This window comes from Ptychodera flava, chromosome 20, assembly GCF_041260155.1.
Source record: "Ptychodera flava strain L36383 chromosome 20, AS_Pfla_20210202, whole genome shotgun sequence".
Lineage (NCBI taxonomy): Eukaryota > Metazoa > Hemichordata > Enteropneusta > Ptychoderidae > Ptychodera > Ptychodera flava.
Window position 1 is genome coordinate 1,577,922 of NC_091947.1, and position 121,896 is coordinate 1,699,817.

At 38.5% G+C, this 121,896-nt stretch overlaps 2 protein-coding genes across 2 annotated transcripts in view; one reads left to right on the plus strand and one right to left on the minus strand.

Moving 5' to 3' along the window:
- Positions 1-528, minus strand: part of LOC139119733 (pre-mRNA-splicing factor SLU7-like) — a 15,180-nt gene extending 14,652 nt beyond the window's left edge. The window contains exon 1 of the mRNA XM_070683605.1: positions 206-528. Within this exon, the coding sequence (XP_070539706.1) occupies positions 206-402 (197 nt within the window). The 5' untranslated portion in view covers positions 403-528. The remainder of the gene's footprint in view (positions 1-205) is intronic.
- Positions 529-41,240: 40,712 nt separating this feature from the next.
- LOC139120512 (fibrocystin-L-like) lies at positions 41,241-121,417 on the plus strand. The gene is made up of 59 exons (XM_070684974.1): positions 41,241-41,532; positions 48,980-49,075; positions 50,875-51,013; positions 51,760-51,853; positions 53,081-53,138; positions 53,335-53,440; positions 54,138-54,188; positions 56,054-56,121; positions 59,262-59,372; positions 59,883-59,984; positions 60,607-60,742; positions 61,253-61,478; positions 62,233-62,475; positions 62,701-62,808; positions 63,531-63,773; positions 65,105-65,229; positions 66,254-66,414; positions 69,463-69,765; positions 70,574-70,722; positions 71,521-71,752; positions 71,905-72,051; positions 72,270-72,539; positions 73,120-73,253; positions 74,029-74,158; positions 74,552-74,747; positions 76,718-76,959; positions 77,665-77,850; positions 78,718-78,894; positions 79,778-81,232; positions 81,990-82,139; positions 82,492-82,669; positions 83,894-84,044; positions 87,346-87,502; positions 88,632-88,841; positions 89,607-89,774; positions 90,076-90,276; positions 90,741-92,390; positions 92,720-92,959; positions 93,611-93,862; positions 94,022-94,267; positions 94,584-94,757; positions 95,862-96,095; positions 96,573-97,110; positions 99,448-99,454; positions 99,769-99,952; positions 105,922-106,087; positions 107,078-107,310; positions 107,744-108,607; positions 109,757-109,970; positions 110,475-110,625; positions 111,042-111,416; positions 111,640-112,027; positions 112,597-112,772; positions 113,107-113,221; positions 114,475-114,534; positions 116,675-116,858; positions 117,244-117,401; positions 118,486-118,755; positions 120,360-121,417. Exons 1-59 carry the CDS (start codon positions 41,475-41,477, stop codon positions 120,515-120,517), a joined length of 13,998 nt encoding a protein of 4,665 aa, XP_070541075.1. The 5' UTR covers positions 41,241-41,474; the 3' UTR covers positions 120,518-121,417.
- The last annotated feature ends 479 nt before the right edge of the window (positions 121,418-121,896 follow it).

The following is a 121,896-nucleotide window of genomic DNA, read 5'->3' on the forward strand; positions in this document are numbered from 1 at the left end:
TAACTCACCGTCCCTCCACGGGAGGACCGTGATACCTAACTTACCCTGTGTTCACATGGCCAGGGAATCGTCATGCTGTTAATTTTGTACCCCATGATTTCAGTATAACTCATTTGTTCGAGTCATCATTAGTGGATTTAGTAAGGTACAGATTTATCAGCCAGTTCACGGTATCTAGGTTCTCATTTCCTTTTTGTGTGCTCACCTTCCTTCTTCGTCGACCAAGGCAGGAATTTTACCAAGCTTTCTAGCTTCCTCCAGTTCCTTCGCTTTCCTCCAGTCCTCTCTCGTTCTCTGTTTTGGTTCATCGCCACCAACCTCACCTACATCAGATTGTTCTTGTTTGGCTGCCTTAACCACAGCTGACGGTACCCTGTCGGCTGAACCGGCGATATACGCCATGATGTTTACCTAGTATTTCACAAAGTGTCCAAAACACTGCTGTTTACCTAAATTTTCGGCTCTTGATTGAACAACGCAACGACACTCGAACACTCAAAGCCAGGACGCAGCGTCGACGCAAGAGATAAAGCGCCCTCAGGGTCCAAATATTCTTTACTCGAACAGCCGGTGGTGGCGCTGTTGAAATCAAGGATGGGAGCAAAAATCTGAGTCAAAGTTCTGAGAGGTGTTATAGTTACCAACATACTTGTTGTATTAATTTCAGATACCATGTAACCGTTTAAATATGATTTATTACTGGCACATGTAAGCCTCAAAAGTGTTGGCATGCACTCGTGTTTTGAAGCTTGATAAAAACGGTTATTCTCGGAAGGCAACTCTGGAAAATACATCTTTTGGAAACATAAGCTTTATACAACTGTGTTTCAGAATAATCACAATTCATTTCTATTGAGGTAGTATATGGATTCGTTTACCACACATCTTTCGTTTGTTTGAATGAAGATGAAGAAGGAGCATGGTTTCGACGCAAAGTAGCTTCACTTTCGCGCCACAGTGTGGTTACATCCTCAGCTGTCATTTGTACACTCAAACTTACAGATACTTCTCGCCAAGCCAGAACAAATTATAAGCAAGTACATATCTCTCGAGGAGCGTCTGCTGCATAGAAAACGCTTATTTACTAAGTCATGAACTTCAAAAGATTTTAGACGTTAATGAAGTCAAAGATGATTCAATTTTATGGGTAGAAAAATCAGTCGGGGTATATGGATTTTCTTGACAGGATAACACAGGCTACGAGCGAATTTCATAACCCACGTATAACGAAACAATTAATTCCCAAAACAATATGACATAGAATGCATCGACCCTGCAAGTATGTATCACTGGCGAGAAACCAATACAGTAAATATTGTATCAAACAAATGTGTTCACTGCAGAGATGAGATAACAAGAACACATTCACTGATCACTAGCTAAGGAGACTTGTAAGTTGTATAACGGCAGAAAGCAGCTGATTTTCCGCCATTTTTTTTTTTGGGGGGGGGGGGGGATGGAAAGTTGATATAGCTATTCAAAGAAACAATCAGTAATTTTCCTGATTTTCTGCCTTGCCTGAGAAAAGGTTAATTGCATGATATTCAACAGATGACTTTGTTATGACCTTTCGGCGTTATTTCGGTAGGAAATATTTTACTTTTCGGTGAGAGATTGTAAGGCATTTTGATCCAGAGATCTCAAAGTAAACGTCTGATGAAGGAGTGTAATGTCTTGATGACAAGCCATCCTACGCAAAACATTTTCGGTAACAAATGGCTAAACAAGCGGTCATAGTCACGGTAAAAGCAGAGAAATGCTTATCAGTCAGCGGTGGATTTTCGCTAGGTACGATGGCCAGAGGTAACCCTTTCTAAAATGCATGTTTCGTTTAGTTTATAACTATTTGAAGGCACTGAGAAGTTCCTTTTCAAATGTAATTGATCGTGTTCAGGAACACATTCAGGATTAGGGTACTGTGTAATGGCAACCCTGAAATGGATAGACTTTGTAAATAACACAGCGTTACCGATTATTTCCTTCTGGTTCTGCTTTTCTTACAAGATGACAGAACACATTGATAAAGCGTTAAATCTGAACTCCTTATAAGCTGTGATAATTTTGAATAAAACGCACATTATGTATTGATAATAAAGATTCGTGTCCCGCATTTACAAATACAGAACGGGATACACGCATGGAACGATTGTCAAGATTGATTACTGTATATCATCCAAAACAAGACACATAGAGGCCTGTGTAAGTATGAAGTTCAACAATAGGGAACTCAGTCTCGCGACGACGTTTTCCTGTTCTGTGTTTTTTGTTGTTGACGAATACATAGATAGAGTAAATAACAAAGTTGCTGAGGCATGACGATGCACGTTTATTTTAAATAAAGCACATAAAGAGAACATAAAATGTCAAATGAAGGCCAGAACAGCACACACACTCTGCCCGAACAATCACTCAGCCAGGACAAATGCAAAATTATGCTGGAATAAAATGGCAGTGAGATAATTCGGGCATACTGTTCCGACTTTCATTCCAAACAGTATGTATGATTTATTGCTTTACCTAAAACAAACACGTCGTTATGTGTGTCTATATATTCGTAGACACACAAACAACGATAAAACATTGAAGACTGAGTCCCCTGTGCTACGTTTTCTTCATTGTTTCGTTTCTAATAGAATAAATCGTTAGCACTTTCGGAATTAGACTGAAAGATCCATCACTCGAGGACGCTCTCCAAGCCCCTCTTTCTTTCTTTTTCTTTTTTTTTAAATGAGATAAATTTATTCTAACAAAGTGGCAAATAAAACAAATCTACATAACTGTGAATGTGTCAGGCGTTTGAACAAAATTATAATGCAACTTGTCTGAAAAAAATCAGTCGTTTAAGTTACAAGATCATCTGTGTATAAATGTATTCATGACGCATTCTAACAAGGCTTGAAAACTTTGTGATAAAATCCTTAGCTTTGTTCATCATCTTATAAATACAATGTATTCATCCATGAGGAACGATAACATTTTAATTGCATAACATAGGATTGAAGGGAAACTTTAATCCCATCAAGAGTAACCGAATTTCGAATATTCCAAACTGTGTATTTTACAAAGAAAGTGAGAGTATATAATGTCTGATGTCGCATTATTATCATTTTCAATTCCTGCAATTACTAATCTTTTTATATTGATATTGCTATCAAAGTTGTGTTTTCTGACAAACAAAGAAATACATTTCTGCCAAACTTCTTTTACACATTTACACCAAAATAAGATGTGTTCCAGTACGTTCTTCTTGGCCACAAATATGGCCTTTCCCATCACTTAAATTGAAAGTTTGGCCAAGCTTTCAGTGACTAGGCCTCAGTGAAATATCTTCCAATTTAAATCATTTCCTGAATTGCTAACAATTCCTGTTGAATTAAGACGACTGAATAAAGTAGCTTTGTAATTATCAGTGACGGTAAGATTCTCAGCCCATTTTTGACCAATTTGACTTTGACTGCATGCCATTTATTATCCACTAATTTCCAATAAAATGATTTGGTTTTGACATCGTTTTTTGTTAGACCATAATTCTCTAAGTCTAAATGTCATAGTTTTCTTCATTTTGGATGTCTGTAGTGATGATTTGTTTCACGGAATCTGGAATTTAATTGAGGAGTGTTTCATACTCTGTCTTAATTTCCTCTAGCACATGTGTACCTCATCTAATTTTTGCAATTATTTCCTATTTTCAAGCCAGTTATTTCTGTTATCATTCCAGATGACTTTAAGCCTTAAAATTCTACTCTTTGACCATTTTTCATAAAAGAGGACACTTCCTTCATTCTTTATATTTTCATTGTGCCACAGAATTTCACTTAGAAGATTGTGCTTTGATGTTGGTAAATTCACTCTTGTAAGTTCAAGTGACTTCCAGGTATTCAATATATTTGCATACACCATTTGAATTCGGTAGTTGTTGACTTTGAAATTGAGATGGTGATAGTGATAATCACTATTCAGTATATTGTCAAAATTCGCCATGAAAAACTTGATCCATTTAGGTGTCTTCTTACCTAGGGTTTTCTCAAATAATTTCGTAAGCCACTTCAATTGGAGTGCATTAATTTTTTCTTCAAAGTCGACAACTTTTTTTCTACAATCATCATATCTTTGGATGAAAATGCTTCTTTTTACAACTTCTCGTTTGCCTCTCCAAAGTAAAATTATATAATTTAGTATTTGCTTCATTAATTACTTCTTTAGGTACGTGATCAAATGATGCCACGTACCATAATTTCGATGCAGCCATCATATTAGCTACTATTGCCCTGCCTTTAAAGGACGGATTTCTAGCATTCCAGATCTGTAAGGCAGTTCGTAAATTTCTCCATTACTATTTTCCAGTTTACTGTTTCCAAAACCAACCCCAAGATCTGTAAAACCTTGTTTAAAAAATCTATCCCTTCAACTGAATCAATATGGCTTTAAAACTCCCTGCCCATAAACCTTTAGATTTCTTCTTGTTCAGCTTCGCACCTGTTGCTTTTTCATATTTGTTGAACATTTTCAAAAACTGTGTGATGCTTTCTACGCTTATCAAGTATAAAGTTGTATCATCTGCATTACTCTTAATCTTTTCTTTTTGTTTGTCTAGCAGTATGAAACCTGCTATGCTGTCATCTTTACGAATATTTTCGGCTAGCACTTCTGCTGCCATAATATACAGAAATGGCGATAAGGGGCACCCTTGTCTCACACCCTTATCAAGTTTAATACTGCGAGAAAGAAAGCCATTGCACTTTATTTTGCATGTATATAATTGTAAAGAACTTTTATCTCCTCTTAAAGGGAGCAGCGTAGAGAGCGCCCTCGAGCGACGGATCTTTCAGACTACTTCATAATATGTTAAAACGGAAAAGCGACATAGTAAGGGAATAGCATTCAATTCCGAGCAAGGAAAAGACTTCTGCGACCTCAAAATATATTATCAACTTAATCGACGTGTATAAAGGCACTTTATATCTACAACATGTGAGTCATCAAATAGACGGTCACAAAGCCTCCTGTAAATCAACCTCAAACAACACCGTCAAATTATCATGGCAGTTTTAATCTTTCGGAGCTATCTTTCAGAGTCTATCTTTTAGAATAATCTTTAAAATGTTATCTGTCAAATTTGCGATTTACTTATAATTTACGGTGTCTGATCCGACTATCAGATCAGTTTCAGCTATTTTTAGTATTTTTCATATCGTCTACGGTTACTTGGACTGTTGATATCAGATATCGTTGATTTCAAATCGCGTGCAATCTTTTGTTCGAAATTGTCACTCGGTCACTCCAGATTTCAGCACTTCAAGAGTTTTCCATACATTCCTTGCCTTGTCACAGGGGTAGATTTCTATTTTCCCAGTCAAACAATGTTGATAAAATGCATGTTTACGAGTTTTCGTTAGATTTAAGCAGACGATGCAGGGTCGATCTCGTCAGGGTACAATATTGCCATAGGACAAATTAAATTTCTTACCACTAAACAATCTAGAAGCAAGGAGGTCTAAGGCATTGTGGTTCCCCTTTTTTATATTGATCTGGTAAACTTCTGTGACAAATGAGGTTTTACATGTAAGTTATGACAGGACAAGAGGGGTCTACCAGACACTGAAGGAGACAAATAATTTTAACACGAGATTAATATCAGTGAAAAAATGCTGAGTCATATAATTGTTTTCTAAAACAAGGTATACACTTGTACATACATTACATCTTTTTAACCAGTACGGTATACGTAACGTCATTTTCAGCTATCAGTTGTCAATAATGGTTCTCCTGTTTGTAATGTTATGAAAGTTTAACCCTTTCACCACCATGGTTTGTCCCAAATCCATTGTTTTCTATGGTAAAGTTGGACCTGTATACAGGGACTGGGGGTGAAAGGTTTAAAATGAATATGCATCATAAGGAGTCATCATCCTTGAATTTCTACATGCAAGTTCGATCGAAGTCTCTAAACCTTGATGACAATATGTGCTCTACTATAGTATGCCTTGACAGGGGTGGAAAACACGTCAAATCCACACCTACACCAAGTCCAGTGAAGACTATTCGATCTCGAATATAATTTCAAGCTTATCCCCGAAAGGTACAGAGAAAGTTGCTAACCCGCCCCTGAATATGTCAGCGAAAACGTAAAGTACAATCTGTTGCAAATTTTTGTATCGTAGTAACGGATATTTCATGCGTTTCGAAAAGCGTTTCTTTTTCCCATCCAACTTTCTCAGATGATTCAACTTCCTCACTGACCCCTTGTTGATCCTGTTTCTATTTTATGCAACTTGAGCGATTCAATCTAAGACATAACCCTTTCCTTCTGTATCGTTGGATTAAGTCTCAAGTAGCTGGTAATATCATCTTGATAATCAGTCACATGATTCTTGTAACAACACAAGCTTGCAAGCAAAGACATGTCTTGGATAAATCCCCAGATGCCTACTGCAATTTTCTGCCGGTTTCAAATGCTAGATTCATTTCCAACGTAATTTGAGACTGCAACTCATTGTTTACGTGCAGAGAAACGAACAAAAGGGTGAACTCAGCAGTTAACGTTTAAACAAAATTATTACGAAAATAAAACTAATTGCTAAGTCAGGGATAGAGTACAAGCTTTAAAAGTGTACAGACTACTTATCTCAGCTGGGACGGCAAAGCTCCAGTCTCAGAGTTGTAACAGTCAGTCGGATGAATGAACAGTCCTTTGGCTTGCAGGCTTGAAGCTGCACAAAGTCCACAGTATAAATCCAGCGTTGACAGTGAAGGTCTTGAAAAGTCTTGAGAATGACTACTGCTGGAGTTTAGTAACACACAAGAGACACGATCCCAAAAGTCTGACTGGAAGCTGTGCACGTCCCTTTTATAAAGGCATATAAGAACAATCTAGAACTTTTATTGACATGCTAATTACTGTTCTAAAATTATCTCCCTTACACAACTAATCAACTTTCCAGAACATTCCAAACATGACTAATTGAATTCAAGGTTGTGAGGTCATCAAGGGCAGTGACCTTGAGAATGTTCTAGACTAATTGAACTCAGGTCATGATGAGTGTGGGGGAAATGACCTACATAACACACCCCCTCTTCAAAAAAAGAAAATTTTTCAAAGAAAAATCTTTCTTTTACAAATGTAATCTTAAAGAGGATTTAAGTACTCAAATTTGTTTTACTCTAAAGTAAAATTCCTTGAAAGTGAACAACAATAAAATTTCTTGAAAGTGAACAACAATAAACTCTAAATACGAGAGAGACAGTCTGCAATTAAATTGTCTCTGCCTTTGATATGTCTAATGTCAAGATTAAACTCCTGTAACATTAAACTCCATCTTAGCAATCTCTGATTTTTGCCTTTACAATTTCTGCAGAAAAACAAGAGGGTTGTGATCAATATAAACCACTATTGGCTGATTTGAAGAAGTAACATAAACTTCAAAATGCTGTAAAGCTAATATCAAAGATAAACACTCTTTTTCAATTGTAGAGTAGTTTCTCTGGGATTTGTTAAATTTGCGTGAAAAATAGCAAACAGGATGATCTACACCATGACTATCCTCTTGCAATAAAACAGCACCAGCAGCCGTATCACTAGCATCCACAGCTAATTTGAATGGCAAAGTGAAATCTGGTGCAGACAACACTGGGCACTTTGCAGTATGGCTTTAAGTGTATCAAATGCCTGTTGGCATTGCTCTGACCAAACAAACTTTACTTTCTTTTTAAGTAAGTTAGTCAAAGGCTCAGTAATTGTGGAGAAATTTGGACAGAATTTTCTGTAGTAACCAGCCATACCGAGAAAGCGCATCAGTTGTCGTTTGCAGTTTGGTATGGGAAAACTTGAAATGGCACTGATTTTGGCATCAACAGGTTTTACCTCACCCTGTCCTACAGTATGTCCGAGGTAAGTCACCCTCGCCCAACCAAACTCAGATTTGGCAAGGTTGACAGTCAACATTGCTTTACTCAGTCTCTCAAAGAACTTCCGCATGAGCTTGATGTGTTCCTCCCAGGTGTCACTATACAGGACGACGTCGTCAACGTAAGCTGCCACACCGTCTAGCCCGGATATGACGTCGTTGATCATCCGTTGGAACGTTGCCGGAGAGTTCTTCATTCCGAATGGCATCACCTTGTACTGGAACAATCCGTCTGGTGTAACAAAGGCGGATATTTCACGAGCACGATCCGTCAGAGGGACTTGCCAAAATCCCTTCAGTAGGTCAAATTTTGTCACATACTTGGCTTTTCCACTCGGTCGATGCAGTCATCAATCCTCGGGATTGGGAAAGTGTCTGTCTTTGTTAAAGTGTTGACCTTCCTAAAGTCCGTGCACATACGATAACTGTGATCTGATTTGGGAACAAGTATGCACGGCGAACTCCAGTTACTTTTACTGGGTTCAATAAAGTCATTGTCCAGCAGGTATTTGACTTCTTCCTGGAGATATTTCGCTTTTGTTGGATTCAGTCTGTATGGATGTTGTTTTACAGGCTTACTGTCCCCAACATCAACGTCGTGATAGATGACGTTTGTCCTCGTTGGAACATCTTGAAACAGGTGTTTATATCATGGAGCAGTTCTTTCACCTGTTGTTGTTGTTCTGGCTGGAGGTGTGCCAACTTTGTAGACTCCAGCTTCTCCAGGATTTCTGAGTTCTGAAGCTTGACCGAGCCCAGCTTTGAGTTTAGAGTATTTTCACTCAAGTCAGTTTCAGTATCACTATCTTCATAATGGCTAGAACTGACTGTACTGACAGGCTTTGTTTTAGTAGGATTATCCCTATCCAAATATGGCTTAAGCATATTTATGTGACATAGCTGTTTTTGTTTTCGCCTGTCAGGTGTTATTATGATGTAATTTAAATCACTCAATTCTTATCAATTAGGTATGGCCCAAAGTAACGAGCATGGAGTGGTTTGCCAGGAATTGGAAGTAGAACAAGAACTTTTTGACCTGGTTCAAACTTCCGTTTTGAGGTGCTTTTATCATATTTGGTTTTCATTGACTGCTGAGATGACTCAAGATTTCTCTGGCTAATTCACATGCTTTAGAGAGTTTTGTACGAAAATCTGACACATATTGCAAAATATTCAGACAATCATCATCGTCTGATAGGAATTTCTCTTTAACGAGCTTAAGTGGGCCACGGACTGTATGTCCAAATACAAGCTCAAATGGGCTAAAACCAAGAGACTCCTGAATTGACTCTCTAACAGCAAAGAGCAAAAAATGAATTCCTTCATCCCACTGCTTCTCTGTGTCAAAAACAGTAGGTCCTAATCATGTTTTTCAAAGTTTGATGAAATCGCTCAAGAGCACCCTGACTTTCTGGATGATAGGCGGATGACCTATACTGTTTAATGCCTAGCTGATCCATTACTTGTTGAAAAATACCAGACATAAAGTTGGAGCCTTGATCGGACTGGACACATTTAGGGAGGCCAAATAAAGTGAAAAATTTGACTAAAGCTCTCACTATAGTCTTTGTCTTTATATTTCTCAGTGGTATGGCTTCGGGGAACCGAGTTGATGTACACATTATTGTCACATGTACTCTGCAATTTCCTGATCTTGTTTTTGGTAGGGGCCCAACACAGTCTATTAGAATCCTACTAAATGGTTCTTGAAATGCAGGAATTGGCTGTAAAGGGGCCTTTGGAATGGTTGATTTGGCTTTCCTACCATTTGACATGTGTGACAAGTTTTACAGAAATGTGCTACATCCTGCCTGAGATTAGGCCAATAAAAGTGACTGAGAATTTTTGATAAGTTTTCCTTACTCCCAAATGACCAGCCCAGGGCGTTTCATGGGCCAGGCGCAATATTTCAGCACGATAGGGCTTTGGAACCACAATTTGATGTTTTATAGCCCAATCGTCATCAACCAAAACATCTGGAGGTCTCCATTTACGCATGAGAATACCAGATTTTGTATAATAGGAAACAGAGCTATCTGAAGTTTTACCTTCATCATCTACCCTGTCAAACAAAGACAAAATATCTGGGTCTTTGTGTTGTTCTGCAATGAGATTTGATCTAGAAAATGTCTGACTTTGGTCAGCAGAAGTTTTACTGGAAGTTTCAAATCCACGAGGGATAACGGAATGATCCGTGTCAAACACCTGACTGAGAAAGGTGTCATTTAAGTCAACATCTGTGACATTATTTTTGAGAGTATTTTGATTCTCGGAAGTTTTCTTTGACATGGCTCGAGTAATGGCACATGAAGGAAATAAATCGGGTATCTCTTGTTCAATTGGCTCTGGATCCTGATCTAAACTAGGATTATCAGTCACAAGTGGATTAGTAATGACCTTGTCCCCAGCAAGGTCGTTTCCAAGAAGAAGGTGAATCCCTTCAAAAGGCAAAAAAGGCCTAATACCTAAAGCACAGGTCCAGAAACAAAGTCCGAAGACAAATAGACATTATGGAGAGGAACAGGAATGTAGTCATTACAATCTACCCCCTTAATAAGAACTTTAGAACCTGAAAATGACTTTTCAGAAAACGGCAGGGTATCTGCCAACAAAAGAGACTGGGAAGCCCCGGTATCTCTTAGAATTTTGACAGGGGTAGCAGAAGAAAAATCACTAGAAAGTGATATAAAACCATCATGAATAAATGGTTCGAAAATACCCATAATGCTATCTTGAGAAGAATTGACCTTGACCTCATTAATTGGGGATGAGAGGGGTTTAACCTCAGAAAATGTGTTGCACACATTATTAGACTCTAATTGAGTTGATGAAGAAATAAAGCGGTTGGCTTAGATCCACTTTGACCACTTTGACCTTCACGTTTTCTTTTCAATTTGAAACAATCTGACATTAAATGGCCGTCTTTCTTACATATATTACAAGAAAGTGTACCGAACTGTTGTCAGAAGGAGATTGAGACTTGGGATCTGATGATGTGGGAGTGTTACTTGAACTCTGTGAACTGTTGTCATTTGATTTTCTACTCTCCTTTGAAAAATTCTTGGATGAAAAGGAGGAGTTAAATTTACCTGCATTGTTTCTGTATGAAAGGACTGGGATGGTTTGCTGAGAAATGAAGATTTGTGGGTCAATGAATAATCATCGGCCAAACGTGCAGCAACCTCCAATGTATCTGCCTTTTGTTCATTGATAAACGTCTTGATGTCACTCCGAATGCACCTCTTAAATTCTTCAATCAAAAAAGCTGTCGTAATTTGTCATAATTCTGACTGACCTTTTCAGAAGAGCACCAACGATCAAACAGTTGTTCTTTTGTTCGAGCAAATTCAACATAAGTTTGATCCTTCACCTTCTCACAATCCCTAAATTTCTGACGGTAAGCTTCAGGCACCAACTCATAGCCCTTGAGAATTAATTCCTTCACAGAATCATAATCTGAAGCCTGCTCTACTGACAACTGAATGTAAATTTCTCTGGCTTTACCCACCAAAGCACTCTGCAAAAGCATAGACCAGGACTCCTTAGGCCAATTCAGACTCTGAGCAATTTTCTCAAAATGAAGGAAATATTTATCAACATCCTTTTCTTGGAAAGGGGGAACTAACCTGAAATGCTTAGTGATGTCAAACTTGTCTGAAGGGAAGAATTTTCCTGACTGTCCAAGCTCTAAACGTTTTATTTCTACCTGTAATCGCTGTTCTTCTAATCGCAATTCTTTTTCTCTCTGTCTTTCTTCCATTTCTAATCTTTCCTGCCTTTCTTTTTCTTTCTGTCTTTCTTCCATTTCTAACTGCATTCGTATTTTTTCTTTTTCTAATGCCTGTCTCTCTTTTTCCATTTGTATTCTTTTTCTTTCTGTCTTTCTTCCATTTGTAATTCTAGTTTCTTAATCTCCAAATTTGTCCGCAATTCTAATTCTAATTTTCTGAGTTCAGAGGAAGACTCAGGCTCATAATCTTTTAAGGCAGACTCCTCAAAATGGCCAGAATTAACTAAATGTTTTGCAATCTTGAACTGTATTTCTCGCTTGCGCATAGATCTTTTGACATCTACTTTAAGGAAATTTGCCAGTGCTATGAGGTTGTCTTTTCTGAGGGAATTAAATGTGTCCTGATCAAGGTCATCCATAAATTCGTCTGGCTTGAATTCCGCCATGATTGAATTTCGCTGAGTTCACAGTATACAGTAGTTTTGAAAAGGCTGTCAAAATGTTGTCAAACGGCTCAAAATATTCGTCCCCGGACGAGCCCCCAATTTGTTACGTGCAGAGAAAACGAACAAAAGGGTGAACTCAGCAGTTAACGTTTAAACAAAATTTATTACGAAAATAAACTAATTGCTAAGTCAGGGATAGAGTACAAGCTTTAAAAGTGTACAGACTACTTATCTCAGCTGGGACGGCAAAGCTCCAGTCTCAGAGTTGTAACAGTCAGTCGGATGAATGAACAGTCCTTTGGCTTGCAGGCTTGAAGCTGCACAAAGTCCACAGTATAAATCCAGCGTTGACAGTGAAGGTCTTGAAAAGTCTTGAGAATGACTACTGCTGGAGTTTAGTAACACACAAGAGACACGATCCCAAAAGTCTGACTGGAAGCTGTGCACGTCCCTTTTATAAAGGCATATAAGAACAATCTAGAACTTTTATTGACATGCTAATTACTGTTCTAAAATTATCTCCCTTACACAACTAATCAACTTTCCAGAACATTCCAAACATGACTAATTGAATTCAAGGTTGTGAGGTCATCAGGGCAGTGACCTTGAGAATGTTCTAGACTAATTGAACTCAGGTCATGATGAGTGTGGGGGAAATGACCTACATAACAATTGGCTAAGGATTAGTTCCAAGGAAAAACGGCAAAACAAATATAAATAATTATGCCAAAAAAGTAAATGGGTAAAAGAAAGATATCATGTACGCAGAGAGATGGCCAGGGAGTCAGCCTGAGCGGACAATGCAAGTAACCGTCGGTGTGCTACTGCTAATGCGCCCTCAAGTTTGATAAATTAAAGAATTTCTACTTCGTCATCACCTTTCCCCAGATTCTGAATTCACAGACAAGGATAAATAATCTAAAATTTAATTAAGTGCTGATATCACTGTTACCCAATCAGATATCTGTTAGTGTATCAAAATGATTTAAATCGTTTTTAGTCAATTAACATGGTTCTTATCAGATTACACCGATAATAATGGATCATTGATGCCCTCTGAGAAGAGCTCCGATTGATTCTCAAAGTCGATAAAAAGGAGTCATACGTGAGAAACGTCGTTACAAGAATTCGCTGGAGCAAACTTGGTTATTTTAGACTATGACCGTAAGCTAGACATTGTAAAATATTTGACTTGCTTTTTATTTTCCGTGTTTGAACAAGCACGTCTGAAACATTCACGCTTGCTTTGCGAACCTGAATGAATAGATGATTTCGGTCATTGAATCACAAGCGTAAAGGTATTTGGACTTCTTGTGTACTTCTTGTAAAGGACATCTTGAAGTGAATGTACAAATCAACAATGTGATAAATAAATCAAACTCTATGCACAGCATATGATTGCGCAGCGCGGGGGCAGACCACCTATACTGGAGAATCACCCAACCAAGCCTCCCAGCACCATCTTCATTTGTCACTGAAAGTGGGTCAAGACGGCGTGGCCCGTCCATAACGCTTCCGGAAAATGGCCCATGCAAGCAGATGGAAAGCCCGGCGGTGGCAGTCCCCGGGTTGGTGGGTACCCATGTTTGTTACCTAAGTTTGGAAAGTACCCCCTTTCCCAGAATATTTCTGAAAAAAACACCCCCTATTTGTGGCAAATCTGGGAGAAATTAGCTGTAAAAACATACCCTTCTTTTCGAAATCTGGGAGGTTAGTATGTTGACTTCCAGGGTTGACCCTGGAGGTTGACTTTTGTATACATGTTTTCCATTTTCTTTGTGAGTGAGACTAGACCAGATTTAGTGTCCTAGGGAGATTATGAAAGGACTACCCCTAATCTCGGAGGTTACTCTGAAAAAGTACCCCTTTTTCTCGATTTCACGGACCTAGAATCTCCGAGATGACTGAAGAAATTAAAACACCCCCTTTTCCGTGAATTTGGTAACGCGCATGGGTACCCACCAACCCGGGGACTGCCACCACCGGGATGGAGAGCCCCTGGAAAGGCCCACCACCCTCGCCGGCCGGGGCTCTCCTTTTAGACATACATCCTGCGAGGACATACCTGGCAAGATCAAGGGCAAAGACGAGTGCAAGTGGCTACTATTGGGCTTTGTGCGTACATGTGGCAAGAGCTTTATGAACGAGTATTGCAACATTCACAGGGCCTGCTGCAGGCTGCGGAAGAGCAGTGGCACTACGGCATGCGTGAGTTGCGAAGTTGGAGTGCGAAATTAGCTTTCTCTATGTAGAGGATGCGGGTATGAAAAGGAAAAAGCTAAAGTCTTGTATGGCATGGGAGAGAAAGAAGGATATAAATGCCTTGAACAACAAGATGCCCTTTTGGCCTGCTCCCCCCTAAAGAAGGCCTTCTCCACTGGATCAAACCGGTATGCAGGCTGCGGAAGAGATTATATATATATATATATATATATATATATATATATATATATATATCTACACACACACACACACACACACACACACACACACACACACACACACACACACACATATATATATATATATATATATATATATATATATATATATATATATATATATATATATATATATATATATATATATATATATATATATATATATATATATATATATACGGTTTTTCCCCAGGTCGCCCGGAGCTCTAAACATAAGGAACGGCGAGTGAGCCTTTATTGTCGTGCCCTGGGGGACACGGATGTCCCAGTATCTTATGCCAGTGCCAGGCCTTAGGGCCATCATACCCCCAGACTCATCTTGATAAACAAAGTTGAAGACCTTTCTATCTATCATTCTTTTTTCTCTTTGCACTCTCCGCATCCCTAATGTCTTTGATGTCTGAGAGAAATAAATTCTGTGGATCCCTAGAAGGTGTCTCCATGCCAGCGCCTATTTATATGGAAACAGAATGTCTCTGACTCCATCACTCTTCAGTAGTTGTGTATTGACGTCCAGCAGGATGATTCGTTTGTGGGTAATCATGCTGATATCAACTCTCGTTGTGTCCTGTTTTAGGAGTCCTACCTGAATGTGATCAGTTTCACTGCCATAGAGGTCAACATGAAAATTCTTATTAATATTTGTGATGGCTACTCCAACCTGGATTTTTTCTGCTGTTTTGAGCAAAACATAGGCCAGTAATTGACTAAACTCAATTTCAGTGCCACCAGTGATGATCACCAATCTCTCAAGAGCAAGACACTGAAGCCGCAAAAGTCCTGGAAGATGTGGCTCTCGGGTGGCTACTTTGGCAAACCATGGCAGATCTATTTGCCAGCTCCATAGCACATTCCATGGCCATAATTCGACATTAGTGAGCCAAAAAAGGTCCACGAAGCTGACCTCTGTTTCTGGCACACAATAAGGTGGGAAAGCGCACCTACAAGCACACTCTTCCCATTGTCGATGTCGCTTCCCGCTTCAAGGCTGCTCAGCTCCTGACCACCAAAGAGGTCATAGAAGTGGCCAAAACTTCTTCAGGTTGACCCTGGGCATAAGTTTATTGGTGCAGTGACGCAGATGCTCACAAAGCATAAGGTCGAGGTCAGGTGTGGGTACGTAGACGTCCACCAGGATCAAGGAATCATAGAGAGATTCAATCAGACCTTGGCTGAGCAGCTCTTTGGGCACCAGTACGCTTAAGAGATGTGGCTCCCTTCTTGAGTATGGTCACCTGAGTGAGTAGCTTGGCTGCTTGCCATCAGAAAGCCACCCGGCTGACCTACCAAAAGCATTCTCAGGTCGTAAACGCTAGGACTGTGGTACAAAACCCCTCTCTTCAACTCTGCTTCCACAAGAGCAAAAGCTCCCTTCAAAGGTTGGCATACATTACCTGTACCAGCCTGGTGAGCTGGAGGGCAGTGGTCGCAAGGCAACGGATCTCATCTGGTCCTTGACTGTTCACCAGCTTTGGTGCTCGTTGACCAAGCCTGACCAGCCTGTGTTGTACTATTTACAGGATGGGTAACCACCGTGGTTTGTCCGCAAGGAACTTCTAGAGGTGCACACTGCTACCGAGTTACCCCCAGATAGCGCCCCAGGCGTTGAAAGCTTCTGCAACTCTCTTTCTGTTAGACTCGAGACAGGTCAGCCTTATATTGTCTCGTCTGGTCCCTGATGCTGTTTAATTGGTCGACACTGAACTGCTGGCTATCCTTGGGCTGTTAAGCCCAGAGGAGCTCAATGCGTAGCACGGTGCCAGGGACACAGCAAGGTAAGTAAGGTTTGACGACTGCAGATAGCCATCGATGATCCAGTCGCCAGTCTGGATGGTCTCTTCCACTGCCTCTAATGTGGTATCCACAATATCATTCAGAGCCAGCTCTTCTCTGCGATTGGTACCTGGGATGGTGATTTGTATGTTTTGCTGCTGCTCGCTCTGGGGCTGTACAGGTGAGGCACAGGGATGTCCTGAAAGTGGTCCTTGTGGCACTGCAGGGAATCACAGCCTCTGCTCTCTGTCAGGAACTTTCTGCCTCGAGGTCAAGATAAGGCCACAAGGCATCCATGCCTAAACAAACCGATCCCACCATCGGCAGCGTGCCACTGGACTTTGTCAGGCTGGAGGCAGATACTCCTTTTGACGGCCTTGAGGGCCAAGTCCCTTGCTCGATGGTCTTCATCGACCTCCTCATGGTAGTCAGCCTTCGTATGCAGCCAGTCATATGGCATCTCACTAGCAATTAGCAGCAGTTGACCGTGGTCGCTGCAGCAGATGAGTAGGACACCCCTGTATTTGAGCCAGTTGAGAAAGGTCTCCAGAATTTGCCCGGGCACGATGCAGACCGTACGTGTCCCAGATGATCAGAAGGGTGATGTACTTCTGGCCATCTGGTCCACTCAACTGACCACTCAAGTGGAAGAAGCTGTGATAGGTCTGGGCCTTGATTCCTCTGGCTCACACCTCTTTGGCCAGACAGTGGGTCGATGTGAATACAAGGGGATCTCTCTGGCAGAACAGCTCGATCACTCTCATGGTTTTGCCACTGTCCCTCCACTGGTCAGGTAGCTCAAATGCTATCGGGTCATCAGGTCATCATGGATGGTGCGGTGCTTCAAGAGAGGCCCTTTTGTTTGTTGTTTTTTGTGTTTGTGCTTGGGGAGGTAGGCTGCATGTTCCATAGGCATGTACAGCTGATCGCCCTTGCCAACCACTGCACTGGGACATAGTCACAGAGTCTGGGATTCACAAACGCCTTAAAGGGACAAAGTCGGCCAGTTTTCATAAATTTTGTTTGATACAAGATACTACTTATATTGTTTGACATGTCGAAAGATACTTAATGAATGGGTGACCATATATTTGACCCCGGTTTTAGACACGATCAATGAAACCATCGCGAAAATGAATTATTGGTCATGTGGTGGGCGCCGTGTAACGCCGGAACACATAGCACCGTACACATGGCTAGACCTTGGTCTATCTCTCGAAGGCGATGATGGCTTCACGGACTTTGAGAGTTAGGAGTCTAGCCTTTGTTAGGAAGGCAAGAAGCTGTGTTGGGACCCAACCATTCTTTGCGAAATGCTTTCAAAACTACGCAGGGATGACAGAGTGGGCTCTCAATCCTGGACCTCTGCAAAGCCACTGCCAGTGTCTTTGGGAAGAGAACCGTTCATGGCTACATGGGTCATATGGCGGGTTGGATGTCTGAAGTGCTCGAAATAAGGTTTGGCTTTGCTTTCTCACCGGAAGGCAGCTGGGTAGCAGGCCTTCATCTTGCTGCTGACAATGTGCCTCCTGTCATAGTTCATCGAGTTCCAGAACCCACCATGGCCATGCTCCATACAAGCCTTCTGGATGTCTGGAAGAAAGCTAGCTGGGTTTGGCTTCCAGCTGTTCTTTTCCTTGGCCATGATGCATGGCCATGTGGTTCTAGCCAAAACTTTTCTCGGCAATTGCTGGTTCACCTAGGTCTTCACAAACCATCAGGAGCCTCTCATATGCTTCCTGTGTTCTGTAAGTGCGGTCGTCTTGGAGTGTGAACGGGTCGACTTTCAGTCGTCTATGGTCATGATGGTCACCACCTCCCAATAGCCAGACCGCTAATGGCCAACCCACCCTGGGTATAGTTTCTCGGATGACCTGCCAGACATCGCCCGCATAGATGTGGACCTCTCTGCTTTGAGGAAAGTGCAATTATTTGGACCAGGTTCAGTCATTGTGGTAGATGAGTTCTATATCTGCCCCACGGGACTGGTACTTCTGATTTTTGTAGATGTCCTTGCTGGCGATGTCCTGCGCAATAAGGCCCTCTTGAGGATATTTTTCAGTTTGGCCACATCAGTGGCATCAGTCTCATAACCTCTCACCTCCCTCTACTATATTTTCTGTCATGCGAGCATCGAGGTGCAGTCGACCAGCCCTAATATATGTGCATGCCATCAAAGTTTTCTATGTCACCGATGTCAAGCAGGTTCTCTTTTCCACCCTCCAGGTAGTGAAGACCACTGTAGCACTATCGACCTCAAACTCAACTTTGGTGTCATCAAGATCCTCAAGCCACTCATCTTTGGCGTCACCAAGGACCTCAACCGTCAGATCGTCGGCTGTGCGCCTCGCTGGCTAGGGGATCTGGCTATCCATGTCGATGAGAGAGAGAGAGAGAGAGAGAGAGAGAGAGAGAGAGAGAGAGAGAGAGAGAGAGAGAGCTCCCGCACTCGAGGTGTGCGCATACCCTCCCTCAGATATAAACAAAATTTTCATTTTCAAATATTGTACAGGCTGTGATATACCCACTTGGTACACAACCTCAGATTAATAATTTTCATTTAGAAATATTTTATCACTAGGTGTATAACTATGTGTACTAGGTATTAAACCCATCGACAGCATGGCTCGTATGGATGACCTGTCAACATAGATACTTGTAGAAATGCCTGACAAGGTTCCAGATGTTCAGCAGTCTCTCTCTCTCTCTCTCTCTCTCTCTCTCTCTCTCTCTCTCTCTCTCTCTCTCTCTCTCTCTCTGCATATACATTATATATATGCATATATATCATATATATATATATATATATATATATATATATATATATAATATATATATATATATATATATATATATATATATATATATATATATATGTAAGGTTTGTTGCGGTTGGAGGAGGCCTTGCCCTTCATCCTGCCAGGTATGCCCTCGTAGGGTGCATGTCTAAAATGATAGCCCGTGCCGATGAGAGCCTTCCCAAGGGACCGTTCAGTTTTTACGGCCGGGGGGGGGGGCATCGTAATTTTGGAATCCACAAAGGGGGGGTCATCGCTTTTCACTGGTAGGAAAGGGGGGGTCACCACATTTTCAAAAACATAATACCAACAATAAAGTTCACTTTATGCCATGGCCATGATCGACCCTCTTTACCGGCGGGCCGCCTTCGGTGGCCCACTACAATAAATATACATTATGTATTACCCATGACCCTCTTAACGGGTAGATGCCTTTGGCGGCCCACTCAAATTAGGTTTACTTCATGCAATGGCCATGATCCGACCCTCTTAACCAGAGGGCTGCCTTTGGCGAACCACTCCAATAAAGTTTACTTTATACAATGTCCATGGACATGAGTTGTCTATGGAAATGAAGTTAAGAATTGCCTTACAGTCGTCCTAATTAACAGACGTTTCAATGGATGTGGCTGAGAAGTTTGTGCACTGGCATCTCTGCTACACGAATAAAGTGCGCCGCGTACCGGAGTTCAAATCCAAACCATGCGGGTAAATTTGACATATGGGTTTTGGTTATTTTTCAGCGGGGGGGGGTCATCAAATTTTTTCGTCTGACAAAGAGGGGGGTCATCTTTTTTTCACAAAAAATGCAGGGGGGTCTATATTTCTTTGAACACCGGCGACAAGATTTTGCCGGCCCCCCCCCCGGCCGTAAAAACTGAACGCTCCCCAAGGGCTCTCCGTCTGCCTGCATGGGCCATTTTCTGGAAGCGGTGTCGAGGGGCCACGCCATCTTGAACCACTTTCAGTGACAAATGAAGATGGTGCTAGGAGGCTCTGTTTGGTAATTATCCACTAAAGGTGGTCTGTCTGCCGCTGCTGATTGAGTTATGAATAAAATTAAAACAAGGCCCTGCGAAATTAAATAATACCAGTCACGCATCTTTTGAAAAACCAGCCCGATAAAGAATATTTTCTGTATATTTGCATGTCATGGAAGCTGTTTACTTAACACTTTTTCACGTGATCCAACCTGAATGACATTTACATAAATTGTTACTATGCACGATCGTTGAACTTTGCAATACTCTTGGTTGTATGCAGTATACCGGGTATATCATATTGTAGTTGTCATATGTACCCTCTGTGGATTCGCATCAGAATATAACACACGCATTTAAGTAAAACAAACCTCCCGAGTGAAACTAACCCTAGACTTCGATCTCACTGACTTGTCCTTCATTCTCTCCGTTAGGGTGGACCATTTGATATTCGGGAGGGGGTGGTCTAGAAGACTAACTTTGGGCATCATTTTTTATCTCCCTGGTTCACTTACAATTTTTTCAACTGAGCGAAAATGAAATATGTCATGAAAATTGGAGCCTTTAGGCACGCTGAAAGTGAAAAGTAATTACTGAAAGTAACTGTCGGTGCATTGCCTTTTTTACTTCATGCCTGCTTGTAATCTTCTTTATTTTCCTGTCATTCTTTGCTGGATTTTATTTTCAAAGGCAGCCTCTTGCAATCTTTTTTTTTCAAATACCTTCCAGACCCCCCCCCCCCTTCCAGGATATCAAAAGGATTCCTTAGTTCGTGATATAAATTTAAATTTGAACAAAGAGTCTGGGCAAAGTGTTACTTTCTCGTCACAAACCTCCAACACATATTAATTTTTAGACGTTACTCAAGTTCATTGGCTTGTCGCGTCGACAGTACTACTTTGCAAAGCAGTAACAGCCGCGTACTTTCAGAGCAAAACAAGGACAAGAGCTTACATGGCCAAGATATACATGGTTCATACAGAGGAAGGGTTTATTCAACTGTTTCGGTTCCTTAACTTTATTGAAAACTAGAAATAAACAAGTGACAAGTGAGCTAGTATAAGTGACTTTCATGAAAATTGATTGTGTGTCCATGATTAGGTCATTGTACTTACGTGTATTAATACTGAATTTAACATAACGAGGCCAGTGTTGACGAGACGGCATTTTAGTTCAGCATATACCAACTAGACCAACGCTATTGCCAGAGTCTTATACCAGTTAAATGTCTTAATTTGCGTCAACTTTGACATTTGTACGCCCCCTTACTGTATACAAAGTTCAAATACAGTCCTTGGTGTCATCATATTTGCCAAAGTCGAAGTTCAAATATTAAAATGTCAAACCTCACAATAGAAATATGAAGATTTGCGTTTACTGTCGAGGAATAAGGATAGAGTACTGTCGTGTTCTTATAAAGGAACCATTATCAATTATTTATACCTTTTATTGTTTGACTGGCAGGTTTTCGACTCCAGATTATCACTCAATCGATATTATTGCGCATACAGTATATACAGCACCCTAACAGAACGCTCAACCACGTTTCTGTCTTTGAAAGAATTGAAATCAAAACGATAGATAGGAATAAAAGAAAGTTAGTAGAATCGACAGGCGTTTTAAACATTTTGAGACATTTTATCGAGACAGTACAACATGTATATATGAATAAACAATATGAATATAAATGTATACAAAAATATATGTGTGCGTGGTACATTTACTTCATGATTGATATATATATATATATGTATATATGTAGAGAGAGAGAGAGAGAGAGAGAGAGAGAGAGAGAGGAGAGAGAGAGAGAGAGAGAGAGAGAGAGTGAGCATACGTGGAGTGAAGAAAGGAAACTCATCTCTTATCAGAGAATTTGTAACGTAGACATATTTAAACCCTAGACACAGTGCCCTAGACAATGTCTCGAACAATCTACATCATCGGGAACCCATCGATTGTTCAGTGGGAGGGCGCTCTTTACCCGCTGCAAACCATTTGGCAATTCAATGCAAGATCAATCCCGATGGCCTTCAGCATTGTTTGTTGTTCTTCCCAGATCGAATCAAATCGAAGGAACTTACTAATTAGCACGGGTTAAATAGTCTATGGTGAAAGGTCTTTGAACCCTGGTCGTTTAAGAATCGAGAATGACAATGTACCTCTCCCATTGTTTTGTCTCGATCATTAACTGTAATTAAAAGCCTATTGTTTAGTAATCAGTGTGTTCCTGTGTCCTGCGTCATCACAATTTAATCATGAGCAGCTTTTAGACAACTGCTTGTCTTTTGAGTTATTTTTATTTTACACTGTTTACATTTCTGTCTACACTTTCGGTTCATAATTCATGAAACGAAAACCAATTTGAATTGTTACGTCTTGTCAGTTCCAAATTTCCCCACAAGAGCGGCTCCACGGGTAAGCATTATAGCAGGCGATCGATCAAAAATCGCGGGGGGACTAGCCTTGTTTACTTTCGGTAGGATTTGAAATAAATCGCAAGTTGCAAAGCATCATCGACGTTCCATCTTGTTAGAATCACCATTCCATCACTCACCATCACGCATCTACCATTGTTGTATGACGCTTACAAGACATTGATCTATTCCAAGTCGTCCACGGCCTTATCGAGGTCTATGCAGTCTTTGACGCTGTGCATGGCATGGAATAATCAAGATTGCAGATATGTTGAAACCACTTGAACGAGCCACACGTACAGCCATGTCAAAACATGCCATCAGTTTGGACTGTACGTGGGAGTGAATGCAAAATGGATGAGTATTGTATAAAACAGTTGAAGTCACGTCCTACAGGGGGAATGACAACAGTAAGGACAATGTTCAGCCATACTCGTTGTCTGAATCGATCAGAAATACAACCTGAAAACTGAGTTATATCACAGTAGCGTGTGGTTCGATGCACGGCTAAGGCCCCTCTAAGCATTGGAAACAAATCTTTCAAATGCTTTATACAAGAGCCTTTACCGTCTATACAACCACAGGCGTCTGCATGTGGATTGTAGTGGATCTTGGAACGATAGGGATAGAATGAATATATTGATCTCACACAAGTTATACTGAGCGACTACAAGAATGCTCTCTTTTTCGTCATACACGCACAGGAAACGTGTAGGAGTTCCCAAACCAAGGATCGGACATAGGAGTGGGGAGGGGATTTGGTCAGACCAACCACTTTTTGTACACACATTAATACGACAAGCACGACTTTCAAGGCGGTCATGGCAGCTGGTATTTGTGAAAAAGTGAAAGATAAGCAAATGTCAGAACCCACTATGTGTGTCGTCACTGATTGGACACACATCTCTAGTCTATTGGTGGGATCGTTTGTATCAGCGATAACTGTCCAAAAACAACTGTACTTATGTCGTACCAGTGTGTAAACTTGTTCATATATCACTCATGCAATGGTTCACTTGTCATTGCACCAAGCCATCGCTCGTAAATTTTGAATTATGATCCTTTGAAGCAAAAATATTATGGCCCTCATAAATCACAAATGGATACCGATGTAGTTATTTTACTCACCACTATCGTAACACAAAAAATTTCCAAGCGAAACCCTGCAATTATATACATGTAATATATATCTATATATTAATTCACGCGCACACACGTACACATACAGAGAGACGAACACATTCTCATATATATATATATATATTATATATATATATATATATGGATAGAACAGTTGGCTGTAGGGATAGAATATAGTTATCATCAGTGCTTGAAAAATGTGTGCTAGTCATACCGTAACGTCGCCGTCAATCAAACGTTGGGATTGGAAATAAGGTAGACTTTGAACATCTCATCAGTTCGTAAGTCACTACAAGTATATATATATATATATATATATATATATATATATATATATATATATATATATATATATATATATATATATATATATATATATATATATATATATATATATACAAAATGTATACAATGTGCCCTCCCGGTTATCACCATAATGGCTTTATGGCAACCTCTGAACTTGGGCACAGAGAGTACGGTTTTATATATATATATATATATATATATATATATATATATATATATATATATATATATATATATATATATATATATATATATATATATATATATAAAACACCGGGAGGGCACATTGTATACATTTGTGTATATATATATATATATATATATATATATATATATATATATATATATATATATATATATATATATATATATTGCAAATCTGTTTGACTGCTGAAGTCTATATCTTGAAATGTTTTACTCTCATAGCAGATAACGTATGCATACACATTGTTGTTGTTATATACATATTGTGAAACACAAGAAGATAATGGTACGACGATAATGCAGTTATGTTACTCTATGCCAGAAAAAAATCGTATCAATGCTCCTGGAAGTCTGATGTAATATATTAGTTGTCATGGATACCAAGATTCGGATGTTCCAGTTGTGGAAATTCGTTGATAGCCTACATCGAGTTTGTCCAGAGTTCCGACGAATAACTAGTTCCTTCGAGAGGGAAAAAGTGTCAGCTCACGAGATTTGCTCCAAGAGGTCCATAGATAATGTCTGCACACCATGTCGACATTTATTTGTGCCGTTTGGTCATTAATTTGTATTCACTGAATGGCATGACGACCCGAATAAAGTGCCGGAATCAACCAGGCACGAGTGCAATCTGTTACAATAAATGCTTAACAACTGATCAATGGCGAAGATAACCGAAATTTGCACGTGAACAAGCCACAGTATGTTAACACCGAACACGAAACGTGAATGTTACCGTAAGCCTTTGAAGTGTACCGGGAAAGGTGCACATTGTATATAAATGATCATCGACGGACAAATAGCAGTATGTCGGTAGATGAAATCTTATTGGTTTATATAAGATATGCGCACCTGTTGTACAATGCCATTGATTAGTCTAACAAAAGAAATCTGTGAAAGGACCAATGATTGATGACTTTGCTCTGCTGTTGCAGTTAAGCCACGGACGGAACTATGTAATCAATATCTGACAGGATCGATGTTTATATTTTGCCATTCATGTTAGGCCGACTGAATTTGGTCTCGTGGCGCACGCGTTTTCCCTGGGAAAATTAACATCTGATACAAATACCGATTAATATTCGAAGGTGTTGATAGTGTCTCGGTCCCAAAATAATTATCCAAATCCCGTTTCGAAGTTGCCGGCTCTTTTTAACTCTATATTTTTAGATGTTTGTCTAAGAATGTAAATACAAGATGTAATAAAAATTTGTTGTTAGTCAAAAAGTTATTTGTCACGAGAGAGTGCAAATGAAAGACGAGGGAGGCGTTTATTAACCGCGGGATATGTTTGCGGTGCTTATGTAAGGCAGGAACGTATTATAAAGGAGGCTCTCGTTCAAACCTCGCCGTCTGGTTCTGGAATCCGTAAACAGCGAGGTTAGGGTTACGGCTGAAGATCTCCCGCAGTGTAAGCCGCCTGGGGATTCCCTCCCGATAGCTGCACCTTCGTCGACCTCTCTTCCACGGAAGATGTCTCGTCTGGCCATCACATTAGTTCTGGCCATCGGAATCCTACTTGAGATTCAAGGTATGTTGGATTGTAGTATTGTGGTCATACAAGCCAGGCTGGCCTAGCCATCATGGCAAGGAGAACGGTTGCACTGTCTTTAATGAACACTGAGAGGGCATAGTGACCCGAATTTAGATTGTTAGGAAACTGCAAGGTCAAGTGACCCGCACCGTGACCACAATGACGTCCGAAAAGGCAAATGAAAATGTCCAAAGCTTCGAACTCAATTTACGACTTGAATTTGGATATTTTTTGTCTGATTTTATGAGCACACTTTTTACATTATACCCATCCACGGTTCGTTTGATATGTCCCAGCATCCAGCATATCACTCTCTGTAGTCAAGCATTGAACGCATTTGACGAGTCAATACTCAGTATCGGGTATAGGCAACCCTTTGATATGGGTGAACGCTGCTTGCTGAGTTGTTTGGAATTTTTTAAAACGCAAAGAATGCTGATGGGTTTTTGAAAGACGACACCATAGGAGTACACCAAAGCAAGTTCATATGATCACAGCGATCTCCTGTTCTACGTGTAGCTTGTTTTGGTCATGAGCTGGCGAGGAATGTCGATCGCTTTACGCTTAGGGAGGCGTCAGTATTTACGGCCTGGGTGTCGGAGGGATTTCATTGGAAACTCTGATTGGAAATTTCGAGTAACCTCCCTGCCAACCATGATAAATTTGAGTAACCCCTGAGAGATTTTTCAATTTGTTTTTTTTTTTTTTACTAAGCAAAACTGTTAGAACACCCCGAAAGGGAGAGCACGTGGGGTGTCCCCTCTCGCATCGAAAATTTTGAGAAACTGGTGTGTGCAATGGTGCAATCCGAGAGGTGTTTCAATTATTTTTCACCGAAAATTGAGTAACCTTCTTTCTTTCCATATTTTGAGCAACCCCCTTCGTAGCTTTCAATTTTTGAGCGACCCCTCAGATTCCTCCGACCCCCTCCCCAGGCAGTACATAATGACAACCCCCTTAGTTTGAGGCCATCCCTTACCAGAGAATCAAGTGACGAGTCGAGAGTGCTAACAACTATGTCACTTTCTGTCTACCTCTCCAGACACGTCAGTCATTTCGTAATTATAGTAATTCACGCTCCATTAGCTGTACATTTTGATGTCTTTCCAGCATTTTTGTTTTGCTAATAAAATACACTTTCTTGTTCTGCTCCCAAAATCCCATCGAAATTGGCGTTGTCAATACAGTGTGAAAATATACAGCATGATTGTTTGAAAACTGAGTTTCGGCCTGAACTAGAGTTCGTTTGTTAATCTTATATTGACAAAGCTAATAATTTGTATCTCGACGGAGGGAGAAGAATGACTAGTTTTTAATAGCACTGGGAATGAATGAAAGTTTTACCAAAGGTTACAGCTATTGTCGCTACAAAAGTTAAAAGCTGCTAATGTGCAGCATCTTTCAAGGTTTTTAGCCAATTAGTTGGCTGAAATCTCGTTGTTCTCATTGAACTGTTTCCGAAAGCCTATCAGGTAGAGAGCAGCTCCAGTTTCAGACTCTCTAAGTTGCTGTAAATAACAACAACCTACCAATCAGACGTGATTTTCCGAATTGCTGCACATAACCAGAAAGTTCTGATTAAAATTAGAACCATTTTGGTGTAAATTTGGTAAAGTATTTATTTTCTGTCAAAATGCGTTTTCTGTTGTTTCAATTATTTCATAAAGGACACATGGTGGAAAATCACCACTTTTGACAGAAACAGACACACACGTACGTATACAGCACTCAGACTAAATTCAGCGTTACGACATTGGCACTGAACCGTACTCACTGCTCAAGGAGGCAACTTCGTTCCAGGCACGGCCCAGGCATTGACTTCAAGCCCACCATATTTTGACACGCCTTGTACTTGATTTAGTAACACCAATGTCAAACTGTACTTAATAAAAAACACAAAGTCAATAAATAAACAGCAAAAATGCCACAATTTTATAAATTATTATCAGCGCAAATTAATAAGGCTCACAGTAGAAGAGCCCTTTAAAAGCGACGCTACTCGAATCAAGGAGCTTTGTCCTCAGTCACAAGGACTGTGCCTCAATATTTCCCCGACACTTTACAAACAGTATATCAAAATGCAAATAAAAATGCCAATAAACCTTCTGCGATTGTAAAACAAGTGTGATCAAATTCTTTCAACAATCTGAGTTCTGTTATTTTCTGGCGTTCTTAGATGCAAAAGTCATCTCGCCATAATTCTCAACTTGTGAGTAAATATCAGAAAATTTTCATGAAACACAGAGTAAGTTACTACAACACCAGTTTCTCCTCTTGAATCATGAAAGCTTTGATTTGATATCCCTCTTATCTGGCTTTGGGTCGTATATGCTTTCTTGACACCACGTCTGATTGAATCTCGTAATCCGACAGGCAGGCTGATATATACATTGCAGGCATCGATACGAAAATGTGGCTTTTATGAGTTCCTTTGACATTTTATTAAACAAATCCAAATAACATCGTTGAACCACACGACCTTCTGAACCGGCAAAATCCATCAAACAAACAAGTGGATTAAATATATCGCGTGCAGTCTGCAGCCGAGTGACACCCGTCAGTGAATTATGTCTCAATATGAACTCCAGTTTTTCTCTCTAAGAGCTTCTATGAATAGCTTGCCCTACTTCAACTTATGAAGATGTTAGAATTACTAAACCGAGCCAAAATACCGAGTGGATTTTCATTAGCTTGTAAAGTTTTATGGCGAGCAAAAACCTCTGAGAGATATTGACATATGGAACGACTTACAAGTATCTATGTTTCTGAAAACTCTGAAAGTTGCAAGACTGGGTTTTAATGCTCCTATAATGTACATCACAAGTATGAACCTTTATCGGTCAATGTCGATAGTAATTTGAACGACGATGTACAACGAGCGATGCATGTCTCGTTGTTGTCAGATAGGCGACTATTTTCGTGAGCTGTAGGCTTACACATCACATACACATACCGCAATGCAAATTTCGGATTGGACGTTGTGTATACTCGTGTACAATTCTGGGATGATAACGCAGTGACACTTATGTCATGTTATTCTTGACCGCGGACATCCGGGAACTTGCGGTTTTTCACGTCATTTTTGCGTCACACTGCCGTGAGAACAAAATATTGAAGTGTGGATTTTTCAACCTTTACACCAGTATTCAAAGTTTCAACATTATGTCAATGATAAACACTAAGTTCTGTCCTTTGTCACATAATTTCTGCATTGTTCACTGTCCTGTATAGTCAAATCCCAATTCACCTCACTCGCGTGCGTGAGGTGAAAGTGACGTCACTCCGCGGTCAAGAATAGAGACCGAATCAATAATATTTCTCGCAGAAAAAATTAAAGGGCTGGTATTTGTAATATTTGATTATTTTTTTCACTGATTTTGATTTGTATGACTATATATCGCGAGTTCTCGGAACACCAACAATTTAGCTTGTCGACTCAACGACTATACTTGTAAAATTCACTTTTATTGATCACATGTAAATTAAAGTCCGGACCATACTTCAATTGTCAAGAACAAAAGAGCAGTCTATACATGTATAGGCTAGGTTGAAAAGCTCAACGCTGTGTATCTCAACATATGCTTGGGGTAGGGGTGGGCAGAACAGGTAGCTGTAGTTGACATCACAAAGACAGTGATAAACTTCATCAAAACTTCAGTTACTGGCCCTTTTAAGAAAGAAACAAAACGCAGCGACACCATCTTTGAATAAGTTCATCAATATTGCTCTTCCAAACCCTTAGTCTTGTTGGAAGTTTTAAGAAAATGACAATATTACAATGGCGTTTTTAGGTATTTCTACACACAATTTGATACAATCAGGTGATAATCTGACACTTCACTTACCGTCGGTGCATATATCTTAAACAAATAGACAATAATATTTTTGCTGTGTTTACTTGTTATATCTTTTAAATAACACTCATGCACTTTTTGAGTTTATTTGTTTGTTTGGTGTTCAGCTTTGACCTTCTTCTGTAACCAAAGTGTGAATACTTCAAGGATGGAAAGTTGATGATACGTACAGGTTTACAGAAAACGTACTATAGATATCCACACGAAGTCAGCTATCTGAAAACGGAAGTTGTGATATTTCCAATTGGAATTGGAGAGAGTATAATGAAAAATTAAATTTCCTACACACACGTGCGTATACCTGACTCTGAGGATGACATTGAATAGTAACCCCTTTTCATTCAGATCCAGCATTCTTCTGTTTTTCTCTGATAACCTGTGTGAATATTGCTGCCACAATGGACACAACGTATAGGAAAATATAAGAATCGACAGAATTTGTCGACGGATCCCCATGCAACGAAAACTACCCCTGTCTTCGGTGATTTTTGCTGATGTCTTGGTACAGAGTTTAATGACTTTAGAGCCACAGTGACATTTTGTGTTTTCTTCTTTGCACCATCGCTTTGGTAAAACAAAGTGAAATCTCAAAAGGACTGAGCGACTACACCGCCACATGTTCCCTACATACCACCCTTATCAAAGACAGCCGTCGTAACATTCTTTGAGTCGTCAGTACATATTTCAAGGATAACCGTCAATATTGGTTGCCTCAGAAACTCCGGCGTTTATTTTTTTTTTCCGTTTTTGTTTCAAAATCTATCGAGTACAATAAGAATAAAACAATAAAACGCACTACTCGTCAGATGTCATTGTGTCATGTATACCGTTAAACATCAAAGTGTCATTCTCTCTTATGGATAGTGAACCGAGGATGTTCAAAATATCGGGAATTTTCGGATGTTCTTTCATCTAAATAAATGACGATGCACCCTTTCCATGATTAATTCTTTAGTTGACTACGAAAGAATGTTTTCATAATATATATACTCACTTCAAGAGCGTCTGTTTGTTTTCAAATGAACCCACTCTATATCTTACTGTCTGCTACAATCAACGTCAATACCATAGTGGCTCACAGCTCATAAAACATTGTTGTAAAACCACACAATTCATCTTTGATATGATTAATGTCGTGTGAATTGATCAGAGTAAACCTTGCCCTAGTTCTGTCACCTAAAATTTTGACTAGATCATTCACCTATCGATTTTGCGGTTAAACCGGGTTAAGTGGGAAACTTGGTACATAAATTTACCACATGATTTCTTGACCTTGATAACTGACAAGGTTATTTATTCTAGAACGAGACAGAGTTGTGAAGTGGATTATTTATATTATGAAAGCCAGTCACTGAAAATTCCTCGACTAAAAGGCATCACCGTGCACACAAAAGTTACGTTTTGTTAGGATCGGTGATTGATGGTGAAACGCAAATGTTTTCATTTCAACTACAGTACAACAAAATTGATCAAATCATGGACAGTAGAGGGGGAAGATATAGTCTATCCTTGCAGCCAATGTTGCTAGCTGAAGACCGAATTGTCGTCCATCGGTCAACGCATGAGTGATCGAGTATAAAATTTATTAACAGAACATATTTGCCTTTCATTCAGCATCGAATTTATATTGGCCAGATCAATTTTTGTCTCCATAAATCTGACAAAAATATGCAAGACCCTTTAATGTTGGACAAACTTTTGGTCTTGACTGCACATGCGCAGTAGAGCAACTACACAACTGGTCAATCCGCATGCTCCTGGTTGTTGACATACTTGACGGGTTAATTAAAGTATCGGAAAGACAAACATTACAGTCAAGAAACAAAAACTTTACGCTGACGATGAGTGTGTAAACATTAAGTTTGGATAGTTAGGGTCACAGATAACGAGAACACGCGCATTACGAACAAAATATCTACATGTAAGTGGGAGTATGGCTGAGTATTTCAATTAAGGAACGCAAAGTCACTTGAACTTTTACATTTCAACCCAGAGTGTGGCGCAATTTTTAGAGTAAAATATTTATTTCGCTATGGTGTCGTTAAGAAGATATAACACGCGCACTTAAGCTTTTTATTATGAAAACTGTATTTCAAGTTTATTAACGTTTTTGTTCGCGATATTATCTCCGGTTTGCCTTTGTTACTAGGCGTGAGCGATGAAAAAGAATGCCGGGATTATTTTCAACATGAATTTCGTTGAAGGAGTTGAAGGGCGTTGGGGTAGACGACTTTGTCATTACCGACGGACTCTTATTCAACCCACAGGGCCTGGCAAGAATTATTAGTGTAGAAGTTATGAATATGACCAATAAATGTCTTGTATTAAACTATTTTTCATTATACAAGCCTTACCTGTGTCTAGTGTGTGCCTATTACTTTACGCTATCCCTGTACAGTATTTCAAGAAAACAGTCTATATCTGTTAATTGCCCTCCCTAATCCCCTTCATTAATTTGTTCTTCCGATCACTGACGCGGCGGATTATCGCCCTGACCAAATACCTCGTTAGCGGCTCATAAGGTAGTTTTCTTTGAAATACTATAAGGGATAGCTAGGGTAAAGTAATAGGCACACACTAGACACAGGTAAGGCTTGTATAATGAAAAATAGTTTAATACAAGACATGTATTGATCATATTCATAACTTCTACACTAATAATTCTTGCCAGGCCCTGTGATTCAACCTGTTTAAAAGCACAGACCCAGTGAACTGATGTTTTTGAAGGCAAGATTTGCGATTTGCGTATACTTGCGAAATCAGCTATGCATACATTGTCTCACCACGCGGAAAAGAAGCCAACTCTAATTACGAAATGGATCTATACCGTTGATTAATATATGCAAATATATTGAAGACAGATTTACAGATATCCCTTACAAGTGGTCGCAGATCAGTGTTAAGGTAGTATGCACCTCGAAAGTGAAAGACTTAAACTTTTGCTCAAACTTTTCTAAATGAAACTTTCAACCATTCTCTTACCAAGTCAACAATAAAAATCGGGGGTCACCGTGCAAAGTTTGGAACTAGCGAAACAAATTACCCAACATTTTGCGAGATTTGAAATTCAAAATAGCCGCCATTCCTGTGTTAACTCTGTTGGGGAAACTAAATTTTGGATTTTTGAAAAAATTAAGCCGTTGAAAGTTTTTCTTTTCCCAAGAGCTTTAAAATGAGCCCGCACAAGTGGTAGATCAGAAAAGAATTGCAGAAATTTGAGAGTCCAAATATCTGTCCTCGAGGTGCGTTCTGCCTTCATACGGAAACGAAAACAAGAGCCTTGCAAATAGAGTTTGTTGAGTACCATCATATGATACACTATTAAAATCGTTGATTTCGAGGTAGCTTTAAGGGCATACCATCAGAATTTCACGAGATCTGTTTAAATCATTTGTACGTTCTTAAGAAAGAAAACCGCCCGGACAGCATGGAACATGGAAAATGTTAGAAATATAATTCCTTTACATGTAAAGAGCTACTGACATAATCTTCAGAAGATTAGAGTTCAGAAACTAAAAGCGTATTACATTAGATCAGCCGTATTTTTACCAAAAAAACGTCCAACATAGGGATGTTGACTCAACCACTTCGTATAGCTAACTAAGAAACAAACGAAAAGAGAGAAAAAATGAAGCCACTGTGTTAACTATCTCTATGAAAGACTAAGGTCTCCGAAACTCTAAGAGATATATGTATTGAATGTGGTGATGAGAGGAAAGATACAACTGATACACGACGACGTATTGATGCTAGGTGAATGACGACGGCAAAATAAAAAGATGTGACCTTCTCTATTGATTCAGGGCCTGTATTTGAAGTCCAGGCCGTTGCTGAGCTTGTAGTTTCCCATTTACTACTCTACGGCCAGACGTTGTCGAGTAAACACATTTGCAATGAATGTTTCTGATCTCACACTGTATCATCGAGTTTCCTGCGGAAGTTGTAGAGAGAGTTACAAGGGATACTCCCAGGACACGACGCGAATAATAGAACAGATATATAGTTCCAATACACTATTAAGGTAGAACGCACCTCGGGGACAGAAATTCAGGCCTTCAAATTTTATCAATTTTCTTCTGACCTACCACTTGTGGGGGCTCATTTTGAAGCTCTTGGCGAAAGAAAAGTTTTCACCGTCTTAGTTTTTCGAAAATCGAAAATTTTATTTTTTCTCATAGAATTAACACAGGGATGGCGGCCATTTTGGATTTCAAATATCGAGAAATCGCAAGTTATTTGTCTCTCTAGTACAAAAGTTTGCACGGTGACCCCTGATTTTTATTCTTGATTTGGTAAGAGAATGGTTGAAAGTTTCATTGAGGAAAGTTTGAGCAAAAGTTTAAGTTTTCACTTTCGAGGTGCATATTACACTAAGTCGAACCTAAATGCGATCGTAAACTGCTTACTCATACCCCCTTGCTGATTCATTTGTTATATATTCGCGCTTTGTTTGCAGCTCGTTGCCTCTCAGAACGCCCCTTTTCCGGAAATTTCAAAAGTGAAGATCAGGTCACGAAAGTGCGACGGGAAGAAGATGTGAATTCAAAGGAACTTTATAAATGATCGCGTGGACCTTTCAAAGTGACGACACGACTCAGTTGCTTGGAGGTTCAGTTCAACTTCCATGTTTTCTTCTCTCGCTGTCACGGTACTACCAAAGTCAAAATGACGGATTCTAACGAACCATAGTGAAACGTAAACCAACTTCAAAACTTGTTTTCAACCAAATACCAAACAGTATTGGCACTGGTCATTCAGTAACCACTGGAGGGCTTGTACATGTATATTTTTTGTCAATCTCCTTCGCCCTTTAGTTCCGCCTGGCTTGTTTTGTTAATATTGCTCATTTCACGGTTTTACCAGACTGGCATTGACAACTGAGTTTTTCAATTAGATTACAAAATATTTACGCGATCGAATGCGTTTCTTCGACGAGAAAGTCGGCTATTCAGCAAAACACACCTATACTGTAAACGGTAACCTTGAAAGGAGGTGTCAAATTACATTGCTGTCCAGGCAAAATGCTGCAAATTTATTGATTCATAGCTTTCACTAAAATTGGAACATTCCCAAAATCTACGTTTTGACACGATCCTGCAAGGTTATAAAAGATCAAACCTCTAACAGCGGCAAAGGAACTCGCCTGTCATGTTTGGTTTCTCGGTGCAGTCCTTTCTTTGCTTTTTATTGCCGCATCAATAATAACTTTAAGGTAATTTTCGACTTTAATCACCATGTTAATGACCTCTAAGTCATTGACCTCGACAGGTGAATATTTCCACCATGGTCATCGAGGTTGCCCGTGCGTGACAGGTGTACAGGTGATGTCATCGGTGCGTCTTTGCAATCCAAGTCTGGTAACAGCAGACGTAAAATCTGTGGTACAGCATGGCACGATCACTGACCCCTGAAAGTTCTGGACGTCACACTTTCAGTATGTTAATCATTCTGGAAACTTTTAAGTACAATCTAGTCGACGGCAAATAAAATAACAACCAAATGGGAAGATTCTTCGGCGTCGGACTTTACAAAATTTTACCTTAAAAAAGTTTGGCCTAAAATTTAGAAAGTCACAGTCTCCTCATTGTATCTTTAGTCTTAAAAATTGTCAAGGCCCATTCTTTGATCTCTCCAGTTATTCGTCGCTTTTGTTCATCTAATTAAAAGAACACTGTGTTTTGTATTGTCTTGTCATGGACTTGTATTGTCACGGACTGAGAAAGCTACTAAGAGAGAGAGAGAGAGAGAGAGAGAGAGAGAGAGAGAGAGAGAGAGAGAGAGAGAGAGAGAGAGAGAGAGAGAGAGAGAGAGAGAGAACAAAACAGTGCAATAGTGTGAAGTGTGTTACGTATGTACAGTTATCCAAGTGGTACTCTACCGTACAAAACAAAAGAGGAGATGGCACTTTTAAAGAAAACAGTAAATTTGTATTGCTTTTACTTTTACTTTCTCGTTTCCACGTCAAAACTATCGTCTATTCTGCAATGAGAGTCAAACGCACCTGTCATGTTGGAAAAACAAACCAATATCCTCCCTATCAAACAAACAAAACTCAGAAATGTCTTATTGCTTTTAAACTTTTAGAGCTACAAGTGGCTGTGCATCGATTTGCTGCAAAATGACAGGGATTTAGAAAACCTTGAATTCTGCTTTTTGGATGCTACACTTGCTTTTTTCTGATAGGAAAAGGCCACAGTTCTCATAAAAATACACATACTAAATTCTTCATCCCTCAACTTACACCATTGGGACTCGTCGAATGCCTCCAAGGGCCCGATAATATTGATGTGTAGCCGAGGGAAGTCGTCATTAACATTGACACAACTTTGCTGACCAAAACCATAGACCCTAGTTTTTCTCTAGGATCTATGCTAAAACGCAGTCATTGTAACCGTTTGCATTGATTTTGATGTCTACATTTGGATAAATTTGCTATTTTCACTTCAACGCGGATAAAAGTAGGTCTACAATTGTGAGAAGAACCACGGGAACCGCTGCCGAATAAAGATTCCAATACACAAACAATGTAAAAACCTAGGGATCAAGTTTTAATCTAATTGTGCTTGTTACGTCTAAGGGGTTTGGTGTTTCTCTGTCACCGTATACAAAACAATGACGTCAACACAATTTGCATGGCAATGAAACATTCGATGCCCCTTTGTGTTAAGTTAGTTAGTTCTTAATTTGCGACTGTCTTTCTATTTTTAACGAAAACACTCCAATCTTGAGACGATAACAAATACCAGTCAATTTACATCGATTTTGTCGCAGAGTATTGTAAGTACTATTGAATCCACTTGGAAAGGAAAGGCAAGTCTCGAACTGTGCCTTTCGCACCCCTGCTGTTTGATGAGAAAAGGAGTCCGACTTAGTATTGAATTTTCTGTAACTTCCTACGTAACGCTTTCAAAATCACCCCCCTCCCCCCGACAATGACGACACTCTCCTTTCTCATCAGCAAGGCTATTTTTAGGGATAACCAGGGCGACACAAGCAGGGCCTTACGGCAACCGGCTTACTCGTGTTTTTCGCTAGCTGGTGTCACGTTGACCCAGCGCATGCAGCTGTGAAATATGCACACTCATGGGGTGTTATGACGTCAGGCAACCGTAGGTTCGTGAAGAAATCGACAACACCGCAACGCTGACAGTAGAAAGAGGGAAACAACCGATCATTGATATGGCTTCTGAAAAACTAAGCGTATTTCATTGACGACACTTGCGACATTAGATACGCTCATATTTTCCGTCTATTTTGTTCAGGAGAAAGGTTTTTAAGGCAGTGGGCTAATGATATCTGGTCTAATAAAGATCAATGTTCTCGCCATAAACGATCTTCAGGAAAAGAGGAGGGTTAACTTCACGGCCGACTGGCTTGTCATACAATCAGAAATTGTGAATTTCACCGGGGGCTCACAAACTAGAGAAAACAGTACTTTTTTGTTCTAGATTGCACCTCGAGTGAATAAGACAGTGTTTTGTTACAGTAAGTGAATGGCGTTTACCAACCATGTGTACCGGTAACTTTGTCACAGCCTTAACTTCATTGTTATCTAACTCAATGTAAAACACATGAAAGTGAACCTGGGGCATTAGATTTTTAAAGTGTATAGGCCCTGCTACAGGAATAAAAAAAGTGCAAAAAAATAAAAGACGGTTGATGCGCTCCGCGATCGATTCATTTGGAAAAGTTTCCCTGCAACTCGGGTTTTACGCAACTACATATAGCGTCATGCTCCACTTTTGGACGCGACTGGTCTGTGACGCTGACCTGTGCAATAAAGGTTAGAGTGACGGGATAATGTATGGTTTAATCGATAGGAAAATGCTCAGGGCGGGTGCTTAATGCCATGTCTTAAGTTGTATGGAATATCGGTCGAGACAAAGTTAGAAAGATGGCGTTCAGTTGGGAGATTGGCAATCATGAAACAAAAGTTTCCATTGGTCTTCCCAGCGACTACAACTTCTAGTGCATGTTCAACTCGTCATCGTGTCGTTTTTTCAATAAAATCTGTACCACTATACGGCGAATAGATCACAGCAGGAAAGCTGGTCTTTGCTATCTGGAAGTGGGAAGTGAATAGTCGGAAGTTATGCAACTGGATGGCATGTTCAAGTACGGTAGATCTTGGTGGGCGGCCTAGTGTAGACTGGTGTTACAATGCTCTTGCGGCTCCAGTGTTGTACTATAGTATACAAAACCAGGAAAACACCAAGTATATGAGTTTGAGGAAGACTGACTCTTTGCTCGTACGTTTAATACTTTAATAAGGTGATTTACAGGTTAAACGTTTTGTGGAATTTTGGCGACACAAGGAGTTGCGATACCTGTGTAATAATTCTCGCTACTTCGGTCGTTACAAGTATCTTTTGATGATTTCTCCCACTATGTCAGGTTTCCACCTTCTCGTTCTTCTCTATAAAGCAGGCTGAAACACCTCCATTTAACCTGTCAACTATAGGTGTAGCATGCACTATTACCGTGCATTTCAATTCTATTCCTGACCAGAGTTCTCTTGTCGATTATGACAATGTACATACACAAATACAGACTGGGTTGACAAGCTCAACATTGCTTATCTCAACATGCTTTGAGGAATAGAACAAGAAACTGTAGTTGACATTTGCGACAAAAAAACAGCACAAAAATCACCAAAAGTTAGAGTTCCTGTCCCTTTAAACACTGAGCATTAATCATTGTTCATGTCCTTAAACCGTGAATGTTATATCATTCAGCGGCCCTTGTTCGCTGCTGTAAACAAACTCCATATTTTCCGAACAAACGATTCTTGTTGTACCTTGATTGGCACTTTAGAACATGGTTGGTTTGTCGCGAAAAATAGGATGGCCTATTCTCGCTCGGAAGCGTCAGATTGCCGTGAGCATATCGAAGTAATCTAAGACTAGAGCAAGAATGTTTACTGGTAAAATATTCCCCTACAGGTAATCATGTGCAGTGCTAAAATGCCTTGCTGTCAAATATTTACGTTAAAACCAATTCACAAAAACATGAGCATCTAAAGCCCATGGAAGCACCTGGGACTGTGTACGTGTAACCATAGTAACCGACAACATATAGACAAGGTTACTGCTGACGTCAGCCGGTTCCCTTGGAGACATAAAGTCGCAGTCGATTGTTAAAGACATCGCTTTCTTTAATGACAATTTCGTCCCTAGATGCGGAGTCGAAATTTGAATTGTCACATCACTCTCAATTACTCATCTTTCTAGGAGATTTGCAAGTTTTAGACCTTATCCATTCTAAGTAGATTTTCTAATTGTTTAAACGAAATTTTGCGGTCGTGAATAAAACAATTATGAACAGCCGCGATGTTTTGGGGAATATGATACACCAGACTTGAATGCACTTATCCCTGTGAACAATTGCAAACAAGAGTGTGCCTTTGCACTTCGGTTATTCGATACAATCCCTTGAAAGAAACTTCAATAAACTCCTTCAGGGGATAATCTCCAAGTAACCCTGCTTTAGCCCTCCAATAAACTTCACTATTGTAGATGAAACTCTTATAGCCTCACCGATGTTAACATCTGAGGGGGCTTTGGAAGTAGATCGGTGCGTATCGTGACGTGTCTTTACACACTGAAAACACAATATATATATATATATATATATATATATATATATATATATATATATATATATATATATATATATATATATATATATATATATATATATATGCACAAATTACTTCAAGTACAAAGTAATAATATCTGTTACTTAGGTTTCAAATTTTCATGCATCTAGCAATGATGATTGCTAAATTCATGATGCTCAAGTTACAAATACTATTACTTTGTAAGCTTACTTGAAGTAATTTGTGTTATTATTTATTAAGCTCTGCTTTTACCATTGAGCACTGTAATTCCTCACAAGGAAATGTGTGTCTGTATATATATATATATATACATATATATATATATATATATATATATATATATATATATATATATATATATATATATATATATATATATATACTTGCTTTGTAGAATCTACACAGTGGTCCGTGTAGTCTTCAGTACGTGTTTACTTTCAGCAGCATCATGGATTTCGAACAACGGATGGTGCCTAGAAATTTCTGTACAATGGTGCATGCCAGGGACTGGCTAATTATTAATTCTAGAAATTTTTGTTCGACCTTAATTTGTTGGGCTTTCTCTCGTACAGACATTTATGTTTTCTGTTAGTTTTGGAGGTCAAGTTCTACAATCAAACATCGTTTAAAGTAATTGGATTGGGGTGTGCTGCGACGAAAGTTCGCACTTCAAGTAGAAGATCTGAGTAGAAGGCCCTCTGAAACTTTTGCCTCTAGTCTTATGGCGACTCGAGCTCGATCATGTGGAGTTGTTCAATCCGCGTTCAATCAGGCTGTCCGTAAAACAGTCGTGTTGGCACAGGCTGGTGTTTCTAAAGAAGCCATGTACTGAGAAAAGTCAGCAGGCTGAGTAGGAGGGCAATTGGTGCAAAAGGAGATCCAGATATGATCACACGCCTCATTGGAACAATATATTATCTTGTAGACTGTAGCGTCTCTCATATAACAATAACCCTTGACTACAATAGACGGCTTTGTTAGCTTCCAAAGCGATAAATTTGGAGGAGCAAAAATGTCACAAGATTTCGGTGACTTACAACAATAAACCGACTTGTTCACTATTAATTGGTGACATCTTGACTAGATGCCCACAAACCGGCCATACAGTACGTCTTTTGCCCCTCCTGTTTCTATAGTTCCACTTGTTGTATACATACCTCTTCCTTTATGAATTGTCGCTTTGACGTTTAACTTTTTTTAATTTGTAGTAATACGGTCTGGAATGTACAATGTATAAACGCAAGCTAATTAAATAAACAGTCAGTGTAAATTAAAACTTGTTATCTAACTGCCATGCGTGTGAATTGACACCTCGTCCTTGTGTCAAAACTTTTACACCGGTGAAATATGCCTGACGCACCAAATTTGGTTGACCCGACTATTAGCAGTATTAGTAGGCCCGAGGTTGAAGCTCGCGAGTTTATGGCGGCTTTAGTCAGCCAAAACATATATATGGAATAATACCTTTAAAAAGGCATAATGAACGCCTATTGTTATGAACGCAACCATCCATGCACCTTACTCGGTTGAGTCCACCTTTTCCTCTGTTTTGTTGAATCATAGACCCTCGAGAAATTTCTCGAGGGTCTATGGTTGAATGCACCACCGTAGACGATCGATATATTTCATTTCCCAGTGATAACAAAAATCTAGTGAAAATTTGGGACAAGTACTGTTTTTCTGAAGATAATATTACGCATTGAAGGTGAATTTCCTTTGAAAGACTGTTTCATGTCGTCATTATGTACGCAATTCTCTCTGTCACCAACGTATTTTATTTTTCAATGAAGGTGAGATCAACGGATGATACTTCCGGTCGACCAGACCCTCCAGTACCGCAGTGATTGCTCCGTTTTGCTAAAGACAATTCTTGAGCCAAACTTTAGCGAACAATGCATTTTTGAGAGGAGTTGTCTCGTCGAGAGTGGGAAAGTTCTCCGAGAATTCGAAACCGTAAACTTTATGTGCTTACGTCACGAGTGTTGTCTGGCAACGGTGACAACAGGTGGGTGATTGTTATGCAAATTTACCTGTGGAGCCAGGCACGTCCGCAGTGTAGAAGGGGCGTTCAGTTGAGGGTTCTCATCACATTGGCCCTCTTTTGTGAAGACATTGTCTTGCGGGGCGCTTGTTGCGTACCATCACCATTCACGCTTCTCATGTTGAAAAGTTAAACATCGACGCAGACTCGCTCAGTCATACTACTGCATCTGACAGTTGACGACTAGCAACAACCTGCACGTTTTACGATAGATTCCCAACCATTGTAATGAGAGGACGCAGACTTTAGAAGTGTATCTTTTTGACAGGGTTTTCTGGTTCACCGCCGCCATGTCTCGTACGATTTGGACTTCAATAGTACTCCAACTGTTGTGTCACCTACAAACAGGTAATTTCAATTGTATATTTTCACTTTGCTCTGAAACAAACGATTCATAAACGGCATATCGTTTGAGTTTTTTTTTCTAAATGTACGATTTACAGACTCTGTCAATAGTTCTGTTTAAAATACAAGAAGCGATAACATGTCCCGCGATCCAACAAGTAGTTTCGAAAAGGATTATTCAAAATGTACGGTGAGAAACAGCAGCAATACGATCTGGGTGACTAAAGAGATTATCGTAGCTTTTACAGTAGGATTATTGGCAGATAGTGCACACAGCGCAAGAAGCCCGTCGGTTCATGACACCTTTTAAACTTTCTGAAGGTTATCATTGACCAGTCTTTTGACCACGCTTCTTTCCCTAAACATTTCGTGGCATTCACATTGCAGGCATAACTTGCAGATTAATTCCATGCAGGGGGATCGTAGGTAGGCATTGCTAAATGTCACGAGTGTATGTGTGCTGAATTTATCGGACGCTTGGCAAAGGCGACTTGACATTGAATGTCAGAATCGGTTGATAAAAAGCCGTAAAATGCTCGTCAAATAACGGGATTATAGTTTACTCAGCGGTCGGCGTCTCGGAGCGTAAAGAATTTCTCATCGATTTTCGTTATCTTTCATTGATCGCAAGCCGTTCAAGCCGTCAAAACCTGTTCAGAATGGATCCCACTCTCGGCAGTGATACATTCATCTCCGTTGCTTTCATGCACATTTTCCTCGAAACACGATTGGAACTAATTTGGGATAATTGGATTTTCATACTTTGCAATTTTTTCAAAAGTGTTAGGTGTCATATAGCTGAATGTTGCAATATTGCAAATTACTCATAAAAACAAGTGTGTAATACAAAAAGAAAAGCAGATGAGATAACATTTGTAGATTAAATCGACATTACTTCACCATTCAATTATCCCAAATTAGTTCCAATCTTGTTTCGAGTGCTTTCCGGTAAGCCTGCACATATCGGCCAGCAAATCACGGACAGAAACTCGGCAGAAATGAGTTCGCTCGATCACTCCTTGGAACTCGCACAGAACCTGTGATCCTTGAAGCAAAACATCCGTTGTTGTGCAACGTTACTTGATGAGCTTACTGTTTTGTAACTGTGCATACTTAGAAGACCTTTGTTTTGCTTGACTTCTTGCCTCAATGTCCCACCAACCTTGTGGTTTGTGGTTTTCCAGAGTAAACATGTACCGCACCGAAAAGTTTCAATTTGAGCAAAACGTTCAGTGTGTAGTCACATCGGTGAAACAAGTACAAGGTGACACGAAATGAACCTCTTCAAAGTTGCTGTGCAAAGTGGCTACCAAAGAACTTGCACACAGAGTTTGGCACCTCATAACGTGGTACTTGTCTCCAAAATCGATAGTGAAGACAGGTCGACGTAAATCTATCTGTAATATTGTCTATTCTGTGAAATTTCCACTTGTCTTGGATCAACAGAGTTGTATGTGTAAACATAGCTACTTCCATACTTCGTCGTCGGTTTTGCTTGGATTTCAAAGCCATTAGTTAAGGCACGGATTAAATGTTCTAAAGCTGGCAGACTACAAGTATCTCAGTTAGCACTAAAACCTGAGATATCTCCGAATCATCGACGATGCACTTTCACACGTCTTTTCGATACTTGCTCCATTTATTCAATGGGAAGTGATTTTTATACAACTTATCAAAGGCAGGTACGATAAAATTTCTGTTGGATATGCATGAATAGTCATAAAATTGTATAATTTTACCGCGCTGATTTATGGGTATACTGTTTTTGCTCAGCAGACAATGAACGTCTGTCTGCATTCTTAGGACGTGGCGTCGCTGGAGACACAATTTTGTAAACTGTTCGAGACAACTGTATTTACATTCTTAGACCATCGCAAAAACAAAGTCGCCCTTTTGCCCTCGGAGTGCATGCACAAAAACTGTTACGGCCTGAACGGAAAGCCTCCAAAAGTTTTTATCCACACTTTGTACGGCCCCTAACGTTCGTCAGTTTTGGACCACTATTTAAACTTCAAGGCCACCCTCCATGGTCTTACTCACCGCAAAATTACAAATGAACAACTTGTTTTTAATCGCGAAAAGCACGGTTCGTTTAGCACCATGTCCAGCTACTTCTCGCATGTACACACAAGAAAAATCGGAACCAGAAGCTTATTTTGATACGTGGAGATAACAAAAGGGGAGTATCATTCCTTTATGCTGAAAGAAGATACGCAAATATTTGTAAGTGGGTTAATAGACAAGAGCATCGGGGCAAACGAGGTGGAACATATTCTTCTTGCAACGGTGGAAGATATATGTACGTTGAAGTTGCACAAACACTCATTTTGTAGCCAACAGGTAATGTATCTTTCACGTACCTACAAACTCTTGCACGGTTTTCCAAATAACCCATTCATTGGAAAATGCTACGAATATAACAAGTCAAATGACATACTATCTACCTAGATATTACGTCACATATTTGACGGAACATGAACTTAGCGTACGGGCCCTGTATTCTACCTCTATATGGCATCTCCTATATATATCGGAATTATCTTCACTATCTTTCACGATGATCTACCCGCCTGACTATTTGCACTGTATGATGAAGTGTAGTTGTCTATAAGGTATAGATAGCCGCGGAAAGTCAAACATGCAAATGCTGGCTGCCTTCGGGAGAGATCATGTATTCACAAAAGAAACCCAGAGAATTTCGTGGAGACAACGGAATATCTTAAAGCGTTCACCATAATTTACCAGAACGGTATGCAAAGTCAAGTTTGGCAGTAAAGACGATTTACTGGGAAAGCTTGCAAGATATTATTACTGTTTTCTCTGAAGTGTTCAGCTATCCCCCAATATTATTGCTCGTAACGAAAGTAACTTTTGTTCTTGTTCGAACCCAATCCCCTCAATAAGCCAAACTTTTGTCGCCATGTTTCCCCTACAATTTAATCGATAGCATGCATCACTCGGCAGTAAAAATGACGAAGGGTTCCAGAGGTCGTCAGGTGTGTTCACCCACAGCGTAGTGTAAATGCAAAGCGTTAGACGGGAAGCTGTGCCCATCTCAGCCATCTCGATTTGATCGAATAGCTCCAGCTTTGTCAGCATTAAGAACGAACTTCATTCTCATCCTATGATAGTTAGATCAATTATTGGTTACTCCTTTCCACATTTCTTTTGCCCTTGAATGTCTCTTTACTTTTTCCTCTATGTATGTATGTATGTATGTATGTATGTATGTATGTATGTATGTATGTATGTATGTATGTATGTATGTATGTATGTATGTATGTATGTATGTATGTATGTATGTATGTATGTATGTATGTATGTATGTATGTATGTATGTATGTATGTATGTATGTATGTATGTGTGTATGTATGTATGTATGTATGTATGTATGCTGCATGCATGCATGCATGCATGCATGCATGCATGCATGCATGCATGCATGCATGCATGTATGTATGTATGTATGTATGTATGTATCTATCTATCTATCTATCTATCTATCTATGTATCTATCTATGTATCTATCTATGTATCTATCTATGTATCTATCTATGTATCTATCTATGTATCTATCTATCTATCTATCTATGTATCTATTATTTACCTGCGTGCGGATCCATGAATTTTAATTTCATTAGTGTGTCCACGTGTGCAAACATATACACGATGTAGTTTCTGAAACGTTCAGTATTAACTTTACTAACCTTGGGGGTTGCGCTTACACGGTCACTTTGACCCGATATTTGAGCCTGACAGAAGTCTCCGAAACCCAGAAGGCAATTTACAAATAAAAGACTTAAATTCTTAACAAAACAATAGAGGTCTTTAAAGTTCAAAATACGACAGAGAGGGTCATCAGAGTCAACTTTCGCAAAGCTGTCTTTGAAAAATTGTTCGAGAAAGTTTAATGCATGCTGAGAGGCAGCTTAAAGTTGTCCTCACATTGAACTACATGTTCTTCCGCGGTGAAAACTATCTCAGATGAAAATCCGTCGTTTCTTGGACAAACAAGCACCACAACATCATGGAAGTAAATTATTTCTCACGACCTAAACTTGCTAATGGTTTAAGGCCTTTGAAAAGCATCAATGGAGGTATGATTTACTACTCAAATAATGCATTGTAAAGTATAAATGATGGCCATTCAGAATTACTCCTGTCTCGGTCACCGCACTCGAGCCTGCCCCCATACTGCACGTACCAGAGGGTAAAACAACAATGGCAGGTGCAAACCACAATAAAGTCATTGGGGAAATTAGAACCATAGAACTTGTTCAAGGTAAAGAAACGACGTGAGAGACATTGTTATCGCTTCTTGGTTTTTGAAACGGTAGAAAGGGCATGAGATCGGACACCATACTTCGTTGATTGATTTTGTTTGTTTGTGAAGTGGCAAGCTGTGGGTAAATGATAAAAGGAAAAGGCATTGAATTCTTTGAAGGGCGATTATAACATGAGCACGGATGCTTTGGCACTTCAAGTTTATTAGTCTATAGTAAAACAAACCTATAGACTATATTCAGCATGAAAATGGCATCGGTTTTATGACTTAGATGAATTAGTTACATATTTGAAGTTTTTAATAGTGAAATTCACGAAGAGACTAATGTATTCTGTGCATAAACACTAAATCGTCACCTATTTTAAGATCTCATAGGAAACCACCAATTGGAAAGAATCATGCGTTGATTATATATTGATCTTGAACCGAAACATACCTAAAGGCGAAGGTATATATATATATAGGTTGTTGAAAATTACGTCCCAGGTATTATGCAGTCGTCAATTTTCAGTAAGCGCCTGGGTGATTTGAATGACTGTAATACAATCAATTAAGTTAATAGTCCTTGCCTTCAATTTTTGTGGACGGTATAAGAGAGATTTGTTGTTGTCTATCAAACTACTCAATGTTTTCAAACTTTTTGTTGTTGGACTTTGCGAAATGCCTTTCTTAAAGTTCCCTTTCATACAAATCACAATCCCTCTGTTATAAAGATGAGCACTCATCGATCCTTAAAATGGACTAATGGCAATGTTATTGAACCAAGGAGAACACCAATAAACTAAAAATCAAGAATTTCAACAGTTTCAATCAAAACTAGTTCATCAAACTGGTATGTCGTTTCGTGCATAAAACTTTTACAAATTTTCTAACAGTTTTTGCGTACCTCACATGCTGTACGCCATCGACCTCGTGATCTTCAATTATCGGTTGTGATCATCGTTATAGCTTGCCTTTTGGAAGTTAGTAGTTTAGGCAGTTTATAAAAAATAGCTTATTAACACATCAAACTAGCAATATAAAGCAATTCGAAGACTACAAAGCTATCCAACCGGAACGAGCCATTTTAGCAGTGAAATGCGACACAATCTGACGCCTGGCCGTGCTGATGGCGCGTCAACCCATGGCAACCAGTAGGGCCTACGTATTCAGAGTCGTGATTGGAGATAATCCCATGAAAATAAACATAGACATGGAGGACAAGGCAACGCCATGGCAACCGATGTATGCGTCGAGGGCTTTGAAAATTTTATGACGACTAATCTAAAACATGTTTGAGGGCGCAGCGAGTGTTGCTGTGTCCGCACACGTACAGCGTAGCAAGTTACACTGGGACAGTCACACCATACGATATTAAAATGATTATCGTGAATTCGCGTCTCGGCGATTATCGGGAGTCATGACGACCGTGAACACGTGCTCGGTTTATCTTATTGCTATTTATTCGTCAGGCATTCGAAAAAGTCAAAGTTGTGAAATTTTTTACTAACTTTCAAATACGGACATTTAAAGGCACGTACGTTCAATTAATGAAACTCTAGCGACTCAGAACTTCACGTGACTTTCACGTGCTTGATGCAAACTTGGCAAGGCAAATCGCGTTAATGCAGGCATGTCTCCCCTTGGTACGGTGACCTGATGTTGTATTAAACGAAAAAAAGAAATAAAATCTAACTTTAATTTCGAAATGACGTCACCACAACTACTATTCTGACGTCAAGTTACAATAAAATAGAATAAACTTTTACCACAGTCTCTCCCAGTCTCTCTTTTATGGGAAAACAGAAGAATCAGTTTTACAAACTGATTTTCTTGTTATTTCTCAACCCATTCCAGCATGACCACGTTAAAACAGACCGTTGATTTGCGATCTCATTTTCTTGCTCGTTTAGGTGGTTCCAAAATTATTTTTAAAAATATTTTTCTTTGTAATTTTGCGTTCGTAGTAATAATGTATATTGATCAGATGCCCATCGGATGGTCCTATTGTGTGTAACACGAAACAAGTAAAAGTCTTTTATTAAATTTTAATTATGAAAATAATGCGACAAGTTTTGAATTTCCGAGTAGAAGAAGAATTGATGTCTTGTCGCCTAATATCAGACTACTGATAGTGCATATAATCTGAGCTGGGCAGATTAAGGCTGTATCCAGATGATTAAACCAAATAATGTGTACTTTTACATGCAGTTAAAGCTATGTATCAGGCTTTATTTGTATCAAAGTAAACGATATTCAATAAACTGACAATTAACGCTTATGTCAGAAACGTCCACTCCACGTACGGATGGCATTTCTCTCAAGGGGCAGATTTTGATATACTGGACATGATTTTTAAGGGAAAACAAATGATCTCTATCATACGAATGGAGTCAATGTCAGTTATCACCAACGCAAGAATCAGGGATTGGTGACCGCTGCGTTCAAGGCGCTACCCATCATGCATTGTGACCAGTCGTGGCTCCACGCACGGTGTTTTCTACGATGCACAAAGAACGGTCCGTCCTAGTCTCAGAGTAAATTTCACGTCTGTTGGAAAATGGCTTGGTAACTAAATGCCCTGCTTTACATCTTCGTAGCGTGTCTATGCTCAGATGTCCGAATTAAGTAGGAGTACTGGACAACCGGGCGGGATGGTCGACGGTTACCGTGACGTTTGTCATATAATTAGCGAAGGTTGTTTGTCACAGTCTCAGCCCGCTTTGATCGAGACCAATAAAACAATACGTGTTGAATTCTTTTCAATTCACTCTCAACTCTTTTGTTGTCTGACTGATTACCATATAGACAGTAAAAACAGTGTCTGTCCACATTGCCGTGTGCTTCGAAAATATTCTATCACTGGAGATATTTTGTATATAATTGTATATGATATCAGCATATCTAATGTTAATGGCGCATCCCACACCGATGATGCTGCTGGAAGTTCACAAACAACACGAAGTTTCTTCTCTCATCGAGGAAGCTGTTGTGAAATCAACCTTAAAGGAAACTTTGTTGATGTCAGTAACTATTTTTAGATATAAAGTTAAGATGCCGGGGCCCTTTCCGTCACTAATTCGGGTGTGTTTGTGTTGTTTTATGTGGTATAGGTTATTTGTCTCATAAAAAGACCATTTTAAATGTGTGCATTATGATATATTGTATATATTTCTTCTCAACAGTAACCTTCGCCGCAGACGCTGTTTATAAAGTTGATTCGCTGTCGCCATCGTCAGGGAGCATCCGTGGGGCGACCGTACTCACCATCAGGGGATCAGGTAAGACATCGATTCTTATGACAATTCAAAGTTGATTCGAGTCAAGCGATCGTTTCAAGATTGGGCACATCAACAAATCGCACTCAGTGAGTGAAAGTCTGTATCAAGAATACGACCTTGTCACAGTCCGTTTTCACAGCTACGGGATAATTTCAGTTTGATTTACGGGTTTAGGTTTGTGTTTCCTCAACGAACCTAACAAACGCGAAGTAGCTGATTTATTTTGTTTATTATCTGCATGCTCGTAAAGGCTGAAGAATAGCAAACTTGTCGAGATTGTCTGCAACCCCAGCGTGCTAGTGCAAGTGTTGATGTATCCTCGGTTAGACTCATTCCATATAAAGTGCACGGGGTCAAGACCAATATATATTTAAACCCACTGGTCAACCATTCCCAGACCTTGATAACTTGTTTAAAACTTGATACTCAACAAAAATATGAAAAGTTGTCGAGTTTAGGATCACCAAGGGGCTGTTACTCCTAATTTGAAAAATAAGATGGATTTCTGGACTTCGCAACATTACAAAGTTCCTTTTTATATAAGTATGTGATATATATCTATGGAAAAGAGAATGCAAATATGCTACACCAGCGTCTTTCAAAATATCCCAGTATTCTTTGCTGCAATCGAACTTACGACTGTCTTTCTACAATCAAGTTCCCTTTGAGTTCACATCTTTCAATAATTGATTCACTAAAACCTTAAAAAAGACAAATCAAAGGCTTCATCGAACTCGCTTATTGATGAGAGTACTTTTGAAACGCCAGATGCTGACGTCACCAATTGCAGTCTGTCTTATATCACTGTCAAAGAAACTTCATCGTGACACACACACATACATACATACATACATACATACATACATACATACATACATACATACATACATACATACATACATACATACATACATACATACATACATACATACATACAGTCACAGTGTGCAGTCATACGTACAGTTACACCATACACAGCGGAGTCCATTGTCTATGGTTAAACAAACCGGATCTTCCGTCGTTTTAGACAATCGATGGAAAGAATCGACTTGTTTTAAGGGGTTCCAGAACGTCGATTAACTCTTTTAAAGTTCACAAAACAATTGTTACTTTCATTAAATAGACATTAAAATTGGTATTGGGAAGTCCTCATCGCAAGTTAGTGAAATGATAAGCTTAATGCCCAGTTTATGCTCCAATAAACACTGGAATATACTGAAATACGTTTAATCTTTCGTCGATTAAGTAGTTTATCCACTAGATTATCAGATTTTAATACAATCTCCTCCCTCAAATTGTAGTTGAGAGCGAACTGGATTGAAGCCAAACACAGATTGTGAATGTGCTACATTTTCCCCAAATGAATAGCGAAAACCTCTCAGGGACAGACTATGGTTTCCCAAAAAGCAATATATTTAATGGCGTTGCTGACAGCACGTTCAAGCGCCGCTTGTATATTTGTTGCACAACAAAAGATTAAGACAACGAAAGCGAAAAAGCGAGATTTTCCGGTAGCTCCTTACCCTCGACATGACAGTATGGTAATGAAACTCAATCGAGGATGTTGTCGACAAAAGATGATCACTCGAATTTACCATATCATCCGTATCATTCACATTTACCGCCCTATTGGAAGAAATAAATATGTGTTAAAACCTCAGAATTTCAAAAAACAAAACAAAACAAAAAACAAACAAACACCAGCAGTGCTCATATAAGTTTAAGATATTGATCCTATTTACGCCGGCGATGGCAGAAGAACATATGCTGTACTCCACTCTTTCTTTTGTACTTTTCAGGTTTCACTAAAGATTCGTTGCAGTATGGTAAGGACTACACAGTCGGGAATGAAGTTTTCCTTAGGACGGCAACGACCTCGGTGATATGTGACGTCATTCTGTACGACACTAACGAAAAGCAGATAGTCTGCACCACTCAGTACGTAATTTCCACCACTCATCTTTACTTTATGCACACTGAAAAAGTATTTTCAATACAAAAATGTCAGTCCCGTAAAATAAACCGTACAAAATTGGTAGGAAAATGCTCAGCGTTGGGCCGGTTCAATTTTTTTGTTTCCAAATTGATAGAAAGAGACAAGATTGCTGACACTATAGGTCAATGTATATTCACATTTTGGACATGCATAACACGTAACCTCGCTGTCACGCCGCACTTTGTGGTTTCGGCTTGTGAGAAAGCTTTTATCTCTCTGATGAACATCAGGAATAACCCGATCACCGGTAAGGTTTCGTTTTCTGTCCTGTAAGTAAGTAAGCAAGAAAGAATTATACAACAGGGATTTTTTTGCCCACTCTTGCGGACGGTTCAAGCTGCCGAGGAACATGTATTTAATAACTGATTTTCAGTTATGCATTTATATAAATGAAGTCCAGGTTTCCCCCGCTAAAGTTTTTAGTTCTCCTTTATGTGAATTTGCCCTTCATTTTCCTTTGACATAGGCGGAACCAACCAACAGCAAGCATTCATGGCCTGAACTCAGACCTGATGATAAGCCCTAGGGGTTACCAATTTCAAGGGCCGGTCACACGACAATTAAATTATCCGTTACGGCCAAATTATCGCAATGCCCGATGGAATGTATTGTGTGTTCACCAATCGCCAGCGAAGGAAAAGACAAAGAGCGTGACATAACGATGGAACTCTTTCTTTCCTTTTCACAGGAGAGCCCCTGCCGGCCTGTACACAGTATTCATCAAAGTAAACGGTGATACCATTGAAGACTATTGCGACAGAGCCTCCGACTGCCAATTTGAAGTAAGCATGCATCGATTCTAACGTGTGGGTGTTTGGGACCAACGATTTCCCCATAATGAACTCATCAACCAACACATGTCAGGGCTCGAAATTAACTTTTTACCCTGGTAGTGCACTTGGGCTACCATTTTCTGAAGTTGGTAGCCCAGTGACAATCGCTGGTAGTCCATGAATATTTTACTTTAGGGATACCGTACTCGTCCGAGTATAAGCCCCGCTTCAGCAACACAAAATAGCAGTAAAACTAGTCTGAGGGCGTCAACTCGAGAAACCCCATGTTATGTTCACGAACGCTTAATTTATGCTATTTGTGCACATTTTAACACTTTCTATCACTTTCAAAATCAGCTTGTACATCCAAAGAAATTGTAACTTGAGTAAAGAAAAACAGAAAAAAAAAATGTTCTCATGATCTTTATGAACTGGCATGCCTTGTTACACCCGAGTCTCTCTATACAGAACGTAATACATTGATACTGATCGACAACCATAGATAAAAGACAGCGAAACTCAGCCAAGCTTAACTGACACAGTGTTTTATATTACTATTTCAAATCAAACTGATTACACAATCTCTTGATATAGAAGTGACAGTTTTGTGAAATTTCAGCATCAAAACCCCAAAACTTGACACAATTGGACGTCTTGTATGCTGCCGATCAACGGCATATAGTGTGAACTGTCATGCAAAGACTGCACACGGAAAAGCAACTCAACATTCTAGTATCAAACGCTCTGTATCTTGTGAAAACAACAACATAGCAGTGAAAATTGTAATAGTCATCAGAAAAAACTCTTCACAGATGAAAGGATAATTGCTTCAAACAAATGAAACTGCATGTTGACTGCATTTAGCTCGTCCGAAAGTGACGGACATCGCACGCCAAGTATTTCATGTCCCAGGCTTTGGTAGTCTGTGTGGGCTACCATTTCATGGACTTTGGTAGCCCCAGGGAAAAGTTGGTAGTCTGTGGACGCGGGACTACCGCTAATTTCGAGCCCTGCATGTCAAACAAGAGAAAATATATTCCCACCCATCTCTACCCCCTCCCGCTCCCCTCTCCCTGTTTCTATCTCCCCTCTCTCTGTCCAATTCACTCTCAACGATAAAGTATGCACCAAAATGTCGATCTTTCTTCCGAAATGCATCAGATCAATTATTTAACGCTTTATCGATCAATAATGATATCTAGTCAATATTTACCTATTTTGTAAAATTCATTTTAGTACAAGACCGACGTCTCACCAACAATCACTGCAGTGACTCCGAAATCTGGTTTACCAGGTAAGACCTTATTCTCGCCCTCGCTGATAAATTTGTTACGAGACACAGCTGCAGTTAAAAATCACGTGTGATTAAAATAAAAGGTGGTATAATTCATTATTAGCTTTTGTGAAATCAATTGTTCCATTCAAGGGATCATATTATATAAGTCCTTAATAAATGACAACAAGTTTTGCATCTTCATCTTTGATGTTAGGAACATTGCTCAACGTACAGGGCAAGATCATTACGGACCAATATATTGTAACCAAGGACGATTATGATGAAGATGAAGAGGACATTCCAAGCGAGACGATTTCAAGGTAGGGCCGAGGATTGCTCATTCAAATTTCATCAGGTATAAAGCGCATGCATCAGATGCATGATAATAAAGAAGAAAGTTTATTTTTACGCAAAACCACTTCCGTGACACGTATCTGATCATTTCCCAACCGTGCAGTGCGTACATAAGCGCTGAAGCGAAGAGCCAGGATATACATAATGTGTTTGATACCCACAATGCAGTGTGTGATAATGGCGGAAGTTTCGAAAAGCCCTGGTTATCATACAGGGCACTGGTTATGGTCGATTCGATCGCTGGTTATGAATTTATGGAAAACTTGGAGATACGAGAAGCGCTCACCTGTTACGATGGCCAATGTATGATATTTCGATCTAGCCCTGCGTACGATGCTGTGGTGAGCGGGGCGATTAGCTGTAGCGGAACACACAGCATCGTACGCAGGGCTAATTTCGACCCAAATACCCAGGCAAAACCACAGTCACTCGTGAGCTATTCAGCTCTTGGACTATTCGCCCCGTAGACGAGTGTTTTCTCGTTTATATATTATGTACACTCGTCTATGGGGCGAATAGTCCAAGAGCTGAATAGCTCACGAGTGACTGTGGCAAAACCTCGAGCTACTGTACTGCAGCTAAAGGTGAATATGTTGGCTTATCCCCCGCTTATGTATCACTTTTCGTGTATACAATGTATGTGATGTTTTTATTTTCAAATAGGGTCTATCTTGGAAACCAAGAGTGCAGTCTCGTCGATGAAGACTCGGAATTGTGAGTATATTGTCATGGAAAATAATATTTCTTCTTTACAGTTTGATTACTTCATTTGATTAAGATTTTCAATGTGTATGTGTGTGTGTGTGTGTATGTGTGGTGTGTGAGAGAGAGAGAGAGAGAGAGAGAGAGAGAGAGAGAGAGAGAGAGAGAGAGAGAGAGAGAGAGAGAGAGTTTCATTTTCTTTTGTGTACACAGGATCTATCAGATGTTTTTGGTATTGAAATGACAGATAGATCCTAAAGTAGAGATTGTTTGATTCCTCAAATTTTCAATAAGGTTATTGTGAACATTCTGAGGCATTGCTTTAATTCCTTAAATTCTAAATGTTCAAGGGTATTTTTTGCAAGCCCCCCTCCCCCCATTATATGTCCATTTCAACAATCAAAGTGTTGATCTGTTGTTGACAAGAAACAAACATTCAGGCTAAAGGTTCATTGCCTGCAGCAACCTATCTTTATATATTTGCATGACTGTGCACTTTTACAAATTTCCAAAAAGTTTAAGCCATTAGGTTCTATGCGGCATTCCTAATAGATCAGTTAATGTATTATTTATCACAATTTTGCCACGATTTTGATGGTCAGAACTCTTGTTGAAAATGTCGGTCTGTTCATTAAAGGGCATAACATCATACAATCATATTGTGATTGAGAACAGAAAAGTACCTGGATAAGCCTTTGACAATACATTTATCTGTCTGAGTGAAGTGCCATTATGGTAGAGTATTCCAGCCCTTTCACTTTGTTCAGACAAACACCTTTCACATTAAATCTCACCAGAAAGGTGTCGGATCTTTAAATACCAGCTCCTTTTTGTCTGCATCCCCTCAGCTATGGGAAGGAGACTATAAAAGAAAAGCTTTGCTTGTTTTGCTTGCATTGATGAAGCCTAAATGTAGGACGGAAAGGAAAGTGACTGCCTTTGAAATTTGTCAATCAGTGGATTAATCCCCAGAGACATCACTATTCATTATGCTCTCGGCTAATTGAACTAGACAAACTAAACTTTACCAACAACTTTCTGCAGCACCAAGGTTGGCATCTGTTATACTGGTTAAAATGATGCCCATTATGATTATCAGATACAATAATGTTGTGAGAAACTTCAGTAATACTATTTGTGCAAATCAGAAATCTCAGAGATTATTCAAATTTTGTAAAGGGACCTGGTTTTCAAGCTTGTTAAAGTTACTGGCATTCACTGCTTTTTATATTTGAAGTGTTTACTGAGTCACAGAGGATGGTTTCACTGTAAAAAACAGGAAAAAGAACCCCCAAAAAACAGGAAAAAGATCATGTTCAGAAGAAATCAAAGTCGATGTTAAATTTGCAAACATTCTCACTGTAGAATGTGATCCTAAGGATAAATGTGACAGTTAAATTGCCACAACTTCCATAATCAGCTTTAGCTGTGAGAGATTTGAAAAGTCAACAATTCAGTAACAAACAAAAATAACAATGGTTGTTACGGATTACACTCGGCTAGAAGTCTCTCCATGGGTGATCATCACTCCTGTACTTCTGAAGTTGTTGACACTTCAGCTTGCTAATCGTCACAGCTGATCATGGTGCACAACTTGAATTTCATTTTTCGTACAGTGTACGTGTACAGTGGCTTGTGGTTCAATTTTTTCAAGACTTTATGCTGTTAATTCATTTTAACTTGGACAGACAGAAAATATGATAATATTCTTAAAGTTGAAATTCCCTTTCCTTAATCTTTTATTCTGACACTTCTCAGTGTTTTTGATCACTAAAACTTATTTCACACATTTGTCATGAAATTCAAAAACAATGTAATTTGGCAACTTTTGCCTAAACAAATGTTCATAAGTTTCAATTATATATATTTTAAAACAGGTATGGGATAAGTTTAACTTCAGGTCAGAATGGAAACTTGTACTGCATGCCTGCTGGCACCTTCATCGGTAGGTACTACCAAGTCATTGTGTTGATTTCTTTAATTGAAATGAATTCTCAGCAGCCTTGTTGTTGGAGTTTTGCTGTGAATTCTTGAACTGATTAATAGGGAACTATTGGAACCTAGTCAGAGAGTAACAGAAACTCACACCCAATGGACTGAGATGGCACATTTTACACGACTTCCGGAATTTCTGTCTCCTACAAGTGTGAGAAAGAAATTCTCCAACAAGGTTGAGACATTCCATCTCAGCCCGCTGGAGTGTAGGACTATTATTATCACATCCCTTTATTGTAATACTTGAGAAAATTGCAGTCGTTGTATTTCATTGCAGAAAACACTATTTTCATGAATAGCTCCATTTGATTTATATCATTCCCCTTCAAAAAAACATAGTCCACACCGGTTCACATGTAATGCTATATGAAACATGTCTATACTGATGACAGTTTTCTTCTTTATTATTATTAATAATTTGTAGATGTACTACTTTGCCATCAAAATAACCACATGGCCTCATGCTTTGGTCAATCTTCATATATTTTGTCAGCAATGGGGAGTGCGCAAACCCATTTGCTTTTGTCTGCTGCCATAATTCTGGTTTTATAGTGCGCGACTGCCCAGTCGCTAAATCATACATGTAGCTTTGACGTGGGGAAAACAAAGAAAAAGGAGCATTCGTAAAAATGGAAATTTATTCCACTCAGGCGACAACACAGAGTGTGAGAACAAATCGATTCCACACTAATGTTTCAAACACCCCCAGCAGTGTAGGAACATGAGAAAGGGGCTTCCATCTGCATGGAGTGCCAATTTGGCCTATTATTATGTTTAATTCCATTCTCAATTACTAGCCTAATGTTATGTGTCGTCTATACTGTTTATTCAGATTACGCACCAGAATATTCTGTAGGCTGTACAGTTGTGTAAATTACGCATTTCAAACCATTGTCTGCTTTTGAAAATCATTGAACACAAATTGCATGGTACAAATGTCATGTCACCATGTTATCTGTCACAAAATTTTGCTGAAGTTTAACTGTCTGTAACAAGATGAAAGGATCCTGATTTGAATTGCCTTGCATTGGTTCCCCAGTGTTTTACGGAGAATGGTTGTTTGTTTTACCAAGATTACTGAATACTAGTATGTGCCACATTTATTGATATGAACATTTCTGAGAGTTTTCAATTTTGATGATAAAAATGATATAAAAATTTGACAGTTTGGTTAAGAGAAACTTAAAAATGCTAATTTTATGTGTTCATATTGCTAATTGTGGTAAATTTTCTTTGTTGCTCTTAAAATGGTTTGTGTGCCTACTCATTTTTAGAAAGAGGCATAAAGTGCATCCTGTCATAAACAATCTCAGAATACACTAAGACACACATTATCAGTGCAAAAAGATATACATCTTGTAGTTTTCATGAAAAGCTTTTGGATGAAAAATTAATAGACTCATAATGTTAGTGCTGCCAATTGATAGGTGAAACATAATCATCGTCTTAAATAGTTGGCCTATCATGCATATAGCTAGGCACCTTATCATTTGATTTTCATGTAGCATATTGGCATGGAAAAAAAATGTAGTCTAGTTATGAACCTCGATGGCCAATATCACTGTCTAGCAGATAGAGAATGGATCCATGTATCGCGCCAGGAGTTGAAATCCAGCATGAACTCTTTCGTGCTGCATAACATATTCAACAGATACTTGAACATTCAGGCAGTAGCTGTGACTTTAAATTATTTATTCACTTTTTTTGTTTTGAATATCAGCTACAGTTTCTACTTCTTGAAGCATGTTGAGATGTTCACAATTCAGCTTTTTGATCCTGTATATTTGTAGCGTATGTGTTATTGTTGACAAGTGAATTCTGGTATTTCGTAGATTACAAATGTCCACAATAGCTGTGCAATTTACACATATAGACAATGCCTCGGCAAGGTACATGGTTTGTATTTCAACATGCTTTGGGAAGTAGAACAAAAACTTGCAAATGACATACAAAACAAACAGTGGAAAAATCATCCAAAGTCACAGTTTCTGGCCGTTTTAATGTGCAGAGTCTTAAGCAAGGGACAGTAGAACTGTGCACTCATATGGTAGAGACACCAAGTGGTCTGTGTTCACTGAACATTGAAGAAGAAGCCAAGTTTTCTTCAACTTTTCTTTGCAGAATCTTTAAGACGTAATTGTCATCTTCATCAAGTCATTCAAACTGAAAGTCTTGCATTTCAATTGATAAGCTTTTAAGTAATGGACAGTAAATCAACTTTGACGTTGTCTTCTGTAACCAATTGGGAACATTCCCAAATGTAGAGATCACCAAATTGGCAGACGTGATCATCAGTTTTAAGGAGGCTATGCAAGGATGAATGACAACTAAAAAGACACGACTAGAACTGTTCTCTTTTGATGGGCCAACCTTATTGATGTATATTGATTGTTGCTAGGGTGCCTGTGCTAGGAGAAAAGAGACAAAAGATGATAAAATTGGAGAGCTTAGTGGATGTGAATAGCTAGTCTTTTAAATACAGCCTTTTGGAGCAAGTTTACATAACCAGTGACGCATGTTGCAGATCAGTCATTGGAAATACTTACTGTCACTGATTGTCTTTGAATGAACTATTTTCGCTTTTGTTCCGGTAGTTGTCTGTTATTGGTTGTCTTCACTCTTTGACTGGATTATTTTCGCTTTTGTCCCTATAGTTATGTTGAGATCCAATTAATATCTTATTGTCTTTAGTTTGCAGGTAGTCTTCATAAACAGAGGTTCCGTTTTCATGATAATATGCCACACAAAAACTCTTTCATGAACTAAACAAGAATAGGTGAACAAAATATATATATATATATATATATATATATATATATATATATATATATATATATATACACACATACATACACATATATACATATATGTAAATGGATCGATAGATTGACAGATAGATACTGTAGATAGCTAGATAGACAGATATATAAATGTATACTCTGTATGATCTGTCACATTTTCTGGTTATTGTGTGTTTTGTGATATTGTTGGTTTGTAAATTTCAACAAAGCTGCACAGTATGCCAATATTTGATGGCTCTACATTTAATGTTGAATCTACTGTTTCTGTCTTTTTGATAACACTATACAGCATCACAGAATATCTCATTCATCATCAACAATAATGGACGTTCCTGGGTTTTGCCGAGTGCCTTGCATGTCAGTGCTCAGAATAAACTCTACCTGTACCAGACACATGCAGGTGAGTACCCATTGCACCAAGACCATCACACTTGTTGCAGCACATCTAGCACAGTTTCTTGGTCTGGAACTGGGACAGAGTCATGTACATACTTATTCTTACCAGCTTGTTTTTGAAATGATAGAAAAATTGAATTTTCTCCCCTGTAGAGTTATCACGGGAAATAGCTCCCTTTTAAAATTCAAATCTCAGTAAATTTAAGGTGATTTGCTTCACTAATCTAAATAATAAATGGTAGTCTTTGATTTCCACTCTTCATTATGGCATAAAATAACTTGTGTAAGAGCTCCTCAGTAAAATATCAGCAAAAGTTCAGAACTTTCAATCTTGAGGCCTGGTTTACCATGATAGTAAACTGCTCATGAAGTCCTTTCCCATGGTAGAAAGTTTAACTTTGCAGCATGAATGGATTATACCGGTACGTATTTTTACTGTTCATGACAACTTTCCACAAGTGAAAACAGGTGTACGGTACACATACAATTTCATGATTGCCCCTCCTATTTACAGAAATCACTGATGTTTACCCCCAGTCTGGAAGTGTTGAAGGGGGAACATACCTGACAATTACAGGAAGACACTTTGATACAGATGTGGAAGTCTTGGTTGGAGGTGAGAGACAAGTGGTGTACTTGCATTGTACCTGGATGTGAAACTTTGAAATCTCACGGCATTAAAGAACATTGCAGATGGCTGAGTTTGTTGAAAGTTCATGTAGCATAAATATTATGATGCTGTATGAATTAAAGTGATAAAGTACTAAAAAAAGAAATCTCATAGAAACTGGGGCATTGTTACATAGTAAATTGGAATAAGTATTTTAGATAGCAATGACTATGTCAAAACTTCTTTTTCTTTCATATCATGATAATAATTGTGCAATGATGCTATTTTAAAAAAATAGACATTCGTAAGTGTAATTTAACCCTTTCACCCCCAGTTCCCTGTATATAGGTCCAACTTTACCATAGAAAACAATGGATTTGGGACAAACCATGGTGGTGAAAGGGTTAAATATTTCATCAGGAAACATTCATATGGAGACTATTGACTTACACCACCATTGATTGCCACATCAAATGAAACTTGTGGATGATAGTTTGACCAGTAAGTTCATTGAAAACTGGGCGTACATGTAGCTTCTATGAAATTCAGTCTTGTAATGGTGAACTTTAATCTCTTCAGAGAGAGGATTAACTGTCTAAGCCATGTTGTATCTTTATTTCATCCAAAGGTGTGCCTTGCAAAGTAGACAATGTAACGCAGACAGAGATCACATGTACAACGGGAGAAAAACCAGATGACCAGTCCACTTATCCAGGACAGCGAGGTCTTCTCCGTGAAGTGTGGACCACAACCAGGGCTGATAGGTATGTCATCTTTCCCATATCACTTGCTGTATTCTATGCACAGAAATATTCCCAGTTTAAAAGAAAACCATAAAATTGTCATCATGTAGAAGAAAAATGTTGTTTGATGTAAGGGCAAAACAGTAGGTACAGATTACAGCTATCATTAACCAGTCATTTTCATTCGTACACTTTTTGTGTAACAATAGATTGTGCAGACTTTTATCCACACTCAGGTTACAAAGGGACTTAGAGAATGTATACACCTCATCCAGGCATCAATAATGACCATTGCAGTCAGGGCCTGGAAATTCCCAAATCACAAAATTAGGAGACTAATCTTTTTTCTCTCTGAGAGACCCATCTAGCATCCGTGTTATACTACAGGTATTGCTGATATTCAAGTAATATGGCTTTAACAGCCAAGAAAGTACAAACACTTGTCATCATGGATCTCTCCATCAGTCTGAGGAAGAAAATGTGGCACTGAGAAAACTTGAATATCAATCATATTGTTTTGTTTGTCTGCAGTTTGGATGACGTTGCCTCGTACTCCAGTGATGCCGATGATTACCACAGTGAAGTGATCACAGAGTCTTCATCTCCCTCACAGTCAAGTTTTGGTGAAAGTGATCAGTACTCCTCAAGGATAAGTGGGTACTTTGTAGCACCCTATGACAGCGAGTATACATTCCATATAATTTGTGATGACAAGGCTGCATTGTATTTCAGTATGACTGAAGACAAAGCTGACAAGGTAAGAACAGCTGATAACTCTCGTTGTTCACTTAATTGGCACTGACTTTGTGAATTGACCCACATTAATTGCCCCTACAGCTGACTTTCAGTGTTGACCTTGTGGCTGACCTCTTGAATTGACTTCACTGCTGACTTTCAGTGTTGACCTTGTGGCTGACCCCTTGAATTGACTTCACTGCTGACTTTCAGTGTTGACCTTGTGGCTGACCCCTTGAATTGACTTCACTGCTGACTTTCAGTGTTGACCTTGTGGCTGACCTCTTGAATTGACTTCACTGCTGACTTTCAGTGTTGACCTTGTGGCTGACCTCTTGAATGACTTCACTGCTGACTTTCAGTGTTGACCTTGTGGCTAACTTTTAAGTTGATCTTACTGCTGACTTTGGCACGGGAGAAACAAATTACCCTGTACTGGTATATCTCGACACTTGAAATGCAAATTGACCACCATCCCTACATGTTGGAAAAAACAAAACTTTTGCTTTTTTACCAAAATACACTGGTGACAACTTCATTTACTCCAAGAGCTGCAAAGTAAGCCTATACAAGTGGCAGACCAGAAATGCATTGTAGAAAGTTTGAGAGTTCCAATATCTGTCCCCAGGTGTAGTCTATCTTTTGAAATCAGTATGTGTTGTGTAAGGGTGCAAGTTCAGACGCAGTGACTCGTTATCAATGGTGAATATTTTTAAGTTGTGCTTCAATCTCTCCATGTAAATTTCATAGATGATGATTATGTATTTGTTTCGCAGCAAATGATTGTGGAATGCCCATCACACAACAGTGACTGGACTGCTCACAAGTCATCTCCCATCCAGCTGGTTGGTGGTAATCACTACTATATTGAAGTACCTCATATAGAGTACACTGGACATGACAATGTCGCGATTGGTGTCAGCATTGAAGACACTCCCTTTACCAGTGGCCAGGTTGGAGCAGCGACGAATGAGATTCAGAAAATTTCAACGAGCTCGGCCACAGAAAAGGAAGTACAGGTAATTCAGATACAAGTTGTTTGTAAATTCTTTCTCCTTGGCTGGATTGATAGGCTTAGTCTTGATTAGTAGCATGCTAGCAATTGTTTGAACATTGCTAAATGGTGTTTGTAAATTGTTACTATATACAGCATCATTACCTTTGCTGTAATTAATTATGAATCAAATCACAAATTATATTTCAATATCTCAATATTGTGTGAATTTTTTGTTTTGTTTTTGTAGCAATTGACATTTGAATGTTCCGGCAATGCCTCCCTGAGCACCTCATTCAGTTTTCTCTATGATGGCATCACCTCAGATGAACTGACAACCTCATCCTCGGCGTCTGAGGTATGTACCGTAGATGTAGTCTGTTCACCCCTGTCGCAAATACAGATCAGTAGAAACCCATTGTTCAGGATTGGGTTGGTTGAACCATGGGAATAATATATGAATGGAGGAGTACAATAGTGTCATTGAAGCCACCCTTGTATTTAGAAGTGTCAATCAAATCTGTCAGTTTGATGGTTACCTGATACTCTACTATTTCTTCAAAGTGCCATTTGTAAGACTCTACTGTTGATTTTAGAGTACTCATTGAGAAATTACATATCCCTGGTAGATGTTCATTGGTCACAATCAAACATATTATATACCGAGCAGTAATTGAGTCTAGGTGTACATTGTTCATATGCAGGATAAGATAAATTTTAGTCTTTTTTTCTATGAGATTACATTCTCCATGGGGCCAATATAAAAGTCATGTTTTAAGTCATATACTTTCAACTTTCACAAAGAATGTAACATACAGAATAGAATTTTCATATTTGTTTTTCTTATTGGTCAATTTTTGATTTTAGATTTTTACCGTAGATTTCCTTTGTTTGTATTACTGAACAGTCAAGTGAAAGCAAGATTTTTATGTCACCAAGTTTCAAGCAGCTTTCATATCTGAGAAGCAGACAGAGATGTAGTCTCTGTCACTATCAAATGAAAGCTGAATTTCAAAACCATGTAACAGTAGATTTGTAGAATTGCACTGTCTTATAATTTTTGGTGTATTTATCACCAAGGTGGAGGAAGCTCTCATAAAGATGTTGAACGTGGAGTGCCAGGATCTTGGCACAGGTATGGCTGCCTTCAACAGCGGCTTTGAGGATGAGTACAACATGGAGACTGGTACCATAATCAAGGATGAAGAACCATACTGTGGACATGGTTCCCTGAAAAATCCATCCATCGTCTTCCAAGCCGAACAAACCCAGAGCAGTACAGGAACCACATACGGCGCAATTCGCATCTCCAGATATGGACAGGTGAGGGGTGTTAGAAATTGTCTTTGTTCTGTCATGGGTAATGAAATTACTGGTTGCTTTCTTGTGTTTTGGAAACCATGCGATGTTTGTATCTTCCTTTGAATGGCTTCTGATTGCTGCCGATAAATGACATTTTTCAAAGCTGGGATTGCCTACCTCCACAATAACCGCACATTGGATTGTTTACGTTATTTTTGCATGTGAACCAAGCAGGCGTTGAGAGCTGATGACCCACAAGGAAGTTGTTGGCAGTTCAAATGTCGTTACCTTAGGGGGTTCTATTCAGCGTTTACATTAAGAGTTAGAACCCTTTCACCCCCAGTTCCCTGTGTACAGGTCCAACTTTACATAGAAAACAATGGATTTGGGACAAACCATGGTGGTGAAAGGGTTAAGGGTTAGAACCCTTTGGCAGAACAGTTTCTTTGCTTACTCTTGTTGGTCAATCATTGTAAACGTTCACCATGAACTCTCTCAGATCAGAGGTGCACTATATTTTAATCGGTACATAATTCTTTCAAGCAACAGTTTAATTAATGCTCTTGTTGGCACAGCGCAGTTATGCCACAAGTAAGGAGGCACTACATGTAGATGTTGAATAGTTAATGGGACAAGTCACTATCTTTTCAGATTATTTCTTCTTCTTATTTTTTCATTTCTTGTGAGCAACTTTTCATATTGTAATACTCAACTGCAGCCCAAACAAGGGACTATGTTCCCATGGGCAGTGGCCATTTGTCTGACGTCAGAAGGGCAAACGGTCTCCTGCCTTGAGGGTACATATTCCCTTGTTTAGGCTATAGTGTTTTTATTACATGCCTCTCTTACATAGGTTTCACTCCAGTTTTTTGGTTTGTTTGCAAATAACAATCATGCTTTATTTCCATGGTAGATGAAAATCTGTTAAAAAATAAAACAATTTCATTATACCAAATTTCATATTGATATATTTAAATTATTGTTATGCTGTTTATCAATTTTTAAATGTATAATTTTGTAAAAAGAGCATTTCCTTGTAAAACATGTGATTTGATTTTGAAATCCTTACCTTGTCAAGTTGAATATAGTTCCGGTTCACTTTCAGTCCAATAATGACTATACGGCCAGCCACTTCATCAACAAGTTACCATTGAATCCCATGGAGCGTTCAATATATTAGAAATGTAATGAGATAAATTGTCAGTCATCAGAACTCTAATCCCTCCCTGCTGGTCGATATAACAATAAGTGCTTCGATGATATGATCTATGGTTTTTCACATAATTTATGGTTCATACCAGAAACTATATCTTTGCGATAATCTTAAACATGTTTTGCTTGTTTTCAAAAAGGTTTGCTTGGCATACAAAGGCGCCATGATTGGAAGGCTTGGTCTTCAAATACAGTACACTGACGATGACGGCAATGAGGGTGTCAGGGGCAGAAACTACAACTTTGATGTTGTCAATAATGGCCAGTAAGTTTTCTGACTTAATTGTCAGTAATGAAAACCATCTTCCAGGCATCATCACGTCTGACATTTTTCCAGAGGAAAATGGGAAATTCTTTGGTATCTTTAAAAATTTGAATTTTGTACAAAATTATGGCTCAAGGATTTCTTGTGATTGAATCCTAGGAAAAGACTAACTTCTGTGTGTCAAGCTTTTATTTGAAAAGTTTTCACATAACAAACAAGCCACAGTTTCTTTTTAGTTTAAAACCAATGTTTTACAATAACTTGTACCATTGTAAGACCATAACCTCACCTGGTACTGATGCTGATATAGTAGAAGTTTGCAATTTTTTTTGTGTTAGTTAGTCTCTCTTTTCTTGCCATAGATCCATCTTATTGTTCAAGTGAAATATTCCTAAAACAGAGCTTAAACATTCCTTTTAAAAAATCAGGAGTCACTGTGGAATTCTTCTTGCGATTTGAGAAACAAATTACCTCAAAATTACCCATAGTCAAATTCAAAATTGCCACCATACCCAGTGTAATATTTTTTATTTTCATGAAAACAAAACTGAAAATTTTGTTTCTCTTAAGGTAGCATGTGCCTTGAAAGTGAAGTTGCTCAAACTTTCCTCATGGAATATTTCATCTATTCTCTTTCAAAATCAAGAATAAAAATTGGTGGTCACCGTGCAAATTTTGGTACGAGAGACACAAATAATACAAGATTTACCAATAATTGCAATTCAAAATGGTCGCCATCGCTTCATTAACTCTATGGAAGAAAATACAATTTTCGACTTTTGAAAAACTATAACAGCAGAAAGTTTTCTTATGCCAAGAACTTTAAAATGAACCCCCACAAGTGGTAGATCAGAAAAGAATCGTAAAAGTTTGAGAGTCCGAATATCTGTCCCCGAGGCACATTCTACCTTGAAGGCTTTAACATGAGTCCCCAATAAGCAGACTAGCTCAGTATTGTAAAAATTAATAGTCTGCATAAGGCACATTGTAGCTCTAATGATCATTTATCTTGTTCCTCTGTAAGGTGGCAACACACTTGTATCGATGTGGAGACCATGGTTGAAAATGATGGTGTGATGCAGAGTTTGGGATCAGACTTCAAATTCTGGCGCATCGCACTTTCTGGAGAACTTGAGGAAGATTTCTACATTGACAATCTGTTCATCGGAACTGACATAGCCAACTGTAAGTGGCATTAATATTGTTAGCTTTTATTGTTACAGATACATGATCATTTTAAAACTCTAGATGGACAGGTTTTGTTCATTTTTGCTCAACCCTTTCACCCCCAGTTCCTGTATACAGGTCCAACTTTACCATAGAAACAATGGATTTGGGACAAACCATGGTGGTGAAAGGGTTAAATTAACTAGAAGTACTGCTTTTCATTCAGTAGGGAGTATATATAATAATATTTTTATTGCTTGCTTGTAAATATAGGATTTACATCACATTTGTGGCAATAAAAGTGTGATACAAAATAAGTTAAATTTTCTTCAATAAAGATAAAGTATTACAGTATAATAATAGTAGCTAATAATAAATATAACTAGGTATTTCTTTGTTTATATAAAGTAAAAATATAATCAGCAAGTTGTTCATTAAAAGATAACTCTTGTTTTGTTAGTAGAGAAATAAGCTGATTTTCAGTATCGTCGTTTGGGAACTTGATTTTACTGAAAAAGTACTTTCTTTGGACTTTGTATTTCTGACAGACTAATAAAAAGTGTGTTTCATCTTCAATACTGTTGGTGTTACACTGATTGCAGTATCTTTCAGTAATTGGGGTTTTTGGAACAGTGTGTCTCCCTTTTTCAATTGCTAGATCATGATTGCTAATGCGAAGTTTGGTGAGCAATTTTCTTTTCTCACCTTGCAACTGTGTTAAGGAGGGTTCTCATCTAAAATTACGTTTTATTTTGGCATACATTCTTAGTTTACTATTTTCATCAGTGATCAACTTTTTCCAAAAGACTTCATAATTGTTTGTTAAATTTGTTTTCATTAACCAGTTATAACTTTGTGGTGTTTAAGTGATGGAGCTTTATCAAGGAGAAAGTCCATTCCATTGTCTTTAATTAAAGCACTTAAACAGTTAAACCAGGATCTATTGTTAGTGTTGTTTACCATTTGCTCCAGAAAAGCTTCTTTAGCAAGATTACAATGTGGCAGTTGTACGATATGAAGCCAGTGTTTAACAATATTAAGTTTGATCTCAAGTAGAAGTGGAAATTGTCCTAGTTCACCCCTCACAGCGGCATTACAAGCTTGTCTATTACACTGTAAAATGTTCTTACAAAATTTGAGGTGAGTTTTTTCAATTGCTGATTTATCCCACTTCTTGTATCCATGAAATCTTGTCCCCAAATCTCTGAGCCATACAGTAAAACAGGTTTAATGAAAACATTGAATAGATGTAGGGAAAATTTTATCTTTTTGTTGTGCAATAAAATCCTTTTTAAACTATACAAAGATTTTGCTGCTTTATCAGCCAAATTTGTAATTGTGTCACTAATACTACCGTTTGATTTGTCAGTCCTAAGTATGTATAGCTCTTAACAGATTTTATGCATGTACTACCATAGTTAAATAAGTGTTTATCTACCAAAGGAGATTTACTAAAATTAATTGCTTGGGTTTTCTGTAAATTAACATCAAGTTTCCATTGGAGCAAATGTGTGTAGTGTATTTAACTCCCTTTGCAGACCTTCTTTTGAAGTAGAGATTAAGACTAGGTCATCAGCGTAAATAATGAGTTAACTGGGGTATTATTCAACACTGGTGGTTGAGTATTTACTTTGTCTAGATTTGTTTTCAAGTCATTGACATATAAATTGAACAGACTAGGACTTAGAACACAGCCCTGTTTTACTCCTTTTTCAACTTTCAGGCTGGGCGAGATAAAATTATTTGTTTTGATGTGTATTTTTGTGTTGGTGTACATGTGTTTTATAAGTCTGTATAATTTGCCATTAATGTTATTTTTGAGAAGTTTATGGAAAAGACCAACTCTCCATACCGAGTCGAAAGCCTTAGCAAAGTCAACAAAACAAACATAAATGTTCTGCTTATTGTAATATATTTATGTATTATTGTCTTCAGGGTAAATATGTGATCTATTGTGCGATGGTTTTTGCGAAATCCAGCTTGATTATTATGTATAATATGATTGTCATCTAAAAAACTATTTAGCCTTTCATTTAGAATGTAAGAAAAACTTTTCCTACACAACTTCCGACAGAAATGCCCCTATAATTTTTCGGGTCATATTTATCTCCTTTTTTAAATAAGTGTGTCATAATGCTTGTATTCCAGATGTCTGGAAAGTTGGATGTATCTAGAACTGCATTAAATAATTTAGCTAAAGGTTTACAGAGAAAGGGGGAACCATGTTTTAACAACTCTATACAAAACCCATCAATCCCTGCTGCTTTTTTACTTTTTAAATTTCTAATTGCTGATAACACTTCATTAGTTGTTATTGACTTATCCAGCTGCTGATTAGCCTGATTCTTAGTTTCTTCAGATGTTAAACTATCAATAATTTGCTGTTGGAAATCACTATACCTGTCATTTTCAATTGAGCAAGAATTTTTGTAAAATTCCATCCATGTTGCTGCTGAGACACAATCTCCAGTATTATTATCTTTATCATTATTTTTTAAGTACTTGATCAATTTCCAACAAACTTTCCACATATCATGTGAATTGTTGGCATGTAGACTGTTTAGTTTGTCTAAGTTGTTTTGCCAGAATTGCAATTTCTTATTTTTAACAAGTTTTTTAAACTTCTTTTTCTTTGTGTAATAGATAATTTTTAACTGACTGTCATATGGAGCTTTGTTTAATAGTTTTGCTGTTGCTATTAGGTCCCTTTTTGCTGCATCACAGTTTTTGTCAAACCATTTTGATTTCTTTCTCTTTAAATTTTCTTTCTCTGCTTTTGTCTATTAAAAATTCCACTGCAGGCTTTATCTAAGATGTCATTAAAATGCTTAGTGGCTGAGTTAATGTCAGATTTGTTATTACCAATATTAGTATTCAAAAATTCTGCAAAAATTCTGTAGGGAGTTGACTCTATCAGCTGTAAACTCATATTGCATGATTCCTCTATCAAGGTCAGATTCAACTTTCTTATTTGACCAGATGTTTCCTTCTTTTAGAAGTTGATGTAATAACACAAATATGGAAAGAATTTAAAAGTTTGATGAATAATTTTTACTTTATTTTTAGATTTGAGATCATCAAGGGCAGCCAGACCGAATGGTCTCTTCATCACCGGTGTCAAAGTTGATGAAATAGATGGCGGATGGGAGATAGCAATGTCGGCTGAAAACTGTGGCTTTGATTACCCACTGCTTGGAATCCAAGGCATGGATATTGCTGCAGGAAGCCCAGATCCAGACAGTGACTATGTCAGTTATCTCAATGACACTGGAGATTTCACCTGCATCTTTACTGTTGATAGACTAACATCAGCAACCCCTCCACTGACTGGAAATTTGCTGATTGAGCTTGATAACATGACGACAAATTGTAAGTTCACCATTACATTTTTAAGATTCTTACTTTTCATTGTATGTGGTATTCATCAACAGAAAATTTAGAGTTTGTTTTGCTGCATTGGATAAAATAGGCTCCTTCCACATTCAGATCTGAATCAATAATCACTATTATTATACACCTACGTCTGTAACCTATGAAGTTTCGTCGTACAGTAATTTTCGGTATCAGAGGACGCGGAGTCCAATAACTTTGACGCGGAGTACAATAATGTTAGGTGTTATTGGACGCTATTTGACCTTTGACCTCAAAACACCTTTACGTCAATGCGGGGAAAAAGGAGAGATGATTTTAAATTTTTAACAAAAATTATACTTCTTAGCATTCAGTACTTCACGAGGTTAATAGTGGTCAATCCAAAACATGTGAATTTGAGTGAAATTATGCTGCTGACATACAGTCTCGGAAAATACCTCCGCTGCACGATCTTGGACATAAATCCCGGTATTTTGTGAATAACCTTATAATATTTGAATCAGGACTGGTATTGTTTTTAGTAGTAATTTCCTTGAAAATACTAATTTATTTCATATTTCTTTGGAATACCATGGCCCAGTGTCTCAAATTGATTTGTATTAATTAGTTATAAAGTAAACCAATGACATTTTGAAACTTTGAGACATTCCATGTAGCAGCTGTGCCTTTTTTGTGAATACAATGTTCAGAGATTAATTTGATTCTAGTCTTTGGTTTCTTTTCTACAGAGCCAAAGATTGTATTTTTCCACGTAACATTGGTAGCATATATTCTCATTTGCATTTCCAAATATATTTCTTTGCAGTTGCTGTTGATTCTACTGTTCAAGACGTGGAGGATCTCTTTTCCACTTATTTTGACTACAGTGTGTCTGTTGAGAGAAGTGGTACTTGTTCTGGCTATGATTGGACGATAGATTTCAGTGGTACAGGTGGAAACCATCCTGAAATGGTGGTATGTATAGAAACAAAAAACTATATCCATCTGTCACTCAAGGATAGTTTTGTTGTAATATGTCTAAAAAATGTTTAAGCGGCAGGTATTTAATCCCTCAGACTGACAGGAATAAAGTTGTCATCTCCAATTGACTCAGATACCATTGTTAGATTGTCCATAGTTTTCAGGCAGTTAATAATATTCTCTATTGACAATGAATTGTGCTCCCAAGCATTAAGCAGTGCTCATGAACACAATTAACATCTGTGTGCCATTAATCTTTTATGATTATGTCAATCTTTACGCAAGCTGAGGTATAATTGAAAATTTTTCTGGGGCCAGCTCTAGATTTGTACATGACTAGTAATTTGAAAATTTTCAGGAGACATAAGAAGTAGTCAGTTGTTGATCAGATTCTTCGCTATGGTAGAATGAACTGCGAGCACAGTCTTTCAGACTCAAATTGAAACAATACTTTGCAAGTGTGCTGTGTAAAGATACAACAGGGATACCAGCTATATTGACTTTCACATATTGGTAAATTTCAAGTTGTTTATTTCTCTAGTACCAAAATTTGCCTTGTGACCTGCTTATTTTTATTCTTGATTTAGAAAGAGAGTATTTTTAATGTTTCCTTGGAGAAAGTTTGAGTAAAAGTTTATATCATCAATTTCAAAATATGTAAAGGGCACACTTATTTGCATGGAAGAACACATTTATTTTGAGATCAAGTGGTTGATGTTGTAAGGAAATATTTCTTTGCTCTTTGTTCCTTCTCAAAACAACACATTTACACATGGACTTGTCTCTTTGTAGATTTTAAGCTCCAGCCTTACAGTGCAGAACTCAAATATGTCTATTGAGACACTGCAGGATGGCGGTTTGTTCCTGGGCCCTATCCAAAGTGACATGCTGAGAACACCACATGACCTGCCCCAGGTCACAGTCAAGGTCAACAAGGTACCTACCACTTGCAGTAACACGTCTTGTGACTTTGAGTATAGTTCTGCCAACACACCCAGTGTCACCAGTGTCAGTCCAACATCAGGTGAGTTCTCTGACATTGTATACATTGTCAATGTCACAATGTCAATCAAACATCAGGTCAGTTCTCTGAACTTGTACGTACACATTGTCAGGTTTATCAGTGTCAGTCAAACATCAGGTCAGTTCTCTGAACTTGTACGTACACATTGTCAGGTTTATCAGTGTCAGTCCAACATCGGGTCAGTTCTCTGACCTTGTACGTTACACATTGTCAAGTTCACAAAACTAATAGTCCAACGTATGGTCAGTTCTCTGACCTTGTACACATTGTCAAGTTCACCAGTGTCAGTCCAACATCAGGTCAGTTCTCTGACCTCAGACCTTGTACACATTGTCAATTTATGATGAACAGGTGTTTCTTCTCTTCCCCTTTATGAGTTTTTCTGATGATATGATGATTAATGTTGGTTTTTTTATTTTTCCATTTTATGGCTGTTTTCTGCTCTCGTAGCATCAATGAAAAAATGACAGCTGAGCACATCCTTTGTAACTCTGTGATCATTCTCCTTGTCACACAGGAACATCCTCAACCAGAATAACAATCAGCGGCTCACAGTTCAGTACCTCTGCCTCTGACAACTATGTGACCATTGGAGGTGTCGAGTGTAGCATGGTCAGTTCTTCGGCCACTGAGATACAGTGTGATACCGGTGACGCATCAGGCGGCACCCAGGATATTTCCGTTGTTGTGGACTCAGTTGGTTTAGCGTCCCACCCCTCTGGAACTGTGCAGTATCAGTATTCTGTGGAGATATCTGATGTTTCTCCCAGCAGTGGGAGTACTGGCGGTAAGTTGCACTGCCTGCAGCGCACATGGATGTTATTAATATTATTGCACAATCACAGTGAGTAGGCATAACAAAAATACTTTCACCTGTTGTATGTCATTCATAATGTTGAACACGTCATTGTGATTCTGGTGCATGTTTATGCAGTCACTCCTTTAAGAATATAAATGTGACAAGATAAAAGTCTCATGCAATGTTCCAAGTTCAGATTTGAAAGAAAATTAATTTCTGTCTGACGTTCTCATGAAGAACTATTCAGACCAACATGGATTTCAGCGTTGTCACTTTTGTTCTTCTTTCAATGCCATTTGATCTGAAGAAACCATTTATGGACTTTAGTGATGTATTCATAAAGTAACTGCCATGCTTATTAGCCAATAGCGTAACCCCACATTCATTCTGTCACAAAAATATTGGCTGCATGAATTTTCATATGTGATAAAATTGACTTTTGTATGTTCTTTTTATATTTGAATATGTTTATTGGTTGGACTCATCGCCATTTTACAGATTCTTATAGCACTAGCCTGAACATCAATCAGCAAGTTGTTATATTAAACTTTTGTCATTCAAATTCCAGGTGGATTGGAGATCACCATCGCTGGTTCTGGCTTCAGCAATTCATCTGATGACCTGACTGTTGAATTAGATGGATCAGAGTGTGAAATAGTGTCTGCTAGCTTTGACACAATTGTGTGTCTCACTCCAGCAGCTGTAAGTCCATTCTCAAATGAGATCAAAATGACTGTGAGATATGCAAATAGTGTTACAGTCTGTCAGTTTTAAGCCAATAAAATACTGAGATGATTGCTTTGATCAGTATTTAGATACGCAATGAAAGATACGGAGTGCATGAATATTCCACATTGGTGAAGAATCATTCACATAAAATGATACCGAAAAAATGCTCATTAATATAATTTGCATAAATCAATACTGGTATACCTCACATCTTGCACTATTAGTATTCAGATGCTAAGGTTATCATTGTCTTCCGATGGCCAGTCTTAGTGTTTCAGTCAAAGATTTAAGCCCTGGCCTAGTAATAAGACAAAGGGCACCATTTTACAAGTGGTATAGCCACAAACTGATGATGTCAAATCGCCGTACTCAAAAGACAGACGCCTTGTAATTATAGCACTGTGTATTGTGTACGGCAATTTGACGTCATCAGTTTGTGGCTTGACCACTTGTAAAATGGTGCCATAAAGTTATTCATTGGTGTTCTCATCTGATAGATTAGTTAGCTATTTGGTTTTGTTATACAGTTGGACCCTTAGGCCATTTTGTATTTCATGGGAGACAAAAGGCTTTTTGTCTCCCATGAAATACAAAATGGCCTAACAACTAAATAATGTGTGAAGCTCCTAATATGCAGTGTCTCAGGAGCCCTCAACCAATTTGTTGGCAACTCATATTGTAATTATCTCTTTGTTTTATCTTTGATAGAATTACCAATCATTTTATTTCTTCATCTTTTCTGTTTCAGTCTGCAGGTACAGTTGATGTATCTGTCACCATCAATGGCGTGTCAGACACCAGTGCTGCTGCATTTGAATACGACTCCAGTCTTTCACCAAGTATCTCTGCTCTGAGTCAGGCAGAGAGTGGTGTCACAGGTGAGTGTTTCATCAATATGCAAATTTGCTCAAGTGTTGCAGAAATGAATAGCGTGACCGGGAATGGCATATTTTGCATTCAAGTACTTAACATGCTCAACAATCTATGACAAAGAATTTAGAGTTATGACGTTAAATGATATGTAAAAAATATATAATGTATTTGTAGAGATTTGGAAAATAAATAGACAAATTCTTTCCATGTTCATGCATATCTGATGAATAATTATATGCAAATATTACAGTGTGATACTTTATGGTGTGCTCTTTGCAGTGAGGTGTTAATCATCTTTCTCCCAAGTGCTATTATGGTTTGTCTATGGAGCCTGGTAGAAAGAGGATTAATTCTTCCAGTCTTGTACAATGAGAATATCTTGTCTATGTTGGTATTAGGTGGTGATGTCTTGACAATCAGTGGCAGCGGGTTTGGCTCAAGTGAGTCGAGTGAAGATGCCATTCTTATCGGCAATGAGCCTTGTAACATCACATCTTACTCAGACAGTTCAGTTGAATGTATTCTGCCCGCCCAGTCCCCAGGAACGTACAGCGTCAAGCTCTATGTATCGGGTAAAGGATACGCAGATGCAAGGTAAGCAAGTGTCTGTTGCAGAGTTATAGAACTACCAATATAGGGTGAAGTGTAGGCTGACTCCATTCCTTATAGGAATGACAATTTCATTTTAATAATGTCTTTTTTGAAACCTTCACAAAAGACATGGTACAGGAGCTGTAAGTAAACTGCAAGATCATTTATTCTTTACAAAATGAACCTGAAAAAAATTCTGACAAAGCAGTTTTGAATGATATTGATAATACATCAGTTTGTATCTTTCTTGCCTGGTCAGCAACACACCTTTTTCTTCTTGCAATCTGAAATTCATTTGTTAGGGAAAGTTTCTGATATTGAAATAGAAAGGAAATATCAATATTTCAGTCTTGATAAACTCCACATTTCTTTTGGGAGTGAAATTGAAATTTTTCATTTAGCAATGTGAGCTGCATAAATTTAGACAGCACATTGAAATTCTGTATAATTTATTTCCAAAAGTAAGAAGGAAACCTAGTTTTTCTCATCATATTTCTAGTCTACTCACAACATATTCAGCCATAAAGAAAATGACAATAGTTTTATTATTATGCAGTCACCAACCTCATATACCTGTCTACCGACATAGCAAGCATTCTTCAATATTGACCCATGGCCATTGATTTACAATGTACAAGTAAATGTCAGCCACCTGTCACCATTTTATCACAGTTTATGACGTCAATGGCAGTCTTGTTCTTTTCATGCAAGTGGGGAGACCTCCAAATCATTTATGCTTCAGTTCTCCAAAACACTTTAGAAAAAATGAAGGAGAGTGCTGTTGCCCAACCTGTAATTAACGAAAGCAGCAATCAATGTCTCCATGGTGATAACAAAACTTTGGCAGCCATGTTGAATTTCAAACATTGGTGACTTTTTTACATCGTTATTTCATTTTCTAGTCTTGTCTAACACTTTTCTGGATGACCAAGCACTTTTCTTTTGATATTTAAAGAGAGCTTATTTGTTTTAGTGTTCAAAATTCAATTGTAACATACCACTGTTGTTTTTCAGTGTGTATTTCTAAAGTTTACTTATTTCCAAATGAAATTGATCTGTTCGTTTTGTTTTTAACTTCTCAGCCAAACTGTAAAGATATTTTTTATGAAATTTTCTCAGTGCATCACTGGTCCCTGTTGTATTTTCTTTGAAACTGAACTGAAGCCCCCTCTAGAAAACAAAAAATACAGAAGTTGTTAAGAGTAACGAATGCTAACAAATGAATGTTATGTAAGACACTGAACTGAAAACAAAGTCTGAAACAAATGACACAGAATACCAAAGTGTTTTTTGTCTTTTCCTTCTGTATTGGGTGATTGACTAATTACATTTGTTTCCTCCTCACATAGAGTCTGTGAAGTCTTCATCTGCATTGTCCTTTAAAAATGTCCAATTTTTCCATTAAAAATAATCAATAGTAGTGTAAACATTTTTTATATTGCTTTTCAATCTCTAGCTCTGAATATTAAATGTATGACGGTTATTTCTGACAGGATGGGAATTGTGTACAAAAATAATGTTTGTACAGTAGTAATGCGTTTATACATTGTAACTGTTCATGAATAAATTGCAGAGGCCACCTTGTACAACTTCTCATCATGTGTGTGGCCTTCAAGCTGTAATTGAAGCTCTGTACTTCAGGCAGAATTTGCCTCCTAGACTCCTAGATACATTTTTAACCACAAAATCTCGCAAGGTTTTGCTGGTCGATGATGTGTGTGGGCTTATTTCTAATCTTGTGTGGAAAAGGAATTTTCACAATTTTTTTTTATTTGAAAATAAGATTAGAATGGATAATTTCAGATTAAGTAAATCAGGGCAGTTGTTGAGTAACATCAATTTACCCCTTGACCGGTAATTTGTTTGTTTGATAGCAGAAAAGAAAGAAGTGTATATTTGTCTTTCTGTTTTGAGATGTGTATATCCCAGAAACCATTCAATGTAGGTAACTTACATTTCTATGTTTTCACCAGTTCTGTGTCAACCATCGAGTACAACCTCAAAGTAACCAGCATCTCACCTACTCGTGGTTCCCAGCAAGGAGGCACCCTGGTGACCATCACTGGAAAGGGTTTCAGCGATGTTTTGGAAGAGAATGTGGTCACTTTTGGTGATGTTGGATGTACGGTCACTTCTAGCAGTGATACGGAGCTTGAGTGTGTCACTGGCAGCATCGGTGTCACTCACAATGTAGATAATTCTGGACTGCACCCAAGTAAGGAGATTTTGCAAATTTAAAGGAAATTTAAAATCTAAGGTGGACTCTTTCATATTACATTTTAATAGTACTTTTCATGTAATCAATATTAGCTTCATTTCTATTTCGTCTATGAATTGTAAAGAGTCTAAAATTATGTGAGAAATAACATTTTAAAGCTAAGAAAAAATCTAGTGTCCAGCAGATGTATTTGTAATGTCAGTCTTTACTTTTGCATAATATTTTACAATGCAAGACTTTTATAAGACAGCTCTGTTGTACTGTCAGAAATCATGCTAGCCTTATGTTAAAGACTCTGTAGCAGTAACTTTTTTTGATTATTTTCACTATTGTTGTTTTTTATGTCCATGGCTGGCTCTTGTTTTACTCCCCAAAGCATGTTACATGTAAAACACCCTCTATTCAGCTTGTTCACAGTGTCTGTACATGTCAAATACACTGTTATTGTTTACATTTGAATGCTAGTCCAGATTGGAATTCACTTGTCAACAATAATAATGCACTTAAACATGCACAGGCCCAGTTGACAAACTGAATACCGTTTATCTTAATGTGGTTTTGGGAGTAGAAAAGAAACTGTTGTTGCCATTAACAACAAAATTTCAAAGAAATTATCAAAAGTTACAGCTACTGACTCTTTAATACTAATCAATATGTCTTGTTTGTCTGTCTGATTTCATGTCTTCATGTTTTCTTGGACAGGTTATGGCTTGGGTTACAAATGGAATCCCCCGCAAGTTGTCGCCAAAACTGGTGACACAGTACTGTGGGAGTGGGCAGTTCCTGGCTATGTTGAAGGTATTGGCTATGCCGTACAGCAAACCGCAGATGCATCTTCCACAGTTTATGACGGATCTGGTTTCAAAAGTCCCGGCAGGATTCCAGTAGGTAAGAAAACTTTTCTGTTCATTTGTACACTGATATTGACAAACTGGAAAGTGATGGGAATTGTGTCCATGGTTTCATGTTTTCAGATGTCTATGGGGAAACAAACTCTTATATTTGTTTGGCATCACTCAATGTCATCAAAAGGTGTGAATCCTACTTGTTTAAAATAAACTTTGCAGAGATTATTTTGTTTCATAAATTCTAAATTCTGCAAATGTTATTAATAATCCAAACCCGGAATTTGAATCGACCACGGTACAAATAAAGCCATGTGCGCAAACGCGCATAGACGTACGTGTATTTCCATACGCGTTAGTACACATGTGGGCTTGTTTGTACCGGCATCACGTGATTATTTGGGCGTACTGAGTCAGTAGAACGCATCGCGTCGTTTTTATTCCGGAGTAGAACCATTGTGATGTGCCTAATCACCAAAGAACATACACAATCAACCCTTTGAGTGCTGTAATTTTTTCCAGCCAAAATTTTACCAATTTTTATGATTTTTTTCTGTAATTTTTTTGATAATTTTGGACCAAATGGACATCACATTTCATTGGCTACAGTTTTTTCTCAAAATTTTGGCAAAAATCTGAAAAATCTAAATTTTTTTTTTATTTTATAAAGGGAACAAAAATAGACTTTAGCGCTCAAAGGGTTAAGTAATGTATCTAATATTCATACATGCTACAACATTGAATTCCTGTTTTTATATTCAGTAATGAAGTTCAGATTCTAGTAGAGATGTTAAAAAATGTAGGATGGTTTCAAAGTTACAAATACCTCTTTTGATAAGTTTGCAATTTATCACCACCATTAGAGTACATGACTTTCACTAAAGCACTTTGAAACTTTTCTCATGTACAGGCAGCTTCTCCCACACTTTCTATGCTGCTGGCACATACTATTATTCCAGTGGACCTGTGGATGAAGATGGCACACTCTACATGAAAGGAGTTATCAATGTAGAGCCTGCGGACTCTGTTGCGAAAGATCTCAGTGTCCAGCTAGCTGGATTTGAAGCTTTACATGATACAGCATCAGGTATGAAGACGGATATTTTTGTAGCTGGGGCAAAAAATTGTGCGCTTAATTTCATCAGCATGCTTTAGGTCTTTTTCTTTTCAGAGGCTGTGCTTACAGTCTATGGAGAAATTACAGCAAAATTTACTCAATACCACTTTAACCCATGCAGTAAAATGTCCACTTTGAGTCAAACAATGCCAAGAAGAATAAAGATAATGTTGTTTATGATGGAATTTTTCTTTGAACCAAAAGCTTTGCAAGAGATGTGTGATTTACTCTTGATGCCGAAATTACAAACTCTCTTATTGTCAGTATGGTGTCCATATTGTTAGGATACAGCTCTTGCATAACAAAAAGTGACGAAACTTGTTTTTGCCAGGAATTTTAATTAAATTTCAGCTGCGTTAGTGTGACAATGAATACTAGATCTCCATTTGTCACCGGCACAGTTCACAGTGTTTGTTTAAATGATCAGTGTGGATAGCAAGCAAATATGGACTTTCCACTCTGCCTGTGTAAATTTGACAATCCCAAAAGTTAACAAAACAGATACACAGTTATAGAGTTCTGTACTGATCTATGACAAGTAACATGTATTGGAAAAAAAAAACTGTGCCCCAAAAATCTAGCAAATATTTGTAGTGAGATAAGAGTAAAACAGATCTTGTATGATACAGATTACAACATGTTGATCTGATTCTGATATAATCACTGAAATTAAACAAGGGGGGGATATTTTATTCACTGAGGTGAGGTACTTATACACTACTTCACTCCACAGTTATCAGGAAGGCATTATCATCACATTTTGAAGTGGGTTATGAAACATGCTTACTTTAATTAAGTAGAGTTATTGAGTCATTGTGAAAGATTAACAAAGTCAACATACTCTGTTTCACAGGTGTATCTTCAAGCACATCAGGTGCATGTCCAGGCAGTGACTCATCAATATCATCATGTTCGACTTCTGAACCTTCAGGAGAGGACAGCGATAAGTTTTCCTTTGCATTCTGGGATTGCAGCACACCATCTGTCAGTGAGGTGACACCTAACAATGGTACCAGTGATACCACGCTCACCATTAAAGGTCACGGTTTCAGTACAACCAACTGCGAAAATGAGGTCACCATCGACGGACATCCGTGCGATGTGCAGAGCAGCAGTCAGGATGAGCTTACCTGTACAATTGACACTGAGGATGCATTGACCGTTGGAGAAAAACACCTCCTGAGAGTGAACGTCAAGAATCGTGGATATGCCCTGAATTCAGAGGGTGTGTTCACTATGGCGCCCTCTATTGACAGCATTTGGCCTACGACTGGTTCAGTTGCTGGAGGGACTAGGATGATCATCTCGGGTGATGGCTTCTCAGCAGATTCAGTTGATGATGTAGATGTTGTCATTGGCTCCAACACAGTTTGTGATGTAGCCTCAGTCAACTACACGGAGATTGAGTGCATCACTCGGCCACATGCTGCTTGGTCTGATGTCGTGTCTCTAAGCATCAATTCCGCTGTCAGCACCTGTCTCGGTAGTTATACCTACTCATACTCTAATGCCGCATCACCTGTTGTCTCTACCATCAGTCCGACGTCCATTTCTGGTGCCAGCACAACTGTTACAATCAGTGGATCTGGTTTCAGTACCACAGTCGAGAACATCACGGTGACTTTTGGGAGTGACGATTGCAGTGTCCAGACCTTAGCAGATGATGAGATAACGTGTGATGTTGGCTATGTACCCGTTGGTGACCACGCGGTTGTTGTAAACAGAGCAGATCAAGGTGATGCGATCTTGAGCAACGGCACCGTCACAAGTGAAGCAGTCATTGACAGTGTCAGCCCTAGCTCCGGCAGCATCAATGGCGGCACCGTCCTGACGATCACTGGAAGTGGCTTCCATGAGGACGACACATCAGTCGACATTGATGGAAGCGACTGCGACATCACATCTCTCACTATCTCAGAAATAGTCTGCACCACTGCTGCTCATTCCGCCGAAGCAGTAGACCTAACAGTGACATCTGGAAGCATCGCATACTCAGCTGAATCATACACCTATTCAAACGCCCAGACTCCAACAGTCAGCTCTGTTTCACCCGGTCAGGGCACGAGCGGAGACACCATCACAATCGGCGGTACTGGTTTCAGCGGCACCACATCAGACGTTGAGGTGACCATCGACGGCGTTTCCTGTTCCGTGACGTCATCCAGCACCACGTCAATACAGTGTGACGTAGGAGTACACTCAGCTGGTACTTTTGATGTGGTGGTTTACATCGATAGCAAAGGCCTTGCAACATCAAGCAGCACATTTGAGTACCAGTTAGAAATATCATCCATTTCTCCCACAGAATGTAAGTACTTTTATCAGTTCTTGAGAGGTGATCTCTGACTTTGTAATTATAAATATGTAGTACCTACACAGGAATTTAAAATAGCCAATCTGTGTCAACTCATAATGTACAGCTTTTACTGTCATTGTTCTTGATACAGAACATACTATATTGTTATGGCGATGAAGAAGACTATAATAGCATTGTTGAAAAGAAGAACACACACAAAAAATTATGTGAAAATATAAACTGTTTTAAATGCATCAAACATCATTGCTGGTGGCAAAGAAATAAGTAAATGTGCATTTTGTATTTACAGACTTTGTTGCAGAAATTCTTTATCAATAATGGCACGCACACACATGAGTTGTTAGGGTGTGCATGTATTTCCAAGAACAACAACATAATTATGTATATGAATCATTTCATGAACAAATGCATGTAACTCAAATTGATAGTTATCTCTTACTCTACAGCATGTGATAGGAAGATCACAAATCACTAAACATGTAGCATTTGGGAAACTTTATTTTCATCAGATGGTTTGAACCATTATACAGGGAAACCTGAGTTACAACCTATGTGAAGAAATGTATATTTTGGTGGATTACACTTTATGTTTTATAAACATACCCTCTCATGTCTTACACCGGACTAGTTCCTCTTATCAGACCAGACTTTCAAAATTCACAGCACCAGTGTTTCTGCTGACAAGAATCTTCCCATATCGATTTCCATTTCTGACCTGTGTATATGTTTTCCCTCTATGTGAATACAGGCAGTTTTGGTGGTGGTCGAATAGTGACAATAGATGGCGATGGCTTTGACAGTGACAACACACAAGTCACCATCTGTGACAATGAGTGTGTCATTGACAATGTGACAGCAACACAAGTCCTATGTGAAGCTCCTGCCAATGAAAATCTTGGTAAGTCTTTGTTTTAAAAAAGACTTTCACTTTATGCCATGTTAAATGATGCAATTTTGCTTGTATACAAAATTATAGAAATTGTGCAACCCTGTATGGATTCCATTTCATATTGTACCATGTGATTTCCTTTACATGGTTTTTAAGAATATGAAAATATGTTCACTGAAATGTTTTCATACATAATATAGCATATCTGGTAGAAAATAATAGTGTTAGGTTTTGGTTATAATTTTTTGATTCACTGTGGTTGTGTCTTTCAAGTTGCATATAATACTTAATTTCATAGAAATAGATCTGAAAGAAACCACCATGGAAGTGATATGATTTCTCTTACTGTTTTTCCTCTCAGCTTCTGGGACACAGGTATGTGATGTTGAAGTGACCATCAGTACCAGTGGTTCCACCACTTCGTCATCCGACGCCTTCACCTACGAAAGTTCAATGACCCCTATAATAACATCTGTCAGTCCAACCAGAGGAGGCACAGGTGGAGGAACAACGGTTACCATCACAGGAACTGGATTCAGGCAAGTGTTTAAAGGGACAAAGTTTCACATCTTTGACATTTTTGTGATAACAAAAATACATGGAATGCTTGTGTAGAATCACTCAGCACACAAAATTGTGATCGATACATCAAACAGACAAAATGAACCATTTAACCTCGGTTTCCTGTATGAACAAAATAAAACACTACTGCAATGTAAGTGAAAGCTGTTGTCTGTATCGACATTGTATGAAAAGTCACTGCCAATCAAGATCTCCTTTCAAAAGCTTGCAGAAGGTCCAAATTTTATGTAACAGTATATATTCAGCCGCAGTTACTGTACCCCTCCGGGGTACACTACACCACTCTACCCCACTTGGGTATACTTCCCCACCCTACCCCACTGAGGTACACCAATTGTGTCTCAAAGCGCCCTTTTCTAATCAGCAAAACCACTATGGTTCAAAAATTGAAATTGGTGTAGACAGCAGCTATCAGCAATATGTAACAGAAATGAGATTACTGTGTCTGTTGCTTTACTGATGAGTTGTCTTTACTATTGTCATTGTCTCAGGAAAAATCAAGTGGTTGTGCAAGCTAGTTCAGTACAGTTTAGTTCTATCAGTATCAAAAGATCTAACCAGTACAGTGAGTGGTAGTATGGATTTAAGACTTCTGAGCTAGCTCTTGACTTAAATTTGGAGACTTTTAATACAAGATTGAATTCTTTTGTAACACTGCAAGAGGTTTATTGTCATTTTAACCCTTTCACCACCATGGTTTGTCCCAAATCCATTGTTTTCTATGGTAAAGTTGGACCTGTATACAGGGAACTGGGGGTGAAAGGGTTAAACTGACTGCTTACTGACTTTCAATAACCTTTTGTAACATGTTGGGTCCAATCTTTTGTGATTAGCCAGATTATCAAAGTTGTGGTCTGATGTTCTGTAACAGCTATGAAGGTTAGGGGTTGCTAGGTCATGAAGTTTGTGACTTAGAAACCAACTGAGAGTGTAAGGTGCTATTGTGTTGCTCTTTACAAGGGCAAGTCACGTCAATATTGTCAATGCTAGGTCAGTAATGAGAGAAAGGGTTCATTTCTAATGAATTAAAAGTCGTGATTCAACACAAAAGGAGCTGCCCTGCCATGTTTCCAAATCAGCCTGCTTCTAATCAATTGACAGGACAGTTATGTAAACTTTGTGTTTGCTGACAAGTGTCTTCCAGTGTTACGTTTATTTGACTTTCGGTTTTATCTCTGCAGCTCTGGTGAGAACACGGTTACAATTGATGGCTCTGTTTGCGAAATAGACACAGAATCGGCCACTGAGATTGTTTGCACAACTGGCCCCAACGACCGAACAATTAAAACTAAAGTCAGGGTTGAAGTAGGAGACAATGGGATTGCGACACAGGTGAGTAAAGTAAACTGGAGTACAGTGTATGCCAAGTCACAGGTTATCTGAAATAATCTACTTTGTTCATTGTCTCTGTCAGGTGCACAAACAATAATATCAGCCTGGAGCTATTGTATGCTCTGCCAATAACCTGCTAACAATCAATTGTATTGGTTACTTGTGGTATCTTATCTATGCACAGCTCTATTTTCAGGTACATTTTATACTTTGTCTGTTTGTATGTCTTCTTCACTCAAGGATACACTTCAATGAAGACTGATTTACTGCACAACCTGTGCAAAATTAGTTTTGATGTCGCTATCTCTGGTCAAAAACAAAAAAGAAAATATAGCGACCACCATATTCACAATTTCATGAAATAAATTTCCTGTATACACTTCGCATGCCGTATTTTAAATTCAATTCCTTGTTTTTACTTTGTTCACGAAAGTTTACCATTTGTCTTACACTCGTTCTCATCTATCATCGAACGCGCAACTTCATGTGAATGTTGATACATCTCATGAATTCATCAGTGTGTTTCCTTTGAAACTTCATGAGTTGATAAGGAACTTCCTAGGACGATTTCGCCGCCTCAACGATGTAGTTAATAATATTGCTACAGACTTCCAGACAAGTCGGCGCCAACAAATAAAACATGCTGGGGCATACAACACGCGTGCGCCACATTTATTTTCGCTGAGAGCATGCACAGTTGTCCCTGGAACGCTCCATGCTTTCCGCGGTGTTCGAGTTTTTCCAAACTTTTGTTGGTTTGTCCATGGTGCCGATGAGTTTTGTAAATGAAAATGTCATCAGAATTTGTGTTTAACGTTCACTTCCAATACTATGGTGCACAAAAGATAACATCCGTGTACATGAAGAGAGGGTGAATTCATGAAAATGAAAGCTAGTATAAAGTTTAAAATGCCGAGGTGGAACTTTAAAGGCGAAGATTTACGTTCAGGATGGGACATCGCCATCAGTTTCGGGCAGAGAAACGTTCTTACACTTTTGTGAAATACGAAAGATTCACATTTCAAGAGAGAAAAAATGTACTCGAAATTTCCTTGAGAATCAACATCGCGCAGGTTCGTTTTGAGAGTCAACATCGCGCTAGTTCATTTCCTCACCCCGGCACAAATGTACGTGCGTGTAGTGACGATACTATGAATGATGACGGTCCCATTTTCAAATGTAACCACATTCTCTCGCAAAGAAACGACAAGCACCGGGAGTAATGTTTGCTATGGCATTAGCAGTCGCTAGTTCAGTGAACCTGTAGGCGAAATCTTGATGAGATCTCAGCTCGCTCCTTATATAGTTGAAACACGGCTCGCAAACGTTGAAAACATTATATGGTGGCTGGTAAATCAGTCGAACCCCTCTCGCCTGCAATAGTCGTTGGAGATTTTGCTCAACATATCGGGCGTGGTGGAAACCGCAATTATCCATAATTACACAGTCACCTACGGCCAAACAAGGATTTCCAAAATTATCCGTAACTCGAACAGCCTCATCGAAAAAGTTCAATAACTCCAACCCGTTGATGGTCCAACGATCACATCGGAATGATCGACACCCGTAGCACTGACAAGGATGTTGATCGCGTACGTAGCGTTCGATGCATGGCATGGCGTTGTATTTGAACTGCCGGTGTTCTGATTTCTGCGTGTCCAAAACGACGATTGCCTGTAGTTCTGATCACCGAAGACTCGTCAAACCAATGAATTTGATTTATATTGTAATCAGAAACAGTTTCTATGAAATCCAGTGTATATTGTCCGATAGCTGGAGTCATCGATTCGGCAGCAAGACTTGATATTTTCTTTCGACTCATGTTCAGGTATTCGGTTATCGCTCGGTGAATTGTCGCCAGCGATGGTATGTTTTCAGCCGTACACCCGTTATCATCAAGAAGTTACCTTCTGATTTCGTGCAAGTAAATATGCCACCTTTATAGAACTCGATATGTTGGAGAATGTTGTCGACAACTTTAGTACGTTCTCGCGCTGGTCTATCACTAAGGGAGCCTGTTCTCTCGTATTTGCAGCAGATACTGTGCGCTGTTGATTTAGACACTCCGGTCGTCGATGCAATTTCACCATAAGAAACGCCTTTCAAGTGAAGTTCTCAGATGCGTCTTCGCGTCAGAAATGGTGTCGGAAAACCACGTTGCATTTTGGAAGTGTGTACTATACTGTGCACGGCAGTTGTACAATGTTGCATACAGCAACCCTCAACTTTGCCGCCCAAACTATTTTTGTATCTGCGATCTGTTATTCGCATTTTAGTTGTCATATTAATGAAATGAAATTCGCGCACACATTTTACCGGGCTAAAACTTCGCCCATTGTTTTTGAACAATTCATACGAATCGCTAATGTAAAGGTACGTATTCACGTAGCTAGGATATGACGTTCACGTCAGTCGTTTGCGTACAGTGTCTTATGTTTACATAAACTTGTAAACTTGTCGCCAGCGCGGCGCGGCGGCGTCTGAAATCTTCCTAGGAAGTTCCTTATCAACTCGTGAAGTTTCAAAGGAAACACACTGATGAATTCATGAGATGTATCAACATTCACATGAAGTTGCGCGTTCGATGATAGATGAGAACGAGTGTAAACTATACCGGGTGTTCTTAAGTCCATGAAAAATGGCTGAAGGCACATCAGCCACCGTGCCTTACGGGTATTTTGTAAACTGATTCACAAAAATATGAATTGAATATTTTACTCTTTTGATTCAAGTACTACTCTCCTGGATTCATGTGATACAAATTCAAATAATATCCCTTTTTATACCCTTAGCTAGCTTTATGACTCTTTATGTAGGAAAACTACTTTTCGTTTGGCTTTCTAAGTAGTGAAATATCATATCTTCCACGTTCTCATAATTTAAATTGAAAGTAAGGAAAAATGGACCAGAAAGCGTAAATTGAGACAGCGAATGCTGCTGGTGTACCGTACCAAGCTTTCTGACTCAAAAATCTTACAATTCTTTTGCTAGTCACCTCCTCATTTGTGTTAATTTTCACAATTTTTACAGAAAATTAAATTATTTTTCATTTTTTCATGAAGATGCAAACATGTAGTTTCTTTGAATTCTTTTAATTTCAGATAAGAATACATTTGTGGCAGTGTACTTCTCTTCATTCAAAAATTTGCCCAATTTTTATTTTTGATCATGAAACAGGATAGTTGACTGTAGTTTCACTTCATCAAAGTATAAAAAAGTTTCATTTTCAAGGTGCATACTACCTGACTTTGCAAATATCTCCTTTGAAATTTTCACTGTTCCTTTTCTGTTTTCCACTCAGGATGATGCGGATTATTTCTATGTTGATGTGTGGTCATCCCGTTATACCTGGGGAGGTTATGACCCACCCGTTGCCGGGGACTTTGTCATTATACCAGCTGGCCAGACCTTGGTTCTGGACGTTGACACACCCGTCCTGAAAATGCTCCTAATTGAAGGTCTGTAAAGTGTGTCTTGATGTTTTCATTTTGTGATGTATGAATACAGCAGTACTGTGTACACTGCCTCAATTGTGATGTATGAATACAGCAGTACTGTGTACACTGCCTCAATTGTGGTCATGGCATTTCATGACTGCTTGATAAAATACTTTTACCTTTAACAGAATGGCAGCCATTTTTATTTCAAGTATGAGTACGTTTTAGGCACTTTGCTTCTCTTGATTCAGAAATTTACCTGATTTTCACTAGTAACTTTTGGTAATATTTTCAGTACTTTTGATGTGTATAAAGCAAATTTACATTTTTTGCTGTTTGTTCATAATGAAATTCGGTAGTCAACAATAACATTTGATATGACCACTAGATTGTGTTCAAAAGTTGACCACAAGTCACTTTAATACAATTTTGTGTGCAGAACACAAAACTGCATGCATGTACACACAGAACAATATCATGATAAAGACATTAAACTTTAAGGCAGAATACACTTTCAGAAAAACGAACATTCTGAAAACTTGCTGGTCTGCTGATGAGCAAACTAAGTTTTGATGAATTGTTAAAATTGACAAAGTTGTTTCTGTACAGAGGTAGATATATTAAGCAAGGACATGTTCAAAATCATTAAAGTAGAATGCGCCTTGGGAACATAAGCAGCTCCCAAATTTGTACGGTACTTTGCTGGTACCAAGTATGCTGTCTGTAGGGACTCACAGTACATGAAATTTTTCCCTGTTTTGTTTCGTGAAAATCAAAAGTTTAATTTTTCCCAAAGGGTTAACGTATTGATATTGTCCATACTGAAATATAAGTATAGTCTTGGTAATTTTTTTCTCAAGTAACTAATTGTGCATAATGAATGACCCACAATGTCCATGACTTATCAGTATATTCGTGACTTCAATAGCAAAAAATTCCAAAAGTTACAACTTTTGGCCTGTCCTTTGAATCTTTCACTTTTGCCAGTGTGTACTACATCAACTTATAGATTTTAGACAATTGCTGTGATAGAAAATGAACAGTGTCTTTTCACTTAGGTCATAGCACTCGTTGAAGGTTTCACAGTATATGTCACAGTGAAACCTGCATTTCTGACTGATAACTTTTGTTCTTCACTGCAACACATTAGGAGGCTCTGTGATATTTGATGACGCCGACGTTGAACTCAAAGCTGAGAACATCTTGATCATGGACGATGGACTACTTCAGGTGGGAACAGAGGAGGAACCTTTCCAACACAAGGGAATCATCACAATGCACGGCCATGTCAGATCACAGGAACTGCCAATGTATGGTGCCAAGACACTGGCTGTAAGACATGGAACTCTGGATTTGCATGGTAAGATTAAAAGGCCTGTTCACCCCCAATTCCGTGTAAACAGGTCCACAATCACCATTGATAACAATGGGATTGGGCCAAACCATGGTGGTGAAAGGGTTAAAGGGTCAATAAAATGTTCTTTTCCCAGTTTTAATATGTATTGGAATAATTGTGGCAAGTAACCATGATAGTATTTTGACCAGAAAGTTCAAACAGCCGGCAAAATTTGCGATTCGTGGATGACATTTCAGATCAACCATTATTTCTACCAGGCCTAGAATCTAGTAAGACGTAGCTGGCAATGGTGGACTGCTTAGTAAGGGGTAGTGCCTATAGGTATTCTAAGTAAGAATAGTGGACCATAAAAATCTTGAATTGCTCTCCTGAAACAAGCTAACAATGATATATAAACTCTGCCCTGTCTCATTGTCACTTGCAAGGGAGATGAAAAATTATTTGTATACATATTGGAAGATAGGAAGAATGAGAAAAGTTGACTGGTCAAACTTTTAGGACATGCAAAGTTCACACTTTATTTAGTTTGTCATTTATCGTACAAATGTGCACAATAAATGATTGTTGAAATGTATATATATTGTATCCAGGGGCCACAAGAATTTTACCCAATCTTTAGAGAGTTACAAAATCAGGAAAAACGATGTGATTTCATGTTGCAGACATTTTTACAGAAAAGTATCGCTCCCTTTTTATGCAAAAATATTATTCTGTGATCTGTATAAAATTACAATGTGTGTTCATGATGTGTTAATTTCTGTGTAATAGGAATTCCTGTACCAGTGACGTGGACTCATTTGGCTACAACTGCTGCTGCTGGAGCCAATCAGATCACCCTGATGCTGTCTGTCACATGGCAAGTCGGAGATGAGATTGTCATAGCAACCACCAATCACAGACACAGTATGATAGAGAATGAAGTGGTCACAATCACTGGTAAGGGAAGTTCTAAAGTGTGTAAAATTACATTTTTGTTTGTTGACGGACACTTTATGCTATTTTTAATTAGTTTTTCATTCACTTGCTGGTGTTTTGCAAAGTTCTGCAGAGATTGCTTGTTGAAGTACTGCATCATCATTCTTACACGGAGTCGAATGCATTTTGGTGGATGAAATGTCCATTAAAGAACACATATAGTGCTCTCTTTCTTGAACTGATACTCAAGTCACTGTTAAAGCGAGAAATTCTGAACAAATTTGTGAGCAGTCTTTCACCTGATCATTTATAAATTTTGTAGCTGTGTCTGATGATGGACAGACCCTGACCATTGAGCCACCATTGGAGTATGAACATATCTCAGTGTTGGAGACTTTGGACGGTGAAGTCTTGGAGACCAGAGCTGAAGTGGGTTTACTGACCCATAACGTGGTGGTCAGAGGCTCAGTGCAGGATGAGTGGACAGAAGTGATTGAGGCCTGTGAGGAGGAGTTTGACACAAGTAAGTTAACAGTTCTCAAACTCAATAATTGTACAGAATAATGTAAAATACATGATATCATGTTGAAAGACAAATCACAAATAATAGATATGAGCCTTTTTTTACATGCATCATTTTTTTTTTTCATATCATGACTTTCTTTCTTGGACCTAAAATGTTATGTTTAGATATTACAATATTATGAGGGATTTTCAAAACTATCTATCTCTGCGAAGGATGTGTGCTGTTGTAATTATCTATGACCCTTCTAGTAGGGAATTGGGGTAAATTGTACAGTGAAGCTGCTTATCATGTTGCATTCAAATGAGTGAAGACATTTTTGCATGATTTGAAACTAAACAGTGCAAATTGAAATCATGCTGTCTTTAAAAGACAATATGAAATTAAAAAGACTGTTCAGCTGAATTTGGACTCATGCATATAGTTTATCTCCATCATCAATCTTTATTATTTTATGTTCACAGATCAGTTTGCCACCCAGACATGCTTCCAGGGTAGATTTGGTGAGGAGATAGGCAGCGACCAATTTGGTTCCCAGATCATGTTGTTTGCCAGAGAGCAGGACCAGGGTTTGGTTACTGGTAGAATTGAGTATGTTGAGGTCCATCATGCAGGTCAGGCATTCCGTCTTGGACGTTATCCCATCCATTTCCACTTGAATGGTGATGTCAGCGGTTCCTACGTCCGTGGTTGTGGAATCCATGACACCTTCAACAGGGCAGTGACAATCCATGCGGTTCATAACCTACTGGTGGAACACAATGTCGCCTACAACATCATGGGTCATGCTTACTTCTTGGAGGATGGTAACGAAACCAACAACACCATCCAGTACAACTTGGGTGTCTTTGTTAAGGCAAGTTCAAGTCTGTTGAATGTAGATGTCACGCCGGCAACCTTCTGGGTGACAAACCCTGACAACATCATCAGACACAATGCGGCAGCAGGTGGTACACATTTTGGTTACTGGTATAACATGCCTTCCCATCCAGGCGGCCCTTCATTCACCACAGAGATCTGCCCACGAAAAATCCCAGTTGCTGAGTTCTACAACAACACTGCCCACTCCATGGGTTGGTATGGCCTCTGGGTCTTCCCAGAGTACTTCCCCGCCGAAGGAGGCACTTGCGATTCCAGCACCCCGGCCCCAGCCAAGTTTTATTCCCTTACCGCCTGGAACTGCGAACGTGGAGCAGAGGTAATTGATTCAGGACCAGTTCAGTTTTACAACTTCCTAATGGCCAACAATGACCAAGCTGGTGTGGAGATGGTTGAAGTATCTGGTGGTTGGGATGACGGCCCATTAGTGAAGGATTCCGTTATCATTGGCCACAGTAGCATTTCATCAAATGCATCACAAGCATGCACCGTTGCTGGTGTGAAGACCCCCAAGACACCTCACCTCACAGTGGATGGGGTCAAGTTCATCAACTTTGATCTTGACCGATGTACTGCTATAAGAGGCTGTGCTCACTGCAAACCCCGTCAGGGAGGCTGGGCTACACGATTCCAAAACCTTGAGTTCGTGGATGCACCAAACAAAGTAGGCTTCCAGTGGGAGCATGAGTGCATCTATGAAGACCTGGATGGAACTCTGACAGGTACTGCAGATTATCTGGTTACCCCCGACAACAGCATCCTGCCATCAGCTCACTGTAACTCCGATGATGATGCCTTCAGTGCTGGCATTACTGGTGCAGTTTGTGATGATAATGTCAAACTCCACCGCTTTTCATTTAATGAAGTCAGCCCATCATCTCTGCTTTACAAAAATGTGTGGTTCACCAATCAGTATGGCGCATCAAATGATGTACCGTACAAGAAGAAGCGCCTGACACACGCTGAAGGCTGGATGATCACTCTTGTGGATGGCGATACCTACAATATGATCTTCCAGGATGTTGACCATGTCACCAACATCAGTTACACCGGTAAATTTTACAACTTTGAAGACGAAGACTTCCTTTTGATCAATCACAACCTCACCCAAAAGCCAGACGTGTTTGCAATCACCGGAGAAATCACAAACAGCACAGAAGAAATGGTGACATACGATGACAACGAAAATGGAGAATACTACTTTGATAATGCCACAAGACACTTGACGTATCTGAGTGAGTACTGCATATCTTGAGTTGGCATCAATGCCTGCACTTTTTGTCAATAAACCGGCATTACAGTTTGTTTTATGAACAACGAATGAACTCGGCATGGATGTCTGTTCCCATGTCTAATCGGTTTGATATTCTCTTGCTGGTGAAAAAACTATACAAAAACTAGTGGTTAGGTTGAAAATCAGTTGAAAATCATGAGGCCAATATCCATCTGTATATAGTTATCATATGGTTCAGTTACTACTGGGTTGATACTGTATCGGTATTTGAGGGATAGATTTTTGACATCCTGTAGCACTGATTAATTTTACCTCTGTATCCTCCTACAGTTTCTGGTAAGGGTGTGAGCTCTCCCACAGATCGTGGGGTGCATTTGGAAGTCTTCCGCTGCTACTACAAAGACTGCATCAAGCCTGTACCTCCGCCTCCTCCAGCTGGCCGTCCTGATGATGCAGTCAAGTGGTCTGATGATGCCTCGTGGGCTGGTGTGGAAAGTGGATGGGGTGGCAACTATGGCAACGGAGTGTATGGACCGCCTAGAGATGGCGATGATGTTCAGATTCTGCCTGGTAGGTGTAAATGTTTTCTGGGACCCGTACGACCTATGTAAACACTGTATCCAATGTACGATAGTAATTGATGAACGTTAAAACATTTCTGTCATAATCTACATTGTATAATTTAAATGTTGCAGCTATGATGATGAGATGCATCTAGATATCGTGCACGAAATACATTGTTTGTAAGCAAGAAACTTGCACAGGTGCAGTTCCGATGACTGTTTACCTTAACCCTTTCACCCCCAGTTTCCTGTATACAGGTCCAACTTTACCATAGAAAACAATGGATTTGGGACGAACCATGGTGGTGAAAGGGTTAAGTCATCCTTGCCCCCTCCCCTATGAGTTTTGTTTGTCCTGCCATTGTGTCATCTTTTGGGTGTTACTGTACTGTGTCCATAGAACACTGTGCTGACTTTTTATTCTGGAGTTTGAGCCCATTGTGTGCACACATGTTTATGTTGAAACACAGTATATGATATTGCTGAAGAAATTCCATTGCAAAACATGTACCACACCAGTGCTCAACATCTTAAAAATAATGGATTCCAATGACAAGATTGGAAACAATAAGTTACTGCAAAATGCTATACTGTACGCATACCTTCAATGTTCAGATTCACTCTACATTGTCAATTTTGTGTTTTAATTCTTGTTCAGACTTATGGATGGTAGCAGATGTTGCCCTGCCAAATATGAACAAACTCTATATCTACGGCACCCTGGAGATCGATGACGAACGTAACAATGTCATCAATGCCACCTACATTTTCATCCATGGTGGTCGCCTTGTCGCTGGCTGGAGCGAAGATAATCCGTTTTCTCACAAACTGCACATTTTACTACGTGGTAACCACTTCACACCAGATATACCATTGCCCAATGGACCAAACATGGGATCAAAAGTCTTGGGTAAGAAAAATTGTCGTAATTTAGCCTCATTCTTCATCACTGTGTACATGTATGTAGCTCAATAGAACAGTTATTTGTGCCTTTTTCAGAAATCTCAAATCAATAAACAATTGCCCTGATGTTGATCATTATTGTAATGTCTTGGATAATCAATTTTAGGCGTGTTTGGTGGGCTTGATCTTCACGGAGAGCCACACAACGTGTACTGGACCAGATTAAGTGCCACAGGCAATATTGGAGATGATCGCATCACTCTGGAAGACTCTGTCGACTGGAAGAAGGGAGATGAAATCGTAATTGCAGCGACTGACTATGAACCTTTCCATACAGAAATATTTACTATTAAGAACGTCATTGATAGTAACACCCTGGAGTTGAATGGTTCACTGGCTTATACGCATCTTTGTGAGTACTTTATTGAACAAATTTACTTTTTGTGTGGGAAGTATGTTAGTGATGGTGTTTTTTCAAATAAAGTTAATTTTTTGTGATGTATGAAGTTACACATTTCAGCAATGCTTTTGCATTATATTAAAGCCATAATATTATCTGGAACTTTTGACATTACTTTCAGTGTTTGGGCTCTGTGCATCAAACAGTTTTTTAAATCTACATACTCAGTATTTGATTCGTCAAATGTCACTGGGCCTTTAACACTTCAATAGTACTCAAAACAGCTGTAAAAAGTATTTTTAAACGTTTAACATTTTGTTGCTCTCAGCTGCAAGCCATACCCTGAGTGATAACTCCTACACCTACACAATGGCTGCTGAGGTTGGTCTCTTGACTCGCAACATCATTATTGAGGGTGAAGATTATGCAGACCTTTATGAAGAGTCCTTTGGTGGTCGTGTTCTTGTTGGCAACTTCAGACAAAATGGAGAAGATTTTATCGGTGAGTGCTGGAATTTTGATGAAACCCTGATTTGACAGCATAAAACAAGGTGAAAGACTTGCAATAATTTGAATAAAGTTAATTGTACTGTGTTTGAAGGTTTAGATCTCTTTCGATATAGTTGTTCATCTGGATAGAAAGCTCCTCGGGAGAGACACTAGTATTCTGACTTCCCAATTTTGTACAATTTGTTAAAGTGCTGGTATACTGCTCGTGGTTATACTCGTTTTGAACTTTTTTAGTAAATGTAGTTTTCACCATCTTGTTTCGTTGTGAAAATATTTAATTCTTGTTTACCCATTGAGTTAACAGAGGGATAAGTGGCAATGTGAATTTCAAATATTGGTAAATTTTAGGTAATTTGTTTCTTGAACACCAAAATTTGCTCAGCGTTTTATCCTTGATTGTGAAAGAAAGTGTGTAAAGTCTCAGTTTGGAAATTGTAATCAAAAGTTGAAAAATCTTTTAGTTTTCAGATGTTACTCCCTCAAGAATATCGTCAGGATTGATTAGTTTGTTGATAAAGCATAGCAAACACTAAGCCAAACTTTTAGGGTATTATTGACTAGCAAATCAATGGCATAACCCAACGAGGAATGAAAGGATATTCCATGCACAGAAAGTGATGTTGAAGAAAGACTGTGTAGACTCACAACAGTTATGACAGAAGTAACAAAATTCAATATTTTTGTCGGCAATGCCCCTTTTTCCACTCCAGCTACTTCAATTTGAAACTCCATCAGTATTTTGCAATTTTCCCATGTTTTGGGAATATTTGGACAGCATTCAGAAACTATAGCTGGTATTCTGCTGTTGGTATGTTCCCAACATATTTTTACAGAGGCAATCTCCTTGAAATGACTGACTGTAACAGTGACACTTTCTGATTTACTGGCTTCAATGTCCATATTCCACTGCTATTTTTGGGACACTGTTCTTTCATACAGCATAGATTCATAATGACAGCAATACTTGGTTAAATGTTTGAAGTATGTATCTTCCCATTGTACTGACTTTATTGACCAAGCCTTTGTACACTAAATCATTCTGTAACGTCCTTCCACAATATCTCACACAACTCCGCTGATTTCTTTACCCGTGAAGGTTATGCAAGGATTGCAAATGTTGAGTTCAAGCGCTGCGGCCAAGAAGGCTGGCCGGACTTCTATGACCCCAGATACTCTCTTGCATTCCTGGACACTGGATTGGTGACCCAGTCACAGCCATCTTACATCAAGGGGAACAGCTTCCACAGTGGTTTCAACACTGGCATTGGAGTTTTCGGAGCTAATGGTATTCTTGTGCAGGATAATGTCATACACCACACTGTTGGCCCAGGTCAGTGATAAAATCTGCTTTTACTAACACCTGACAAATGTGGCAAATGTTGGATGAATGTATAATGCAGATATTCATCTTCACTGTATCCCCATCATAACTTCATGATTGCTGTCAAATTTTGGAAAAGCATCAGGAAAGCATTTCCTCCAAACTGTATCCTTAGAAGAGATAAATCAGTAAACATAGCTCAGAAATCATTTCTAAGTGCAATCTCCAGCTTTTTGAGGCTCAGAAGGTCAGAAGACAATAGAATATATCGGTGCATTACATTATGTACGTGGGTAATGTCAATATCATATTATCATATCCTGTGAAAGCTGTTTGTTATAATCAGCCAGAAAATTGTTTGATTGTTTAACTTCAAACATGCAACAAATGCAAGGCTATCGTTGCATCATAAAATATCAATGAAGAATGATCAGAAATGAGATATTCACCTGAATAATTTTTCTTTTCTTGTTCATTTTGCCAAAGGTATCATAATATATGATGACAATCACAGACTGGAGCGTAATCTGGTGACTCTGACAGTATTTCCTGGCACATATCAAGACAGATTTGAATCAGAAAATCTGGTTTGGATGGGTGGCATTGAAGTCAACAAAGCCAAAAACGTTGTCCTGAAGAACAACACCGTTGCTGGCTCAGAGAGAGTCGGTTTCCGCATATCCGGTGAGCCGTGCTTTTCCGATATTGATCCGGAAGACAAATGGGAAGGCAATGTGGCTCACACCACCCTGCATGGCGTCCATATGTTCTACAGCGACGGCCTGCAAGGCTGCTCCAAGATCTCAAACTTCATGGTATATAAGAGCTATGACTTTGGTGTATGGTTCCACCCTGAGTGCAGCGTGATGATGTCAGACTTGGTTCTGGTTGACAACACATGCGGTATTATGCCCATGATATACAATCCCCCAGCACTGTCCCATGTGACATCTGACAAGTTTGTCAGCTTGAGCAATTCTCTGATCGTTGGTACAGTCCAAGCTATGATTGTGACACAGACTGGGTGAGTAAGATACACATTTGTAAACCCCCTCTGTTTTATTGTATTATCTCTGCAGTGTCAGCAATTATAATCACTTTGAATAGGAAAAACCTCTCCTGTATTGCACTTTTACATACGGAACTCATTGAAACGTTACCATGGGTTCATGATAGGTAAAACATTATCAAAATAATATGTGAATGGTAATATAGGTTGCATCACTGATCAGCGGAGTTGACTTGGCAATATATACAAAGCCAGTAAATATGACAAAAGACTAAATTTGTAAAAAATCTCTCAGAAAATATGTTCAGAGGAACAATACCATGGACTTGAAGTTGACACTAAAATTTACTTGTGATCTCTTACTGCCAAATGCACAGATTTCAAATATTTGGACATTTGAGAATTACTCATTCACAACCATCAGTCAACAAGATGTCACTTACTGTGAAAGATAACTTATTATTTCCATTGTGTGGATTAAACTCGATTACAGTTATCTTGGGAATATCTGCTGTTTAATATGACATCATTATTAAGTTCAGAAATCTAATAGAATACTGACAAAATTCTGATAAGTTTGGTTCATAAGCACAGTGATGTGCCTACAGCTGTATGATTTTATGTATCTTTTTGAACAGCTTTGTTTAGTTTAATGTATTGTGAAAGTTCTTGAATGAAAGGGGATCGCAAGTGTCCTGTAAGAATTCCCTGGAATAGAACCAATCAATTAATCAATCAGAAACATTTGTATAGTGCCAGTATCTGTAACAGTGTCACACTCAAAGGCGCTGGCGCTCAATGGCCTACACTGTATGCTCTTTCAAAAAGATGAGTCGTGAACCAGGCTTAGTTTGATTCAGGTTGACATAGAGCCCCCTCAGCAGGAATGGAATTATTAAAAAGGATGGTTAGTACACCAAAGGGAAATCCAATCATTGGCTGTCCACTCCTAATTTACATACAGTACATCATACATGTCAAAAGTTAAGGGTGTAATAGGCTAATCCTTATCTGTACAGGGTTTTGCCATCGTACACGAAAACATCATTGGGTATAAAGTTTTGGGGCAACTTTTTTGTTTCGTTTCTCATGATGAGGGCTTTGACAAGATTCATTGCTTGCTTGGTCAGAGGAAATGTAAAAAATGTAAAAACAATTATTCTGCAAATGGTTTCACTTTTTGATGAATTAAAATGATGCATCTTTGCAGCATAAATTCTCAGAAAAACAAACGGTTTTTGTTTAAAAAGCATTGTGACAAACACAATCTTTCAGTGTTTTAATTAATTGATCTGTTGTTGATGCCATTTTTAAGTTTTTAAGGATGTTTTGCTACGGAGGAGTTTACCCTCAGTCAGGTTTTGAAGATTTGTGTAAATGCCTTTGATTTTTGTCAGAGCAGAAACAAAATGACCAGATTATGAGAAACAAAGAAAAATGCCCTTGTGTACTGTAGTCGTAATTGCACTGTCGCATGTTCTACTTTGCATATGCTTGTAAGCTGTCTTCTGTTCTCAGAGCAAAGTATTGTGTCTGCATGTCCTGTCTTACGTACATCTTTCTTGTTTCTATCTTTGTGACAATGAGTTGGTTCGTCAGAATTGATGTTGTTTGCCACAAAGCTAGCAGAGTCATGCATGTGCAGTGAAAAGAGAAATAAGAATGCAAATTTCATGCATACATTGTCATTTTCAAGTCTTGTGTATCCTTACAAAAATACCTATGATTGAATGCATATAGCATATGTATTTGCAGGCCAAAATGTATCACACCGTTTGATTCATGTAAGATTTGCAACGATGCTGACTTTAAAATGGATTTTGTAGGAGCTTTATCTCTTGTCTCGATGTCATCCTTTAAGCATTAAGCAGTGGATATAACTAGTTGCCGTTGTTCCATCACACGTTAATTTGCATGCCTATTTAGCTCTGCATATATATTTCCTCCACATATTTATAAACTATGGGACAAAGTCACTCCTTTTTAACCATTTTGTGATATCGAGAAAACATGAAATGTTTGCATTAAGTCACTTTTATAATAGTGTACAACATAATGACAATACATTACTCTAAACATGTCAAAAAAATGACCCCTTTGCTGAATGCAAGCAAATGATTTCATTTGTTACTTCTAGACTAAATAGATTATTCCTGTTCAGACTTGCTTTCGTAAAACAAATAAGTGTTCAATGTATGGGAAAGCTGCTATCCTTCTTTCTTTATCCAAAGTCCTATCTGTATATATATTTTTCACCCATGGATGTATATTGAGAGTTGTGCACATGTTAATTTTTTGGTACAGACTGTAAAAAGTTTCACTAAATAACTAATCTTGTCTGGCTGCAAACAGAGTTGAGGTTGTGCACAGTTGAATTGTATTTCAGCATGTTTCAAGAAGTCAAAAAACAAAAAGTACTTTTCCATATCAAACAAAATCCACGAGAAAAGATAAAAAAGAGTGATTTTGTCCCTTTAAATGTGTCAGATACAATGTGGTCTGCTAGCTATGTAATGTACTGTATGCTTTTGGTAATGCATGTATGTCTAAGCTTTGTCATAGCTGACTTACATTGTCATTTTGCGGTTGTCAATGTCATATCTGTTATCATTGTTGGATTTCTCTGTCTTCTAATCATCCTTTTGCCCCAACACACCATGTGTGCACATCTAGGTCCCCCAATCTTCGTCTGATAATAAACTGCAGAGTCTTGGTAAAAGAGCACCTCGTACACCGTCTAAGGGTAAGACAGGATTAATTTGGCCAAACTTTTCGTCCGGTCCCGGTGGTGCTCCAACGAAGCCCTTTCATAAGGTCACGTCATATCCAGCCATAAATGGAGTAGCATACATCACAGGTATTTACCCAGTCCTGTAATACTCACTGTGTAGCTAAGATGTTGACCAGGCCAAGATTTATTTAATTGTTGGATGTGGTCCATCAGGATAAAGATGCATTTTCATAATGAGCTGTTGGCTGCCAAAGCTTAACTTGTCATGCTTACATGTGGTATGTCCATACATCGTCAAAGATTGGCTCAACCCTTGTTTCTAATGATGTATTAGTTAGCTTTCTCTGCATGGAAACATGGATTAACTCTGTCACCCCTGTTTTGTGGTGCACAGGTCCAACGTTACCAAGGAAGACTGTAGGGTTGTACCAAAATTTGATGGTGAAAGGAAAACTCATGTAGTACCTGGCAACTAACAAGACTTAAGTGTCAGCAAACCAAACGATCTGGCAAATTTCTCTAACCTGTATTTACCTTACTCTACCCAAAAACACAACCAACCATGTGGCAAGAGATATGTACTTTGCCACATCCACTGACCATGCGACATTTCATTCGTCCAGCGCCAGATGGAGTTCATCAGCAATTAGCATCTTGGTTTAGTCAACATCTGTAGTTGTTGAATATTGTACCGTGTTTGTGACTCTTTCCACCTAACCATACAGGTTGACTTAGACAACATCAGACAGAGCAGCAATGTGCGAGCTCCAAAGACTCCCTGGAATGGCAAATCTGGATTCGTTTGGGCGTCTTTTACATCCAGTACATCAGGAGCCCCATTTTTCAAATTCCATGGATTGATGGGTTATCCGGCCATCAGTGGTGATGTACACTTGACAGGTATTCCGACTGAGATAAGCAGCCAGCATGTGCATGCTTCCATTCCATCCAGCATTCCATAATACCATGCCATTCCTTGCTGCATGCTCTATATTACCACTGCCATTCTGTGTGCATGCTACTGTACCTCTCTGATCCAAGCACTGACCCTACTTTAACCACCAAATGCATGCAGCTTTCTTTTGCAAGCATAGCTGCCTGCATGCATTTTGCTGTATGATGACGTGGCAACTACCAGTATTTGCATGTGTGCCGTGTCTATGCAAGTACTATATTATACTCACACCCACTAATGAATGGCTGGTGCAGTACACTCGCATGTACCCACATTCTCCCACCCTGAATTCCTATCCTCCATATCAAAACAGCTTATCTTGTATGAAAGTCTGTGCATGTGTTGTGCAGCCTCTATGGCATGCAGTGTTGGTTTCCTGAACCCAACATCACGTCTGCAAGCATATGGCTCCTGACTCTCCAGTCTTCAAACCTGAACCTCCACAGCTCCACATCACGCAACAAAACATCACCCAGACTGTGTCCTATAACTTCACAAATACCCACTAACACTATGCATGATGCAAGCACTGTCTATAGACATGCCGCATCCTGTCATATGTTCAGACAGCCCTACCTACATGTACGTGTACGTATACATACTTCTTGACAGAACAGCACTGACTTGCTGACTATCACCTTATGTATACACAGAATCAATGCAATGTGTCTGCAATGTCCCAAGCACCTTTACTTTCCCCTTCATATCCTATCATTCTCTCACATGCATGCTGAGATCTTGATAAGGAATGAAAATTGCTGCAAAACTGCAGTCTATGCATCACCAAGTACTCAGACCGACTGACTGGTACATTCCAGTGTACATTTTTGGGGACCATTTCGACTATCATCTGTAATTGTTTAGAAAACTCTGGCTTAGTCTTTTGATGCCTTTTACATGTAAAATGTCAAAAATCTGCCCTTTTCCAAGACTATATGTAACACTTTGTAAGAGTGTAAGTAAAAGGGCCACTCATAGATGACTTGCGTGTTCAGTTCATTTCATAGACTCTCGAGAAAAACGGGACAGGCAACTGCTGATGTTTATTTGTGCGATCTATCTTTGAATACATTAAAGTTTATTTGCCAAGCGGTTCCCAACAACAATACTTCGTACTTAACACTGAATCTCATTAACGATGAAACTGACGTTCTGAATATGTACACTTTGCTCTTGCATGGCACGTTCCGAGTAATGACACAGAGAATTTTGAGGGTTTTTGATACTAGTCATGGTGAATGTTCTGGTAACGATGAAGATCACATTTTGGATTCAAGCCGAAGCCAACGGGAAAAAACTAGACGATAAAAACTGTGTACATTTAGCCATAGACGCTACAGAAAACTCTTGCTAGATATCGACAATATAAGTTTACATTCCCTACCATAAAAATCACCGATAACAACAAACATTTACAAGTTAGACAGGTTTACACTTCCCCAGTCCTGCGAAACGAAAATCTGACCTTTATTTCATCTGTCACGCAACATTTGACGAAAATCAGGGAACACAAAAAATGACTACTCCATCGGAGCTCAAATACACGACCTCTAACATTTTGGTACTGTTTTAGCCTAAAGAAACACCAAAGTTCGGATAAGCTACACATGTTTACATCCGCAAAGTACTAGAAAATACATTTGTAACACTGACTTTCGCTGTCAGGAGAAACTTCGCGATAAATCGGGACTATCCATCGGTTGATGGATTCAGAAGCAGTAAGGTAGACATGCATTTACACAAAGCTGAACGCTGTCCTCGTAAATTTGGCCGTTCACAGTTTTCAAACAACAACATTTCAGTAGTTAACATACATACTTTACCGAATCATGGAGCACTCCTCGCACAGAAAATATTCCGACGGTTAAAAAACTGCAAAAACGAGGGAAAATTCGGAGATACACGGACGATTGCGGAATGTAAACAACTCTGTGATGTCAACTGCTGTCAAATCTGGAACTGCAGCGGTATGTGTTTCAGATTTCTATTCGAAACTTTGTCACTTTACAGCAACATACTGACTCCCTGCAGACTTCTAGTTGCGTCGAACCTCGCTACCAATATGTAAAAAGTACTTTAAAACCATTTTGACGAATTCTTCTCAAAATAGTTGTAACACTTTTATTTCTAAAAATGGACTTGCGGGTAATCCGAAATAACTTGTAATCCGAAAACATTATTACCGTATACCCGCATGCACGTGTCTATGAACCGGACGTTGTGCAGTCCCCGACCCATTAACACCTCTTAATTATTCCAAGATAGATCGCAAGCTGCTAATCCCATACACCCTTTGTTCTCTATCGCAGTTGCCTGTCCCGTTTTTCTCGAGGGTCTATGGTTCATTTCATGTGTCATCTGATGAAGAGATAAAGACCACAAAGTGAGTTCACAACTCCTTGAATTTGTTCCCAGAGTTTGAACTTCCACTCACTTCCAACCCTAGGCACATATGCAGAGACAACAGTCTCCTTATATGATTGACCATTGCCATTGATGTCATGCTTATATTCCAACGTAACACTTTTCTGTTATCAATACATGTCAGTTATAGAACATCTGAAGACAGATTTATTCATGCAATCAAAACACTCACAATGCCCTCGTTTACATGGCTCTGACATACAGCTATGGCATTACAAACATACCGTAGGACAGTGATCTACCGTATGATGGCCACATCTTGGGACAAGGTTGTTTTTAACTGTCTTTAAATGTTACACGTTCAACTGCTCATTCCTTGCTCCAACACGCAGCAGGCACACAGTCCCCACAATGTTGACACACTTTCTGACGTAGCATTGTATTGGATTTTCATACATCATAGCTTTTCAGGTAAAACCTTACACAGACCTTCAACCATGCAATATCAACCTAATACACATATACAGCCTAGCAAAAATTGCTGGGATATACTGTACTTGTTCAATGTCGGTAAATGTACATGAACACATCACATATGGCATATCTGTACACAATCACTTCTACAACATGCCAACTATCACAATTTACAGCATATAATCTGTCACCGACGTGATGTCAAACACCAACACTACAACAAGACATCATACTGCCTATTTCAGCTTGCTCCAACACACAGCCAACACAGCTTGGTCTATACACTTTCAGCAGCTCCAAATGCTGTGTGACTTGCTTGGATCAATTTCCAAAGTATTTCATAGATCATCAGATTTTTTGATTTCTATGTTTCCGTTCATTTATTACAGAAAATAATATTTCATGAATTTCAAGTCACACTGCTCAGCCTGAACCTGTAATAATAGTTTAATTCAAATTTGAGGTAAAAGAGGTCGAACAGACCTTTTTTTTGCCTCTGAATTTGACGCAAACATTATAATGGTTCGGATTTGATTGGCACTCCTATCTTTCTGTTCTTTATCTGATTGATATGTGGTATAATAACCAACAAAGTCTGATGCGTCAGTTCAACAGAAAGATAGGGGTGCTGTAGCCGTGCTTGTGTCACTATTTACTGTCCATTTCATTTCCAGGATTCATACACGCATGCACCTGGCAACATTCCACTTTTCATCACCAACATTTCAATACAAAGGAAATCAGTACAGCATATATCTTATAAAGCTCCATCAAGTGTAACTTTTGATCTCCAATATTTATTTTGCTAGTAATGTTGCTGTGTCTGTTAAATTTTATAGGTTCTTGTTCAACTCCCCAAATTATGTTGAAATGCCTAGTGTTCAACTTGACGACACACCCTGTTTGTGTGAAATCTCCGATGTTATTGTCGACAACTGAATTATGGTCTGGACTAGCATTCATTTGTCAATAACAACATTAGATATTTGTGCACAAATGTTGTGTTTTGCAAGGTGAACGCTATTTGTTTCAACGTACTTCTGGGAGATGAAGGATATAAACATCAATTTGACTTACAGCACAAGAATAATGAAATTATTGCCAAAAGTTACAACTATTATTGCTTTGTCTTGTAAGATTGATGTAATTTGCTTGATAGCTACTGTCTCCTCAAACATGCATATCAACAACATTGCATTCATTCTGATTTTAGCTGTCATCTCAACCATGAATATCAATTACTTTATACTATTCATGTTTTAATGATTTTGATTTTGATTTTGATTTTGATTTCTGTATATAAGCAGTTTGTAGTGAGCATCTACTGATGGAATGACACAAGCACACAAAAGCATGTGCACATAGACATAATTATGCAAAGTTGACAAAGATTTTGTGTTCCAAGATTGATCAGAGGCAGAGCTCCAGTTACCGTGGCTACAACTATCACAGCTTCATGATAATGTACAGCTAAATGTAGCTGATGTCATGCGGGGAAAAGATCATATAAATTTTCAAATCATTTCAAAATACAATTATACAAGTTTTGCTTTGTTTGAAGACAGCACCACATTATGAGTTTTAAGCTCTGTCATTTTTATGAGGGGAAGCAAATTCTTTGTCAAAAATTGCTATTGCTATAATCCCATGAACTTGCATGCTTGCTAGAGCTCTTTATTCTTTTTTTTGCACTTAGAATTTGCCAACAATTATTATACATACATATATATATATATATATATATATATATATATATTATATATATATATATATATATATATATATATATATATATATATATATATATATATATATATATATCACAAATATACCAGTATATATCACACAAATTATTTCAAGTACAAAGTAATGTCAGATATTATTACTTTGTACTTAACGTAATTTCATGATGCTATATATATATATATATATATATATATATATATATATATATATATATATATATATATATATATATATATATATATATATATAATATATGTAATATATATATATATATATATATATATAATATATATATATATATATATATATATATATATATATATATATATATAGGGGTATCGTAATTTTTGGCAAATTCTAGGTCTTGCTATGTAATTTTTGCTGATATTCAAAATATTGAAAGTAATGTTAGGATATAATGGTCTATTAATGCATGTATACAGTTGCTTACTTTTGTGTGATCTTTTTGGCTTTCTATGCAAAGTTTTAGTAATATGGTAGATCAAGCAGGCTGTTCATTAACAGTGGATATTCAACGTTTTTGTCTATTGAACAGATGTTACATTTGCTCACTTTGGAGATCACTGCAATGGCAAGATTGACAAAGCATTCATGACAAATCCCAGCAATGGAGATGCCCACCATCCTATTGTGGCAGAGGGTATCAACTTTGTTGATGTGGATGATGGATGTGAAGTTTTCATTCACCGGCCAAACCTTGGGTGAGTACAGTTATATGGAATTAACCCTTTGAGTGCTGTAATTTTGGCCACCAAATTTTACTGCCACATTTTACCAATTTTTTATGAATTTTTTCAGAATTTTTTAAATAATTTTGGACCAAATGGATATCATATTTCATTGGCTTGAGTTTTTATCACAATTTTGGCAAACATCTGAGAAAACTGACTATACTGGGTAGGGTATATTTTATAAAGGTGACAAAAATTGATGATGGCACTCAAAGGGTCAATAGTAAAACTGCTCCCTCCTTCCACGCCCCCCACCTTTCAAATAGTATCATATTACTTGCACTTGTTCCAGCTTTCAGTCTTTTCTGCCTGCAGATTCTGATTCTAGCTTCTAACACAAAGGTTGTTAATGATGGAGCATCCGATATGTTTAATCCTTTTCACACCCGCTTTCCTGTACAGAGGTCTGATCTCACTATTGTAATCAGTGGATTAGGGCTAAACCACAGTGTTGAAAGATTTGTTAATGAAACATATGAAGTAATATGGGATAGATATTCAGTCTCAATTTTTTAAATATTTTTTTAATCTACCACTTGTTGGCATTATAATTTAATATTATAGTGTACTGTGTGTATAGTAATTTTTAGCCATGCATAAGTGAAGAGGAATGGCCCTGATGAGATTGGACAGAGAACCAATGGTTTAAGTGGTGTAAATATTCGGTAGAAAACAGTGGCTCGCAAATCACATAGAGCAATCAGTATACCATTGCAAGCAATACATAAGGGTATCCCTATAACCCTTTCACCACCATGGTTTGGTCCGAACCCATTGTTATCAATAGTAATTATAGACCAGTTTAAAGGGAATTAGGGGTGAACAGGTTGAGTAATTGTGTGGTCGGTATACAACAAAGCAGATGATTGTATATGAAGAAATTTAATATGAATTGTTCTTAGACTGATATATTCCTTCAGGATTTACTTGTCCATTGTACTTTTCGCTGTACCTGTTTAGATTTGTGAACCCAGCAGACTGTGTAGATATGGATTGTGATGCTAAGAAGAAGTCCATGATTATTGACAAAGACGGAGGAATTCTCGGATCTGAAGGTACTATCATTCCAATGTCGGAATATGAGTGGGATGGAGACCCCAGGAGAGGTCTTGGAGATTACCGTATTCCCAAAATGATGTTGACAAACCCGGATGGAAGCAGGATACCGGTGGAAGACAAGGCACCTAATAAGGGTAAGTATCATTGTACATTGATGTTGAAACAGGTCAAATAATCAAATTCATAAAATGTAAGAAACTTACCAGGGCTTGAAGACAGAAGGGATATGAAACAATGTAGACAAGAACTATCTTATACAGTAGTACTGATGTAATAAGTGATGGCACAAGGTGAACGTGAGAGTCAAGCATCTTATGCTAAGATGGGCTGTTATTTGATGCAAGTCGGAAGTGAAGCAATGGCCATGAGAACAAAGTAGCTGCACGCCTGCATGATTCCAGAAATCTGTGTCATGTATTTTATTCAGACTCTTATGCATAAGAAACAACAATTTTCCTGAACAGCTACTCAATCATACAAATGATTGAATTGCTTCCTGACCTTCATTTTATTCCTCTCTGGTCATTGACCATTCATATCAGCTGTTCATATTCACCTCTTCCACAGGTATCATCAGAAACAACCAGTGTACATGGAATGACGACTGGCAGGCCTATAAATGTCATGGCCTGGATCACATGATGATGATAATTGAAAGCATGGATGCCGATACAGAGACCAGACGCCTCTCACCTATTGCTCTCCTTGCTGATGAGTATGTTGATCTGATTAACGGTCCCATGGATCATGGCTGGTGCCATGGTTACACCTGTCAAGAGCGTATCAGTACATTTTACACACTCGTGGCCACTGGCAAAGAATATGAAATGTACTTCACCGGCACCAACCCACAGTCCCTGCGTTTGCATCTGTTGAATTCAGAGTACTCACAGGCGCTGATAGTTGGAATCTGGTATGCGACGCCCCAACGATTGGACATCTATCGCAATGGTATCTACATTGCACCAACCAATGCAGAGCTGTCTGGTACAAGCTTCTCATGGAAGGCCAAAGATCCGAATCTTCCGGATGACCAGTTCATGCCACCAATGGATTCTGAAGTCAGTGGTCTCAATTACTTTGACAAAGAACTGCAAACCTTGTACATCCTAATCCGTGGAGCTGATCCGATCGACATCCGCACCACTCCCGTGGTCATCGTCTCCTTTGATATGGAACCAGTTCATGTCGATGACTTCTTTGAGGAGAACCTCGTTGCAAACCTTGCCGGACTCCTTGGCATTGACGAAGATCAAATCAGAGTTATGGAAGTTGTTAGCGAGAGCAGCAGGCGACGAAGGCGTGCAGTTGACTCCACCAGTGTCACTGTTGAGATTGGTGATCCTCCACAGCCGACCATTGAGGCGCCTGAAACTGTTACTACAATCAATGACACAGAAACTGCAACTCCAGTGCCAACTACACCTCCAGGTAAATCTCTTTCTCCAAATAATCAAACATTTTATCAATGGTCTTGTACAAGTCATGATCTGTTTGGCCAGTTTTCTTTTGTGTGATTAACATAAGATGTGCCTCAAAAGAGAAAGCTCTCAACATTTTGCCGCTAATTTGCTGACAGAAACTTTAAACAATGGTTTTAATTATCTAGAATAAAACTCAGGTCACTGCAAAGTGTAGGGTTATAGAAATTTTGCAAAAAGAAAAGACAGGGTTCAAAATGAGGTCATACAGGCAGCAGAGTAGAAAATTATTCTAAAAAAGTGAGTAACAAAAAACACTGCCTTCATGGCAAATTCTAACTTAGCACTTATATTTAGATTTCATTATTTTACAAATTTGGTATCAGTTGTATGCTGAAAAACATCTAGGACAAATTGAATCATTTATTAGCTATAATGTACTGTGCTAGGGTATTTGTTCAGTATAGAGAAATTGGCTGAAGTAACATATACCCCAGCATTTTTGCTAAAGATTGAAAACCTGATTAAATGGATTTTGGAGCCCAGAATCGTTTCTATTACTACTTACTATGATTGCCTTGATATGCCAAGGGAAGCACTGATAAAATATACCACTGTACCATACCCTTCACAAACAAAATGACAGGGTTTACAATGTAAAATAATGGACGCAATAGTATCTTTCTGTATGACTACACATCAGAGTGACTCAGACGTAATTTGTCATCATCAATGTTCTCACTGTTGCTGTCTGCAATCACACCGATTTGTACTATGACATCATACCAGTATATTGATGGCGCAAATACAGCGATCTAATTGGTTGAGACGTGAAAAGAACCGTGGTATATTTGCAATATACCATGGCTAGTACACGCGCGAGCTCTCAGCCAGAGCAAAAAGCCTTTTTTGATGTTCCATGCCAGAATTTCAATATACTGTTATGATAATAGCTATAAAGCACACCAATGCAGTGACGGTATACCACTCGATTTTGACCAGTTCACTTCATATATGCACTCGCTAACACTCATGCATATATGTCATGAACTGGTCAAAATCTTGTGGTATACCGTCGCTGAGTGTGCTTTATTCCTTTATGTATTTGGATGGTGCCTGTGGACATTATGATAAAAAGTTTCCATGTATCCTTTCACAGGTAACTACACCGGTCTGAACCAAAGTTTGTCATTTTCCCAACTGGAAGAGGTTGCTTCATTCCTGGTGGACCAGGGCCAGACTGGTGGTTTAGACGATGACCTTGGTTTGACTATCTTGTCCATGAGTGTGACTGACCCCATCGACACTCCTGTTGACCCGACTGGTGGTGTTCGTGCGACCAATGAGACTGGTGGAGCAACTAATGGAACCTTGTGAGTTTGTGTGTCTTCTTTGATGGACTCTCTCATCCCAGTTTCCTTGTATACAGATCCACTTAACTTATTCAAAACTATGTGAATCTACCAAATTTTTGTCACAACAGTGGTGAAATTTTCATCCCAGTTGAATTTTCCAAATCTTAGTGTACATCATGTCAAATTTCAGAGAAATTTTTGTACATCTTCTTCACCATTGCAGTTTTGGTGCCATGCAATCGTCTTAAATTGAGGTTTTGACTTGTAGAAGGAGAAATTAAGGCTAATTGTGCTCAAAATGACTTAGATGTGTGTAAAAATGACTGTCAGAAAATAAAAAAATAACTTTATCTGAAAATTTAAAAAAAAGGGAAATCAGAAAAGCCATACATTCTGTTACAAGTGTTTGTCATGTGTCAGTTTGTTTCCTTTGTATGATTTGATTTCAAATTCTCCTCTTATGAAATCCTGTCATACCAAGTTTATGCTTTATTTTGTCCTTGCTTTCATCTGTTACTTTAGATATGGTGAAACCCAAGATGAAGAAGAAACAGAGGGAGACTCAGTGGTTTATAAGATCATCAAAAAACTCAATGTTCACACTCAACTGTCAGGTGCTTATGAAGGAGTTCCATTCCTGGGTCAACCTGTTATTGATGCTCTGGATGGATATGTAAGTTTTCCCCGGAAATAGGTCTAGTTACATGTATATGCATCCTTTCACACATTTTCAGCAGCATTTTGGTGGAGCCTGCCTATCAGAAACAGTAAATGAGTAATGTTGCTATGGTATTGCATTGTCCCTAGGAGTAGTTGTTAGTTGTAATTCTGTAGTCAGTATTTCACAATTTGATAATTTTCAGCAAATTGATACTCAAACTGCCATAAATTTGCTAATATTATGCAGATATTAGCATCACCAATGGACTGCCTTGGGCCATAGGGTTGAGTCACCTCTGTGCTTGCATATCTCTGTGTAATATACAGTACCATAGCCATATCTAAAGATACATGTTATATCTCTACAAATTCAATACTCAAGCAAGTTTGGAATGTTGATTTCAAGTCCATTTAATTCTTCACACACAGGAAGAACATGTCGATAATGTAGGTCATTCGTCATCACCTTGGGAAGTGACAGTCACTCTGAGGGAGGTATCTGGAAATGCTAATGCCGTTCTCATAGGAAACACCACAGCGCAGTTCACAGGGGGCTTTGCCAACTTCACAGACCTGGGAATCTCCCACACTGGGGAGTACATCTTGGACTTTGAGGTTACAAAGCCTGAGAATCTCACCTTCCAGGCTAGTTCAAGTTCAATCACAGTTGAAATACGGCCATATTCCCTGAGTGTTGTTTCCAGCCCAAGCTCAGCTTACGTAGGGGAAGTGTTCACCACACAACCTCTTGTGGAAATTATTGATGACACCACTGGTGAAGCAGCTGAGGATATTGGCATGAAGGTAAGTTGGAATGAACCCAGTCCATAGGTCACAGGTTAGGTCATAGGTCACTCTGGTGCAAACTTGTGTTTCAGGGTTTAGTGTTTGCCTCCTCAGTGATGATTGGTCAATATTTGGAGGAAAAATACATTTCTTACTAAAAAAGTACTTCAAATCTTGCCATTTTTATAGTTTTGAATCAGGTGAAAAGTCTTGTTCACTTTGTGTTTTGTATTATTCACAGGGCCATACATGGCAAGCCAATGTAAGTTTTGCAATGGCATCCATCTACTTAGGTAAGTTGCATGGTAACACCACCATCCCAGTCAACAACTCCCAAGTTGAATTCCATGACCTGTACATAGACTACAAGGGCAAGGACCACATCATCCAAGTCACCGTCGTCTCTGATCCCGATGATTACGAGCTTACGATATTGTTGCCAGCGTTTGATGTGACTGTACCCAACGAAGAGGACCCAACAGGCATCAGCAAGAATGTGATCTTAGAATATGATGCAGATTACAGCAGTGTCATCGATGGCCAGGAGTCATATTTTGCCATCATGTTTGTGAACCAGATGGAGAGTATCTACACCAATGTCTCTGTCAGCAATGTACTACTATCTGAAGGTAAGTTTTTACATTTTCACACACATTACTTCAGTCTGGAAGACCGTATGTTTCATACATGTCACGCATGTAGTCGTTTGTCATTATGTACATGATTATGACAAAGTGCAGACTTTAAACCCATTCACCACAGTGGTTTGATCCAAATTCATTGTTATCAATGGTAAATGTTGGCCTGTTCACAGAGAATTTGGGTGAACAGGTTGAAGTTACAGCATTATTTATCTCATTTTATTGTCAAGATCTGAAACACTTATGCAGACTACAGCAGGTTCAATATGCAAGATTAATCTTTCAACTATACTTTTCCCACTAAGCCCTTGTATTCATATCGCAAACTACCGTTATAATGTACAGGCATGTCTGGCAAATGTTCACGGCCGTGTTCAAGCTCAAAGTATGCATCAACGTAAAACCCGAGCAGTGGCAGGTCATGCTCTCTAATAAAATCCTTACAAGATCGATTAACTTCTACCATGAACTTTGTCATATAACAAGTCAATCCAGTCAGCTGGTTTATAGTGAAAAATCAAGTTGTTTGAATTCCTTTTTGTCATTGCACTACACAGGCAGTATATTGGTGGCGTTTGATGTCACTGGGCCCTCCAGTGATGTGGATTCAACATTGGTCACAATGTGGGAAGACGTCAAGAAGGGCATGTCTCTCTCTTTCAATGGTTACACTATTGTTGCCATGGAAACCATGAAAGTGGATGGCGAGGACTACTATGGCAACGATCCACAAGTGAGTATCTTTATTCAACAATTACTATCGTATATCAAATCAAGTGAGTGCCAAATTCTGTTTTGGTATTTTGGTATTTGTAAAGCGATTGTACCATCAATAGACATACATGAAAATCAGTCTCAGTCATGATGCCAACTATATCTTGTACATTCCATCCTTTGCTTTCATCTCTTGCATCAAGAAATGCATTTTCAGAAAAAGAATACGTGGTCTGTGAAGATATTTCACAATGAGCGTCCACAATAGCAGTTTGGGAATGTTTCAAAACATTCATAACCTGAAGATATGTTCTGTAATTACAATCTTTTTTCTTTTTTTCAACTTTTATCAGCCTTTGTCTACCTCACTGCCAATGGGAGCCATTCTGGGCATCGTCTTTGCTTTTATTGCTGTAGCCATTATCTGTGTCATTGGCTTCCTGTGGTGGAAGAAAAACAAGACAAGAGGTAAGCAGCATTTCAGGAAAAGTGATTTTGACTCAAATTTAGAAATTAATCTACCAACTTACCTTTTTGGTCCTAAAAAATCATGTGTTTAGCACTGATGACTACAATTTAGGGGTGGGGGGGGGATTTGTCTGTTTCTGTGTAGGTTGCAGTGTGTTTGTTTGTTTGTTTGTTTGTTTGATGTTTTTACAAACGAGTGATATCCTACCACTAAAGTGACTAACATTACAGAATTCTCCAGAGTCTTTACAGACCAGGAAAGTCCTTGAAAAGTCACAGAAACTGAAATCAGTCATTGATAGTCCTTAGGAATTGATAATCCACACGCAATTTTCAAAAATGACAAGACAGTCAGTCATGATATTGGAAAATGATATGTAAAATGATATAGTGCAAAAGGATCATCTATAAAACTGCAATTTAGACCTCAAAAAGTCCTTGAAAATTGCTAAAAAAATTCCTTCAACCTTAATTCTCCCAAAAATGATCTGCAAAGTATCAATATCTCAAAACATCAATGCAGAGTTTACACAATATCTGTCGGCATCCTGCCTCAACAATGATTTGTTTAGAAAATGATGTCTGGAATAATTTTGATTCTTTTCAATCTTTTCAACAGCATAATGTTGTTTCTTCTATGCCATATCTTTTAAATTGTCTAGATAACCAACTGAAAATAGATAGTAATTTGAATAAGGGCGCCATCATGAGGTCAAACCTTGCATATTCAATAATTTTCTGTGATAGGAATGGGAGATCTGACCAATAGTATGCTTTCAGTCGGTTGCCTTTGAAGTGCTCAGGCTAACTCAACTTACACATCTAATGAATCAGTGCAGTGTAGTGTGACTATACCACTCGTCTTGAGTTGTTGAATAATCTGTTGACCCTTGGAGTGCTGGAATTTTCCCACCAAAGTTTTAGTGCGCCATTTTGCCAATTTCTATGAATTTTTCTGCAATTTTTTAATAATTCTAGACCAAATGGACATTATATTTCATTGGCTACAATTTTTTATCAAAATTTTGGAAAAAATGTGAAAAAAGTTGACAAGGGTATATTTTATGTAAAGGCAACCAAACTTGACATTTGCACTCCAAGGGTTAATCTTACACTAAGACTTGTAAACTGATGAATTATTTTTGTTGGCTTTGATGCGATGGTATCCCTTTTCATCATCACTGTCTTTATGATTGACATTTCACTCAAAACATCACATTTTATTTTACACTTCACTATTGCCACCCATCCAGTCGAGAAAATCAAGTCTTCATTTGACTCCTTTGATAAACTTGAACTCCATCGTTACTCGCGTGAGTAAAACTTTGTTATGTGAAAGATTTATCTTTCTCTGCGTAGGTTAAGCAAGTGTGCTTATTTCTCATGTTTTTTCCTGTTCTTTGTTCTGTGCCAGTAATGTGGGAATATGCTGCTGCTGTGGAACCTTTTGTCTTTTTCATTTTATTTGTTGAGTTTTCAAGAGTGAATATAGAAAGATAAACTTTGTCAAAAATTTGACACAAAGCAATAATTAGTAATCACAATAATTCTAAAATTGAGAGAAAAACATAAACTAAAATATAAGTAAGCTGAAAAAAGTTCCCACCTTCAAATTCATTATAAGTCTCTTGTCATTCAAAACCAACAACAGTTTGTGAATTTACCACATGCATTTTATCATGAAACACTTCAATGACGTTGTCAGGTTTTTGTTTGAATTCACTTTTGAAAATAAGTCTTATTCAGCCGAGTAATATGCGTTTTATGGTCTGCTGATTCAGTGTTCAGAGATGCTCAAAGTTATCATTATACTGTTTGTGTACGTGAATGTACAGGAGCATTGGACACCTGAATCATAAAGATTTAAGGATGGCTGCAAATGTGTGTTTGATGCTGCTATTCTTGTAAGACTTGTACTAGGTGATATACCAGATAGCTCCTCTAACCACAGCATGGCTAATACAGGAAAGTACTGTGGCTTGTGTGCTCTGGAGCAAACTTCTTCTTTAGCTTGTTGGCAGTCCATCTTTTCCTGATAACTCTGCTCCATTGAAATGAGCTTTAGTTTATGTGGTGTTCACGTCAAAAATGACAATATTTTTAATATTTGCTGATGTTGCCTTCATGTGTAAATGTTAGGATAGAATCCTCTCCCAAACACACAAGGGACTCCAAAAGACCAGTAGTTCCATTTGTGCTGAATTTCTGTCTCAGTGCCCTTAAAGGTATACAGTCACCTGTAATCTTAATATGCCCATATATGGTCAAAGGGATGTTCCTTGGTATTCAAAATGCCCATGTGAGGGTGCTGTTTTTAAAAAGCAGCCACCTGCTTAAAATCTGTGATTGGTTAGATGTTATCTTTCCATGGTAACTGTAGCAAAATTGGAACAGTGACAGTATACCTTTAATATTCCATCATAATTTCCAGTTTTCTCAGTCCAAAATACATCACATTTTGATTTACTTTTCTTGAGATTTATATTAGGTACTTGCAGTACTTAACACGACTGAGATAAGATTTGCATTCAGAACCTAGTCACACTGTGTCCTTCCGTATCAGAAATAAACTATCAAGGGCTATTGGATTGCTGAATGCTTTCACCCCTTGTTTTACTATATAGAGGTCTGTGGTACCCCTTGAAAACAATATGGCTATACTATTCAGCTTAGTAGAGATAGGGGGAATCTCACCCTGCTGAGAACTACCGGTGCCTTATGCATCGTTAGAATATCCAAATTTTACATAGTTGCATGATCCGTGCGCTTTCTGAAAGTCTTTGAATTCTCAGGCCTCCTGGAAAAGTCTTTTAAAATGAAATTATTCCTTAAAAGTGCTGGAAAATTGATAATCACTCCACAGTTTTCAAGAATTAAAAGACGATCAGTTGTTATATGGCAAAAATGATACATAAAATAATAGAGTGTAAAATAATATCTGGAAAATGATGTTTTGGACTTCAAAAAACCCTTAAAATTATTTTAAAAATACTAGAAATTCTTTTAATTGTATGTGACTTTGAGTTTATGGACCCTGCAGTTGTTTTGATTTGACAATTGATCCAAATTACCGAAGTGAGAGCAAAATTAAAGATTTGAATTTAGCATGTAAAGAAAAGACAAGCTAAGGAAAAGCCTGTTTTCTGATATCATTGTATGGACAAGCAAAAGTTGAGCCCAGTATTGGAAATGAAAAGTTGAGCCCAGTATTGCAAAAGTTGAGCCAGTATTGCAAAAGTTGAGCCCAGTATTGGAAATGAAAGGCTGTGCAATAAACTAGAAACAAAATAGCTCTCTCCACTTCTTGGATCTAAAGCTCAACATAAAATATAAAATCTTCCATTTGCAAACAGAAGTTTATATTTCCACTCTTAGATAACTGAACTGCCGATTTCTCTTTTTGCTTGAATGTAATTCTTCACTGTGTTTTCATTCTCTGATACATCAATACAGCTCATAAGACCAGGGTACATGACGAGAGCATTCTGCCACATGAAACCCACGACACCATTCCACTTTCTGCAAAGATCTTGCACGAGGAGGATACTGACCATGAGTCTGGTATTGGTATGGCCACACCAGAACAGCTACGTGCACGTGTTTTACCTGCCTTACATGTCAATGGAGGTGAATTTGAGTAAGTATGCTTTATGTAATATGACTTTTCTGCATAGACTAGTGTGTTTCCCTTCTTCTTCAATGGCTGTCTCTAACAATGCAGTCAGAAAGAAACATTCAAATATATATTCCCACCAATTCAATTCTTAGGCCTGCAACTATTCTGCAGATAAACTTTACAGTGTTGAAAACTGAAACTTATCAATTTGCTTGTTTTACTGTAAGTCAGGAAATTTTGCTAAATGCAAAATATATTTTTTCAAGATCAAACTCTGCGACAGGCTAACTGATATGATAATCTCTGAGGACACTTTGTTGTTTTAAAATTGTCAGCTGTATGCTGCAAGATACGTGTTGTGCTTTTGAAATTCGCCCAAATGATGCAGTGTGTATCTCCCCACCAGGTTCACTCGAGATGACATGAAGGAGTTGAATGTCGGAAGCAGACCCGGATCAGCAGACTCCCTGCGTTCTGGCAACAACACTCCAGTCAGGGCTCCAACAGTTGAAGTTGAACCATTACCCCCTGGTGTCAATTCACCCACAGGCAATCGAGAAACTGGTCAGTAGACACACGGTTCATTGTTTGTAGCCCACTGCAGTGTGTGTAATTTCAAAAGTCTTTCCTCACTTGCACATGTTAAAGTAGCCCAGCTGTGATGAAAAACTTTGAAGAGGAATGAAATTTGAAAATGCTGGGAAAAAGCTAGCTTCAGTTGCTTGATATTTGGCTCTGTAGTTTCAACTGTATCTGTACTCTCATTGTTTTTATTTACATTGCTTTGTAGATTTATTGAAGCAGGCAACAGTTTCAGGCAAAACATTATACCATTTGCTGGGAATGGGTTGTTTTCTCAAAATAGATCAGAAATCAATATTTACATGTGTATCTCGGCTTTAAAACACTCTGTTTCATAGCAAGTGATCACATGACTTTACCATTGTCTGATTGGCCAAAACAGTGTACTCCCTGATTGGTCAGTACAACTGCCACTGTTGTCCCCAACATCGTCTTAAACATTGTGTCTAAAGCTACTCTCTGTACAATGGGTATACAGAATATCACTTTGACATGTTCACCCCAATTTCCTGTAGACAGGTCCACTCTCTCCATTGATAACAATGGGTTTGGGCCAAACCATGGTGGTGAAAGGGTTATGGTAGTTGAACTCACCCTCTTGATATACGTGTATACATTTGAGTTTCTCCAGTTTTGACCATGCTAAATTTATGTGTAGATGTCTTCAATGTCAAATTTTGATAGGCCAGTTGCTATTTGATGATTTTTCAGTATTATTTTGGATTTAAAGTCAAGGACACTTTCTTGTTCTACTCAGCAAAGCATGTTTAAATACCTACTATAGCTCATAAACACTGCTGCATCTATATGTGTAAAACGCACTGTTATTGTTTACATTTGAATTCTAGTCTGGACCAGAATTCACTTGTCACCAATAACAATGCCGTCTACACATGTACAGGCTGGGTTGACAAAGCTGAATACTATGTCTCTAAACATAATTTTGGGGAGTAGAACAAGAGACTTTAATAAAGACAGTCAGAAACCATCACAACTTACAGCTACTTGCCCTATATAGTGCAAAATTCAATCAACTCTAAATGTGATCTTTTTTCTTCCCTGACAGAGGTGGACATTGAACAGTTCATGACAGTGATCTCCATGAACTCTGACAGATCCTTCCGAAGATTTGGAAGTCTGGAAGTCAGCATGACCGGCAGCATGGACAAACTGAGGAAGGAGATGGTGAAACAGATGCCGCGGAAACTGAACGGAAAACCATTCATCTTCATGCGTGAGACACTGGTAGACGTGGAAACTATCCGGGAGAAGAAGATGGTTGTATCTGAGGTGTATGGCGGTGACTGCATCATGATCCGATTCCTACCTGACTCAGGTCAGTTCGTATTTCTGTACCTTCTACCCGCAACCTTGTGCTTATGTAAATGTCGTGTGAAGATAAGAATGGACAGTGAAATTGATCCAAATGTTATCACACTTGTGTAATTGGTTTGTAAAGTTGTTCCAAAACTTGCTGCAGTATCAGTACTTGTAATTAACTTGAGGCAAAGAACAGACGGATGATAGTGTTGTTTAACAGCAGGCTTCAGCTGTAATTGCTGAAGTAAAGCAATAAAACCTGTCAGCCGGTAGGAACTGATTAGTGTCTATGTGTGGGATAAATGTTTCCTACAAGTGAACACACACTTGTATTTCAGTAGTGGCCATGGCCGAGTATATGTTCAAAGTCGAGTTCTCGTACTATTCCCAAACACGGATAGTGCCCGTCTTCATTTCTGAGGATGACTTGCCAATGCTGTGGCTGTGACACTCAGGGCAGCGGTACGGAATGTAATATGATTCTGCATATGTGAAGTGCACCGCGAAGTGTACTCCCATGGTGTGTGTTTATTAGGGGTCCATAAAAGCTCTCTGATTTTCACCGCAATTATAACAAGTCAGTGCAACTTCTAAGGCAAGTTTTGAAACAACTTTACAAACCATTACACAAGTGTGATAACATTTAGATCAATTTCACTGTCCATTCTTATCTTCACACAACAGTAAATGTGGGTGTGTAATATCTGAAATATATGTGACATAATGAAGGTCAAAAGTATGAAAGTTGGACTTTTGATGCATTGTAGCTATTGTTTTTCAGGATACTTAAGTCTGAATTGTTGATGGCATAATTGAAATTACACCACTGTATCTTGTGCCACTTCCATGGATCTTGATATTCAGAAAATACCCACGTATGATACCAGCAGATGAGGCATTGTCAAATTGCCTGACAGATATGCAAAGTAACAGAGACACACAATATTTGCATTGGTATATACAGTTGATTTCACTTTACCCATGATGCCTTACCTAACAGAAAATCTGGTAAAGTGACACTATCTCATTAGAGTCATGTAATGTGTATACTTTGGACATCAATTTAAAGGCGCCCTTCTCAATCCCTGGTTCTCGCATTAGCAAATGTGTCAACAGCCCATTAACAGTTTGTCATTCTTTTGTTTTCCATTGAATATTTTATCAAGGAAATAATATTTATATTAGATAAATCTGATAATTGAGTGGGGGCTTTAAGGCTTTACTCTCTTATAATACAGAATGTCCAGCTTTAATCTCAAGTGCATTGTTTGTATGCCTATTAACTTAAAGCCCGGTGTGGACTTAATCCAAAAATCTAGCAACATATTTATATAACGATTGCAATTTCAAAGGAGACAGAAACACCTCATAATCTTCTGAACACCATAGTTTATCCTGATTACGGGCCTTTTCGAGCTGGGGTTTAAAGGCAGCATTTCGGTTATGATCCTTCCTGCTGTTTTGTCAGATAGATATATCTTGGCTTTCATGCACACAATGCAAAACAGCCACTCACCACAGTAGAGCATTTTTCAAATTCAAAATTCTCCAAGACAAGTCTTTCTACTATATCATCAGGTCAACAGCCTAATTCATTTTCCTGTTTTTCTTTTTAAACAGTAATTCCTCGTTTCTTCTGCTTCTGCGGTGCTGTGGCTCACGTGGAATGCACGCTGTGTGGCAACCAGACCTACTGTGGACCCAAATGCCAGAGTGCCGACTGGCCCCGCCATATGCAAGTGTGTCTGAAGGCTGACAATGCCATGCTGAAGCCATAGGAGAAGACACCAAGTTACCAGCTACATCATCACCAAATAATTACAAAGTGCTGTGCAACTGATGAGACACGATCAGTGGTATATTGATGAGCTGGGTAGAAATTTCAGGAACAATAATTAAACTAGCGACATCCCTCTATGCTGTTGATTTTCTTTTCTTTTGTTTAGATTCAAACCATGATCATACAATTGAGAAAGAATCTCAGGGTGTTCCAACAAAAGCTAATTTGGTTGTCCGAGATTTTCTCATCAATAAAACCAACATCAATGAGAGACGGAACAGTAATTCTTTAAATCCCAAATCCAAGCCATTTGCAACAGTTTTGATAACACAGCATAATTTGTCATTCAATCAGATAATTTTACGTATGAAATAATCTTCTGTACATGTAGATAGAAACATCATTTTTTGAGATATTAAAGATGAGACCAGTGAATTGTTTTGTATAATGATATTTTCATGATTTATAAAACCCTGATTTTCCAACTTTTACTCTGAATGTCTCTTAAGTGGATTTGGTTGATCAGAAATTATGCAATACTGAAGTCGACATCCAAACACTTAGGGTTCAGAGTCTCTGTTCAGATATTATTCATTTTCCGTACGTGTTGTAATTTAAGAGTGTTTTTCATGACAAACACTGCGTTTCTAACACTTTCTGCCACATTCAGTGAGTAAGAATTAGCTAGTATAGAAATATATACTTGTTTTTCTGCAAATACCCACCATGAATGAGGAGCAGATGGATTTCCTTATATTCCAATCAGTTCCCAAACTTTTAAGGCCAAAGAAATCTCACTGAAGATTGATCAAACCCTTAATGGAATTTTCTTTCTTACTGAGAGAGGCAACTACTGCTGAAATGTAAATAATGACAGAAAGTAAAGATTTTTATCATATTCTTTACTTGCCCATGAATTTTATGCAGTGTGAAACCTTTCCATTCTCAATGCTATCGTGTGCTGTTAAAGATTTCATGTCTCTTGTTCACCAATATCATGTTCAAACAATTGGTAAGCTGAATAGTTTGAGGCTATATGAGAAAACTTATACAGAGAAGTTGAAGACCTAATCTGTGTAGTTCTTCTTCATATTTTTTTATAATCCGCTGTAAAATATCAGGCTTTATAGCAACACAATAGGACAGACTTTGTTTTGTCTCATGTATTTCAGAAAGAGACAGGCATTCATGAAATGATCACTTTTGTGTAATATTTGCTCTTTTTACTAATTAGTTCATAATGATATCCCTGACAGCATTTACAGTTTGTGTGTGTGTGAGTTGTGATCTATATCTAAAGTAATTATAGAACCAGTGTATTAGATTTCTGTGATATAACAGGATACCTAAAGCTGATTTTGAATATACTTGCTTGTA

Coding starts and splice junctions, on each gene's coding strand:
- LOC139120512 (XM_070684974.1), top strand. CDS start 41,475: ATGTCTCGTACGATTTGGACTTCAATAGTACTCCAACTGTTGTGTCAC. Junction 66,415..69,462: donor CGGAACTGACATAGCCAACT/GTAAGTGGCATT, acceptor CTTTATTTTTAG/ATTTGAGATCATCAAGGGCA. Junction 88,842..89,606: donor TGGAACTCTGGATTTGCATG/GTAAGATTAAAA, acceptor TCTGTGTAATAG/GAATTCCTGTACCAGTGACG.